Genomic DNA, 111,213 nt, shown 5'->3' with positions numbered 1-111,213 from the left:
GTCATGTCCTTGGACTTTAAGGTGCACTTGTACAGTTTCATTAAAGATTCATGTGGAGCAGCCTTGAACACAGCAGATGTAATGTTGAGCACTGGAGACTCAGCACCATATACCTGTAGATGTTCTAACCCCTCGTCTCTGGACCAGACAGATTTCCTCTGACAAGCAAGATCAACATGGACACAGGTAATCACCATCAGTTGTCATGATAGGGTTTAGGGGCAGTCAAATCAGATGAACAGAGAAAAGTAAAATAACCCATAGTAGCAAGTAAAGTAATAAGAAAACGTCAGTACGTTCAACCGACAATGTCTGTGGGAAATTGGTCTGGGGACGAGGTAAGTGCACTCGAAGACAAACAACATGAGTTTCTCCTCTCCAAACAAAGAAACTACAGGGTTACATTTGTAGATCTGCATGTCATGGTCCTTAGCATGTCATTTAGAAAGGATGTTTGGTGCCATGTATTGTATGTGTATGAATTCAGTACATATTCTGTCTCATTTTCAATCTATTCTATTATTGGTCAAACAGTGCATACAAACAATGTGGAAACCTTTGTTTGAAGACTGAGGTTGTTGAAAATACGCTCCCCTCCATATGTATTTGCACAGTGTTTTTGGGGGGAAGAGGGGGCTCTATACTCCAGCATTTTGGATTTGAGATCAAGCGTTTCATACGAGGCAACAGTACAGAATGTCACCTTTTATTTGAGGGTATTTTCACACATCTGTTGCACCGTTTAGAAATTAAAGCACTTTAAGTATCTAGTCCACCATGTGAAGAAGTATTTGGACAAATTCACTTAGGGTATTAAAGTCGTCAAAAGTGTAGTATTTGGTCCCATATTCCTTGCGCACAATTACTACACCAAGCTTGTTTTTCTACAAAGTTATTGGATGCATTTGCAGTTTATTTTGGTTGCATTGGTTTATGTTTTGCCCAATAGTAACAATGGTGAATGATGACTGGTGGTTCTTTTTTTAAATAAACTAAATCTTCTTCTCTGCATCTCTGGTAAAATCTGAGTAAAAGATTGAAAGTAATGCAAGTCTTATTCAGTACATTTAGTAATTGCTTGCTTTTCTAAAGTCTACCAACCTTTCCAGCTGGCATGCCAGCTAAGATATTAGACAAGCTAGCTACTCTAACTTGATTGATAGCCGGAAATGGCTTCTTTGGTAGCTAGTTATGAGGTTGGGAGATTGGGAACCTGTGGGCTAGCTAAAGCTAGGGATGGGTATTTGATATTTCCTGACTGTTTAAGTGCTTACATTAAGATTCTTTTTTTTGAGTACTTAGTGAAAAAAAGTATTATATTTTTAGAACACAAGGCCCGCACTGGAAAAAAATATGCGGATATTACGGTTACTAAAGGGGCCAGTGTTCCAGGTCTATGTACATAGGGCAGCAGCCTGTAATTTGCAGGGTTGAGAAATGGTTGGTAGCTCGCTAGTGACAGTGACTAAGTTCAGAGCAGGGCAGTGGCGCTTGCTTGTAGTAGCCTATGGCTGTGCAATGGCATAGCCTTGTTTTGTTCATTTAGCAGACAAGACGCTTTTACTTCCTGAGCCCTTTTCACAGTGAAGACATCCCTATTTTATAGTAAAAAAAACATGATGTACAGTAATATAGCAGAAAATAGAACAATAGAACAAAATAGAACAGAGTCTGGGAACCGTATTTTCAAAGAGTGATCATTTGAAACAAGGCTCAATTTGGAGAGTTGAAAGAAAAAAAATGTTTGGTTACAAACCCAAATCTGTTTTCTTTTCATTATACAGATGTTGGATTAACAATTCCATATTGAAGACTGCATGGTGAGGAATTATGGTCCCGACATCTATTTGGGGAGTAGGCATATGCTTAATGATTCTGATAAAAAATATGCTCTGTCTTTATCAAACTAATGTTTCTGCATATTTTCAGTGAAACCTGTCTATGTTTAGGGGTGTTATAGTTTAGACTAACCAATTGTAAATGGCACTAGCAGTTCGTAAAGGAGCCTAAGCGGAAAATAGACTGAACGCAATTATTCAAAAACTAAAGCTCATTATTGGAACACATATTCCATAGTTTCTGCAACTACCTGCACCTAACAAACAATGTTTTAATTTTGTTCTACCCGCTGGTGACTTTGAGTCTCTAGTGACTCTTGTCAAGGAGTGACATTTTTAAATCGGAACGCAATTGAGTGAATGACACACAGAGGGGAAAGGGAATTTAGAGAGGAGAATTGTGTAATGCCTACAAATGCACATGCACAAATGAAACAATGGAGTCAAAGCAATTAACGTTGTCTTCGAAACAACATTTCACTTGCCCGTTTGGGCAGTCACAAAGCAAATTGCACCAAATAGTTTTACAGTATTTGAGTATATTTCTTTCATCTCTGGTTAACCCCCTAGAGACAATGTCCACGCTGCGACGGAAAATCAATTAGCATAATCCCATTTTAAAAATCAGTCAGTTGAAGCTACAGATATCAGCATTTTTTTCATTGGACGCGTCTCAATCCGCCACAGCTGCGATGTCTCACGTCTGCATCTGCGGGGAAAGGTGACAGAGCTAGAGCAGTATTTGTCAGACCATGAGACGACACGAAAACTGGTCTTCTCACAAAATCGTTTGTAGTGTCTGAACGGTTTGGCCTACAAACTATGACCCCTCAGTGGAAAGGTGAGAACACGTACACTACTGTTCAAAAGTTTGGGGTCACTTAGAAATGTCCTTGTTATTGAAAGAAATGTGCATTTTTTGTCCATTAAAATAACATCCAATTCATCAGAAAAACAGTGTAGACATTGTTTATGTTGTAAATGACTATTGCAGCTGGAAACAATTTTTAATGGAATATCTACATAGGCGTACAGAGGCCCATTATCAGCAACCATCACTCCTGTGTTCCAATGGCACGTTGTGTTAGTTAATCCAAGTTTATCATTTAAAAAATGCTAATTGATCATTAGAAAACCCTTTTGCAATTATGTTAGCACAGCTGAAAACTGTTGTGCTTATTAAATAAACAATACAACTGGCCTTCTTTAGACTAGTTGAGTATCTGGAGCATCAGCATTAGTAGGTTCGATTACAAATGGCCAGAAACAAAGCACTTTCTTCTGAAACTCGTCAGTCTATTCTTGTTCTGAGAAATGAAGGCTATTCCATGTGAGAAATTGACAAGAAACCGAAGATCTCGTACAACGCTGTGTACTACTCCCATCACAGAACAGCACAAACTGTCTCTAAACAGAATAGAAAGAAGAATGGTAGGCCCCGGTGCACAACTGAGCAAGAGGAGAAGTACATTTGAATGTCTAGTTTGAGAAACCGATGCCTCACAAGTCCTCAACTGGCAGCTTCATTAAATAGTACCTGCAAAACACCAGTCTCAACGTCAAGTGAAGAGGCGACTCCGGGAGGCTGGCCTTCTAGGCAGAGATGCAAAGAAAAAACCTTATCTCAGACTGGCCAATAAAAATAAAAATGGGACTTTTTCTAGAGTCCACAAGAAGGTGAGTCCAGAAATGTCTTATATGCTGCTGCATAAATAATGTAATATGCCAGGGAGATATGAATACTGTAGCCAAAAAAGTAATACTGAGTGTATGTTGTGTAGTAAGCTGTTTGTAGGCCCTGTGCCTCACTATAATAATTTGGTCCCTTTTTCCCTCATAACTTAGCCTACTGTTCTGACTTGGTGGTGCACATGTAGCCTATAGCCTGTTTTGGAGAAATGTAATCATTGAATATTGTAAGAGCTTTCATTGTCTGCTTATATGCCCCTTTATTTATCCTACGGTGCTGACTTGGTGTACAGGACGAAAACTGTAATAACGGCCCATGTTCTGAATACTATCGCTGTACATTTCAAAAGTGCTGAACAAATAGTTACAGTGCATTCGGAAAGAATTCAGACCCCTTGACTTTTTCCACATTTTGTTATGTTACAGCCTTATTCTAAAATGGTTTCAATTGTTTGTTTTTTTACTCATAAATCAACACACAATACCCAATAATGACTTGCAAATTTATATAAAACATTATTATTTTTAATCACATTTATATAAGTATTCAGAACCTTTACTCACTACTTTTTTCAAGAACTTCTGGCAGCGATTACAGCCTCAGGTCTTTTTGGGTATGATGCTACAAGCTTGGCACACCTGTATTTGGGAAGTTTCTCCCATTCTTCTCTGCAGATCCTCTTCTGGAAGGTTCTCCCATCCCCACAGAGAAATTCCTTCGACGTCATGGCTTCTTTTTTGCTCTGACATGCACTGTCAACTGTGGATCCTTATACAGAGAGGTGTGTGCTTTTCCAAATCATGTCCAATCAATTGAATTTACCACAGGTGGACTCCAATCAAGTTGTAGAAACATCTCAAGGATGATCAATAGAAACAGGATGCACCTGAGCTCAATTTTGCGTCTCACAACAAAGGGTCTGAATACTTATGTAAATAAGGTATCTGTTTTTATTTTTTTTATTTGCCAGACATGGGTGACATGTCTGGTGAATATGCAGGCCATGGAAGAACTGGGACAATTTCACCTTGAAGGACTTGTACAGATCCTTGTGACATGGAGCCATGCATTACCATGCTGAAACTTGAGGTGATGGCGGTGGATGAATGGCATGACAATGGGCCTCATGAACTCGTCACGGTATCTCTGTGCATTCAAATTGCAATCAATTAAATGCAATTGTGTTTGTTGTCCGCAGCTTATTCCTGCCCATAAAATAACGCCACAGCCACCATGGGGCACTCTGTTCACAACGCTGACATCAGCAAACCGCTCGCCCACCTAACACGTTGTCTACGGTTGTGAGGCCAGTTGGACGTAATGCCAAATTCTCTAAAATGACATTGATGGCAGCTTATGGTAGAGAAATGAACATGACATGTTCTGGCAACAGCTCTGATGGACATTCCTGCAGTCAGCATGCCAATTACACGCTCCCTCAAAACTTGAGACATCTGGGGCATTGTGTTGTGTGACAACTGCAAAATGGCGCCGGAAGAAATGGCAGCGGTTTTACGGGCACCCAACCAACTGTGCTATTATGTGGGGTTCTTTTTGCATTATTTGTAACTTATTTTGTACATAATGTTTCTGCCACCGTATCTTACGGCAAAAAAAGAGCTTCTGGATATCAGAACAGTGATCACACACCTCAGATTAGACTAAGATTTTTTCTTCAACAAACAAGATGCACAAGACAATCTCCAAATACCCGGCAGGGCCGACATCCCCGTTATTTGCAAGAAGAAGCAACGCAGGTACAGAGGACAAAGAGCCGGATGCCTGGTCAGGACCCGGGAAAAGGCGAGTGGGAAAGCTGTCGTTACCGTCAATACTACTCGCCGACGTGCAATCATTGGACAATAAACTAGACGAGGTACGATCACGAATATCCTACCAACGGGACATCAAAAACTGTAATATGCTTTGTTTCACGGAATCGAGGCTGAATGACAACGTGGATATTCAGCTAGCAGGATATACGCTGCACCGGCAAGATAGAACAGCACACTCCGGTAAGACGAGGCAGGTGGTCTGTGCATATTTGTAAACAACAGCTGGTGTAGGAAATCTAAGGAAGTCTCTAGATTTTGCTCACCTGAAGTAGAGTATATTGGGATAAATTGCAGGCCACACAACTTGCCTAGACAGTTTTCAGCTATACTTTTTGTGGCTGTTTATTTACCACCGCAGACAGATGCTGGCACTAAGACCGCACTCAGTCAGCTGTATAAGGAAATAGGCAAACAGGAAACCACTCACCCAGAGGCGACGCTCCTAGTGGCCAGAGACTTTAATGCAGGGAAACTTAATCAGTTCTACCAAATTTCCATCAACGTTAAATGTGCAACCAGAGGGAAAAAAATTATAGATCACCTGTACTCCACACACAGAGACGCGTACAAAGCTCTCCCTCGCCCTCCATTTGGTAAATTCGACCACAACTCTATCTTCCCGATTCCTGCTTACAAGCAAAAATTAAAGCAGGAATCACCAGTGACTCGGTCTATAAAAAAGTGGTCAGATAAAGCAGATGCTAAACTATAGGACTGTTTTGCTATCACAGACTGGAACATGTTCCGGGATTCTTCCGATGGCATTGAGGAGTACACCACATCAGTCACTGGCTTTATCAATAAGTGCATCGAGGACATCGTCCCCACAGTGACTGTACGTACATACCCCAACCAGAAGCCATGGATTACAGGCAACTTTCGCACTGAGCTAAAGGGTAGAGCTGCGCTTTCAAGGTGCGGGACTCTAACCCGGAAGCTTACAAGAAATCCTGCTATACCCTGTGACGAACCATCAAACAGGCAAAGCGTCAATACAGGGCGAAGATTGAATCATACTACACCGGCTCGGACGCTCGTCTTGTGGCAGGGCTTGCAAACTATTACAGACTACAAAGGGAAACACAGCCGCGAGCTGCCCAGTGACACGAGCCTACCAGACGAGCTAAATCACTTCTATGCTCGCTTTGAGGCAAGCAACACTGAGGCATGCATGAGAGCATCAGCTGTTCTGGACGACTGTGTGATGACGCTCTCCGTAGCCGATGTGAGTAAGACCTTTAAACAGGTCAACATACACAAGGGTGCGGGACCAGATGGATTACCAGGACGTGTGCTCCGGGCATGTGCTGACCAACTGGCAGGTGTCTTCACAGACATTTTCAACATGTCCCTGATTGAGTCTGTAATACCAACATGTTTCAAGCAGACCACCATAGTCCCTGTGCCCAAGAACACAATGGCAACCTGCCTAAATGACTACAGACCCATAGCATTCACGTCCGTAGCCATGAAGTGCTTTGAAACGTTGGTAATGGCCCACAACACCATTATCCCAGAAATGCTAGACCCACTCCAATTTGCATACCGCCCAAACAGATCCACAGATGATGTAATCTCTATTGCACTCCACACTGCCCTTTCCCACCTGGACAAAAGGAACACTTATGTGAGAATGCTATTCATTGACTACAGCTCAGCGTTCAACACCATAGTACCCTCAAAGCTCATCACTAAGCTAAGGATCCTGGGACTAAACACCTCCCTCTGCAACTGGATCCTGGACTTCCTGACGGGCCGCCCCCAGGTGGTGAGGGTAGGTAGCAACACATCTGCCACGCTGATCCTCAACACTGGAGCTCCACAGGGGTGTGGGCTCAGTCCCTTCCTGTACTCCCTGTTCACCCACGACTGCATGGCCAGGCACGACTCCAACACCATCATTACGTTTGCAGACGACACAACAGTGGTAGGCCTGATCACTGACAACAACGAGACAGCCTATAGGGAGGAGGTCAGAGACCTGGCCGGGTGGTGCCAAAATAACAACCTCTCCCTCAACGTAACCAAGTCTAAGGAGATTATTGTGGACTACAGGAAAAGGAGGACCGAGCACGCCCCCATTCTCATCGACGGGGCTGTAGTGGAGCAGGTTGAGAGCTTCAAGTTCCTTGGTGTCCACATCAACAACAAACTAGAATGGTCCAAACACACCAAGACAGTCGTGAAGACAAAGCCTATTCCCCCTCCGGAAACTGAAAAGATTTGGCATGGCTCCTGAGATCCTCAAAAAGTTCTACAGCTGCAGCATCGAGAGCATCCTGACTGGTTGCATCACTGCCTGGTACGGCAATTGCTCGGCCTCTGACCGCAAGGCACAACAGAGGGTAGTGCGTACGGCCCAGTACATCACTGGGGCTAAGCTGCCTGCCATCCAGGACTTCTACACCAGGCGATGTCAGAGGAAGGCCCTAAAAATTGTCAAAGACCCCAGCCACCCCAGTCATAGATTGTTCTCTCTACTACCGCATGGCAAGCGATACCGGAGTGCCAAGTCTAGGACAAAAAGGCTTCTCAACAGTTTTTACCCCGAAGCCATAAGACTCCTGAACAGGTAATCAAATGGCTACCCAGACTATTTGCATTGTGTGCCCCCCCCCCCAAACCCTCTTTTACGCTACTGCTACTCTCTGTTCATCATACATGCATAGTCACTTTAACCATATACATACACATATACAAATACATACTACCTCAAATCAGCCTGACTAACCGGTGTCTGTTTATAGCCTCGCTACTTTTATAGCCTCGCTACTGTATATAGCCTGTCTTTTTACTGTTGTTTTATTTCTTTACCTACCTAATGTTCACCTAATACCTTTTTTGCACTATTGGTTATGGCCTGTAAGTAAGAATTTCACTGTAAGGTCTACACCTGTTGTATTCAGCGCACGTGACAAATAAACTTTGATTTGATATTAGAGTAGCCTTTTATTGTCCCCAACACAAGGTGTAATGATCATCTTCTTGATATGCCACACCTGTCAGGTGGATTATCTTGGCAAAGGAGAAATTAGATTCTTGGTCTTGATGACAGCTTTGCACAGTCTTGGCATTCTCTCAGCCAGCTTCATGAGGTAGTTACCTGGAATGCATTTCAATTAAAGGTGTACCTTGTTAAGTTAATTTGTGGAATTTCTTTTCTTCATAATGCGTTTGAGCCAATCAGTTGTGTAGTGACAAGGTAGGTGTGGTATACAGACGATAGCCCTATTTGGTAAAAGACCAAGTCCATATTATGGCAAGAAAAGCTCAAATAAGCAAAGTGAAATGACAGTCCATCATTGATTTAAGACATGGTCATTCAATACAGAACATTTCAAGAAGTTTCTTCAAGTGCAGTCACAAACATCATCAAGCGCTATGATGAAACTGGCTCTCATGAGGACCGCCACAGGAAAGGAAGACCCAGAGTTAGCTCTGCTGCAGAGGACACGTTCATTAGAGTTACCAGCCTCAGAAAATGCAGCCCAAACAAATGCTTCAGAGAGTTCAAGTAACAGACACATTTCAACATCAACTGTTCAGAGGAGACTGCGTGAATCAGGCCTACATGGTCGAATTGCTGCAAATAAACCACTACTAAAGGACACAAATAATAATAAGAGACTTGCTTGGGCCAAGATACACAGGCAATGGACATTAGACCGGTGGTAATCTGTCCTTTGGTCTGATGAGTCTAAATTTGAGATTTTTGGTTCCAACCGACATGTCTTTGTGAAACGCAGAGTAGGTGAACGGATGATCTCTGCATGTTTTGTTCCCACCGTGAAGCATGGAGGAGGTGTGATGGTGCTTTGCTGGTGACACTGTTGGTGATTTATTTTTAATTCAAGGCACACTTAACCAGCACGGCTACCACAGCATTCTGCAGCGATAAGCAATCCCATCTGGTGAAACGCTTAGTGGAACTATCATTTGTTTTTCAACCGTACAATGACCCAACACACCTCCAGGCTGTGTAAGGTCTATTTGACTAAAAAAGGAGAGTGAGGAGTGAAAAAGGAGTGCCTCCACAATCACCCGACCTCAACCCAATTGAGATGATTTGGGATGATTTGGACCGCAGAGTGAAGGAAAAGCAGCCAATAAGTGCTCCTTCAAGACTGTTGGGAATATAATTCCAGGTGAATCTGGTTGAGAGAATGCCAAGAGTGTGCAAAGTGGTCATCAAGGCAAAGGGTGGCTACTTTGAAGAGTCTAAAATATTACATATATTTTGATTTGTTTAACAATGTTTTGGTTACTACATGATTCCATATGTGTTATTTTATAGTTTTGAGGCTTCACTATTATTCTACAATGTAGAAAATAGTAAATTATTTAACTAGGCAAGTCAGTTAAGATCAAATTCTTATTTATGGCCTACCAGGGAACAGTGGGTTAACTGCCTTGTTCAAAGGCAGAACAACATATTTTTACCTTGTCAGCTCGAGGATTCGATCCAGCAACCTTTCGGTTACTGGCCCAACACTCCAACCACTAGGCTAGCTGCCGCCCCATACATGAAGTGCTTTCATTTCTAAATGGTAAAACAGATACTGTTGGTATGAAAACACTCTCAAATAAAAGCTGACATTCTGTACTGTTGCCTAATACGAAACATTCTATCTCACATTGAAAATGCTGGAGTATAGAGCCAAAAGTATAACGCTGTTATATAATGACACTTTGAGAAGCAGACACAGCCACAATCCTGTGGAGAGAGAACTGAAGTATGCCATGTGGCCAAACACAGAGCCAACCGTAACTACTAGCTGAGCTTGGTGGCAGAGGGATTGGAGGCAGTAAACGAAAAGGCCCAACCATGATGACATAGCCCTGGCAGAGGAGGTTAAGAACCAGGCACACATACCCAAGGGAAAGCTGAGGCTCTGTGAGCTGCCTCTCGATCAACTCCTTCAGTGTGATAGACAAGTAGATCACTCCACTACAGCTATTTCTGTTGCAATTTCAAAATGATGAGGGGGATGCTGAGAACATGCTTGCTCGCATTGGATTAATCAACCATATAAGACTCTTCAATTCCATTTTGTATTAAGCCTACATTTGTTAAAATACCCTTCTGACTGATTACTCTGGGATCAAAACAATAATCCAATCAACTGATTCATTAGAGATAAGAAAGCCACTTGAAAGAGAGTACACACACAAATGATGTCTAAATAAGCATATTGTTAAAATGAATGTTCGAATCAGATTGGTAGACATGCCAAGTGACTGAATACATTATCCGTAATAGGCCTACTACAGCATTGCATGAAAAATCATTTTAGTTTACAGCAGTGTGGTTGTTAAGAAAACATTGAACAGCAAGGTTGTTGTAGGGAACAGTAATCCTAGATTAGAGCACCAGACTGCTGTGCTTTCCTCAATGAATGGATTCATAGACCAATACCAGGAATATGGATACATAGAGGGAGGGATAACATGAAAGCATATGAAATCTATACAGCATTCCTACAACATGACACATACTGAGTGAGAAAAACAACATATATGACAGGATGTCACACCCATAGAGCATTCATCCGAGGTGGATCCTTTGGGAAATGATAGGTCAGAGAGGTTCCTAATCTGTTTTGTCACAAGGCTCAACCTAAACTTGAAAGTATTACTTAAGTCGTTTTTTGGGGTATCTGTACTTTACTATTCATATTTTTGACTACTTTTACTCAACCACATTCCTAAAGAAAAGTATGTACTTTTTACTCCATTCAGGAAAATAGTCTAATTCACACACTTACTGTATCAAGAAAACATCCCTGGTCATCCCTACTGCTTCTGATCTGGCGGAATCACGAAACACATGCTTTGTTTGTGAATTATATCTGAGTGTGGGAGCGTGCCCCTGGCTATCCGTAAATAAATAAAACAAGAAAATGGTGCCGTCTGGTTTGCTTAATATATGGTGCCGTTTGGTTTGCTTAATATATAATATAATTTCAAATCAAATCAAATGTTATTTGTCACATACACATGGTTAGCAGATGTTAATGCGAGTGTAGCGAAATGTATGTGCTTCTAGTTCCGACAATGCAGTAATAACCAACGAGTAATCGAACCTAACAATTCCACAACTACTACCTTATACACACAAGTGTAAAGGGATAAAGAATATGTACATAAAGATGTATGAATGAGAGATGGTACAGAACGGCATAGGCAAGATGCAGTAGTTGGTATCGAGTACAGTATATACACTGCTCAAAAAATAAAGGGAACACTTAAACAACACAATGTAACTCCAAGTCAATCACACTTCTGTGAAATCAAACTGTCCACTTAGGAAGCAACACTGATTGTCAATAAATTTCACATGCTGTTGTGCAAATGGAATAGACAAAAGGTGGAAATTATAGGCAATTAGTAAGACACCCCCAAAAAAAGGAATGGTTCTGCAGGTGGTGACCACAGACCACTTCTCAGTTCCTATGCTTCCTGGCTGATGTTTTGGTCACTTTTGAATGCTGGCGGTGCTCTCACTCTAGTGGTAGCATGAGACGGAGTCTACAACCCACACAAGTGGCTCAGGTAGTGCAGTTCATCCAGGATAGCACATCAATGCGAACTGTGGCAAAAAGGTTTGCTGTGTCTGTCAGCGTAGTGTCCAGAGCATGCAGGCGCTACCAGGAGACAGGCCAGTACATCAGGAGACGTGGAGGAGGCCGTAGGAGGGCAACAACCCAGCAGCAGGACCGCTACCTCCGCCTTAGTGCAAGGAGGTGCACTGCCAGAGCCCTGCAAAATGACCTCCAGCAGGCCACAAATGTGCATGTGTCAGCATATGGTCTCACAAGGGGTCTGAGGATCTCATCTCGGTACCCAATGGCAGTCAGGCTACCTCTGGCGAGCACATGGAGGGCTGTGCGGCCCCACAAAGAAATGCCACCCCACACCATGACTGACCCACCGCCAAACCGGTCAAGCTGGAGGATGTTGCAGGCAGCAGAACGTTCTCCACGGCATCTCCAGACTCTGTCACGTCTGTCACATGTGCTCATGTGCTCAGAGTGAACCTGCTTTCATCTGTGAAGAGCACAGGGCGCCAGTGGCAAATTTGCCAATCTTGGTGTTTTCTGGCAAATTCCAAACGTCCTGCACGGTGTTGGGCTGTAAGCACAACCCCCACTTGTGGACATCAGGCCCTCATACCACCCTCATGGAGTCTGTTTCTGACCGTTTGAGCAGACACATGCACATTTGTGGCCTGCTGGAGGTCATTTTATAGGGCTCTGGCAGTGCTCCTCCTTGCACAAAGGCGGAGGTAGCAGTCCTGCTGATGGGTTGTTGCCCTCCTACGGCCTCCTCCACGTCTCCTGATGTACTGGCCTGTCTCCTGGTAGCGCCTCCATGCTCTGGACACTACGCTGACAGACACAACAAACCTTCTTGTCACAGCTCGCATTGATGTGCCATCCTGGATGAGCTGCACTACCTGAGCCACTTGTGTGGGTTGTAGACTCCGTCTCATGCTACCACTAGAGTGAAAGTACCGCCAGCATTCAAAAGTGACCAAAACATCAGCCAGGAAGCATAGGAAGAGAAGTGGTCTATGGTCACCACCTGCAGAACCATTCCTTTTTTGGGGGTGTCTTACTAATTGCCTATAATTTCCACCTTTTGTCTATTCCATTTGCACAGCAGCATGTGAAATTTATTGTCAATCAGTGTTGCTTCCTAAGTGGACAGTTTGATTTCACAGAAGTGTGATTGACTTGGAGTTACATTGTGTTGTCTTAAGTGTTGCCTTTATTTTTTGAGCAGTGTACATATGAGATGAGTAATGTAGGGTATGTCAACATAAAAGTGTATAGTTTAAAGTGGCTAGTGATACATGTATTACATAAAGATGGCAAGATGCAGTAGATGATATAGAGTACAGTATATACATATACATTATATTAAGTGGCATTGTTTAAAGTGGCTAGTGAAACATTTTTGATCAATTTCCATCCATTTCCATTATTAAAGTGAGCTGGAGTTGAGTGAGTATGTTGGCAGCAGCCACTCGATGTTAGTGGTGGCTGTTTAACAGTCTGATGGCCTTGAGATAGAAGCTGTTTTTCAGTCTCTCGGTCCCTGCTTTGATGCACCTGTACTGACCTCGCCTTCTGGATGATAGCGGGTGAACAGGCAGTGGCTCGGGTGGTTGTTGTCCTTGATGATCTTTATGGCCTTCCTGTGACATCGGGTGGTGTAGGTGTCCTGGACCGGTGATACGTTGTGCAGACCTCACTACCCTCTGGAGAGCCTTACGGTTGTGGGCGGAGCAGTTGCCGTACCGGGCGGTGATACAGCCCGACAGGATGCTCTCGATTGTGCATCTGTAGAAGTTAGTGAGTGCTTTGGTGACAAGCCGAATTTCTTCAGCCTCCTGAGGTTGAAGAGGCGCTGCAATTCAGTTTGTCCGTGATGTGTACGCCGAGGAACTTAAAACTTACTACCCTCTCCACTACTGTCCCGTCGATGTGGATAGGGGGGTGCTCCCTCTGCTGTTTCCTGAAGTCCACAATCATCTCATTTGTTTTGTTGACGTTGAGTGTGAGGTTATTTTCCTGACACCACACTCCTCCCTGTAGGGAGTCCTCCCTGTAGGCCGTCTCGTCGTTGTTGGTAATCAAGCCTACCACTGTAGTGTCGTCCGCAAACTTGATGACTGAGTTGGAGGCGTGCATGGCCACGCAGTCGTGGGTGAACAGGGAGTACAGGAGCGGGCTCAGAATGCACCCTTGTGGGGCCCCAGTGTTGAGGATCAGCGGGTAAGCAAATTGGAGCGGGTCTTGGGTGTCAGGTAGGGTGGAGGTGATATGGTCCTTGACTAGTCTCTCAAAGCACTTCATGATGACAGAAGTGAGTGCTACGGGGCGGTAGTCGTTTAGCTCAGTTACCTTAGCTTCCTTGGGAACAGGAACAATGGTGGCCCTCTTGAAGCATGTGGGAAGAGCAGACTGGGATAAGGATTGATTGAATATGTCGTAAACACACCAGCAAGCTGGTCTGCGCATGCTCTGGGGATGCCGTCTGGGCCTGCAGCCTTGCGAGGGTTAACACGTTTAAATGTTTTACTCACGTCGGCTGCAGTGAAGGAGAGTCCGCAGGTTTTGGTAGCGGGCCGTGTTAGTGGCACTGTATTGTCCTCAAAGCGAGCAAAGAAGTTATTTAGTCTGTCTGGGAGCAAGACATCCTGGTCCGCGACGGGGCTGGTTTTCTTTTTGTAATCCGTGATTGACTGTAGACCCTGCCACATACCTCTTGTGTCTGAGCCGTTGAATTGCAACTCTACTTTGTCTCTATACTGACCCTTAGCTTGTTTGATTGCCTTGCGGAGGGAATAGCTACACTGTTTGTATTCGGTCATGTTATATTGAAATTATTTACCAATTTACTTTTGATAAAGTATATTTTAGCAATTACATGTACTTTTGATATATATATATATATATATGTATATTTAAAACCAAATACTTTTACTCAAGTAGAATTCTACTGGGGGACTTTCACTTTTACTTGAGTCATTTTCTATTAAGGTATCTTTACTCTTACTCAAGTATGACCATTGGTACTTTTTCCACCACTGGGCTCAACAAGTAAACTTTCATTTACTTTACTGTGGCATACTGTAGTATTACATATTAATCCCTATTTAGGTAGAAGCCTTTGGGTGGTACACCGAGACCCTTGTCTTTTCCTATGGTCTGTAGGTTGAAAAGGTTTGAGAATCATTGCTGTAGGTAGGTTATTTAGCATTAAAGGTAAATAGGCATACAATATAAAGCTGCAGTCTGTTGGGCTCAATATAATGTTCCTCCTATATGTTAGAGTGCATTTTTATACATAGTCACTAAGGCATAAAATTCAATATAGAGGCTGCTGCTATGGTTATGGACCAAACTTAAGTATCCTTAAAGATAAGCCTTTCAAAGTCATCTTTCTTTTGACAACATGTATATTTATTAGGACTGTCAAAATATAAAAACAATGAATTGATTTAATCACAGGGTTTGCTGTGATTATTCATGATTCATTGCACATTAGAAATTTGCTCAAATTAAGATTTTTCATTAAAAAAAAAACATTTCACGAATATTGACATCTTGATTTTTTTGTCAAAAGTAATGGTTTGCAAAATTTGGTGAATTGAGAAAGCACACTTTATTTAACCTTAATGTCAACTTGTTTTTACAGTGCATTGTTGTTTTTAGCTGTATAGATTTATTGGGATGTTTTTAGTGTATTTTGAACGCTTTAAGACAATGCGATTAATCACGATTTAAAAAAATGTGAACTCAAATTACAAAAAGTTAACTTGAGTAAACTGATTAACTCTGACAGCCATACTTCTTATAATATTCTTATAAGACTTCTTTCAAGATCTACTATGTTGACCTTTGAAGAAGGAAACTGCATAAAACAACAGTTACAATGTAAGGAAGAGTAGATGTAGATTATATACGTTTCACACAGAGGTCAAATGTCACATGCTAATCAGGCAAATAATCAACTGATGTAATTTAGTACTTCAATAGTATATCAAGTCTAACCATATAAAAGCAATTTCATTTACACAACATTAGTATATTACTAACATGGTGTTAAAAACAATATGTGACAAAATTATATACAGTATACAAACACAAACCATTCAACAAAAAAACAAATTTCCCTTGACATGGGAGACTTCTCTAATTCAGAAAATGTAGATTACTATTAGTACTTTTAGAGTGAAACAATCCTGGACAATCTACGGTTTCAAAATAGTTTAATCAGTTTGATGTGTCCTGAAAATCCCAATGTATTGCAAATAAAGTGCCGCAATGCTTCATCTGAAGGTGAATCAGAAAGCTGAGGTAGAACAAGGGTGTAGAAAAACAGGGAGAATATGGGCAAGACAGAGCAAGTCATTGTTAATACTGCAATTGTACAGAAATACAGTCAGTCTACCTATAGTATCACATCCTCAACAGAGGGATTCTAGATTCTAGATTGCACACTGGTACTGGGATATGACCTCTACAGGGGGATATAGAGCAGGGCTGGCCTGGGCCAGGCTTCAGCAGATCAGCCCCCTCCCTGGGAGGCCAGCTTTGGTTTTTGGTAAGGGGTGGGGGTCCATATATCAAGGCTTTCCCTGTGGGCATCTGGGGTAGAAGGGGTCCCTGAGGAATGGGTCCACTATAGCTCTGCCTCCAATGGTCCAGGAGTGCAGGGGCCCCACAGCCACCGAGCCCACAGCAGCATGCTGCCCCACACTGGAGACCACACGGAGGGCTGCGACAGGCTGCTGGAGCAGGGGGGCCTCCGAGCACCGGGAGTACCTGGGCTGGGCCTGCCATAACATGATGCAGCCACCACCATGCTTGAAAGTATGAAGAGTGGTACTCAGTGATGTGTTGTGTTGGATTTGCCCCCAAACGTAACACTTTGTATTCAGGACATAAAGTGAATTTCTTTGCCATATTTTTTTCAGTTTTACTTTAGTGCCTTATTGCAAACATGATGCATGTATGTGAATATTGTTATTCTGTACGAGCTTCCTTATTTTCACTTTGCCATTTAGGTTAGTATTGTGGAGTAACTACAATGTTGAGCCATCCTCAGTTTCATCCCATGACAGCCATTAAACTCTAAGTCACCATTGCCCTTATGGTGAGATCCCTGAGTGGTTTCCTTCCTCTCCAGCAACTGAGTTAGGAAGGATGCCTGTATCTTTGTAGTGACTGCATGTATTGATACACCATCCAAAGTGTAATGAATAACTTCACCATGCTCAAAGGGATATCCAAGGACTGTTACCAATAGGTGCCCTTCTTTGCAAGGCATTGGAGAACCTCCCTGGTCTTTATGGTTGCATCTGTGTTTGAAATTCACTGCTCGACTGAGGGATCTTACAGATAATTGTATGAGGTATTCAAAAATCATGTTAAACTCTATTATTAGACATTGAGTGGGTACATGGAACTTATTATGTGACTTGTTAAGCACATTATTACTCCTGAACTTATTTAGTGATGCTATAACAAAGGGGTTAAATGGACTTTAAAAAGTATGTGATAGATTGCATACTTTGAGATGAAATGTGCAGCTGAAATTTGTCCATAGAATGAATGACCAAAAAAATACATATTTTCACCCTCTGTAAATTACATCATTTCATCTTTCATTCAGAACCTAAAATCAACCTAACTTCAACGTTTGGAAAACACTTTTTTTCCCAACATCATTTTGCATAATGAGTATGAAATCTACTCAATGTTATCCCCCAAATGTAATTAAACCTCTGCGCATATGTAAATAAGATGATAATAAGTAGTGATTAATTTGCAGTACATGATTTAATTGATTGTACTTGAGTATTTGTATTTATTTGTATTTATTAAGGATCCCCATTAGTAGAAGTGAGTGTCTAAAAGATAACAGCTAGCTAAATGTGTCGCCCCTCTCCCCCTGAATCAATCTCTCTGCCAATAAATCACGTTAACCACATGACTACCATGACAGGGTCAAATTCTCAGTAATCAACTCCCTTCAGTCACTCAATCAATACTCAGCACAAAAGTACATTCACATGTATATGTTTATTCAACATCCCTTTCTTTGTAATTCTTTAGTTATCTCACAAAAATAGAAGGTGCACACAGAAATGACAGCGCTGACGCAGGATTAGGTGTCATATAGACGGACAGAGATCTAGAACATTCAAGAGAACAATGGTCATCAGAAACAGCTTTTTCCACTTTTAGCAAAAACAACTGGGCAACATGAAGGTTCTCTTTTTCACAACAACACAAGTTGAACTACCTGTAGGGCAATACCTTTACCAAGAACAACAGCACAGTGGTGTCTACAGGAAGAAGCAAAGATTGCATAGGTCAAAAGCCTCATGAGTATCTGCAGATGACTCGACTGTACAGTAGTGGAGGGGATAAGATGTGAACTTCAGCCTGAGATAGATGTGACACAACAATGAATTTCAGAATACTGCCAATAAGTGTTGTTGCTTGGCATGCATTGTTTAGAAAACTGTAGTAGAGCAATTATCTGTAACTCCTTGAAATGTATAGTGAGCATTCCTATCTTCATAGGATCTGACGTGTATGTGGTCATAGTGTTGAGTCCTATGTAGGGCTTGCCCCTCTCTGTCTAATAACCAATATATTCCTTTCCTCAGTCAGATCACTGAGTCTAGTGGTCCACTCAGAGAGACACTGATGTGCTCTACTCTCAAAAACAGTGGCTTCCTCTATGGGCAACAGAGTGACTCAGCGCTATTTAAGAGGGCCTGTACTTTTCAAATGTGATGAAGTCAACACAAACAACAATGTTGATGTCACTTATTGCAGCGAGGTTAGACAGCAACACAACCGCATCACATCCAACGAGTCAGACTGGCTAGGAGTTCCATTACTGTATGTTCACACATTCACACACCGATGATAACACTGTCTACCAACACACCAGAACAGACCATTCAACAACACGGCCATGCTTCGATATGCATCTTTTTGATCATGTAAAATCTGCGTGGAGAAAGCATGGCTTTGTAGAGCACTATTTCAGCAAAGACTGTAGTTCTCTGCCTTTGTACAGCGTGATTAAGTATGGTACAGTATAAGACATGGTAAAGCTCCCTGGGTTGTGGTCCCAATGTACAACAAACTAGTTTGTTTGCAATAAAACCCTACTTGAAGGAGAAATCCTACCCAACCCTCAACAACAGATCAAAGCTAAGATTGTCATAACTGTATGTTTTGATAATGTCACAATAGGAATCTGGGGAGAAATAACACAGCTGCACAGGAAAAACAAAGTATTTGTCTATAATAGTCATCTTAAGAATTATATTTAAATATATGAATCTTTATTTATAATGATATTCATTTCATACATTCATTCTCTAACACTCTATTCATATTCACATTTATTATTAGCTGTATATGAAATAAACTTTTCTATATATTTTTTTCACAATGTAAGCTATGATGACCGATGAGTAACAGAGGACATACATGTTTTGTAACGTTAACTTTTTACACGAGAGGAACCACACGTATGATCACTGGATCAGAGTCTGTGGGTATTGCAGATATACATACATTATGTAGGGCCGATAAATGACTGGAATATAGGATCTATGTACAAGTAGGAATGGACTTTCTGTGGGAATGCATGTTTGAATAGAATGAAAGGATTGCGTGGGCACAAACAGGCTGAAATGAAAGGGATGATATTGACCGACTGTCTGTATAGTCAGGCTAAAGAGAGGTCAACGAGTGGAAAACAAGCAAATGCTTTAGAAAAGCATCAATGTTGTCAATGTGCAGCTGAGTCCCTAGCCAAGCTGGTGTTTTTAAATCTTAGCTTCTTCCTTTGGGAATGTTAGCTCCATATTTATGTTAATGTAGGCTTTAAAAAGTATGTTGGTGCTAACTTGTAACTTTTTGAATAGCTTCCTACCTCATTTTGACCATAGACAGGTACCCTGCCTGGTGGCTCTTACAGTGCTCTGCTAATGGCAGCTGGGAGGATGCGTCCACAGGGAGGCTCAACCTCTGGACCAGCTGCTGGAGTAATCAGTCATTTTTTATCAAAATCTGTCATTTTAGATATGACATCTATCCCATCACGCCGGCTATGATACCTCACGCTAAGGGTTAAAACACAATCCCTGACAACTCAGCCACCGGAATGTGGAAAACTAAATTGGCAGACAGACAACCAATTTTGCAACGTTCTACAGTACAACTCAAAATGTTTAGAAGAAATCAATGTTTTGATATTGTTACCAAATGTGCGCAAATAATAATCCAAGTGAAATATAACCCTGGAGAAAGGCAGGAGACAAAACATCTACTTGTCCACCATAACAACATCTACTAACAACAAGAGTGGAATTATCTGGTTGCTTACAGGACAAGACTGACCAGAGAGATAGGAGTAAAACATGGTGAAACATTTGACCCTGGTCTACAGAAAGAAGAACTCTTGGATCAATTTAGAGTGACAAATACAAAAGCTACAAAAAGTTAGTGTGTCGTGAAAGCAAAAGTTATATTGTTAGGGTGCCATGAACGCAAAAGTTAGAAGCAGTGTGCCATGAACTTGTTTGCTATGATGACCGCAGAAGGCAACAGAACATAGGCCTAAATGCTGTGAGAGCATGATATGAGAGGGCAGAGGGGGGTAGAAGAAAAGTGGTGGACATGACGGGAATCAATATCAGAGGCATGATGGGACAAACACAGACAGGACAATGATTATGGTTCTAGAACTCTATGGCCCAGTGCGTTCGGAATGACAGCAGGAGTTCCCATGGAACAAGCGTTGGTGATGAATGGTGTAGGGGTATAACCACTAATGGTGGGGTCTATTTTCCTCTCCAGCATCAATACTTCTACCTCGTCTCTCCATCCCCCCACTCCCCCTCTCTTTAGTGTCCCGGCTCCCCACCGCCCTCTACAGGTCGATGAGCTGGTCCACCATGAGCAGGGAGCGGGTCAAGCTGGGAAGGCTGGACTCAGAGCTGCCACTGTTACTTCGAGAGTGGCCTCCTGAAACTGTCCGGACAGAGAGGAGGGCGGTAGGGAGGTGGGCCAAGGCGAAGCAGGGGGGACAGGGGGGAAAAGCAAGGGAGGTAAGTAAGAAAGAACAGATGCCAGGGAAAAGAGGGAGAGAAGATAAGGTTACAGAAGACAGAGAAAGACAGGAAGAGAAATTTCTCTCCAGATACAATCTAAGAGTGTTAAGGAATAACTACACAGAGTGAGGATGGCTACTCAGATGAATCTACAAGGGGAAGGGGGAGCAGGGTTTAATACACTACTGAGGACATTGACCGGAATCAAATCCCAGAGTTCCTCTGACCCTGGTTTAGGTATGAATGACAATCTCAGTGGGACAGGACAGAGACTCCCTGCCTCAGTGTGAAGGCTGGAAGCCCACTGGGCTTACCTTGGGAGGAGACCATGACAGGGATGGGGTCAAACTCATCCTTGTTGCCTTTCTCTGTACTGGGCGGAGGCTCAAAGCCTGGAATCAGGAGATCAGAGGAGTCTGCAGAAGATGGAGCCGAGAAAGGAGGAAGGGGAAGGGGAGGTTAAGGTGTTTGGGACAAGCATTGAGTAAAGCAAGCAGCACAACCAAGAGTATAAAGGAAGAATTAGAAATGTCATAAAGGTAGAGAGATAAAGGAGGAAGCAGATAAGGCGAGTTAGAGAGCAGTGTACCACACAACTACAGAGGGTTAGAGTTAGACTGCAAGTCAGTAGCCTGCTAGTGTAGTTGTCTCTCTTAACAGGGAGAACAGCTAGCTTCCTAACAGGGAGAACAGCTAGCTTCCTAACAGAGAGAACAGCTAGCTTCCTAACAGGGAGAACAGCTAGCTTCCTAACAGGGAGAACAGCTAGCTTCCTAACAGGGAGAACAGCTAGCTTCCTAACAGGGAGAACAGCTAGCTTCCTAACAGGGAGAACAGCTAGCTTCCTAACAGGGAGAACAGCTAGCTTCCTAACAGGGAGAACAGCTAGCTTCCTAACAGGGAGAACAGCTAGCTTCCTAACAGGGAGAACAGCTAACTTCCTAACAAGGAGAACCAAACCATTTGTTCCTACGGTACACATCAAGTATAAGTGGCAGCACTCCTGCCTCTCCAATTGTAGGACTAAGTGGTTCAGTTTGGGCTTGTTGTGGGCGTGTGATTTTGGAAACAGAGCCTTACCTGACAGAAACTGGGTGGAACCCCCAGATGCCAGGTCAAACTCTTCCAGAACAGACCTAAAGGCAGCAGAAGCGGGAGCAGAGGAGAGAGAGGAGGCTCCAGAAGGGGGAGAGATGAGAGAGCAACCCATCAGAGAGTCCTCCCCAAGCAAGTGATCTGTTGGAGAGAGGGGAGTGGGAAGGGGGGGAGGGTTAGACTGGAATGTTTAGTTCAGGATATCTCCAGTATATGGCCAAAATATATTACTGTATCATGTATAATAACTAGATAGTAAGCGCCAAGGACAAAGGATGAAAAATAATCCACGTGTTCCTAATAGCTCTCAATGTCATGCTATAGTATAGAATGTATGGTAATAGAGGCACTAAACATCAAAGTATCCAAACATAAGTAGGGGTATGGGGAGGTTTCCTTTGAAACCATTAAAAAATGAGCTAACTATCTGCATCAGCTTTTTCAGTACTTCCAACATGAGGTATTCTTATGTATAATATACTTCCCTTTTGGTGTTTCACAAACACTAATATATGAACACCAGCATAAAAAAAATACTTAGTTTCAACTTCCATTTATCAATTCCAAAACTGTTATTATTCGGTAGATCTACTTGAACATTTGATTAGTTACTTTCAGTGATCATGTCTTATTGTTTAACATTGCTTTGTGTTTTTGATTATTAGCCATTTGAAACCACTTTTGCAGGCATTGTTGAGCACAGTGCTCAATCTACTAGCAGTAGCCTAAGTGGAGGTTGAGCTGCAAGCAATGGGCCTCAATGGGCTTGGCAACAGTAACAAGGCGTGATGTGTAACAAAAACATTTTTGGGGGGAGAATGTTTCTTTGGCACCATCAAGCAACGTCCTGACAACTGATACACAGGAATGTTCTTGCAACGTTCTCATGAAACGTGTTTAGAACATGAATATTGTATATTCTGAAAACATAGCAACCATGTTCTGTGTATGTTTGATGTGATGTTGATGGAATATTCTCCTAACCCTTAGAAAACTGGACACAAATGTTCTTGCAATGTCCCATAAAATGCATCTAGAACGTTGTAGAATATTCTGAAAACATTGTAACCACATTTTAGACATTAAGGGAATGTTCTCCTAACTTTCACACCAAAATATGTTAAAAAGATTGTCAGAAGGTTTTTGCTAACATAGCTAGAATGTTCCCCTAACGGAAAACTGGACACACATTAGGGGAACATTATGAGTAACATTACAAAAACATTCTATCTCCCTAGAACTGTTAGCTGGGTAGACAGACACTCAAAATATCAATCAGACAGCCTCATTGTACTCAATGGGCTGGCTCCACTCCGTCCTCTGAAAATCTTATGCAATGATCAAAGACCAGTGTCGAGGCAGGTGGTATTATCAGTAATAACAGAAACCAAAACATTTTGGTTTCGTCAGATCTACATAATCTTCTTCCACTGTTGCATTCAATTCTGGAAGCATCTAGATTGTGTGTCGCATTGCCTGTGAGACAGAAACTAACCATGAAGCAGCGTTGAGTCTGTCTCAGACTGGGACATAGGAACCTCCAGACCAGGGATCAGAGAGTCCAGACTCACAAGAGAGTTCTCTGCTGGACCCACTACTGTACATGTAGAGAGAGGGAGGAAGAGACAAAGACAAGGAGAGAGAGAAGCAGAGAGAGGGAGATGGGGAGGAAGAGAGAGGAAGAGAACGAGAAATGGAAGCAGAGAGAGGAAGAAAGGGTGCACTGAGGGCAGACAGAGGATATTGCCATGGAGCATTCCATGGTAAAACATTTACATTGGGAAAAACAAACGTAACAAAGTGTGTACAGCAATGAAATCTCCAAGTATTTTACCATTAACAGCCTCCGCCACCATTCTGCCAAAGGGATCAGCCATGGACAGGAGGTCAGGGAGCAGGTGGTGTGTATCTGGGGACTTCAGTCCCTCAATAAGCTTCTCTAAAGGCCCAGAGAGAAATGAAGAGCGAGAAAGCGTAAATGGAAAGGGAGAGAACAGTAAGAAAAAGTGAGTGGCAGCAACACTCTAGGTAACAAATACTGCATTTGACATGGTCATGCCAGAACAGCAATTAAGGAGTTTGTGAGGATGGAGAAAAGGGGTGAAGAAAGGAAGAGAGAGAAGAGGAGAAGAGAAGGTGAAGGACAAATAATAAATTGGACTGGGGGCAAAGGGAACTAGGCTATAGGGAATGTGAGAGGATGGGTGTTCAACGCGGGAAAATGATGGTACAGCTGAGCCTCCAGCACATAACGTGATGCAAGGACAGAGACCACAATACCGTATACATTTCTGGAACTAATATGCACTTCGTGGATGGACTCAGCTGCACGTCTTCCAAGCCTGTGTCATCTATTACTTTCAGAGAATGTACAGACCGTCCTTATTTATCGCTTACATATAGGCCTATATAGATAAGCTATTGTACTACAACTATAACCACTCAACCCACTCATGTCGTTAAGGCCCGTTTCCTAGTTCATGGGGAGCCAACATGAAACATTGCTGATCATTTATATTTACTGGCCAATAGTGTATCCTAGTTCCAAATAACCTGATACGGTTGAGACGTAATGTTTGTTTATCAAGTGCAGCTTTCCAGTCAAGAAGTGATTGACAGCCCTCATGGAGACAACCTGCCATGGTATTTACATTATCACCATTGATATTATTTCCATCAATAGGAGCCTTAAGGAACTAGAATGGTTTTCAATTGTTTAATGAAGCGATTGACTTTTACATTAGCTTTCAAGGGTTTTGTAATCAATGATATTGCTAAAGAACTGCAACTAAAAACATAGATTTTTTTTTTTACGTACCAGTAGCTTAAACAAAACAGAGATGGAGGGAATGAGAAAATTGGGAAATGAAAGAGGTTGGGGATAAATTCATGAATTACAGATGAATAAAACAAAAGATAACAGAATGGCTGAAGAATGACATATTAAGACAAAGAATCTGAGACAAACACATTAGAATATAGCTAAATAGAGAAAAGAATATCACCCTACAGATGAATGAAAGCTTCATCTCAAGCAGAGAAACAGTTTGCAGTGGAACCGTTCACTTTGAAGAAAAGTTATAAAAACCAACAAGGTCAACTTTCCATCACATTCCAACAAGCCAGTTAACAAGCGATTAGAATATCTTGCATACATCGAGACGTTTGTTCACACAGCCACCAAACCCTAAATGTTATTTTCACACCAGATGCATAACACAGTCACACAGAGAGAGCTGGCTAGTAGCTACATCCACTATCTGGGGTTCCCCCTAAAGACCACTCTACACACCAGGTCATCTCCCAACACAACACATGCACACATCTGCTCTCTTCCTACCTCTCCACTCTGTACTTACAGTTAAGTCATGGACCAAGGCACAGCACAAGTCCACTCTAGCCCCTTTAACTTGGGAAAGAGAGCACTGTACATCACTGCTAGCAACATGATTACCAGTACTTTGGCTTTCTTAGAGCAATATCCCACACGTTACAACATGAAGTACTGCATTATTTTGAGCTCCATTTGTGACTTAAATAAAAGAAGATTAGGCTTGGAATGGTTTTTGACAACCACTTACTAAAACAGCCAAACGTCACCATGACCACTAAGGAACACTAATTGTGTGTGAATTCCAAGGGTGCGTTTGTTTTTCAGCCTGATGTTTACTGGCACCTGTCAAAACAACAGGCATGTAACGTCTTCGTAAATGCATCAGTTATTCTGCACTCTGGCACTCTCAAACCTGAGTGCTCTGAACTCGGAGTAGATTGCCAGAGTGAATTTACGAATGCAGCATCTCAGTATGTTGTGTTGATGCTCTATGTGGGGTAAGTGATTTGGAGTGTGCTTATAGGAATAGAAAGGGACACAACCTTACCTGGAGTGTCTGAGAGTGCTAGGGTGCTGAAAGGGATCGGAACAGTCAACAAAGACTCTCCTGTATCCAGTCCAAGGATGTCTTCAGATTGCTCTACTGGTGCAGCAGAGAAAAGACAACAAAACAGACATACACTAATGAACACTGCAGAGATACACAAAGCATGGCATGTTGTCCATCTGCGTCTGATAAGTAGAGATGATTGGGCATGGATAGTTCAAGGCAAAGACACAGTGTTTTCTTGGTCAGTTATTCAGTGAAGACATCCCATTAAATGGCTAGCTAGGGATTTTGAGCATGCAGAGTTAATGAAAGCTCTCAGAAAGGAATTTCTGCTGAGCTTAGAGTTCAGATTGCCACTGATGAGGTCACAGAGGACCATTTACTCAGCAGGAATAAATAAGCACTTTTGTGAACTTCTACTGTCCTCCAAGAGTTGCTGAACTTTCTCTTCATTTCAGTAGCTCCTCAGTTCATGGACCTTGGTTGGAGAGTGGAGGAGTAGCAGAGTTCCCTTCCTTTATGTCCATAGTATGACATATAGAATAGTGAATTATAGGATTTCTATGGGTGTGTCACTGGAGATGATTGTAATGGAGAATGGAGCATCTGATTGCTAAAGAAAGAAAGAACAAAGGAAGGGAAGCTATGGGAATATCTGAGAGATACAGCGTATTCGGAAAGTATTCGGACACTTTGACTTTTTGTTACGTGACAGTCTTACTCTGAAATTGATTCAATAATTTTTTTCCCCTCATTAAACTACACACAATAGCACAAATAAGATTGTTTTTTTGTATATATATATATATATATATATGCTCAGTTGGTAGAGCATGGCGCTTGCAACGCCAGGGTTGTGGGTTCATTCCCCACGGGGGGACCAGGATGAATATGTATGAACTTTCCAATTTGTAAGTCGCTCTGGATAAGAGCGTCTGCTAAATGACGTAAATGTAATGTAAATGTAAATATATATATATATATATATATATATATATATATATATATATATATATATATATATAAAAGGAAATTCCTTATTTACATCAATAAGTATTCAGAGCTTTTGCTATGAGAATCTCAAATTAATCTCAGGGGCATCCTGTTTCTATTGATCATCCTTGAGATGTTTCTACAACTTCATTGGAGTTTACCTGGGGACAATTCAATTGTTTGGACATGATTTGGAAAGGCACGCACGCGCCAGTAGACGATGAGGAAATAAAAAAGTTTGTGAATCTACAGTCGGGAAGTTTACATACAACATAGCCAAATACAGTTAAACTCAGTTTTTCACAACTTCTAATCCTACTAAAAATTCCCTGTCAGGTCAGTTAGGATCACCACTTTATTTTAAGAATGTGAAGTGTCAGAATAATAGTAGCGAGAATGATTCATTTCATCTTATATTTATTTCATCTCATTCCTCCTGACATGACCCATTCCTCCTGACAGAGCTGGTGTAACTGAGTCAGGTTTGTAGGCCTCCTTGCTCACATACGTTTTTTCAGTTCTGCCCACACATTTTCTATAGGATTGAGGTCAGGTTTTGTGATGGCCACTCCAATACCTTGACTTTGTTGTCCTTAAGCCATTTTGCCACAACTTTGGAAGTATGCTTGGGGTCATTGTCCATTTGGAAGACCCATTTGCGACCAAGCTTTAACTTCCTGACTGATGTCTTGAGATGTTGCTTCAATATATCCACATAATTTTCCATCCTCATGAAGTGCACAATCCCTCCTGCAGCAAAGCACCCCCAAAACATGATGCTGTCACCCCCGTGCTCACGATTGGGATGGTGTTCTTCGGCTTGCAAGCCCCCCTTTTTCCTCCAAACATAACGATGGTCATTATGGCAAAACAGTTTTATTTTTGTTTCATCATACCAGAGGACATTTCTCCAAAAAGTACGATCTTTGTCCCCATGTGCAGACGCAAACTGTAGTCTGGCTTTTTTATGGATGTTTTGGAGCAGTGGCTTCTTCCTTGCTGAGTGGGCTTTCAGGTTATGTCGATATAGGACTCGTTTTACTGTGGATATAGAGATACTTTCGTACCTGTTTCCTCCAGCATCTTCACAAGGTCCTTTGCTGTTTTTCTGGGATTGATTTGCACCTTTCGCACCAAAGTACGTTCCTCGGTGTACACATCACGGACAAACTGAATTGGTCCACCCACACAGACAGCGTTGTGAAGAAGGCGCAGCAGCACCTCTTCAACCTCAGGAGGCTGAAGAAATTCGGGTTGTCACCAAAAGCACTCACAAACTTCTAGATGCACAATCGAGAGCATTCTGTCGGGCTGTATCACCGCTTGGTACAGCAACTGCTCCGCCCACAACCGTAAGGCTCTCCAGAGGGTAGTGAGGTCTGCACAACGCATCACCGGTCCAGGACACCTACACCACCCCATGTCACAGGAAGGCCATAAAGATCATCAAGGACAACAACTAGCCGAGCCACTGCCTGTTCACCCCACTATCATCCAGAAGGCGAGGTCAGTACAGGTGCATCAAAGCAGGGACCGAGAGACTGAAAAACAGCTTCTATCTCAAGGCCATCAGACTGTTAAACAGCCACCACTAACATTGAGAGGCTGCTGCCAACATACTGACTCAACTCTAGCCACTTCAATAATTGAAAAATGTATGTAAAAAATGCATCACTAGCCACTTTAAACAATGCCACTTAATATAATGTTTACATACCCTACATTACTCATCTCATATGTATATGTATATACTGTACTCTATATCATCTACTGCATCTTGCCATCTTTATGTAATACATGTATCACTAGCCACTTTAAACTATTCCACTTTTATGTTTACATACCCTACATTACTCATCTCATATGTATATACTGTACTCGATACCATCTACTGCATCTTGCCTATGCCGTTGTGTACCATCACTCATTCATATATCTTTATGTACATATTCTCTATCCCTTTACACTTGTGCGTATAAGGTAGTAGTTGTGGAATTGTTAGGTTAGATGACTCGTTGGTTATTACTGCATTGTCGGAACTAGAAGCACAAGCATTTCGTACACTCGCATTAACATCTGCTAACCATGTGTATGTGACAAATAACATTTGATTTGATTTGATCTCTATGAGACAGAACGTGTCTCCTTCCTGAGTGGTATGACGGCTGTGTGATCTGCAAAAAACTATCAAGCCATCGACTTTAATACATTTTTAGAATGAGGCTGTAACATAACAAAATATGTAAAAAGTCAAGGGGTCTGAATACTTTCCGAATGCACTGTATACTGTAGGGACATTAATATAATATTAATATATGCCATTTTGCAGACGCTTCAATCCAAAGTGACTTCAATCCAAAGTGACATGCATACATTTTACGTATGGGTGGCGCCAGTGGGAATTGAACCCACAACCCTTGGCGGTGCAAGCACCACGCTCTACCGACTGAGCCAGAGAGGATTGAACCACTATGAGTGATGGGGATGAGAAGGGTCTCACCAGCAGGTTGGGGTGTTGTTTCCCCAGGAGAGGAGACCTCCAGCAGGCCAGGTATCAGTTCCTCTGTGGGGGCCGTCTCCACCTCTTCTTCTGCAGCCACGTCTAATAGCGATAAGGTCAAAGTGAATGATACAGCTTTATCTGATTGGAAATACGATTACAGCAGAGGATATGTTAGAAATTAGGTCTAAGGGTGTATTTTTAGCACCTATCTCTTAGAATTGAGAACACACAGTATTCCGTTGTGTGTGCAACACGCACATGCGCACACACACAAACAGCCTCACCATCAGCCTGTTCATCAACCAGGTCTTTGTTAATCAGTTGCTCTGCACCGAGATTGGAGAAGTCATCATCACCAAAAGGGTTCCAGGCGGGCTGCGTGGGGGAACCGGTGGCAGGGCCGAGGGTAGGGGAATGGGCAAAGGCAGCAAAGTTGCCGTCTTGTGCTGGTTCACAAACACTCTGCTGAAGGGACCGGGTGGAATTGGGTGGAGTTTTACCGACAGATCTGGAAAAACACACAAATGCCGGAACAGGTCAATTTGTTGTTACACACTGAAGAAGTGATGCCAAAACGTTGGTGGTTTACCCAATTAAATACTAGGAGTTTATATATAGAGTGTGCGACTCTATTTATTTTTTTATAGTTTAAAGTTTATTCGCTGTTAGTCAGCACCTTTCCACAAAATAATTTTCAGTGGGTGTGCGCCAGCTCATGCTTTTTATTACACATTGAAATCTAGACATATTTAACTAAGTCTGATATTTCTGGTGATGATGTCATGCATATCTTACATTAACTGGTTGAGGTCATCCTCTGCTGTGGCCTCTTGCAGTAGTAGGCCGGAGTTACTTCCAGGTAGCCCACCGACTGCATGCTGGGTAACGTTACTCGGGGTGCGCTCTGCTGCCTTTGGAGAGTGGTGCGGAGTCATGGACAGAGGGACGGAGAGAGGAAGTATAAGAAACAATAATATAAACAATACAAATCTCACAGTCCAACTGAAGGGAGAAGAATTAAACAGAGGACGACTCATGAAAAATAACAAAACCCAATAACACTCACTAATTATTCACTTTCAATGCCAAATACAAATACATACAACACTAAAGAAAATGAGGGAAACAAAGTAAAATGAAGTGAAAGACGGACAGGAAAAAACAGCCTGTGTGAATTTAAGTATGCTCTCTCTAATTCTCTCTTTCTCTTTTTTCTCTCTCTCGGAGGACCTGAGCCCTAGGACCATGCCTCAGGACTACCTGGCATGATTACTCCTTGCTGTCCCCAGTCTACCTGGCCGTGCTGCTGCTCCAGTTTCAACTGTTCTGCCTGCGGCTATGGAACCCTGACCTGTTCACCGTACGTGCTACCTGTCCCAGACCTGCTGTTTGCAACTCTCTAGAGACAGCAGGAGCGGTAGAGATACTCTTAATGATCGGCTATGAAAAGCCAACTGACATTTATTCCTGAGGTGCTGACTTGCTGCACCCTCGACAACTACTGTGATTATTATTATTTGACCATGCTGGTCATTTATGAACATTTGAACATCTTGGCCATGTTCTGTTATAATCTCCACCCGGCACAGCCAGAAGAGGACTGGCCACCCCTCATAGCCTGGTTCCTCTCTAGGTTTCTTCCTGGGTTTTGTCCTTTCTAGGGAGTTTTTCCTAGCTACTGTGCTTCTACACCTGCATTGCTTGCTGTTTGGGGTTTTAGGCTGGGTTTCTGTACAGCACTTTGAAATATCAGCTGATGTAAGAAGGGTTATATAAATAAATTTGATTTGATGGCATTGGCATGACGATAGATGGCTGGGTGGAACAATGGATGGCCTGATGTCACTTTCAAGCAGGTTTTGAGTGTGTCTGACAGCTCAGGGAGCAGACGCGGTGCAGGCTGCAGGTATGTTACCGTCTCAGTCTCAGCTGTGTTGTGACTGGTCTTGGCAGGGGTGGACTGGGTCTTGACAGGTGGATGCTGGGCCGCTTCTGTCTGAGCTACTGGTTGCTGGGCAACTGGTTGTTGAGGAACTGGTTGCTGCCGAGCTGTAGGCTGCTGTGCAGCTGGAGGATGGGCTGGAGTAGGCTGAGCGGATGGTTGCTGCTGTGCCTGGCTCTGGCTGGCCTGCTTACGACGTGCTGGGGCTTTGGGTGGGGCTGGGCTGGACGGAGCCTGGGCCTTCTGAGGGGAAGGACTGGCCACCGGGAGAGGCAAGGCCTGTTGAGGGGTGCTCGGGGCCTCCGCCTTGGTCTGCACAGGTGGGACTCCTCCCACTGCTGCGATAGCCAGGACAGTTGCAGCAGCAGCCTATCACACAAAGACGTAGGACAGCACACAGCGTCAAAAAAACGAGACAACGAAGACAAAGCTGCTTCACACATAGACAACACAGTGTGCCACTAAGAATGCCCGTGGCTGTTATCATGGGTTCACCTGCATAACACTTCACTTTTTCACAATTATATACCGGTATAACGTAAAACTGTCTTACCTACCTAAAAACTAAGGACCCATTGTTGCAATAGGAGGAGACGGTAAAAAATGTAATCACAGGAAAATATAATGGGGTGCAATTCTATGGTAAAGTTTTTTTCCATCCAATTTCCTCCCTAATGCACACTTCTTCTCTGTTTGGTCAAGAGGTTCCTGCACTTCAATGACCTACTTATCTAAGCTTGTTCCATGATGACAGTCTATACAAAGGTTGGCTGAACAATAACCCAATCCTGAGGCAGCAGCTTGTCATACAGATGGCACTTTACAGCTGGCATAAGTGGATGTGTCACTAAGCAACAAAATCCTATGAAATAAATTAGCTATATTTCTTTGAAATTAATTTTACCAGACCCGTTAGAGGGTAAAGAGGAAAATTGTCTTCATAATTTTTTTGTTGTTGTTGCAAATAACCATAATTATATTAACCCACTTAAATCTTTTTTTTAAACTTGCAGGGTTTTGTCCTGTAATTGATTAGATTCATTAAACGCTTCCAGATGCTCAGAAGACACGTCATCCACCCCCACCTGGTGATGGCAGTTATTTTTGCAGCAGAAACCTAGATCAGCACTCCTATTCTGAGACGCATGGTACAAACAGCCCCTGGTCTCCCATCCAAGGATCGACCAGACCCAACCCTGCTTAGCTTCAGAGAGAAGCCAGCAGTGGGATGCAGGGTAGTATGGCTGTGGGTTTGGGTGTTAGCTGGCTGCCTGAGTTTACCTGCTTCTGCTCAGCACCAGCCTGGGGCTTTCCACCCAGCTGGGGTATGACCTCACTGGGAGGGCTATGTGATTGGCCAGTCGCTGGCTGAAGTGGAGCTGTGTTCTGTGCCTTCTGTGATTGGAGGGCTGCCGCTTGCTGGGCAAGGTTTAAGTTCACTCCTGCAAGGAGTACAGAATATGGTTACTATACAAGCCATGAAACTAAGAAAATATATTGCATGCTATATACATCACTGGCAAGACCTCATTAGATGAAACTGTTGAGAGACATTCTAAGCATACCAGCCATTTGTTTCTAAAGAGAGCCATATAATGTTTGACTAAATATAACTAAGATCTAATTTGTGAAATAAGTCAACCAAATTTCGCAGAATGTTCTGAACAGTTTGCACCCAGAGGCATTTCTTTGAGTTACCGAAGAAGAGGGGAAAACAGCTGTTTTAGGTCAGTGCAGGTCCAGCTCAATGTTAACTAGCTCGCTTATTTGGGTACATGTCCACTTAGGCAGACATTTATTTATCATGGCTAGTACCCACTGTCCGCCATCTTTATTTACTTCCATTTTCTCCAACTTAGCTACTGCCATTAGGGTAGAGAATCTACCTCAGTCACTTCTGTTTATCTCTTGAGTAGCTACAGTGCCTTCAGAAAGTATTCACACCCTTTGATTATTTTCCAAATGTTATTGTGTTACAGCCTGAGTTTAAAATTGAGTAATTTACACATATTTTTCACTGACCTACACAATACGCCATAATGTCAGTGGAAATACATTATTTATTTATTTTTTATTAATAAAAAATGAAAATCTGAAATGTCTTGAGTCAATAAGTATTCAAACTCTTTGTTAAGGCAAGCCTAAATAAGTTCTGGAGTACAAAGTGTTATATTTGGGACAAATCCAATACAACACATTACTGAGTACCACTCTCCATATTTTCAAGCATAGTGGTGCTGCATCAAGTTATGGGTATGCTTGTAATCATTAAGAACTGGGGAATATTTCAGGATAAAACATAAACGGATTGGCAATAAGCACAGGCAAAATCCTGGAGGTAAATCTGGTTCAGTCTGCTTTCCACCAGACACTGGGAGATTAATTCACCGTTCAGCAGGACCATAACCTAAAACACAAGGCCAAATCTACACTGGAGTTGCATACCAAGAACACTGAGTGGCTGAGTTACAGTTAACTTAAATCTATTTTCAAATCTATGGCAAGACCTGAAAATGGTTGTCTAGCAATGATCATCAACCAATTTGACAGAGCTTGAAACATTTTGAAAGAATAACAGGCAAATGTTGCACAATCCAGGTGTGGAAAGCTATTAGAGAGTTACCCAGAAAGACTCACAGCTGTAATCGCTGCCAAAAGGTGATTCTAACATATATTGACTCAGGGGGTTGAACACTTTCAAATCAAGATACTGTATATTAGTGTTTAATTTTTTACAAATGTTTGAATTTTTCTTCAACTTTGACATTACACAATATTTTGCGTAGATCGCGTGAGGGACAAATTATGTATTCACCTGACTTGTTGGAAATGTAACAATTATTTACTTAAACAGTGAGATATTTCTGTCCTGCTAATGCTGAGTTGTATGGTGTCCACTCTAGCTTCCTGGTGATAAAACCTACAGCTGGCCTTCTAGGGACAGGATGTGGGGTGGTTGTGACAGGGATAGAGAGGAGTAGAATAAATGCCTCAATGGTTCTTAGACATCCTGGCCTGGGAAATTAGGCCAGGGTCGGAGGTTAAGATAACACCAGGGGCAGAAAAAGACAGGAAAGCCCAAAGTGGCTCATGGTGCCCCCCAAGCTAGACTGTAAACTCTCCTTCCAGATTCACATTAAGCATCTCCAAAGTTAAATCTAGAATCGGCTTCCTATTTCACAACAAAGCCTCCTTCACTCATGCTGCCAAACATGCCCTTGTAAAACTGACTATCCTAGCGATCCTTGACTTTGGCAATGTCATTTACAAAATAGCCTCCAACACTCTACTCAACAAATTGGATGCAGTCTATTACAGTGCCGTCCGTTTTGTCACCAAAGCCCCATATACTACCCACCACTGCAACCTGTACGCTCTTGTTGGCTGGTCCTCGCTACATATTCGTCGCCAAACCCACTGGCTCCAGGTCATCTATAAGTCTTTGCTAGGTAAAGCTCCGCCTTATCTCAGCTCACTGGTCACCATAGCAACACCCACCTGTAGCACGCGCTCCAGAAGGTATATTTCACTGGTCATCTCCAAAGCCAACACTTCCTTTGGCCGCCTTTCCTTCCAGTTCTCTGCTGCCAATGACTGGAACGAATTGCAAAAATCACTGAAGTTGGAGACTTATATCTCCCTAACTAACTTTAAGCGTCAGCTGTCAGAGCAGCTTACCGATCGCTGCAGCTGTACACAGCCCATCTGTAAATAGCCCATCCAACCAACTACCTACCTCATCCCCATATTTGTTTTTGTTTTTCTGCTCTTTTGCACACCAGTATTTCTACTTGCACATCCTCATCTGCACATATATTACTCCAGTGTAAATTGCTACATTGTAATTACTTCACCACTATTGGCCTATTTATTGCCTTACCTCCTTACTTCATTTGCACACACTGTATACAGATTTTTCTATTGTGTTATTGACTGTATGTTTGTGTAACTGTGTTGCTGTTTTTGTCGCACTGCTTTGCTTTATCTTGGCCAGGTCGCAGTTCTAAATGAGAACTTGTTCTCAACTGGCCTACCTGGTTAAATAAAGGTGAAATAAATACAAAATAAAAATCTTTATGGGAGGGGTGGAACCAAGCATTCTGGGTATTAGCTGTATGAACTGTGCATTGTCTGTATGATTCATACTCTCAGCCTAACAGTCAGTCAAAACTGTTGGGCTGACGGTCTCATTATTGCAATAATTTATCAATATTAAATAAAGATGATTGTTTGAAGAAATGACCAAGTCTCTCTCAGTACTGAAAATCCACGACAATCGTTGAGCAAAAAAAAAGAAAATTAAATCCTACTTTGTAACACAACAAAATGTGGAAAAAGTCAAGGGGTGTGAATACTTTCTGAATTAACTTTTAACATGCCTCAGTAAATAGGCAGAGTGACAGAGTGAGGGTGGGTTCATACCAAGAGGAAGGGCCCCCCCGGCAGGTAGGTTGGCCCGTTTGCGAGGGGTGAGGGCAGCCGGCTGGATGGGTAGGATCCCAGCGCTGGGCTGGGCGTGGCCCGCTTTGGGCCTCTGCCGGGGCGTGATGGAGGTCTCAGTGGTGAGGATGGGGTCTGTCAGTCTGGGGGGAAAAAGGTGAGAGTTGGTGATCAACTTGTCAATGGTATGAAATTACCTTATGAATGATGTTAAAGCAGAACAGAGAACACACAACTGAAAAAACATGGATACTGGCCTCAATACTGCTGCATATAATAACAACAACTACAAGATTACTCAGGCAGCTCCCTGTATGACAAACACCACAGACTTACCTGGCCTTACTCTGTGTCTGGCTCTGGCTCTTCTTCGCTGCAGCAGCCTCGCTGGCTTTGATCGGCTCAGGGAGTTGAGCAGGAATTGGAGAGTTCTATATGATTACAGGTAAAAGTATTGGAAATTCATATTTGGGAGGGAATGGATCCATATGACAAGCACATTCAGTAGATTCAGGCATGGATTGAATAGAACATTGGTAGATCTGGCCCTGAGGCCAATGTCAGAGCAGAGAACTTAAACATACAGGAAACACTAGAGAGAGACATCCTAGCACAGAGATAGACTGACCCACATACACTGTACAAAACATTAAGGACACATGTTCTTTCCATGACATAGACTGACCAGGTGAATTCAGGTGAAAGATATAATTCCTTATTGATGTCACTTGTTAAATCCACTTCAAAATCAGTGTAGATGAAGGGGAGGAGACAGGTTAAAGAATGATTTCTAAGCCTTGAGACAACTGAGATGTGCCAGTCAGAAGGTGAATGGGCAAAACAAAAGATTTAAGCGCCTTTGAGCGGGGTATGGTAGTAGGTGCCAGGCGCACCGGTTTGAGTGCATCAAGAACTACAACGCTGCTGGGTTTTTCACACTCAACAGTTTCCTGTGTGTCTCAAGAATGGTCCACCAACCAAAGGATACCCAGCCAACTTCACACAACTGTGGGAAGCATTGGAGTCAACAGGGGCCTGCATCCCTGTGGAATGCCCCAAAGAACTGAGGCTGTTCTGAGGCCAAAAGGCAGTGCAACTCAATAACAGGAAGGTGTTCCTAATGTTTTGTACACTCAGTGTAGACTGTCTCCAGAGCAGAGAAAGACTGACCTTAACATTCTGAACAGGGCAGTCCCGACGAGCGTGTTTAAAAGCAAAGTAGGACACCTGGTAGATGTCAGGTCTTTTGTCAGGGTCGGGCTCCAGCATGTACCCTGACAAACACCAACAGAATGAGAAGGAGAGGTGGAGGAGGTGGGTGAGAGAAAAAGTGAGACACCAATCAAACCACACCAGAAGAGACAAAAGCAACACACTGACTATCCCACAACAGGTAGATTAAGCATGGTTAGATGAAGAGGTAACATGTTGTACAGGACTGATACTATATACACTAAGTGGACAAAAGTATGTGGACACCTGCTCATCGAACATCTCATTCCAAAATCACGGGCATTAATATGGAGATGGGTCCCCCTTTGGTGCTATAACAGCCTCCACTCTTCTGGGAAGGCTTTCCACTAGATGTTGGAACATTGCTGGGGGGGACTTGCTTCCATTCAGCCACAAGAGCATTAGTGAGGTCGTGCACTAATGTTGGGCAATTAGGCCTGGCTCGCAGTCGGCGTTCCAATTCATCCCAAAGGTGTTCAATGGGATTGAGGTCAGGGCTCTGTGTTGGCCAGTCAAGTTCTTCCACACCAATCTCGAAAAACATTTCTGTATAGACCTTGCTTTGTGCACGGGGGCATTGTCATGCTGAAACAGGAAAGGGCCTTCCTCAAACTGTTGCCACCAAGTTAGAATCACACAATCGTCTAGAATAATCCAGAAATGTCTAGAAGGTCAAGACAGTCGTGAAGATGGTAAGACGAAACCTATTCCCCCTCAGGAGACTGAAAAGATTTGGCATGGGTCCTCAGATCCTCAAAAGGCTCTACAGCTGCACCATCGGGAGCATCCTGACTGGTTGCATCACTTCCTGGTATGACAACTGCTCGGCCTCCGATCTCAAGGCACTACAGAGGGTAGTGTGAACGGCCCAGAACATCACCGGGGCCAAGCTTCCTGCCATCCAGGACCTCTACACCAGGCGGTGTCAGAGGAAGGCCCTAAAAATTGTCAAAGACTCCAGCCACCCTAGTCAGAGACTGTTCTCTCTGCTACTGCACAGCAAGCGGTATCGGAGCGCCAAGTCTAGGTCCAAGAGGCTTTTAAACAGCTTCTACCCCCAAGCCATGAGAATTAAATGGCTACCCAGACTATTTGCATTGCCCCCCCCCCCTCTTTTACACCGCTGCTACTCTCTGTTGTTATCATCTATGCATAGTCACTTTAATAACTCTACCTACATGTACATACCTCAACTAACCGGTGCCCCCGCACATTGACTCTACCGGTACCCCCCTGTCTCGCCATTGTTATTTTACTGCTGCTCTTTAATGACTTCTTACTTTTATTTCTTATTCTTATCCGTATTCTTTTTAAACTGCATTGTTGGTTAGGGCCTCGTAAGTAAGCATTTCACTTTAAGGTATACCTGTTGTATTCGGCGCATGTGACTAAAACAATTTGATTTGATGCTGTAGCATTGAGATTTCCCTTCACTAGAACTAAGGGGCCTAGCCCGAACCATGAAAAACAGCCCCAGACCATTATTCCTCCTCCACCAAACTTTACAGTTGGCACTATGCGTTGGGGCAGGTACCGTTCTCCTGGTATCGCCAAACCTAGATTAGTCCGTTGGACTGCCAGATGGTGGAGCATAATTCATCACTCAAGAGAATGCGTATCCACTGCTCCAATGGCGGCGAGCTTTACAACACTCCAGCCGACGCTTGGCATTGGGCATGGTGATCTTAGGCTTGTGTGCGGCTGCTCGGGCATGGAAACCCATTTCATGAAGCCCCTGACGAACAGCTTTGTGCTGATGTTACATTCAGAGACAGTCTGGAACTCGGTAGTGAGTGTTGCAACGGAGGACAGACGATTTTTAAACACGACTCGCTTCAGCAGTCGGCAGTCCCGTTCTGTGAACTTGTGTTGCCTAGCGCGTCAAGGCTGAGCCATTGTTGCTCTTAGACGTTTCTACTTCACAATAACACCACTTACAGTTGACCGGGGCAGCTCTTGCAGGGCAAACATTTAACAAACTGACTTGTTGGAAAGGTGGCATCCTATGATGGTGCCACGTTGAAAGTCACTGAGCTCTTCAGTAAGGCCATTCTACTGCCAGTGTTTGTCTATGGAGATTGCATGGCTGTGTGCTCGATTTTATACCCCTGTCAGCAATGGGTGTGGCTAAAACAGCCGAATCCACTAATTTAAAGGGGTGTCCACATACTTTTGTATATATAGTGTACTTCTAAAATATCTAATGGCACTGTAGAATCTACACTAATTTTCATAGCAGATACAGTGAGTGGTGGAACACTGACGGATGAGGCAGTGCAGGTCGTAGGAGTAGCGGGAATTGTCCGGAATGGTGAAACTGCCATCACAGATGGCCACCTGGCTCTCCCCGAAGGGTAGAGTGAAGTAGCACAGCTTATACAGCAAACAGCCCATCGCCTGGAGGGAGGGAACACACACACCACACACACACACATTAGTCATTTAGCAGACCCTGTTATCCAGAGCAACTTACAGGAGCAATTAAGGTTAAGTGCCATGCTCAAAGGGACATCCACAGATTTTTCACCTAGTCAGCTCTGGGATTTGAACCAGCGACATTTCGGTTACTGGCCCAATGCTCTTAACCTCTAGGCTACCGGCCTCCACACAGACACAACACCCACTATTTCAGTTACATAACATTTAGAACAAACATCCAAATGCCTTGAGAAACAAGATGGGAAAAGGCTTCTCCACACAAATATGTCTTTTCAAATGTCCTACTGTACCAACTACCTGAGATTCCTCTTGCCACTGGCCAAAGACTTGCTATAAGTTTTCATTTAGTTCATCTATATTTTATATCATTTTCATGGGTATTCTGTGACAAATTGCTGAAAAGTGTATTGTAAAAAAGCCCCATATAAATCAGAAGCTGGCACTGATACCATGACTAAAGCCTAGATCTAAAATACAACGTCCACTCACCCATATGTCAGCTTTAGTAGTGATAATCTTGCTGTTGTAGAGGTTTACCATCTCAGGAGCACGATATGACAGAGTGGTGTACCTGAGAGAGAACAGAACAAGGTCACAAACAGGAAGATGAACATCATAAGCTTTATCTAATTAACACTAACTAACGAAAAGGCTCAGGTCAGGTGGACTTTGAAATAACTTTTCTATGGCTGTAAAAAAGTTTTTTTCAAAATAAATGAAATGGCAGGAAATGGTACGCATGTACAGTTGAAGTCGGATGTTTACATACACTTAGGTTGGAGTCATTAAAACTTGTTTTTCAACCACTCCACAAATGTCTTGTTAACAAACTATAGTTTTGGCAAGTCGTTTAGGACATTTACTTTGTGCATGACACAAGTAATTTTTCCCACAGTTGTTTACAGACAGATTATTTCACTTATAGTTCACTGTATCACAGTTGACTGTGCCTTTAAACAGCTTGGACAATTCCAGAAAATTATGCCATGGGTTTAGAAGCTTCTGATAGGTTAATTGACATAATTTGAGTCAATTGGAGGTGCACCTGTGGATGTATTTCAAGGCCTACCTTCAAACCCAGTGCCTCGTTGCTTGACATCATGGGAAAATCAAAAGAAATCAGCCAACACCTTGTAGACCTCCACAAGTCTGGTTCATCCTTGGGAGCAATTTCCAAACGCCTGAAGGTACCACGTTCATCTGTACAAACAATAGTACGCAAGTATAAACACCATGGGATCACGCAGCCGTCATACCGCTCAGAAAAGAGACGCGTTCCGTCTCCTACAGATGAACGTACTTTGGTGCGAAAAGTGCAAATCAATCCAAGAACAACAGCAAAGGACATTGTGAAGATGCTGGAGGAAACAGGTACGAAAGTATCTATATCCACAGTAAAACGAGTCCTATATCGACATAACCTGAATGTTCGCTCAGCATGGAAGAAGCCACTGCTCCAAAACCGCCATAAAAAAAGCCAGACTACAGTTTGCAACTGCACATGGTGACAAAGATCGTACATTTTGGAGAAATGTCCTCTGGTCTGATGAAACAAAAATAGAACTGTTTGGCCATAATGACCATCGTTATGTTTGGAGGAAAAAGGGAGAGGCTTGCAAGCCGAAGAACACCATCCCAACCGTGAAGCACGGGATTGGCAGCATCATGTTGTGGGGGTGCTTTGCTGCAGAAGGGACTGGTGCACTTCACAAAATAGATGGTATCATGAGGTAGGAAAATTATGTGGATATATTTTAGCAACATCTCAAGATATCAATCAGGAAGTTAAAGCTTGGTCGCAAATGGGTCTTCCAAATGGACAATGACCCCAAGCATACTTCCAAAGTTGTGACAAAATGACTTAAGGACGTCAAGGTATTGGAGTGGCCATCACAAAGCCCTGACCTCAATCCTATAGAAAATATGTGGGCAGAACTGAAAAAGCATGCAAGGAGGCCTACAACCCTGACTCAGTTACACCAGCTCTGTCAGGAGGAATGGGCCAAAATTCACCCAACTTATTGTTGGAAGCTTGTGGAAAGCTACCCGAAACATTTGACCAAAATTAAACAATTTAAAGGCAATGCTACCAAATACTAATTGAGTATATGTAAACTTCTGGCCCAATGGGAATGCGGTGAATGAAATAAAAGCTGAAATAAATCATACTCTATACTATTATTCTGACATTTCACATTCTTAAAATAAAGTGGTGATCCTAACTGATCTAAGACAGGGAATCTTTACTCAGATGAAATGTCAGGAATTGTGAAAAACTCTGACTGTAGGTTCACAAACTTTTTTATTTCCTCATCGACTACTGGCACTCCTTCGGTCTGTGGGTTCTGGAACTTATTGGTGGCGCTTCCGAAGTCACACAGCACGTAGTGACCCTTATCATGTAACAGGATGTTTTCCACCTGCAGAAACACAAAGGAGAAGAAGAGTCAAACAGAGCCAGAGAACTACAGAATGAGTCACGTAATGGCTGCTATTTAAAAAATATATCATGTGAATTGGATAAAAAAAAGTGTCTGCTGAATGGCATATATAAATACCGGTAACAGCTTGCCTATATAACAGCAAGACTAAGCCAAGAAGAAGTTGAGGAAAGAGGGAGCAAGAGCAAAGAAAGAAGGTGGGAGAAAACACCAGAGAGGGGTCCTACAGATGTAGGATCTTAATTTGAGCCAGTTTGCTACAGCAGGAAAATAATCCTGCAGCAACAGTGAATTTTCATGTGAATTATAATTAATGGAATTTTTGGGGGGGTTGATACATTTTTCGTAAGGGAAAATCATGTCTGAAATATCAAAGTGGAAATTAAACTTCAGAAGCATTTTTAAACCTAAAATACACTATAAGTTTTACATTTCCCGCATTGCAGGAAAGTTCTCCTGCAACCGGGTGATCAAATTAAAATCCTACATCTGTCCTCCCCATACCTTAAGGTCCCTGTGGATGATGGGTGTCTTGCCCTGGTGCAGTCGAGACACAGCGTCACACGTATCACAGAAGATCTGCAGTACCTCTGCCTCGGTGAAGCCTGTCTGCAGACGCTGGTTCATCAGGTTCACCACCTGGCCTCCTGCAAAGATACACCACACAATTTCATTACTGAACACATACTGGGAATGGAGCTTACAGCCACACTCAGTCACACCTATCTTGCACTCAGACACTCAGTCTCTTGATAATCTAAAATGGCCACTTCACAATAGGTGTCTTTACTCAGAGGTTGCACATGGTGTTATATAGCTGTGATGTGGAAGCTCACTAGGCTTGGGCGATATACTGTATACCAGGGTGTTTCAAAATACAGACAATATGATTTTCAATATCGCAGTGGACTGCTGGGATGCATGCTGCGACACTGCTTATAACCAACTATAAGTTAAGTAGAACTATAATCTAAGATGTCTCAAATAAATTACATCCAGCTCAGGGGCTCCAGCTATGCATTTGGTTTGCTAACTTGCTAGCTAAGTGGCTAAAAGTGTAACGCTCATTCCTTCAAAGATAAATGTGAATCTGAACCATCACCCCTGATGTGACAAAACCGCAACTCGTCAAAGAAGAGCACATTTTGCCAGTCCTGTCTGGTCCAGCGACAGTGGGTTTGTGCCCATAGGCAACATTGTTGCCGGTGATGTCTGGTGAGGACCAACCTTACAACAGTCCTACAAGCCGTCAGTCCAGCCTCTCTCAGCCCATTGCGGACAGTCTGAGCACTGATGGAGGGATTATGCGTCCCTGGTGTAACTCGGGCAGTTGTTGTTGCCATCCTGTACCTGTCCCACAGGTGTGATGTTAGGATGTACCGATCCTGTGCATGTATTGTTACATGTGGTCTGCCACTGTGAGGAGGATTAGCTGTCTGTCCTGTCTCCCTGTAGCACTGTCTTAGGTGTCTCACAGTACAGACATTGAAATGTATTGCCCTGGCCACATCTGTAGTCCTCATGCCTCCGTGCAGCATGCCTAAGGCACGTTTACGCTGATGAGCAGGGACGCTGGGCATCTTTCTTTTGGTGTTTTTCACAGTCAGTAGAAAGGCCTCTTTAGTGTCCTAAGTTTTCATAACTGTGACCTTAATTACCTACGTCTGTAAGCTGTTAGTGTCTTAATGACCGTTCCACAGGTGCATGTTCATTAATTGTTTATTGTTCATTGAACAAGCATGGGAAACAGTGTTTAAACCCTTTACAATGAAGATCTGTGAAGTTATTTGGATTTTTATGAATTATCTTTGAAAGACAGGGTCCTGAAAAAGGGGTGTTTCTATTTTTGCTGAGTTAAAATATATATATTTATTTGTTTTTTGTTGAAATAGTGCCCCTTGTGTGCACAATTGGTAAAATCGTACACCCTGATATGGTACAGAAACGGTATGACGGTATGAAAATCGGGATAAAGCTCACTGAAGGAAATGCAGTCTGAAAAGTAGGATCTAATGTACAGTATTTCAAACATTGTATTATCAACATGTTGATAGATTTATAAAACTGTCTATACAGTATGTATGGTCTTCAAGGTTGAGCCACAGAGATCAAATTAAATAAAAAATGGTCCAATACACAAAACTTAAAGAGCCAATTCATAACCTCACAACTTTTTAATAATTTCAGAAATGTGTTGTCTTTCAATGAACACTTAAGTGTCCTCTTCATTGTGACAGTTCTCCCATAGAGCGGAAAAGGTTAGGCTGCTCTATCATTACATTATTAAGAGCAAATTATTCTGCGAACGAAAGAAAGAAATATATGACCCCAGATTGGCCGTGCTTGACTAGCTGTTAGCGTGATAAGTAAAGTTAGCCTTGGAGTGAAAGAGTTCTAGAAAGCCAATGTCACAATGGATAATAACACTCACAAAAGAATGGCAACATTCACAGTTCAAAGGAAACACATATTTTTCTTAAAGAGGGTAGGGTTAAAGTACGTCTACTAGTCCTATTTTATACGTTCTTAGAACCGAAAGTATGAACATGCCTTCACATCCTGAGAAAAAAACCTGGTGCAGCACAGAAGTCAAATGAGGTGCAAAGATACAAAGACAGAAGTAAAAAATGTTTGATCTGAACAGTCCTGAAAAAAACGGGCTTTGATTTAAAACAAATATTTCCTAGAGATAAGCTTAAACAATCACATTATCTACACCACATTTTTTTGTGGAAAAACTGAACGGTTAAACACATCATTTCAAGAAAGTCACCACACCAGCGGTAGGCCTATATGGAGGACAGAATATAGTTAGACAGAAAGCGCCCTCATGTGGACTACAAGTGGAGTGACAGGAGCCCGCCTTTATTTCTACCTTTCATAGTCACTTTTGAGGACTGAACTACACTTGATTGAACACTGATCCTTCAGTAAGCACTCACCTTTACAGTAGTCCATGAGGATGAGCACTTCCCACACATCTCCTCCTCCACAAGTGGTGATACTAGAGTCCAGATAGCCAACGATGTTCTTATGGCCGACCAGGTCCTTCTGCGAGAGCACAAGGACAAGCACATTACATTAAAAGACAGAGTGAACATTATCATGCCACTCAAATGCAAACTTTGTCTCCTGAGGGAAATTTGGTTGCAAATCATCATTGCTGATACATAAGGTGCTGCAGAGTTTGTAGAGCTGCCTGTATGCGTGTCATGCATGTGTTTTCATGTGAGCAAAGGAGAGAACTAGACATAATAGCTCCCTTTTCAAGCATGCCGTGGGGTAATCCCACAGCAACTCACCATAATCTGGATCTCTCGCTTGCACACCTGTAGGTCGTGCTCATTGTTGACATACATCCTCTTGAGAGCACAGCGGAGCCCCTGGCTGGTTCGTACCAGGAACACAATGGCAAACCCCCCTGTGATATAGAGTGAATGAAACCAAATGTAATGTTCAGTGTTTGGAGGCAAGCAACCATTGGAAGTCTGAAGTAATAGAGAAAACTGAATATAAGAGATATTCCACGTCATGAAGAAATCACTTTCAAGTGTATTCAGGTATCAAGATCTGCTTGCATTTTGTATTTATATGGATGTGTGTATTTACTATAATTGATGTAATTCAGGACTCATCTGTAAAAGAGACCTTGGTCTCAGTATGATAAAAATATAAGTTCAATAAAAAAAATATAAAAAGAGGTTGGGAAATGTTAGCATTATCTGTGCATTAAATTATGTTAGAGGACAAAGTTTAGACATGTAAGAGTGTAAGAGTGTGTTGAAAAATTGAGGCTAGTAAAGTATTTTTTATTTTATTTACCTTTACCTTTCTTAACTGACTAGGGAAGTCAGTTTAGAACAAATTCTTATTTACAAGGACGGCCTAGGAACAGTGGGTTAACTGCCTTGTTCAGGGGAAGAATGACAGATATTTACCTTGTCGGCTCGGGGATTCGATCTAGCAACCTTTCGGTTACTAGCCCAACGCTCTAACCTCTAGGTTACCTACCGTCCAAATTATAGTAGTGGGATAAAAGGCTTTACTGATGATTCCTCATGAAACTAGAACAAAAAGACCCCATAATAATGTTTTTGGGCTTGGAAACCCGATGATCTTTAAAAGGAGGTAAATCATTTGTAGGATTTTTTGGGGGGCAACCTTTTTATGTGAGTAAAGTACATCAGATACAAAATGCCATAACAGGCCTGATGGAAACAGAACATTTTTCAGTAAACTTTCGAAATGTAGACAGAACAAAATATGCTAGACAAGTTGGGATCTTTTTGTGTCAGTAAAATTAATTATGCGATAATTGTCAGTGAAAACACTAATGTGCAAATATTGATATAATAACCATCATATTAAAGTAAACATGGAGTCATGCGATGACAGGAAAGCATGCAGTTTATTAAGCTATAGATTACAAATTATGATGAAGTTCACAGGGTGGTGAAAGTGCAAGGTGATGAGCTTGATGCTCCTTTCCAATAAATATTGAGGTGCCTTATTCTGGTGACATGAAAACCGATGCTTGGCTGGCATATGACAAATAAAACCAATCTCGCTCCTTTGTCTATAAAATACTAATCTCATCATGTAAGCCAGGATGGGAAAAATGTGGCCCCCATTTTATAGGCCTGCGGACCAAAATGACTAAAATAAGACCGTATTCAGACCGTTTGAATTTTTCCACATTTTGTTACGTTACAGCCTTATTATAAAATAGATTAAATCGTCCCCCCCCCCCCTAGTCAATCTACACACAATACCCAAAACTGACAAAGCAAAACAGGTTAAGAAATTTTATCAAATTTATAAAAAAATATATATTTATTTTTTTTAAACACATTTACATAACTATTAAGACCGTTTACCCAGTACTTTGTTGAAATACCTTTGGCAGTGATTACAGCCTCAGCTATGATGCTACAAGATTGGCACACCTGTGTTTGGGGAGTTTCTCCGATTCTTCTCTGAGGATCCTCTCAAGATCTGTCACATTGGATGGGGAGTGTCGCTGCACAGCCAATTTCAGGACTCTCTAGAGATGTTCGATTGGGTTCTGGCTAAGCCACTCAAGGACATTGAGAGACTTGTCCCAAAGCCACTCCTGTGTTGTCTTGGCTGTGTGCTTAGGGTCGTTGTCCTGTTGGAAGGTGAACCTTCGCCCCAGTCTGAGGTCCTGAGCGCTCTGGAGCAGGTTTTCATCAAGGATCTCTTTTTACTTTGCTCCATTCATCTTTCCCTCAATCCTGACTAGTCTCCCAGTCCCTGCCGCTGAAAAACATCCCCACAGCATGATGCTGGCACCACCACGCTTCACCGTAGGGATGGTGGCAGGTTTCCTCCAGACGTGACGGTTGGCAATTGTTCAGTCTTGGTTTCATCAGACCAGAGAATCTTATTTCTCATGGTCTGGGAGTCCTTTAGGTGCCTTTTAGAAAACTCCAAGCGCGCTGTCATGTGCATTATACTAAGGAGTGGCTTCCGTCTGGCCACTCTACCATAAAGGCCTGATTGGTGGAGTGCTGCAGAAATGGTTGTCCTTCTGGTAGGTTCTCCCATCTCCACAAAGGAACTCCAGAGCTCTGTCGGAGTGACCATCAGGTTCTTGGTCACCTCCCTGACTAAATACCTTCTCCTTTGATTGCTCAGTTTGGCTGGGAAGCCAGCTCTAGGAAGAGTCTTTGTGGTTCTAAACTTCTTCGATTTAAGAATGATGGATTCCACTGTGTTCATGGGGACCTTCAATGCTGCATCATTTTTTTGGTACCTTTTCCCAGACCTGTGCCTCGACACAATCCTGTCTCTGGCCCCAATCACCACCCATATTTCCCTTAAAATTGTAATAATTTTGTTGGTAAGGCAGTGTGTTAATATTACTAAGCATTGTAACAGCAGAGCAGAACCTAATCTGAGGGCACATTTGAAGCTGTTACCAGAGAAGCCGCAATATAGCCAATACATTCAGCACCATGGACGGCGGTCAGAAATTAACCAGTATAAGTCGATCAGCACCACGGAAAGGACAAAACGGTCAAAAAACACCTATTTTATCTGCAAATAATAAGCAATAGCCTATATTATAAAACATAAATATATAGCTCAAGCTCTTGACAGAAACACCGAAACACAGCTAATGACCCAGTACATGCTCGCTGAAGTTATGCACGGCAGCAAAACTGACCTACCGGTATTTCAAATGATCTGCCTCCCGCAGAGGCCTATAGCAGAAACACCAGCAAATCAATCAAGTGGAGCATTCAAACAGATTGCTTAAATGGCAGCATGCCTTTTAACAGTATATGATACGTATGTGCTTACTATTATTCTGATATCCTAGTTAAACGTATAGGCTATGATGACAATGAAATGGCTCAGCGGCCGTGTACCAGAACGTGGTTTCCAAAGACAGATCGAGCATAGTCGTAGATTGACAAGCAATGCTAATTAATCTCAATAAATCTTGATTTATATAGGCTGTTTGGGTAGCCTGCCCTGTAAAAATATAAGCTTACTCACTCATTTGATTGGCATTCGACGGGCCTTGCGCTCTGCGAAGTCGTTGACTACGGCATTCAAATCCATGGTCCTGGCCCTGGTGTTTTCAATGGACAGAATGTACAAGCCACACAGTCTCTCCTGTCCCATGCTGCTCCTCAGGTACGATTAAATTATTTTCAGTTTAGAAAAGGAGCGATCGGCACTGGCTACAATTTACAGGCAGAGTCATAAAAAGGAGCATCGCTGGAACTACTTCCCCAAATGTAGCAATGACTGAATTGTAATCCACAATGAGCATCTTGGCCAGGTCTCTCACTGTAGTGTGCTTTGCTATTTCCTTCTTAAAACAGGCCCTGAAAGAGAGTAATTGGTCACGGAAGCTTGATGATATATCTTTGCTATAATGTTCAGCCAGCCGGCTGGCGGTCTCGTGGAGCGCATCATCATCTGCGTTGGCCAGGGTAGTGGGATGGATGGAGTCAAACAGACTCAATGTTGCCCGCAGACTTTTGAATCTGTTTGACAGCTGGTGGATAACGATGTCAAGGTTTGCATTAAAGACGTTGACTCTAAAACTACTCTCCCCATCAGACAGTCGCTGGTCCTTGCATAGCTCATCCAAATGACGTCTCGCATTCCTTCTTCAAGTGTCTTCAAATGCGTTCTGAGCTCCCCATTTGTCGGCAATGGTCCTTGCAGTGACTTTGGCATTCTCAAAATCCTGTCAGAGTCCGGACAGGACCTCTATCATGTCCTTGAGTAGGCTGACTGCTCTGTGCAGGTCTGGCCTGTAGCATTTTGAAGACAACGTTCACATTTTCTAAAACCTTAGTCTCAGAACGACTAAAAAAAATCTAATTTTCAGTGCTGCTGCATCATCCCTCTCGTCCTTCTTGTCACTTAAAAGCACAATCTTGGTGAGGGCCTTCATTACATCCACATATCTGTATCTCAGGGCGGCAAGGGACTCATATCTAGATGATCAGCGGGTGGGACACAGTCATTTTAGAGTTACATTTTCTTTTTCTGATGCAAAATCAAGCATTCCACTCAACATTGACCACCTCTTTATTCTATGCCCGAAGAAGGTGTATAACAGTTCAACAGTAACATAAAACTGTTTAATCTCTGGCACATTTTTGACAGTCATTGAGAGCCAGGTTAATTAAGATGGTGCGCTGCGCAATGCACATAAACAGCAAGCGCCTCTTTTTCAGATATTCTGGCCTGCAAACCCGAATAGACCCCGCTCATGTTAGCAGCTCCATCATACCCCTGCCCACGACATTTTGAAATATCCAGCCCATTATCCTCTATGCTGCCCAGGATTTGATGTTGAAGCTCAGCTGCTGATGTGTCAGCAGTCTCCAAAAATCCCCAAAATGACTCTGTGATGGTCAGATCTGTGGCGACATTATTTGCATCCCTCATCACTCTCACATAGCGATAAACTTGTCTTAACTGGTCTACTTTGGATACATGTGGTGTCCATAATAATAGGGGGGGGGGGGGGGGTGAGGCTTACTGCATCTCTCCCTGAATGTCACACTTCACTCGCTCGGCTAAGACATAAATCACCTCATTTTGAAGACTGAGATAGTTAACGGATCCTGCGGGGCGTTCTAAAAGTTATTTCAGAACTGGGTCGTAAAATGACAGCAGTTCAATTATACTGAGAAAATGACCACTGTTGGCCTGCCCCAGCTTTCGACGGTGCCCTCTGAACGCCAAATTACATGATGCAAGTGTGAGAGTTACATTAACTATGCGCTCCAGCACCTGTCGCCAGAAAATTGCTGCGTTACGCACGCCTCTCTCCGTTTCTGTGTCAATAGTGCCATTGAGCTTCATTACTCATGTACCAAACAGGCACCCATGTGAATCTGAATCTCATGACATGCTATTTTGGATGTTAGATGGCGCCAATATCTCACCCCATTCACCCACGCATCAGAAAAGAAAAGGGCACTCCGATCAGGCAGCAAGGCTAACAATACGCGCAATCTAGCTTGACCGAATAACATAGCCATGTACGTGGTAATTTGATTCCAGCCTTGGTTGTAGTGGTGTAATACGACTGGCGCCTTTCGTCAACTCTTGGGAATGGGCCAGTAAGCTAACACGAGCCTAATGCAATAACGTGCCATTTAACTTTTGCATCCACATTTGTTGCATAATGCCCCATTAGTTGGATAGGTAAAAAGGCTGTCTGTCCCACTTCCACCTGTTTCCTCAGCCGACACGATTCTAGCCTCACCCTGCTCCTCTTCCTCCCCGCCCGGCATAGCTTGTCTGGCCTGGCTTGTACTCAGGGTCGTATCCACCGATTCCTGACAACCTGTATCCTCCTCTGTCAAAGTTGCTTCTTCTGGCACGATGGAACAGCTTGGCCTTGGCTCACTTGACCCGCTAAAAGCTGCTGCTGGCGATGATAAACCTACATCCTCTTCTGGTCCCGCTACATTGCTTGTGCTAGCAATGGCTGCACTTGAACTGCATTGAAAAAGGAATCCAATTTAACTCATTTTGATACCTCCTTTGCTTTCTCATTTTTGGCCTTCCACTTTTGTGTTATTACATTACAGATTTTTAAATCACCCTGGTGTGACCGCATCGGCTGAAGCTACACCACTGGTCTGAATACTTATGTAAATAAGGTATGTCATGATGTGACTATCATTAATGTGATGACTGTTATTCATCGAATAATTACCAACTATGTTTAGTTGTTATTAGATTAAATGAATCACGTAACAATTAACTCATTAGGAATTTGGGGCACCAAAGGGGAAAGTTGTTTAACGAGTTAACGTCTCCCGAATTAACTCAACAATATAGAGATATCATTTTTTTTATTTAACCTTTATTTAACTAGACAAGTCAGTTAAGAACAAATTCTTATTTACAATGACGGCCTACCAAGAGGCAAAAGCTCTCCTGCGGGGACGGGGGCCTGAAATTAAAAATAAATAAAAAATACAATACAAATCAAAAGTCACTAATTAATAATTTTCTCATATCAGTCTCCATTTGAACATCGCAGACTTCGTGAATCTGCAGAAACCCGAGTCTCACTGATCATTCTATACCACACAAATTGATTTAATTATTTATTTACTAAGAAACAAAATAATAACATAAGATACACATACGATATAGGTTATCGATTGGAAACTTAATGCGATGACAACAGGTCCCTAGGACTAACACAATATGACACTTGTTACACAAGATGGAGAGTGAGAGAGAAAGCGAGAAAGAGAAGCAACACTTGGATACATTTGCAAACTACACTTACAGTAGCCCTAATACCTTGCCCCGAACGGCCGCTCTTTTGGGTAAGAAGTAATGCATGTATTTACGTGCATTATTTACGTGCATTGAGAAGGGTTTGATTGAGCCTTCTTATTTCGGATTGGGCCTTCTTATTTCTCCTTCTCTGATTGTCCACAAGAGGTCACAATGTCCTTCTTCTTAGTTGTATGTTTACTTGCACTCGTTCTGGAAGAGTGGTCTACCTTCGGACGGCTAATCAGCCGTGTCAATGATCCCAGAGTGGTGATGAAAGCAGTGTAGGCAACGATGATTTGAAGAGAATAACCGGATGGTCCTACTTAAATTCACCTTTTTAGATACAGCTACTCAACCGTAGCATTGGATTGCTAGAGGTTCTTTTGTCTTCTTCAACCTTGTGTTGTGTTCCGGAGTCGTGACTATCGTAGACCTCGCTGCAGCTGTGGTCTGTTTTAGTCTGATATGTTAATTTTTAACACAACCCTTTATACCCTTGGGTAAAAATGGGAGTTTACGTCATGCTGACACATTCTCTGGGCTCCCTGGGGCATGGCTAGTTACGAGGTAAGGTATGATAATTTACTATGATCTTTTTAGAGAACTAAAATCACAATCTTATCGTCACAAACACATTCTCTTTATCCTTGATATTTTCTACACAACGTAAAGGGTGTAAACCAGATGTACACCATGTAAAAACTCTTCAAGTAATGTAATTGTAATGTTTCGTTATAATGTCTTTATGACAATTTTAATGACATCACAAAATAGACAATAATTTTCCATATTCCACCTATTATCATTCCCAACATTTGGATATTGAAATATATTGTCCCAGTGTTCATTGTTTGACGTTGAAGTTTTCTTCTGTAACAAAGAAACATTCCATTCACCCAAAATAGAAACCAAAAGGAATCGCCTGCTGCCTACAATTTATGTGAGCTGTCAACCCCCCCCCCCCCCCCCCCCCCCCCTCCCCTGCAGGTGAGGGGGCTCTACTGAAAGCTTATCCCCCTGTAACCTGATCATTGGATCCTCACAGGAGAGTAATGACAGGTATATCTGTTCTTTATTATTAATACATTTTCAAAATTTCTATAAATCTGTTTTCAGTTTGTCATTATGGGGTATTGTGTGTAGATTGATGAGGAAAATGATAATTTATTCAATTCAAGAATAAGGCTGTAACGTAACAAAATGTGGGAAAAGGCAAAGGGTCTGAATACTTGTATTTACAGTGGCTTGCGAAAGTATTCACCCCCTTGGCATTTTTCCTATTTTGTTACAACCTGGAATTAAAATGTATATTTTGGGGGGGTTTGTATCATTTGATTTACACAACGTGCTTACTACTTTGAAGATGCAATATATTTTTTGTGAAACAAACAAATAAGACAGAAAAACTGAAAACTTGAGCGTGCATAGCTATTCATGCGTGCATAACGCCCCAAAAGGCAATACTTTTTGCAGCAATTACAGCTGCAAGACTCTTAGGGTATGTCTCTATAAGCTTGGCACATGTAGCCACTGTGATTTTTGCCCATTCCTCAAGGCAAAACTGCTCCAGCTCCTTCAAGTTGGATGGGTTCCGCTGGTGTACAGCAATCTTTAAGTCATACCACAGATTCTCAATTGGATTGAGGTATGGGCTTTGCCTAGGCCATTCCAAGACATTTACCTTTGACTCATTTACCTTTGACTACCTTTGACTCATTCCTCTCTGCCTCCTTCTTTCCGCTCCTCTCCTCTTTTGACCTCGCCCTCTCGCCTTCCCCCCCTACTCACAGGGCAGGCAATGCGCTTGACCTCATCTTTGCTGGATGCTGTTCTTCCACTAACCTCATTGCAACTCCCCTCCAAGTCTCCGACCACTACCTTGTATCCTTTTCCCTCTCGCTCTCATCCAACACTTCCCACACTCCCCCTACTCGGATGGTATCGCGCCGTCCCAACCTTCGCTCTCTCTCCCCCGCTACTCTCTCCTCTTCCATCCTATCATCTCTTCCCTCTGCTCAAACCTTCTCCAACCTATCTCCTGATTCTGCCTCCTCAACCCTCCTCTCCTCCTTTTCTGCATCCTTTGACTCTCTATGTCCCCTATCCTCCAGGCCGGCTCGGTCCTCCCCTCCCGCTCCGTGGCTCGACGACTCATTGCGAGCTCACAGAACAGGGCTCCGGGCAGCCGAGCGGAAATGAAGGAAAACTCGCCTCCCTGCGGACCTGGCATCCTTTCACTCCCTCCTCTCTACATTTTCCTCTTCTGTCTCTGCTGCTAAAGCCACTTTCTACCACTCTAAATTCCAAGCATCTGCCTCTAACCCTAGGAAGCTCTTTGCCACCTCCTCCCTCCTGAATCCTCCTCCCCCTCCCCCCTCCTCCCTCTCTGCAGACGACTTCGTCAACCATTTCGAAAAGAAGGTCGACGACATCCGATCCTCGTTTGCTAAGTCAAACGACACCGCTGGTTCTGCTCACACTGCCCTACCCTGTGCTCTGACCTCTTTCTCCCCTCTCTCTCCAGATGAAATCTTGCGTCTTGTGACGGCCGGCCGCCCAACAACCTGCCCGCTTGACCCTATCCCCTCCTCTCTTCTCCAGACCATTTCCGGAGACCTTCTTCCTTACCTCACCTCGCTCATCAACTCATCCTTGACCGCTGGCTACGTCCCTTCCGTCTTCAAGAGAGCGAGAGTTGCACCCCTTCTGAAAAAACCTACACTCGATCCCTCCGATGTCAACAACTACAGACCAGTATCCCTTCTTTCTTTTCTCTCCAAAACTCTTGAACGTGCCGTCCTTGGCCAGCTCTCCTGCTATCTCTCTCAGAATGACCTTCTTGATCCAAATCAGTCAGGTTTCAAGACTAGTCATTCAACTGAGACTGCTCTTCTCTGTATCACGGAGGCGCTCCGCACTGCTAAAGCTAACTCTCTCTCCTCTGCTCTCATCCTTCTAGACCTATCGGCTGCCTTCGATACTGTGAACCATCAGATCCTCCTCTCCACCCTCTCCGAGTTGGGCATCTCCGGCGCGGCCCACGCTTGGATTGCGTCCTACCTGACAGGTCGCTCCTACCAGGTGGCGTGGCGAGAATCTGTCTCCTCACCACGCGCTCTCACCACTGGTATCCCCCAGGGCTCTGTTCTAGGCCCTCTCCTATTCTCGCTATACACCAAGTCACTTGGCTCTGTCATAACCTCACATGGTCTCTCCTATCATTGCTATGCAGACGACACACAATTAATCTTCTCCTTTCCCCCTTCTGATGACCAGGTGGCGAATCGCATCTCTGCAGGTCTGGCAGACATATCAGTGTGGATGACGGATCACCACCTCAAGCTGAACCTCGGCAAGACGGAGCTGCTCTTCCTCCCGGGGAAGGACTGCCCGTTCCATGATCTCGCCATCACGGTTGACAACTCCATTGTGTCCTCCTCCCAGAGCGCTAAGAACCTTGGCGTGATCCTGGACAACACCCTGTCGTTCTCAACTAACATCAAGGCGGTGGCCCGTTCCTGTAGGTTCATGCTCTACAACATCTGCAGAGTACGACCCTGCCTCACACAGGAAGCGGCGCAGGTCCTAATCCAGGCACTTGTCATCTCCCGTCTGGATTACTGCAACTCGCTGTTGGCTGGGCTCCCTGCCTGTGCCATTAAACCCCTACAACTCATCCAGAACGCCGCAGCCCGTCTGGTGTTCAACCTTCCCAAGTTCTCTCACGTCACCCCGCTCCTCCGCTCTCTCCACTGGCTTCCAGTTGAAGCTCGCATCCGCTACAAGACCATGGTGCTCGCCTACGGAGCTGTGAGGGGAACGGCACCTCAGTACCTTCAGGCTCTGATCAGGCCCTACACCCAAACAAGGGCACTGCGTTCATCCACCTCTGGCCTGCTCGCCTCCCTACCACTGAGGAGGTACAGTTCCCGCTCAGCCCAGTCAAAACTGTTCGCTGCTCTGGCACCCCAATGGTGGAACAAACTCCCTCACGACGCCAGGACAGCGGAGTCAATCACCACCTTCCGGAGACACCTGAAACCCCACCTCTTTAAGGAATACCTAGGATAGGATAAAGCAATCCTTCCGACACCCCCCCTCCCCTTAGAAAGATTTAGATGCACTATTTTAAAGTGGCTGTTCCACTGGAGGTCATAAGGTGAATGCACCAATTTGTAAGTCGCTCTGGATAAGAGCGTCTGCTAAATGACTTAAATGTAAATGTAAATGTTTCTCCTTAAACCACTCAAGTGTTGCTTTAGCAGTATGCTTAGGGTCATTGTCCTGCTGGAAGGTGAACCTCCGCCCCAGTCTCAAATGTCTGGAAGACTGAAACAGGATTCCCTCAAGTTTTTCCCTGTATTTAGTCTCATCTGACCAGAGTACCTTCTTCCATATGTTTGGGGAGTCTCCCACATGTCTTTTGGCGAACACCAAACGTGTTTGCTTATTTTTTTCTTTAGGCAATAGCTTTTTTCTGGACACTCTTCCGTAAAGCCCAGCTCTGTGGAGTGTTTGGCTTAAAGTGGTCCTATGGACAGATACTCCAATCTCCGCTGTGGAGCTTTGCAGCTCCTTCAGGGTTATCTTTGGTCTCTTTGTTGCCTCTCTGATTAATTCCCTCTTTGCCTAGTCCGTGAGTTTTGGTGGGCGGCCCTCTCTTGGCAGGTTTGTTGTGGTGCCATATTCTTTCCATTTTTTATAATGGATTTAATGGTGCTCCGTGGGATGTTCTAAGTTTAGGATATTTTTTTAGAACCCAAACCTGATCTGCACTTCACAACTTTGTCCCTGACCTGTTTGGAGAGCTCCTTGGTCTTCATGGTGCCGCTTTCTTTGGTGGTGCCCTTGGTTAGTGGTGTTCCAGAGTCTGGGGCTTTTTAGAACAGGTGTATATATACTAAGATCCTGTGGAAGATCATGTGACACTTAGATTGCACACGGGTGGACTTTATTTAACTAATTATGTGACTTCTGAAGGTAATTGTTTGCACAAGATCTTATTTAGGGGCTTCATTGCAAAGCGATTGAATACATACGCCCGCACCACTTTTCCGGTTTTTTTTTTCGTTGAATTTTTGGAAACATGTAATTTTTAAATTTCACTTCACCAATTTGGACTATTTTGTGTATGTCCATGACATGAAATCCAAATAAAAATCCATTCAAATGGACTCAGTCGGGATCTCAACTTACTGTTGAGAGTTAGAATAATCAAATACACAATTTTGAAATTTGGTTGTGCATTAGCAGTCACTCAATTAGCCCACGTAAGCTAAATGTTTTTAGATTGGTGAGTTAGTCTAACGGCCAGCTATCTAAACTAGTAAGCATGGTCAAACTACTATTTGATCATTAGTTATCATATTAAAAACTTCAAACATTTGCCTCCACCCTATTGCAAAATGTGTAGAATTGCAGGAAATTAGCTTTAAAACAGCACATTTCTCTCTCCGGACCATGGCAAAATGAGTAGAATTGCATGAAATTAGTTAGAAAATAGCTACATTTTCTCTACGCCCAATGGCAAAATGAGCAGAAAAGGTAAAAATGTTTTGCTCGCAAGCTGAGGTGTATGGATGTGGGTATGTAGAGTTGGGGTGGGGTGCAACTCAATATTAGGAAGGTGTCCTTAATGTTTTGTACACTTATTGTACGTCACCACGCACATGTCTGGTGGGAAAATGTGCATTGTTTTATGTGGATTTTTGAATATTTGCATGAAAATCTGGAAACGTAGCTATTGTGCTGTCGCCAGATGGACTTTAGATGTCGGAAACATTGCCATCACTCCAAAGTAAATTTGATGTCAAAGTTGTTTCCTACTAATTATTTGCCAACTCCTATATCATCGTATTTACAGACCAATATAGTTTAATTTTGACAAAACAGTTATTAGCCCCCATTCAGAATGACTGAGCAGCAATATGGCGGAGGCATTTTGAGAACTTTCATAACAATGGCATGACGCAACCGAGTGACGGAAGTGCAATCATTGAATAGTAGGCTAGAGTTAGTACTGTAACATCTTATAAAATGTGCATCCACTGTCCCACAGCCCAGACAGTCAATTTATAAACTTAATCTCCCCTGGAAAAAAGCATCTAGACAATATTTCCTCATGCTACTAGGCTAGCATTTGGTTTGCAGCAGTTTGGGTTTGTCTAAACCGTTGCTGTTTGCTTCAATAATCCATAGAATTAGTTTTTAAGCACTCAAAATGTTTTAGTTTGAACATTCTGATTTTTTCTTTGTGGCCATGCATTCCGACATTGAAATTAATGGGGATAGAAGAGTGGAAGATTGAATAAATACTCTTATAAATGGTGATTTTTTTTACTGTAGCTCGTTAATTATTAATTACTTTTATTTCTTATTTTTTTATTAACATGTATTTTTCTTGATACTGCATTGTTGGTTAAGGGCTTGTAAGCATTTCACTGTAAAAGTCTACACCTATTGTATTCGGCGCATGTAACAAATACAATTTGATTTGATTCCCGTCTCATTATGAACCTACAGTTGAAGTCAGAAGTTTACATACACTTAGGTTGGAGTCATTAAAACTCGTTTTTCAACCACTCCACAAATTTCTTGTTAACAAACTATAGTTTTGGCAAGTCGGTTAGGAAATCTACTTTGTGCATGACACAAGTCATTTTTCCAACAATTGTTTACAATTTATTTCACTTATTATTCACTGTATCATAATTCCAGTGGGTCAGAAGTTTACATACACTAAGTTGACTGTGCCGTTAAACAGCTTGGAAAATTCCAGAAAATTATGCCATGGGTTTAGAAGCTTCTGATAGGCTAATTGACATCATTTGAGTCAATTGGAGGTGTACCTGTGGATGGTGTACCAATTGGAGGTATACCTGCGTTCTGTCTCCTAAAGATGAACGTACTTTGGCGGGAGAAGTTAAAATCTGGAGGAAACATGTATAAATAAATCTATATTCACAGTAAAACGAGTCCTATATCAACATAACCTGAAAGGCCGCTCAGCAAGGAAGAAGCCACTGCTCCAAAACTGCCATAAAAAAGCCAGACTACGGTTTGCAACTGCACATTGGGAAAAAAATCTTACTTTTTGGAGAAATATCCTATGGTCTGATGAAACAAAAATATGACTGTTTGGCCATAATGACCATCGTTATGTTTGGAGGAAAAAGGGGGGGGCTTGCAAGCCGAAGAACAAAATCCCAACCGTGAAGCACGGGGGTGACAGCATCATGTTGTGGGGATGCTTTGCTGCAGGAGGGACTAGTGCACTTCACAAAATAGATGGCATCATTAGAGGGGGAAATGATGTGAAAATATTGAAGCAACAACTCAAGACATCAGTCAGGAAGTTAAAACCTCTCTGAACCACCCATCCCGGATCCGGGATAATTGTCATCAGCAACGCTGAATAGCATAGCGCAGTCAAATAATATTACTAGAAAATATTCATATTCATGAAATCACAAGTGCAATATTGCAAAACACAGCTTAGCCTTTTGTTAATCCACCTGTCGTCTCAGATTTTGAAATTATGCTTTACAGCGAAAGCAATACAAGCGTTTGTGTAAGTTTATCGATCGCTCGACAAAACATTAAGTACATTTAGCATCAGGTAACTTGGTCACGAAAATCAGAAAAGCAATCAAATTAATCGTTTACCTTTGATGATCTTCGGATGTTTTCACTCACGAGACTCCCAGTTAGACAACAAATGTTCCTTTTGTTCCATAAAGATATTTTTATATCCAAATACCTCCGTTCATTTCGCGCATTATGCTGAGAAATCCACAGGAAAAAGCGTTCACGACAACGCAGACAAAAATTCCAGATAATATCCATAAGGTCCACAGAAACATGTCAAAAACGTTTTTTATAATCAATCCTCAGGTGGTTTTTCAAATATCTATTCGATAATATATCAACCGGGAGTGTTGTTTTTTCACTAGGACCGGGAGTAACAATGGCTGCCTTTCTCTGTTGCGCACAACTCACTCTGAGAGCCCCCACCTATCCACTTACACAATGTGATCGTTCTCGCTCATTTTTCTAAATAAAAGCCTGAAACTATGTCTAAAGGCTGTTGACACCTTAGGGAAGCCATAGAAAAAGGAATCTGGTTGATATCCCTTTAAATGGGTAATAGGGATGCATAAGAACAGAGAGGTTTCAAAAACAGAGGCACTTCCTGATTGGATTTTCCTCAGGTTTTAGCCTGCAATATCAATTCTGTTAAACTCACAGACAAAATTTTGACAGTTTTGGAAACTTTAGAGTGTTTTCTATACTAATCTGACAATTATATGCATATTCTAGTTTCGGGGGCTGAGAAATAGGCAGTTTCAAATGGGTACGTTTTTTAGCCAAAAACGAAAATACTGCCCCCTACACTTAAGAAGTTTTAAAGCTTGGTCGCAAATGCGTCTTCCAAATGGACAATGACCCCAAGCGTACTTCCAAAGTTGTGGCAAAATGGCTTAAGGACAACAAAGTCAAGGTATTGGAGTGGCCATCACAAAGCCCTGACCTCAATCCCATTGAAAATTTGTGGGCAGAACTGAAAAAGCGTGTGCGAGCAAGGAGGCCTACAAACCTGACTCAGTTACACCAGCTCTGTCAGGAGGAATGGGCCAACATTCACCCAACTTATTGTGGAAAGCTTGTGGAAGGCTACCCGAAACATTTGACCCAAGTTAAATCATTTAAAGGCAATGCTACCAAATACTAATTGAGTGTATGTAAACTTCTGACCCACTAGGTCAGAAGTTTATGTGATGAAAGAAATAAAAGCTGAAATAAATTATTCTCTCTACTATTATTCTGACATTTCACATTCTTAAAATAAAGTGGTGATCCTAACTGACCTAAGAAAGGGAATCTTTTCTCTGATTAAATGTCAGGAATTGTGAAATACTGAGTTTAAATGTATTTGGCTAAGGTGTATGTAAACTTCCGACTTCAACTGTATATGACTAGAAGACAATACCGGATATTGAAGTAAATAAATCAAATAGGCCTAACCATTCCATACACCCCATTCCATAAGAGCATTATTTGTCATCTTCTGCCAACTGTCTTTGTGGCATCATGTTTAATTAGTAATTTTTAGTGTAACTGTAAGCTTACAGTATATCTAGCCTAACCATCTTAGCATGGAATTTACAGTAAGTCAATGTTGATAGCCTACATGTTATACCCTAATGGTGTTGAATTTCAATGTGTTGAAACTGCAGTGTACTGTGTAGATCTATACAATATTGCAGTGGGAGTTGCTGAGCTAAAACTGGGGCAGGGATAGGCTAGACTGTTTCCATTCAGCATGTTTCGGACTCGGTGTACACTGCAAAGCGGCACTCTAAAAGGATGGACAGAATAGGCAGAAATCATGAGATGCAATTCGCCTTACTCGTCAACAAAAGTGTTGGATGTGAGAAAGTGATAGAAACATTGTCATCATGAACTGAGGTTGTTAAAGCAAGGTTGCAGTCTTTAAGAAGGTTGTGCAAAGTAAATTAATTTTACAAGATGTCAGGGCTACATCATTACCCTATCAGTGAACACAATCCACACAAATTACTCCAATGTGCAGGATAATGCAGACACTGCAATTTCCAAGCATGCAGCATTCTTCTCTCTCACACACTCACATGAACATACACACATACTCACCTGGGGATATAGAGTGGCAGGTGTATTACCTTTCACTCAGGTGTATGACACAAAATGGTAGTGTTATGTGATAACTGGGGTCGGGCATTTATTTGTATGTATATGATTGTGCTTATTTAGGCTAGGTTATGCATTTGCCATTTTCAAAGACTAAGCCCATTTATTTTTCTATTCTTTATTTAATTAGTTTAAAGGATTGACTAAGTTTACATGGAATTGAATCCAAGCCAGATGCTTAATGAGAAAAATATACTGTTTTGAGAGGTGATTTTACACCACTGCACAATTTGCAAAGGGAGTCAGGGATTAATGTCACATCACTTCCTCACATCAAGGCATTATGGTCCTGTGTGGCTCAGTTGGTATAGCATGGTGCTTGCGGAGGACAAGTAAGAAAATGTAGGCACTCACTACTGTAAGTCGCTCTGGATAAGAGTGTCTGCTAAATTACTCAAATGTAAATGTACAATTATCTTCAGATTCTTTGGACTTCACTACCAAGTACCTGAGTGATATCAAACGATCAGCAACTTGATCTGTATGGTATTGGGTTGTCAAAATTACAAAAATACCAGGTTTAATGTGCCCAATGGACTTTTGTTTAAGAGTAAAATTTATTTGACACCCCAAACATCTTTCTCAGTGCTCTTCAGTACCTGAAAATTAGCTATCATTCCTAGTGAGCCTCTTCTCATGTCCATGGTCACTAATTTTAATAATTCATAGAACACCGAAAACAGACAGTTCCTGAGTCCATTTAAGTGCCTAATACGTAAGGGGATTTCCTGCCAACGAATTTACCAAATGAAGCTGCTGCTCCAACAATGACAGAGCTGTCAGTCATTTGACTAATATGACATAAGTCACATCTTGCAGCAGCCACACACTTGATCCTCAAAACTGATGCCATGAAAGCCACACTACAAACAACATGGCACGATGGCTTATCCATCTACAGTGAAATGGTCATTGGGCTGGGTGTGTCAAATGTAGGAGTGTCAGGAATAGGAGTGCATCATGTGGAAAGTTGACACAACAGTATGTCTTTACCAATGGCATACTGTAGCCATATCACACTGAAACCTAGGCCTGCCTCTGGCTTGAGCATAAATGAATTACATCATTCCATATTTCATGCAGAAGCTACCTGATTGGTAATGACTGATTGATGTTGACCTTTGTTGCAGTTTGCTGTCTGACTGAAATGTCACATGACATGTTCTCAGTCAACATGAACATCAAAACATTGTTTCCAAAAGACAAGCATCAATTCCTACATCTCACCTTCGGCCACTGTTTCTTCAATAGTGACTTGGTGCCGCCCAATAGTACATGAACGACCAATTAAATTGCCACCTGCATGGCTGGATCCACTGCTACCCCCTCCAGAACCAGGTCCAGAACTGACCAACTCCCGACGAGATGAATCAAAAAACTTCCTCATTATAGTTATGTCAGATCTCGATGATCAGGAAAAAATATCCTCACTTCGATACAGACTGCTCAAATGTCCTTGTTTACAGTTGTGCCAGTTTCACAAATGTATGTATTGTGCCAGTTTCACAAATCTTGTATTTCTGGACAAGGCCTAAGGTTTGTCTGACACTGCCAGTCTTGTTGTTTGCAGATGCCAAAACAGCTGTGATTTCTTCACCAGCACTGGCAGCAGTTAGCTATCTCATCATTGACTAAGTAGCTAAAAAATCTCGGAATGACCCCTCTACTATTTGCTTGACTGACTAGATATAGAGACAAGATAGCAGACTAAAATAATTCCGCTAAACCTTGTGCAGTATTATTTGCTATCGTCTTGGAGGACATTTCTCCATCAATACAGCTGTTCAGGGGGTTGTGGGTCCCTCCAACTCCGCAGCTAGTTTATGACATTTCATGTAGCTAAGGTTATCCAGGTTATCCTCTAAAAATTACGTCCGTTGCAATATATCCCCGGTGCAACGTGCAAATGTTACACGATCCTTCCATTTTCAATGTCTTTCGGCAAATATGATTATTTCCAAGCCTACTACAACACATCATCTAGCTAGCTACAATTAGCTAACGGCTAGTAGGCTGCACACGGACCGCTAGCTAGCTATTTGGCAACAGGAAATGAATATCAAACTGACAGGAAATGGTCATTCCGATACTGAGTGTACCGATTGTAGCTAGATACTTTCGATCTCAGTTTGGTTTGATAGCTCCGTTAGAAAATATAGATAAATAATAGCCAGCTAGTTAGTGGTTCATGTTATGTACGCAAGCTAGGCTAATACAAACTTCGGCTACACGACAACATCAGCATAGCTGCAGCTGCCTGCTAAGGCTTTACAGCAGTGGAGTCATTATATCTATTTCTACGATTGGGCAGGGGGCACTGGTGGGGAGCATCTATAGCATCCAATTTGCGACAGATTTTAATGCGAATATTCTCAAATGCATAAAAAAATATGCGCATTTAACAACCAGAGATATGTTTCTATCAAACTGACTTTTTACAGATGAAAGGCAGTGCGGGATGACTTGGTGCACATACAACTTTTACCGTTACATTCCCATGTAGGCTACCGAATGAAAAATACAGGTTAAATGGGTTTCCATCGCATGTTCAACTCTACTGATGGTTTTGTCATAAAACTGTTATATTGAAAATGTGCCCAATCTTTCTTGGCACATGCGCTCTAGCCAACAGCTCGCAGATAACGTGCGTAGGCTACCCCATTATGAATTTATAATGGTTAAGAGCGATATTATTTATATTTTTCAAACAGCCAGGGGCGAAAATCTGATATCAACCTTGGAGGGGACAATTACATGAAATTTTCTCAGGAGCAATTCCTGAGGGGGACAACAAAAGTAGTGCTGTAACACATAGCCTACGTTGTAATATGTTAAATGTATATTGAGGGACCATAATCACTACTACTGGATAATTGTTAGGTACAGTAGTTAACTGAAGGGTTGTCCCAACTTGTTTAAATCATTATAATACTACTACTAATAATAGTTATAGCAGTGTTCCTTATCAGTCCAGTATGTATGCAGGTATTCGTACTTACAACCAGCAATATCAAGAAAGGCCATTAGGCGGCAATGGTACTGTACACTGTATGGGTGTAGTTTTCATAAATACAATGAACATGGTGTGATCTCATCGTAAAGAATCTCCATTGAGAACCATCACAAAGTTGGTCTCCGTATTGAATTCACCTTTTAATTTGACTTTGTGATACATTTATATAGTCATTAAATATGTGCACCTGGCCTGAGTCTACTACAATATCTTTACAAGAACAAAAAGCTTAAAATAAGTACAGTTCTAAAAGCAAAAGAACTACTTCAATGAAAAACCCAAATAAATCAAACAAAATATCCTTCAGTCAGTGTCTCAACTCTTCAAACAGCAGCTATGGACAAGTATGTCACACAAAGTATGCAATTTTAAATAAAATAACATGAAATAATAATAATAATTTGTAAGTGTACTGTCCTGTACTAAAAACTGAAAACTACTAAACAAAATAACAAATATCAATTACACCAGGGGTTCTCAAACAGGGGTCCATGGACTAATTGCAAGGTGTCCGTGAAATAAAATAAAGTGTAATGAACGTATTCAGTACCACAAGGTTTCCAGTAAGTTTACATATAATATAGAGGGGGTTGAGGTCCCTGAGGACCGCTCAAAACCTTGCCTGCCTTGCCTCAAAATATGCAGGGGTTCCAGTACCCAAAAAAGGTTGAGAACCACTGCTATACACACTACTGAACAAAAGAACCGAACATATGTTTGCGGGTTTCAATGGATCCAACAAATTGCTGGCAGATATTTTCCCTCTTGAGACTGTCCAGCCTGTCTTTATGTACATTACAGACAACTACGCCGTTCAGTCTCTCTTGGCCCATGCTGGCCCGTAGCCAAGTCTTTAACCTGCGGAGTGCACTGAAACTCTTCTCAGCCTCACATGAACACACTGGCACCACAAACAAAATTCTGATCAGCACCTCAACTTGGTCAAACAACCCCCGCACCTCCACTGGAAGCCTCCTGAGGACCTCTGCTGCCTCTCAACTGCTGCTACAGGGGTATTTGTTGTGAAAGAGAGGGATCTGCACTGAAAGAGAATCTATGTTCAGCTCAGGGTACTGATCTAGAGACTCATCCAACTCGCCCGTGAGAAGCGCTCTTTCCAACTTTTGCAGGACGTTTAGACTGTCCTGGTCAAAACGGTCGCCAAACTGAACCTCCACACCATCCAACACTTAAAAAAATTCTGCCCTATAGTGATCCACTGCTTTGCCAGCAAATCGTCTTGAGTGCGTCTCAATGGATTCAATGGATTCAATAGAGTCAATCAAAGTTGTTGCTTTCTCATACAGTGCAAGGTAGCTTTCGTCATTTCTCTTGCCCCTAAGAGATGACCGCACACACTCGACTGCAGCCTGCATACCAGAGACAGGGTGTCGGAGACAACAGGCGAGTCCTCGTGAGGGACAAGGTCATGGTCAACATAACGCAGACAGACACTCTCCTGTTCAGCACCAGAGACATCTTGAGTACCATCAACAATTAATGAAAATTGTACAATCGGAAGAGACCTAATCTCAGCTGCAATGCCTCGAATGACTGTATTGGCCATGTTCAGAATTTCATTCTGTGCTTTGGGGCCTGTGTACATTGTGGTACGCTCTGTTAACCACTTCAGTAAAATGGGATCATCCTCTTCTGCCCTGAGTTTCAAAAGCTGGTATAAATTCCCACTGTCATCCGTGTGGCCTCTAAAGGCTTGTCCCTGTCTTACTACATGCCGCACCGAACTAACAATTTTCATCAAGCAATGCCTTGCGTCCTCCTGCTGTTTACCCCACGCGCTGGATAACTGGACACTGATTGGATTTAGCTGGTGTGCTGTTACAGTTACAAAGTGGCGGTGGGTTTGGCAGTTTTGATGTGCTGTGAATTTTTCAATGGCTTTTCTCCAGTTCCTAAATCCTGCACTAATGAAGGCAGCATCTGCTCTTTGGCCAAAAGATGGCTGGCTTGAAAACCCTTGGCTACAGTGAAAACACAACACTCCTTTTATTGATGGATTATAATGTAGCCAGGGGAAATCGCGAAACCATCTCTCTTGAAACGTCAACACTCTGTTGGCAAGAGTTTGCGGTTCTATAAATTGTGGGTGTGGCTGATATGGTTTTGTGCCATCACTGAGGTAATTGGACGATGCTGTGCCACTGTCCCCTATACTGGTGCTGCTGGCAACAAGGGTGACACCTGGTCCTGCCGTGGCTGTGACACTGTCCTCTGAAGTCTCTCTCCTTGGCTCTTTCCCTTTCACCACCCTCACTGACTCACAGTCTGACTCCTAGAAAAGAAATAAGGTGTTTGCTGTACTCCTAACTACCGGTACCCAAAACTACACAATTAATCACAACAGCAATACCATTGCCTTTAACAAATCTTAGTTTAGTCACCAGTTTAAGTTGAGAGTGGGGGTATCCATGGCATTTTCCAATTATGTCCCTATTTTACAAATCAAAAAAATTTAGAACCTTTCATAATGTTGCCAAACAAACACTCAACAAACTTACCTGAGACTCCCTGTCTCTGCCAGTCTGTCCCTGCATATCTGTCCCCAACTCAGCTGTCTGTGTGCCATCTGTTGCCTGCTCTGCCTAATGACATCATTGTGAAACATTTCCATTAGCATTTCACTTCTTTCTTATGAACATTTTATCAACTCGTCTTTGAGATATTAGGCTACTAGAGTTCTTACTTTGCGTTTTGGTGTACTGAAAAATACTCTGATGTCCGTCTTTTTACTTTTTTCTGACATTTTTCTACCTGGCTGGCCGGTCTAGCTGCACACACACACATTTACACAACACATGCTGCAACCTTTTGTAATTTTAACATAGTTTGTTTCATATTGGCTAGCTTCCAACAATAGCTGAATTTGCAAAGCTAGCGAGCACCAATTCCGTTTCTGTGGTGTTTGCTATAATCTTTGCTACCTGGTTAAATAAAGGTGAAAAAAAATAAAAAATCACTAGCGACAATTTAGCTTTTGCAACGAGACCATTAAATATATTTAAGACAATGGTATAAGAGAGTGTAGTTCTGTTCAGTTTGGACTTCAGTTTATCGCTAACCTTATCACAGGGACTTTGAAGCACTACAGCTGCATGCTAATCTTGGAATAAACTGACGATAGCAAATATTCCATCTTTGACGACGCCACATAAATGGAATAGGTACTAGCTAGCTTGATAGTTAATGTTTGCTTTAGTTTGCGCGTTAGCTCTGCAAATTCAGCTAGTGTGTGAACCCTGCAACATTAGAAAAATAAATACATTGCTATGGCGCAATTGACTGAATTACCTCACGTCAGTTACGTACATCGAGTGCCTTTCGGACAGTAGATACGAACCCTCTATTACCTTGCAAGCTAAAGAACTGGCAGTGGATCAAACCATCGTGAGGCAAAGGGCGGGGGGGTCGCAATCTTGTGAAACTTAAAAACGCGCTATTAAGTGTCTATAATCAGCACAAGTGCTTTCATTGCGTATTATTAATATTATTGAAATTACATAGTTATGTTTACAGTGATATATTGGGGGGGACAAGTCATATTTTTCCCAGGATGGGGGGGTCGTGTCCCCCCCGTCCCCCCTGGGATTTCCGCCTATGCAAACAGCAGCCAAGCTTCGATCATTATGTCACCAGAGTAAGCCACTCGATATTTCTTGGAAAAAATTTGCATCAAGCTCATCACCTTGAACATTCACCACCCTGTTTTTGATAGGTTCCTCGAGTATCCTTTAGGGGTTCTACAAATTGAAACTGTGGGGGGAACCCCTATAAGTTCTTCTAAGAACCCATTTTAATGGTTCCTCGAATAACCTGTTGAATTACTTTTGGGGTTCGTTTTTTAACCCCCCCCCCCTAATAATAATAATAATAACATATTTTAGTCGTCAGTGTTTATTATGATTTTGGAGAGGGGAAAGAGAGGCAGAATAGGTCTAAGCGAGAGAGGGAGGAGGACGGTGAACTTGACTCAGTGTCACGTTCCTGACCTGTTTTCTGTTGTTTTTGTATGTGTTTAGTTGGTCAGGGCGTGAGTTGGGGTGGGCATTCTATGTTATGTGTTTCTATGTTGGGTTAAATGTGTTGCCTGATATTGTTCTCAATTAGGGGCAGGTGTTTGATGTTTCCTCTGATTGAGAACCATATTAAGGTAGGCTGTTCTCACTGTTTGTTTGTGGGTGATTGTCGCTGTGTCTGTGTTTTGTTGCACCACACGGTACTGTCTCGTTCGTTCATTCGTTTTTCCTGTTCGTGCGTTCTTCGTTTTATGTAGTTCTCATGTTCAGGTCTGTTTAACATCGTTTGTTGTTTTATAGTTTATTCAAGTGTATTTCGTGTCAGTGTTCGTCTTGCCAATTAACTTCATTATGTATTCATCACCCGCTGCGCCTTGGTCCACTCATTGTCCTCAAGACGATCGTTACACTCAGTTAAAAATGGCTGGAAAAAGGGAGATGGTTTGTTAAAGAAGAATGGTAAAAAGTGTAAGCAGTGAGCTGAAGACAGGAGGATAAATTGTGTGAATGAGGGCGAAGTATTAGAGGTGTTAGGTGTGGTGAAGTTCTCTGTGGCCATAGGCTTGCACTGAGGGTCAGGATCAAGACCGATGGAGTGAAGTTTTTGGAAAAAGTGGACCCTTGCCTTTTGGCTGATCCATTTGTGGTTTCAGGGTGTGTGGAAACAGAATTGGGTACGGTGAGTGTAACCAGAAGTGGTCTTGTCATAATTGTTTGTGTTTCTGCTGGTCAGAGGGAGAAGGCGCTCGGCGTTAAATGAATGGGAGCAAGAAATGTGAATTCTTCCCCTCTCAAAAGGGCGCCATTGAAAGAAGTGATTACTGGGGTAGCAGTAAATGTAAAAGTTGACGAACTGAAGGGGAAGATTCCCGATGTTTGTGATGCTCGTCGTTTGGTGCGACGCAGACAGGGTGGTGAAACAGAGTCATTGTCTGTTCTTTTGAGTTTTAATGTTGTGTCTTTGCCCGACAAAGTGATGTTAAGATGTATGAGCTTTTGTGTCGAATACATCACGTTGTTACAGGTGTCAAGCTTATGGTCATGTGGAGGCAGTGTGTAGTCGGGAGGTTCCTAGCTGTGAGAAGTGTGCAGAAGGGCATGAGACAAATATGTATCATTGGGGAAAGTAGTGGTATGTGTTAATTGTAGGGGTGCCCATGGGGCTGGGGATCAGAAATGTCACGTGCAAGAGAGGCAATTCAGAGGTTTCCAGAGTTAGAGTAGTGCAAAAGTTGTATGCTGAGGCAATGAAGAAAGTAGAGGAAGATGGATCAAGGGGGAGGGAGCAGTGTGAGTAAAAGATCTGTACCAGTACAGAGGGATAGGCCAGTAAGTGATACGTTTCAGTAAGATTGGATTTTTAGCATTTATAGCAATGGTTATCAACTGTACTGCAGGTCAGTAGCAGAAAAATTGAGGTTGTGGTGGCAGCTGCAGAGAGGTATTTGGATGTGCGAGACTTGACATCAGAAGAGTTACCGGGTGTGTTAAGTGGTGTTGTCCCATCCTTTCAGGTTGTTGGCATTGAGGTTGGGCTAAATATATTTAAATAGTGGAGTGGGGTGATGTTATTTTATTTCTTTTTTTGAATTTTTTTGTGAGTGTAGTGTTAGATGGTAGGGTATTTATGTATTTATTTTTTCAAGCAAAGTATAAGGGAGTTGTACTTCAGTCAACTAGGTGGCAGTAATGCAACATATTGGATATCAACCACAATTAAACCTCATTGAAGAAGAAATAGTGTATGTCAGAGCGAAAACCAAGCCATGAGGTCAAAGGAATTGTCTTGTAGAGCTCAGAGACAGGATTGTGTTGAGGTACAGATCTGGGGAATTGTACCAACATATTTCTGCAGCATAAAAGGTCCCCAAGAACACAGTGACCTCCATCGTTCTTAATTGGAAGAAGTTTGGAACCACCAAGACTCTTCCTAGAGCTGGCCACCCGGACAAACTGAGCAATTGGGGGAGAAGGGTCAGGGAGGTGACCAATAATCTGATGGTCACTCTGACAGAGCTCTAGAGTTCCTCTGTGGAGATGGGAGAACCTTTCAGAAGGACAACCATCTCTGCAGCACTCCACCAATCAGACTTTTTTGGGAGATTGAGCCAGACGGAAGCCACTCCTTAGTAAAATGCACATGACAGCCCGCTTGGAGTTTGCCAAAAGGCATCTAAAGACTCTCAGACCATGAGAAACAAGATTCTCTGGTCTGATGACACCAAGATTGAACTCTTTGGCCTGAATGCCAACCGTCACATCTGGGGGAAACCTGGCACCATCCCTACCGTGAAGCATGGTGGTGGCAGCATGCTGTGGGGATGTTTTTCAGTGGCAGGGACTGAGAGACTAGTCAGGATCGAGGCAAAGATGAATGGAGCAAAGTACAGAGAGATCCTTGATGAAAACCTGCTCCAAAGCACTCAGAACCTCAGACTGGGGCAAAGGTTCACCTTCCAACAGTACAACGACCCAAAGTACACAGCCAAGACAACGCAGGAGTGGCTTCGGGACAAGTCTCTGAATGTCCTTGAGTGGCCCAGCCAGAGCCCAGACTAGAACCCTATCTAACATCTCTGGAGAGCCCTGAAAATAGCTGTGCAGCAACGCTCCCCATCCAACCTGACAGAGCTTGAGAGGATATGCAGAGAAGAATGGGAGAAATTCCCAAATACATGTGTGCCAAGCTTATATCGTCATACTCAAGAAGACTCGATGCTGTAATCAATACCAAAGGTGCTTCAACAAAATACTGAGTAAAGGGTCTAAATACTTATGTAAATGTGATATTTACGTGTTTTATTTGTAATACATTTGCAAAAATGTCTACACCTGGTTTTCTATGTCATTATGGCGTATTGTGTGTAGGTTGAGGAAAATATTTCATTATATACATTTAGAATAAAGCTGTAATGTAACAAAATGTGGAAAAAGTAAAAGGGTCTGAATACCTTCCGCAAACCTGGTTTGAAAAACAAATAAAGCAACACCTCTCTACCAATTAACAACACATCATATCATCGTGTGACTCCACTATTACTTCTGGTTTTTATATCAATATTTGCGCATGAAGGCGTTTCCACCGCCATTCTCACATTATACATTTAACCGACAAAGATCCAACAATTTTCTGTCAGCATTTATAAATTGTACCGGCATTTCATGTTTACATCACTTTTTCATGCGTCAGGTAATTCATCCGCATGAAATGGTTGTATGTGAACCCGGTTAATGAAATTAACTTTTTTCCCCTATTTGTATATTCCAATCTAGTATATGGGATGACTGGCTATTTGTCCTCTTGTAGCATAATACAAATAAAATACAAGAAGTATGTTGCAGAGAGATCTAGGTGGTAAGCAAAAGGCCAAGGTACCATTAAGAGAGATATGAAGCTCTTGACTGTGAAATATAATGTGACCTGCGCTAGTGTAAGTATAAAAGGGTGGGACCGAAAACCTTTCTGTGTCAGCCACTGGGCTGCGTTTTAAAGCCGACCTTCCGTTCTCAGAAGAGTTCCGTTTTGTCACCACTCCAGTCTTCCTCATTTGTAAGTAAATATTTTACTGTCATTTTAGGATGAGGTTAAAATAGGCACAAATAAGCTATAGATTTGTGTTTTCGTTTTTTCGTTTTTTTTTTACTAGAAGCTTTAGAATAGTATTTCTGACACATTCAAGGGTGTGTCTCGAACATAAACTAAACCTCAGAAATTATTCTTCCATTGCTGGCCGCTAGCCGACAGGCATCGCTTCCTGAGACCTATTGTTGATTTGATTTAATTGGTCCTTAACATTACACCCACAATCAGGGAAACAACAAACAATTATAATAACTGTGTTGGGTAACAATGTCTCCATATTTACCTATATTTACGAAAGATTTGTAGTGCCTGCGTAGTGGTGATTTTGTGAACTGCATTTCATTGGTTGCATTTACTCCAGTGGGTTAATGGTCATTTTGACGTAAAAGGTGCTCTAAATGCACCATCAGCATTATCCGCATAATGTGCAGGGGTGATCACAATGAAAGAATGTACTGTATATCTAGTAGGCTATTTCTAATGTTTTGATGTGGCAGTGGGACAGAGGCAGATGTCAAAAGGGTTCTTGTTGTACCAAGTATTTTCACCCCAAACTAACATAACGCAGCAGGCTTAACGGACCAGATGTATACAGTGAAAGAGTTGTTATCCTTGGCTAATGTTCCAGCGGCACAATATGGATAACACCCCTGGACTAAAATATATATTTTTGCATTTGAAATGGGACTATAAAGATTGTAGGCTCCCTATATTATTAGAATCATTATAAACATAAACTAGTGACCGCCTGAGGCAATATGCCCTGCCCAGAGACTGATGTATTTTGTCTCAATTGGACTTCCTGGGAACTGTTGTGAGAATTGTTTCAGTGGGTAAAGTTGGTCTCTTAGAATAGAACACTAGCTAAATACCCACTGGCCCTCTCTTACTGAGTAGTGTAATTACAGGTGTGTGTGTAATTAGTTGACCTGTGAAGATTGTTCCGCTGGGAAGACTGGATGATGAAATGTGTTTTGGGTAATCGCATACAGTCAGTAGTGGAAAAAGTACCCAATTGTCATACTTGAGTAAAAGTTAACATACCTTAATAGAAAATTACTCAAGTGAAAGTCACCCAGCAAAATACTAATTGAGGAAAAGTCTAAAAGTATTTGGTTTTAAATATACTTAAGTATCAGAAGTAAATGTAATTGCTAAAATATACTTCAGTATCAAAAGTCAAGGTATGAATAATAAAGAAATCCTTGAATTAGGAAAACCAGAAGACACAATCTTCTTTTTTTTTTAATTTATGGATAGCCAGGGGCACACTCCAACATCATTTACAAATGAAGCATTTGTGTTTAGTAAGTTCGCCAGATGAGAGGCAGTAGGGATGACCAGGGTTGTTCTCTCTATAAGTGTGTGAATTGGACCATTTTCTGTCCTGCTAAGCATTCAAAATGTAACCAGTCATTTTGGGTGTCAGGGAAATATATGGAGTAAAAGGTACATTACTTTCTTTAGGAATATAAAAGTTTTTAAAATATATAAATAGTAAAATACAGATACCCCCCAAAAATGATCTAAGTAATACTTTAAAGTATTTTTACTGAAGAACCTTTCACAACTGCATACAGTATTAATGAGAGAGCAATGCTGTTTCATCTGCTTTCAAAGCTCACCACATTGTTCAATGAAGAACACATTACTAAGAATCCTAAGAAGTGATAACAATTTTTCTTTTCATAGATTTCCCATCTCTCTTGATTAAGTTTTGAAACTCTACAATGGCAGCGGTAAGTCCCAGCACCCAACGTGTGTACTGTAGTACGCTTTGTGACTGGACTAGGAATGATAGTGGTCAACATTTTCATACATTTGCATGCATGCTCACATTTGAATTAGGTTTTGTTTGCTTAGTCTTGGAGTTTATTTTCTTATCAAATTGTATTTGTTACATGCGCCGAATACAACCGTGTAGACCCTACCGTGAAATGCGTACTTACAAGCCTTTAACCAAATCAAATTGTATTTGTCACATACACATGGTTAGTAGATGTAGAGAAACTCTTGTGCTTGTAGTTCTGACCATACAGTAATATAACCTAACAATTTCACAACAACTACCTTATACACACAAGTGTAAAGGGATGAAGAATATGTACATAAAAATAGTGGGGCAAAAGTATTTAGTCAGCCACCAATTGTGCAAGTTCTCCCACTTAAAGATGAGAGAGGCCTGTAATTGTCATCATAGGTACACTTCAACTATGACAGACAAAATGAGAAAAAAAAATCCAGAAAATCACAGTGTAAGATTTTTAATGAATTTATTTGCAAATTATGGTGGAAAATAAGTATTTGGTCACCTACAAACAAGCAAGATTTCTGGCTCTCACAGACCTGTAACTTCTTCTTTAAGAGGCTCCCCTGTCCTCCACTCGTTACCTGTATTAATGGCACCTGTTTGAACTTGTTATCAGTATAAAAGACACCTGTCCACAACCTCAAACAGTCACACTCCAAACTCCACTATGGCCAAGACCAAATAGCTGTCAAAGGACACCAGAAACAAAATTGTAGACCTGCACCAGGCTGGGAAGACTGAGTCTGCAATAGGTAAGCAGCTTTGTTTGAAGAAATCAACTGTGGGAGCAATTATTACGAAATGGAAGACATACAAGACCACTGATAATCTCCCTCGATCTGGGGCGCCACGCAAGATCTCACCCCGTGGGGTCAAAATGATCACAAGAACGGTGAGCAAAAATTCCAGAACCACACGGGGGGACCTAGTGAATGACCTGCAGAGAGCTGGGACCAAAGTAACAAAGCCTACCATCAGTAACACACTACGCCGCCAGGAACTCATCCTGCAGTGCCAGACATGTCCACCTGCTTAAGCCAGTACATGTCCAGGCTCGTCTGAAGTTAGCTAGAGAGCATTTGGATGATCCAGAAGAAGATTGGGAGAATGTCATATGGTCAGATGATAACAAAACGGTATATTTTGGTTAACTCAACTCGTCGTGTTTGGAGGACAAAGAAAGCTGAGTTGCATCCAAAGAACACCATACCTACTGTGAAGCATGGGGGTGGAAACATCATGCTTTGGGCCTGTTTTTCTGCAAAGGGACCAGGACGACTGATCCGTGTAAAGGAAAGAATGAATGGGGCCATGTACCGTGAGATTTTGAGTGAAAACCTCCTTCCATCAGCAAGGGCATTGAAGATGAAACGTGGCTGGGTCTTTCAGCATGACAATGATCCCAAACACATCGCCCGGGCAACGAAGGAGTGGCTTCGTAAGAAGCATTTCAAGGTCATGGAGTGGCCTAGCCAGTCTCCAGATCTCAAGCCCATAGAAAATCTTTGGAGGGAGTTGAAAGTCTGTGTTGCCCAGCAACAGCCCCAAACATCACTGCTCTAGAGGAGATCTGCATGGAGGAATGGGCCAAAATAACAGCAACAGTGTGTGAAAACCTTGTGAAGACTTACAGAAAACGTTTACCTCTGTCATTGCCAACAAAGGGTATATAACAAAGTATTGAGAAACTTTTGTTATTGACCAAATACTTATTTTCCACCATAATTTGCAAATAAATTCATAAAAAATCCTAGAATGTGATTTTCTGGATTTTCTTTTCTCATTTTGTCTGTCATAGTTGAAGTGTACCTATGATGACAATTACAGGCCTCTCTCATATTTTTAAGTGGGAGAACTTGCACAATTGGTGGCTGACTAAATACTTTTTTGCCCCACTGTATATGAACGAGTGATGGTACAGAACGGCATAGGCAAGATGCAGTAGATGGTATAGAGTACAGTATATACATATGCGATGAGTAATGTAGGGTATGTAAACATATTAAGTGGCATTGTTTAAAGTGGCCAGTGATACATTTTTTTACATCGATTTTTCCATTGAGTCAATATGTTGCCAGCAGCCACTCAATGTTAGTGGTGGCTGTTTAACAGTCTGATGGCCTTGAGATAGAAGCTGTTTTTCAGTCTCTCGGTCCCTGCTTTGATGCACCTGTACTGACCTTGCCTTCTGGATGATAGCGGGGTGAACAGGCATTGGCTTGGGTGGTTGTTGTCCTTGATGATCTTTATGGCCTTCCTGTGACATCGGGTGGTGTAGGTGCGTTGTGCAGACCTCACTACCCTCTGGAGAGCCTTACGGTTGTGGGCGGAGCAGTTGCCGTACCAGGCGGTGATACAGCCCGACAGGATGCTCTCGATTGTGCATCTGTAGAAGTTTGTGTGCTTTTGGTGACAAGCCGAATTTCTTCAGCCTCCTGAGTTTGAAGAGGCGCTGCAATTCAGTTTGTCCGTGATGTGTACGCCGAGGAACTTAAACCTTACTACCCTCTCCACTACTGTCCCGTCGATGTGGATAAGGGGGTGCTCCCTCTGCTGTTTCTTGAAGTCCACGATCATCTCCTTTTGTTGACGTTGAGTGTGAGGTTATTTTCCTGACACCACACTCCGAGGGCCCTCACCTCCTCCCTGTAGGGCGTCTCGTCGTTGTTGGTAATCAAGCCTACCACTAGTGTCGTCTGCAAACTTGATGATTGAGTTGGAGGCGTGCATGACCACACAGTCGTGGGTGAACAGGGAGTACAGGAGAGGGCTCAGAACGGACCCTTGTGGGGCCCCAGTGTTGAGAATCAGCGGGGTGGAGATGTTGTTACCTACACTCACAACCTGGGGGCGGCCCGTCAGGTAGTCCAGTACCCAGTTGCACAGGGCGGGGTCGAGACCCAGGGTCTCAAGTTTGGTAACGAGTTTGGAGGGTACTATGGTGTTAAATGCTGAGCTGTAGTCGATGAACAGCATTCTCACATAGGTATTCCTCTTGTCCAGATGGGTTAGGGCAGTGTGCAGTGTGGTTGCGATTGTGTTGTCTGTGGACCTATTGCGGCGGTAAGCAAATTGGAGTGGGTCTAGAGTGTCAGGTAGGGTGGAGGTGATATGGTCCTTGACTAGTCTCTCAAAGCACTTCATGATGACAGAAGTGAGCGCTACGGGGCGGTAGCCATTTAGCTCAGTTACCTTAGCTTTCTTGGAAAAAGGAACAATGGTGGCCCTCTTGAAGCATGTGGGAACAGCAGACTGGAATAAGGATTGATTGAATATGTCCATAAACACACCAGCCAGCTGTTCTGCGCATGCTCTGAGGACGCGGCTGGGGATGCCGTCTGGGCCTGCAGCCTTGTGAGGGATAACACGTTTAAATGTTTTACTCACGTCGGCTGCAATGAGTTAAAGAAATAGAATTAAGAAAATAGCTACAGCTTAGTCTAGGTCATTTCTACATGTAAGTACTGCAGGGGTAAAGTGACTACGCATAGATAATAAACTTGAGTAGCAGCAATGTAAAAACAAAGAGGGGGGGATTATGTAAATAGTCCGGATGGCCATTTGATTAATTGTTCTGCAGTCTTATAGCTTGGGGGTAGATGCTGTATCAACAGTGTATTAATTCAAGTTTACATAAAGATGGGTGATGGAAATGGGCCCTAAAAACACAAAATCCTTACTGCTGTAGGCTAACTGACAAGCCTGCTTTTTGAAAATATCAGCCATAGAGCAGATGACGTAGTCTGGCATACACTGTAAACAGTAGATACCAGTGGAGGCTGCTGAGGGAAGGACGGCTCATAATGGCTGCAATGGAGCGAATGAAATGGCATCAAACATGTAGCTTTCCACTCCAGCCATTACCACGAGCCCACCCCCCCCCCCCTCTTCCGTATTGTCGTGTCCTGTATATATATATATTTACACCTTTTCTTCACATATCTTTTATTTATTTTATTATCCAAGAACTCAACTACAAAAGCTTTCCTGCAAAAGCTTTCCTGCAACCCGCTTCACCAATTACAATTAGTATTATTTACCTCAATCTGAAAATCCATCGTGGAAGATAGCCAGGGGCTAATTCAGAAGCTAGCCTGAAAGCTAACCAGAAGCTACTCCGATAGCTAGCCAGAAGCTAATCTGTAGCTGCCCCGAAATTAGCCGGTTTGCTGGCTAGCGTTGGTGTTTCAGCTGCCCACGTTTTGCGGTCATCAGCTATTCCTTTAGCTCGATAATCTACCGGCACTTTTGTGCAACGCGACTCGGACCGGAGCATTCCGGGACTTTTTTTCTCTCAGTTTCCCCGGATTCCAACCGCAGGCTCTGGACACTTGCACCTTGATTTCGCAGCTAGCTAGCTGCATACCGTGTGACTATTGGCTTACGTCGACCCCGGAGCAACAAACAGACCTACAAACAGACCTCCATCCTATGCTGCTACCGATAGCCATATACCCGGCCAGCTGTCTGGATCGCCACGACCCCAACCAACCTCTACTCACTGGACCCTTATTGATCACTCGATTAAGCATGCCTCTCCTTAATGTAAATATGCCTTGTCCATTGCTGTTCTGGTTAGTGTTTATTGGCTTATTTCACTGTAGAGATTCTAGCCCTGCTCTCTATACCATATCCAACCTCTCAGTTCCACCACCCACATATGCGATAACATCACCTGGTTTCAATGATGTTTCTAGAGACAAGATCTCTCTCATCATCACTCAATACCTAGGTTTACCTCCACTGTATTCACATCCTACCATACCTTTGTCTGTACATTATTCCTTTAAACTATTTTATCGCCCCCAGAAACTTCCTTTTACTCTCTGCTCTAGTAGCTCTAGGCGACCAATTCTCATAGCTTTTAGCCGTACCCTTATCCTACTTCTCCTCTGTTCCTCTGGTGATGTAGAGGTGAATCCAGGCCCTGCAGTACCTGGCTCCACTCCTATTCCCCAGGCGCTCTCTTTTGATGACTTCTGCAACCGTAATAGCCTTGGCTTCATGCATGTTAACATTAGAAGCCTCCTCCCTAAGTTTGTTTTGTTCACTGCTTTAGCACACTCTACCAACCCGGATGTTTTAGCCGTGTCTGAATCCTGGCTTAGAAAGACCACCAAAAATTCAGACATTTTTATCCCCAATTACAATATTTTCAGACAAGATAGAACGGCCAAAGGGGGCGGTGTTGCAATCTACTGCAAAGACTGCCTGCAGAGTTCTGTTATACTATCCAGGTCTGTTCCCAAACAATTTGAACTTCTACTTTTAAAAATCCACCTCTCTAAAAACAAGTCTCTCACCGTTGCCGCCTGCTATAGACCACCCTCTGCCCCCAGCTGTGCTCTGGACACAATATGTGAACTGATTGCCCCCCATCTATCTTCAGAGCTCGTGCTGCTAGGCGACCTAAATTTGAACATGCTCAACACCCCAGCCACCCTACAATCTAAGCTTGATGCCCTCAATCTCACACAAATTATCAATGAACCTACCAGGTACCACCCCAATTCCGTAAACACGGGTACCCTCTAAGATATCATCCTAACAAACTTGCCCTCCAAATACACCTCTGCTGTTTTCAACCAAGATCTCAGCGATCACTGCCTCATTGCCTGCATCCGTAATGGGTCAGCGGTCAAACGACCTCCACTCATCACTGTCAAACGCTCCCTGAAACACTTCAGCGAGCAGGCCTTCCTAATCGACCTGGCCGGAGTATCCTGGAAGGATATTGATCTCATCCCGTCAGTAGAGGATGCCTGGTCATTTTTTTAAAATGCCTTCCTCACCATCTTGAATAAGCATGCCCCATTCAAGAAATTTAGAACCAGGAACAGATATAGCCCTTGGTTCTCTCCTGACCTGACTGCCCTTAACCAACAGAAAAACATCCTATGGCGTTCTGCATTAGCATCGAACAGCCCCCGTGATATGCAACTTTTCAGGGAAGCCAGAAACCAATATACACAGGCAGTTAGAACAGCCAAGGCTAGCTTTTTCAAGCAGAAATTTGCTTCCTGCAACACAAATTCAAAAAAGTTCTGGGACACCGTAAAGTCCATGGAGAATAAGAACACCTCCTCCCAGCTTCCAACCGCTCTGAAGATAGGAAACACTGTCACCACCGACAAATCCACTATAATTGAGAATTTCAATAAGCATTTTTCTACGGCTGGCCATGCTTTCCACCTGGCTACCCCTACCCCGGACAACAGCACTGCCCTCCCCTCTGCTACTCGCCCAAGCCTTCCCCATTTCTCTTTCTCCCAAATACAGTCAGCTGATGTTCTTAATGAGCTGCAAAATCTGGACCCTTACAAATCAGCCGGGCTAGATAATCTGGACCCGTTCTTTCTAAAACTATCTGCTGAAATTGTTGCCACCCCTATTACTAGCCTCTTCAACCTCTCTTTCGTGTCGTCTGAGATCCCCAAAGATTGTAAAGCAGCTGCGGTTATCCCCCTCTTCAAAGGGGGGGACACCCTTGACCCTAACTGCTACAGACCTATATCTATCCTACCCTGCCTTTCTAAGGTCTTCGAAAGCCAAGTCAACAAACAGATTACCGACCATTTCGAATCACACCACACCTTCTCCGCTATGCAATCTGGTTTCAGAGCTGGTCATGGGTGCACCTCAGCCACGCTCAAGGTCATAAACGATATCGTAACCGCCATCGATAGGAAACAATACTGTGCAGCCGTATTCATTGACCTGGCCAAGGCTTTTGACTCTGTCAATCACCACATCCTCATTGGCAGACTCGACAGCCTTGGTTTCTCTAATGATTGCCTCGCCTGGTTCACCAACTACTTCTCTGATAGAGTTCAGTGTGTCAAATCGGAGGGTCTGTTGTCCGGGCCTCTGGCAGTCTCTATGGGGGTGCCACAGGGTTCAATTCTTGGACCGACTCTCTTCTCTGTTTACATCAATGATGTCGCTCTTGCTGCTGGTGAGTCTCTGATCCACCTCTACGCAGACGACACTATTCTGTATACTTCTGGCCCTTCTTTTGACACTGTGTTAACAACCCTCCAGGCGAGCTTCAATGCCATACAACTCTCCTTCTGTGGCCTCGAACTGCTCTTAAATACAAGTAAAACCAAATGCATGCTCTTCAACCGATCGCTGCCTGCTCCAGCCCGCCTGTCCAACATCACTACTTTGGACGGCTCTGACTTAGAATATGTGGACAACTACAAATACCTAGGTGTCTGGTTAGACTAAACTCTCCTTCCAGACCCACATCAAACATCTCCAATCCAAAGTCAAATCTAGAATTGGCTTCCTATTCCGCAACAAAGCATCCTTTACTCATGCTGCCAAACATACCCTTGTAAAACTGACCATCCTACCAATCCTCGACTTCGGTGATGTCATTTACAAAATAGCCTCCAAAACCCTACTCAATAAATTGAATGCAGTCTATCACAGTGCCATCCGTTTTGTCACCAAAGCCCCATATACTACCCACCACTGCGACCTGTACACTCTCGTTGGCTGGCCCTCGCTTCATACTCGTCGCCAAACCCACTGGTTCCAGGTCATCTACAAGACCCTGCTAGGTAAAGTCCCCCCTTATCTCAGCTCGCTGGTCACCATAGCAGCACCTACCTGTAGCACGCGCTCCAGCAGGTATATCTCTCTAGCCACCCCCAAAACCAATTCTTCCTTTGGATGCCTCTCCTTCCAGTTCTCTGCTGCCAATGACTGGAACGAACTACAAAAATCTCTGAAACTTGAAACTGGAAACACCTATCTCCCTCACTAGCTTTAAACACCAGCTGTCAGAGCAGCTCATAGATTACTGCACCTGTACATAACCCATCTACAATTTAGCCCAAACAACTACCTCTTTACCTACTGTATTTATTAATTAATTTATTTTGCTCCTTTGCACCCCATTATTTCTGTCTCTACTTTGCACTTTCTTCCAATGCAAACCAACCATTCCAGTGTTTTTTTATTTTTTTATTTTACTTGCTGTGTTGTACTCACTTCGCCTCCATGGCCTTTTTATATTTTTATTTATTTATACATATATCTGTTTGCCTTCACCTCCCTTATCTCACCTCACTTGCTCACATTGTATATAGACTTATTCTTTTTCACTGTATTATTGACTATATGTTTGTTTTTACTCCATGTGTAACTATGTGTTGTTGTATGTGTCGAACTGCTTTGCTTTATCTTGGCCAGGTCGCAATTGTAAATGAGAACGTGTTCTCAATTTGCCTACCTGGTTAAATAAAAAATAAATAAATAAATAAATAAAAAGGTGCCACCAACCTCCTGTGGTAGATATAGAAAATAAATGTATCACTGTTACTGAACCTTTTGAGATGTGTATGCTTGTGCGTGTGTGTACCCATAGCTTATTTCTCAAACTACAAGGGAGAGTGACTGCGATACCAATGCATGGGCCGTTTAAACGTATGCCATGTAACTTTCTCCCACTGTAGATTGGCAACCGTGGAACCGTGGTTGAAGCCACTGCTTTCAATGTAGAGGAGGATGTGAACCGTCTGAGAGGAGCCATGAAGGGGGCTGGTGAGTGATAGGCCGGATGTGTGCGTTAGTATCACTTTTTTTTCTTCTCAGAAAGCGTTATATCCTAAAATAGTTTGTCCTTTCCATGAAAGCCCCAACCTACCTTCCTGTTATACAGTATGCTATGCAGTGCCTTCGGAAAGTATTCAGATCCCTTGACTTTTTCCACATTTTGTTACGTTACAGCCTTATTCTAAAATTGATTAAATAGATTTCTTTCCTCATCAATCTACACACAGTACCCCATAAAGACAAAGCAAAAACTGGTATTTAGATATTTTTGCTAATTTATAAAAAATAGCACTGAAGTATCACATTTACATAAGTATTTAGACCCTTTGCTCAGTACTTTGTTGAAGCACCTTTGGAAGTGATTACAGCCTCGAGTCTTATTGGGTATGATGCTACAAGCTTGGAACACCTGTATTTGAGGAGTTTCTCCCATTCGTCTCTGAAAATCCTCTCACGCTCTGTCTGGTTGAATGGGAAGCGTTGCTGCAAAGCTATTTTCAGGTCTCTCCAGAGATGTTAGATCAGGTTCAAGTCCGGGCTCTGGCTGGGCCGCTCAAGGACATTGAGACTTGTCCCGAAGCCACTCCTGCGTTGTCTTGGCTGTGTGCTTAGGGTCGTTGTTCTTACATCTGCTCCTGCCATGCCCTCTACTGCTCATCCTTTGTCTCCTTGACGTCTCTCTGTCTCTCTGTCTCTGTGTGTGTGATTGTATGGGCGGAGACAGGTGTGCTGGAGTCAGAGCAGATCCCCACCAGCTGTAACCTCTTCCATAATCAAGACCTCTACAAATACTCAGTCCTGCCAGATTGTAATCTCTGCTCATTCTACCCGCTCTGACTCTAGTCCCTGTCTCCAGTTTCACGTCTCCTTATCCTGCTACTCTGCCCTGGATTCCCCACTCTACTTCTCCCCTGGATTCCGCTCTGGATCTTCTTACCCTGTCCCAACCCCTCTCGCTCCAGCCTCTGCCTCGGCACCTGGTTTCCTGCCTGCCCGAGCTTCCCTTGGCTTGCATTCCATCTTCCCCCTGTGTTTCAATAAATTCCTTGGAAATGGTTGTCCTTCTGGAAGGTTCTCCCAACTCCACAGAGGAGCTCTGTCAGAGTGACCATCAGATTCTTGGTCAGGGAGGTGACCAGAGATGAACAGAGCAAAGTACAGACAGAACTCTGCTTAACAGTTGTCCTGTTGGAGAGTGAAAGTTCCCCCCAGTCTGAGGTCCTGAGTGCTCTGGAGCAGGTTTTCATCAAGAATCTCTGTACTTTGCTCTGTTCATCTTTGCCTCATTCCAAACTAGTCTCCCAGTCCCTGACGCTGAAAAACATCCCCACCCTGCTTCACCATAGGAATGGTACCAGGTTTTCGCCAGGCTTCCTTGCTCGCACACACTTTTTCAGTTCTGCCCACACATTTTCTATAGGATTGAGGTCAGGGCTTTGTGATGGCCACTCCAATACCTTGACTTTGTTGTCCTTAAGCCATTTTGCCACAACTTTGGAAGTATGCTTGGGGTCATTGTCCATTTGGAAGACGCATTTGCGACCAAGCTTTAACTTCCTGACTGGTGTCTTGAGATGTTGCTTCAATATATCCACATAATTTTCCTACCCCATGATGCCATCTATTTTGTGAAGTGCACCAGTCCCTCCTGCAGCAAAGCACCCCCCATGCTTCACGGTTGGGATGTTGTTCTTCGTCTTGCAAGCCTCCCCATTTTTCCTCCAAAGATAACGATGGTCATTATGGCCAAACAGTTCTATTTTTGTTTCATCAGACCAGAGGACATTTCTCCAAAAAGTATGATCTTTATCCCCATGTGCAGTTGCAAACCGTAGTCTGTCTTTTTTATGGTGGTTTTGGAGCAGTGGCTTCTTCCTTGCTGAGCAGCCTTTCAGGTTATGTCGATATAGGACTCTTTTTACTGTGGATATAGATACTTTTGTACCTGTTTCCTCCAGCATCTTCACAAGGTCCTTTGCTGTTCTGATTTGCACTTTTCGCACCAAAGTACGTTCCTCTCTAGGAGACAGATCACGTCTCCTTCCTGAGCGGTATGACGGCTGCGTGGTCCCATGATGTGTATACTTGCGTACTATTGTTAGTACAGATGAACGTGGTACCTTCAGGCATTTGGATATTGAAATACATCCACAGGTACACCTCCAATTGACTCAAATGATGACAATTAGCCTATCAGAAGCTTCTAAAGCCATGACATAATTTTCTGGAATGTTCCAAGCTGTTTAAAGGCACAGTCAAATTAATGTATGTAAACTTCTGGCCCTTTGGAATTGTGACACAGTGAAATAATCTGTTAACAAGAAATTTGGCGTGGTTAAAAAATGAGTTTTAATGACTCCAACCTAAGTGTATGTAAACTTAGGACTTCAACCGTACCTGAGCTCAATTTCGAATCTCATAGCAAAGGGTCTGAATACTTACATGAATAAGGTATTTATGTTTTTTGTTTTTAATACATTTGTTAAAATTTCTAAAATTGTTTTCGCTTTGTCTTTATAGAGTATGTGTAGATTGCTGAGGAAATTGTTACTTTTGGATTAAATAAAACGATGTGGAAAAAGTCAAGGGGTCTGAATTATTTCCGAAGGCACTATAAGTGCAGTCACAATTTGTATTTCTTCTAGACCTCAATACAGGCGCCCTACACGACTGTAGTTCCTGTACTTTCCATTCTGATGATCTCATTTATTCCTCTAATTGTGCCCTGAGTACTTTCTTTCTACACTCCAGTATACTTGACTCATCTGTAGCCTTTACAGTATTTTGCCTTTCTCTTGTTCTATTTGAAAGTTAGGATTGCATTATCATTGCCTTGCTGATGTACAGTACCATTCAAAATTTGGGACTCACCTACTCATTCAAGGGTTTTTCTTTATTTTCTACATTGTAGAATAATAGTGAAGACATCAAAACTATGAAATACCACACATTGAATCATGTAGTAACCAAAAAAGTGTTAAACAAATCAAAATACATTTTATATTCTTCAAAGTAGCCACCCTTTGCCTTGATGACAGCTTTATACACTCTTGGCATTCTTTCAACCAGCATCATGAGGTAGTCACCTGGAACAGGTGTGCCTTAAGTTAATTTGTGGAATTTCTTTCCTTCTTAATGCATCTGAGCCAATCAGTTGTGTTGTGACAAGGTATGGTTGGTATACAGAATATAGCCATATTTGGTAAAAGACCAAGTCCATATTATGGCAACAATAGCTCAAATAAACAAAGGGAAAATGACAGTCCATCATTACTTTAAGACGTGAAGGTCAGTTAATTTGGAAAATTTCAAGAACTTTGAACAAGAACTTCAAGTGCAGTCACAAAAACTATCAAGCGATATGATGAAACTTTCTCTCATGAGGACCACCACTGGAAAGAACGACCCAGAGTTACCTCTGTAGCAGAGGATGAGTTCATTAGAGTTACTAGCCTCAGAAATTGCAGCCCAAATAAATGCTTCAGAGTTCAAGTAACAGACACATCGCAATATCAACTGTTCAGAGGAGAATGTGTGAATCAGGCCTTCAAGGATGAATTGCTACAAAGAAACCAATACAATGACCCAACACACCGCCAGGCTGTGTAAGGGCTATTTGACCAAGAAGGAGAGTGATGGAGTGCTGCATCAGATGACCTGGCCTCCACAAACACCTGACCTCAACCCATTTGAGATGGTTTGGGATGAGTCTGACCGCAGAGGGAAGGAAACGCAGCTAACAAGTGCTTAGCATATGTGGGAACTCCTTCAAGACGGTTGGAGAAGCATTCCAGATGAAGCTGGATTCGTCTTGGAATGCCAAGAATGTGCAAAGCTGTCATCAAGGCAGTGTGGCTACAATGAAGAATCAACAATATATATATATAATATGTTTTGCTAACACGTTTTGGATTACTACATGATTCCATATGTCTTATTTCATAATTGTAATGTCTTCACTATTCTACAATGTGAAACTTCTACAAAATAGTACAAATAAATTAAAACCCTTGAATGAGTAGGTGTCCAAACTTTTGACTGGTACTGTATATATTGTGTATCTGTACCGGTCTCTATGCTGTACAATGCAGAAAAAAACATTGACCATTGTAAGAATATAAAACATACTTTTCTTTAAAAAAATGAAATTAAAATCCTGTACAATTTGTCTCTAAATGGGTGACTCTTGGCACCATGTTTGGAATGCTGATGCTTCACCTGACTCTGAGATGTATATGTGCCATCGGTTTCTAATACATCGAAACAGCTATGCCCATGGGACCAAGGGGAGGAGCTTGGGAACAGGAAGTGTGTCAGTTCAGCATTCATGTTGAACTCTGAGCGCTTTTTATAGCTGTGATATCAGGGAGATATTTCTGTCCATTATTTATATTGAAAATGCAGCCACACTATGGACAAGTGCCATTTAATGTCAAAGTTCTGTCAGTGTCAAGTTTTAACATTGACATCTCAAACAATGTGTGAAATATTGTATTCTTAATTGCAATGGTGATCGATGCTGTTTTGTCAATAGCAAGTTATTTTATCTTATAATGCAGCATTATAATGTGAAGGTATACAGTAATGTTACTCTGTGATGTTTTCTTATAGGCACTGATGAGGCAGCTGTCATTGAGGTCCTGGCACGTCGTACCATTGCTCAGAGGCAACGCATCAAGGAGGCTTACAAGCTGACCGTGGGGAAGGTAATAAGTGTTCATTTTTACTTATATCAGATAGCACGACGATTCCCCCTGCACTGGTTGAGGGACGAAGACCGTTGCGTAGGCAATGGACAATACCTGTGTTTATGACATTTCTCATATCCCAGTTTGAATTATCAGACTATTCTTAAGTTTTCCAAAGCCAAACAATGCCAGCTCCAGTAATTGAGGAAGACTATTTAGATATTCTTATATTAGATATAGTTCAAGTGCATGGCAGGAGTATGCAGGGATTGTGTAAATAGTTACATGTATAATCTTCGTTCCTGGTGTGTGGTTTTGTGTGTTACTATGGGTGTGGTGGTGTCTGTCTGGTGTTAATGTTTACGTTGTGCTGACAGTTGGTGCCTCGGGTTCATCATTAACTCTTACAAACAGATGGTGTTGTGGACAGAGGATAGAGAGAGGATTATCTACCTTCAAAGATTAGGTGAATAATACTCCTCATGAGGGTTGAAGACCAGTTTCAGTCAGGATACTGCATTGTGTGTTTAAGTGAAGTAGGAAGATTACAGAGTGACAGACTCTATGTTAAATAATAACTTGACATTTAAAACCGAAAGGGAAGTCTGATCAATGTTTACTCTACTGGTGGGTGATTATCTGTACTATTTCACATGTACAAGTGTGGAATTTATATGTGTGAATTGTTAATGTGTTTTTTGCCTATCTCACTCTCCCACTCTCCCTGAAACAATGTCTCAGCCATTATGAACAGCACCCCTCAAGGGCACATCAACAGCTTTTCACCTTATCAGCAACCTTTCTTTCGGGTTACACTCAAACAGCTAGGCTACCTTCTGCCCTACTGAAACAGTGAGATAGGAGCTGTTATGTGGTCTGGCATAAAATTAATTGTTGATAAAGTTATCTAGACCCCTTAGGGTGACGCACAATTGGCCCAGCGTCGTCCAGGTTAGGAGAGGGTTTGGCCGGGGGGCTTTACTTGGCTCATCGCGCCCTACCGACTCCTTGTGGCAGGCCGGGCGCCTGCAGGCTGATCTCAGTCCTCAGGTGAACAGTGTTTCCTTCCGACACATTGGTGAAGCTGGCTTCCGGGTTAAGCGAGCGGGTGTTAAGAAGTGCGGTTTGGCGGGTCATGTTTCGGAGGACGCATGACTCGACCTTCGCCTCCTGAGCCCGTTGGGGAGTTGCAGCGATGAGAAAAGATCGAAATTGGGGGGTAAAATTCAATAAAATAAATTAAAGTTATCTAGACCCATGGTTGAATGAGAATGCTTGCCAAGGGGAAGGGCAAATATTGCTAGTGGAATCCTCCTGGTCAGAAACAGGGAGACATACAGTGTGTGGGGACACCCAGACAGACGAGGTCACGCTTTACTAGCTGCGTCGTGTGTTCAACTCGTCTGCAGCCACACCCTTCTGGCAGTTGAATTGCATCTATAATGTGCTAGTTTAAACAATCTGAGATATGAGTGTATTGAGAAATCGCGAATGCTTAGTTGAGCGCTAGGCAGGGGATTGTGTCCATTGGACCCATTTTAAATGTCTGTGTAATGCCCCTGTAGGACCTGGCAGATGATCTGCAGGGAGAGCTGACGGGGAACACTGAGAAAGTGGTGCTGGGCCTCCTAATGATCGCTCCTAAGTATGACGCTTACGAGCTGAGGACCGCTATAAAGGTCAGAGGTTATTACTGCCAGGGAGACCGTCTCAATGGGGATATATGTAACACTTTTCAATACTGTACATCTCAGAGCTATTGACATTGTATGGGGCTATTCACCTCATCCACCACCCATGTGTTGCCTAACACTACTCAATGAAGTATTTACATATCTCTCCACATCTATTTTACTGAATGCTAGGGTTCTGGAACAGAGGAGGCTGCTCTCATTGATATCCTGGCCTCAAGGACAAATGCTGAAATTAGAGCTATCACGGAGGTCTACATGAAAGGTACATCACAGTACACAGCCTCTCTGTGCAATGTATTGAATCTCCATCTGTGTAAGAGTGCTGTGTTTTAAACAGGCAGCCGAATCAGATATAGATATATACACACACACACAGTTGAAGTTGGAAGATGACATACACCTTAGCCAAACACATTTAAACTCAGTTTTTCACAATTCCTGACATTTAATCCGAGAAAAGATTTGCTGTTTTAGTTCAGTTAGGATCACCGCTTTATTTTAAGAATGTGAAATGTCAGAATAATAGTAGTGATTTATTTCAGCTTTTATTTATTTCATCACATTTCCCGTGGGTCAGAAGTTTACATACACTCAATTAGTATTTGGAAGAGTTGCCTTTAAATTGTTTAACTTGGGTCAAATGTTTCAGGTAGCTTCCCACAATAAGTTGGGTGAATTTTGGCCCATTCCTCCTGACAGAGCTGGTGTAACTGTCAGGATTGTAGGCCTCCTTGATCACACGCTTTTTCAGTTCTGCCCACAATTTTCTTTTTAATGGGATTGTGGTCAGGGCTTTGTGATGGACACTCCAATACCTTGACTTTGTTGTCCTTAAAGCCATTTTGCCACAACTTTGGAAGTATGCTTGGGGTTATTGTCAATTTGGAAGGCCCATTTGCGACCAAGCTTTAACTTCCTGACTGATGTCTTGCGATGTTGCTTCAATATATCCACATAATTTTCTTGCCTCTCATGATGCCATTTATTTTGTGAAGTGCACTAGTCCCTCCTGCAGCAAAGCACCCCCACATGATGCTGGCACCCCCGTGCTTCACGGTTGGGATGGTGTCTTCAGCAAGCCTACCCCTTTTTCCTCCAAAGATAACGATGGTCATTATGGCCAAACAGTCCTAGTTTTGTGTCATCAGACCAGAGGACATTTCTACAAAAAAGTACGATCTTTATCCCCATATGCAGTTGCAAACCGTAGTCTGTCTTTTTTATGGCGATTTTGGAGCAGTGGCTTCTTCCTTGCTGAGCGGCCTTTCAGATTATTACGATATAGGACTCGTTTTACTGTGGATATAGATACTTTTGTACTTGTTTCCTCCAGCATCTTCACAAGGTCCTTTGCTGTTGTTCTGGGATTGATTTGCACTTTTTTCGCACGAAAGTACGTTCATCTCTAGGAGACAGAACGCGTCTCCTTCCTGATTGCTATGATGGCTGCGTGGTCCCATGGTGGTTATACTTGCGTATTATTGTTTGTACAGATGAACGTGGTACCTTCAGGCGTTTGGAAATTGCTCCCCAGGATGAACCAGACTTGTTGAGGTATACAATCCCTTTTCTGATGTCTTGGCTGATTTCTTTTGATTTTCTCATGATGTCAAGCAAAGAGGCACTGAGTTTGAAGGTAGGCCTTGAAATACATCCACAGGTACACCTCCAATTGACTCAAATGATGACAATTAGCCTTTCAGAAGCTTCTAAAGCCATGACATAATTTTTTGGAATTTTCCAAGCTGTTTAAAGACACAGTCAACTCAGTGTATGTAAACTTCTGACCCACTGGAATTGTGATACAGTGAAATAATCTGTCTGTAAACAACTGTTGGAAAAATTACTTGTGTCATGCACAAAGTAGATGTCCTAACCGACTTGCCAAAACTTTAGTTTGTTAACAAGAAATTTGTGGAGTGGTTAAACTTGTTTTAATGACTCCAACCTAAGTGTATTTAAACTTCCGTCTTTTGACCAATCAGATCAGCTCTGAAAAAGATCTGTGATTGGTCAAAAGACCAATTAGTGGAAAAATATCTGAATTGGACTGCCTTTGTAAATGCAGCCCATTTATCACATGTGGTGTATGGTACAAGTCGACACCTTAGTATTGATCACTGTGTATAACGAATAAATCTGATATAAGATATCGGTGTCTAGTCCTCTTTAGAGTGTATGAGAATTATTATTGTTTTCTGTACAGCAACATTAAACTTTTGTTACCTGCCAAAGCTATTGACAGAGTGTTCACAAACCGTTTCAAGTGTTGTGGTTAGAACTGCCTAGTCAGACCACTGGGTCTTAGATCATTCATAACTTCTACTTATTTTTACTCAATCATGTGATGACAGAACATGGGAAGAGCCTGGAGGATGATATTGAGGCTGATACTTCTGGAATGTTCAAGAGGGTTTTGGTCTCATTGCTCACGGTGAGAATCTTCCAGTATTGATCTCTCTAAATGCACACCTGGTTCACCTTCACATTCCAACAATCAAAGGAAAGCAAACAGAACTACAGTACATGGATTGTTGTAAGGGAAATAGTTTGTCCTCCTTCACTTCATCGTTATGTACAGTTTAACACATAGTGGATGATTTGTAGGTTTTAGAGGTCTCTTATAACTAGGTAATGATCATGTCATTGTCTGACTCATTGCTAACATGGCCTCTGCCTCTGTGCTTTGACTGACAGGCAGGGCGAGATGAGAGCAACACTGTGAATGAGACTCAGGCTGTGCAGGATGCGAAGGTGAGGATATGGACCCAGAGGAGTGATCTGGCTCTGTCTAACTCAGTAGCACATGCTGGGGTATCAGGATCAATGTGCAATAATAGTGTTTAACATGATTTATAATGACTACCTCATCTCTCTACCCCACACATACAATTATCTTTGAGGTCCCTCAGTCAAGCAGTGCATTTCAAACACTGATTCAACCACAAAGACCAGGGAGGTTTTCCAATGCCTCGCAAATAAGGGCACCTATAGGTAGATGGGTAAAAAATAAAAACAGCAGACATTGACTGTCCCTTTGAGCATGGTGAAGTTATTAATTACAGTTTGAATGGTGTATCAATACACCCAGTCACTACAAAGTTACAGGCGTCCTTCCTAACTCAGTTGCCGGACAGGAAGGAAACCGGTCAGGGATTTCACCATTAAGCCAATGGTGACTTTAAAACAGTTAGTTTAATGGCTGTGATGGATGGATCAGCAACATTGTAGTTACCCCACAATACTAGCCTAACTGACAGAGTGAATAGAAGGAAGCTTGTAGAGAATAAAAATATTCCAAAACATGCATCCTGTTTGTAACAAGGCACTAAAGTAATACTACAAAAAAAGTGGCAAAGCAATTCACTTTTTGTCCTGAATACAATGTTTTATGGTTAGGGCAAATCGAATACAACACATTACGGCATGCCGCTCGTAATTTTCAATGATAGCAGCAACTGTTATGTATGTGCTTGTAATCGTTAAGGACTGGGGAGTTTTTCATAATAAAAATAAACGGAATGGAGCTAAGCATAGGCAAAATTCTAGAGGAAAACCTGGTTCAGTCACCTTTCAGTAGGACAATAACCTCAAAAATAACAAATCTACACTGGAGTTGCTTACAAAGACAGTTCATGTGGCTGAGTTAGACTTTCAAACAGAATGAAGTAAGAACTACGGCAAGACCTGAAAATAGTTGTCTAACAATGATCAATCAATTTGACGGAGCTTGAAGAAATTTGAAAAGAATAATGGGCAAATTTTGCACAATCCAGGTGTCAAATCAAATTGTATTAGTTATATGCACCGAATACAACAGGTGTACACCTTGCAGTGAAATGCTTACTTACGAGCCCCTAACCAACAATGCAGTTTAAAAAAATGCAATGCAAAATAGTCTGGGTAGCCATTTGATTAGGTGTTCAGGAGTCTTATGGCTTGGGGGTTGAAGCCTCTTGGACCTAGACTTAGTGCTCCGGTACCATTTGCCATGCTGGAGCAGAGAGAACAGTCTATGACTAGGGTGGTTGGAGTCTTTGACAATTTTTGTGGAAAGCTTTTAGACTTACCCAGAAAGACTCACAGCTATATTTGCTGCCAAATGTATTGACTCAGGGGGTTGAATACCAATCAAGATATATTAGTGTTTTATTTTTTACATTACATTATGTTAAAAATTGTCTTCCACTTTGTGTTTAGATCATTGACAAAAAAAATCACAATAAAATCCCACTTTGTAACACAACAAAATGTGGAAAAAGTAAAGGAGTGTGAATACTTTCTGAATGCACTGTATGTCCCAAAAACAGTCAGTGTTCGGAGATTGTACTTTTGGGTTTGTGAAATGCTTTTGCTGTGGGTTCTCAGGATATCTACGAGGCTGGGGAGGCTTGTTGGGGAACAGATGAGGTCAAGTTCCTCACTGTGCTCTGTGTGAGGAACAGAAACCACCTACTCCGAGGTAATTGCCCCCACATTATAGCGGAGTTTGTTAGATCTTGTTTTGGGAGTGGGAAGTGATCGAATTTGCCCTTTGTTTTATGATTCAGTGCAACATTCAAATTTGTTTATTACTCTTTACAGTGCTCTACTTTAATAAAGAAAATGTATACTTCCACATTGATTTTACTACAGAAATTAATGTACAGACACAGTTCTGCTGTCCTCTTGTGGTGATTTGGGGAACAAATATTTTATAACGGCTTACTCATTCAAACAGTGATTCCACATCTCTCTGCCCGTCTCTCATTCCCTCAGTGTTTGAGGAGTATCAGAAGATCTCTGGGAGGGACATCGAGGATAGCATTAAGAGGGAGATGTCTGGCTCTCTGGAGGATGTTTTCCTGGCAATAGGTCTGTCTGACGGATCCAATTTGTTTCACTGCCTCTTGTAATAATGTACTGAAGACAGATCCCATTGGGGGTCAAACTGGTTGAATTAACGATGTTTCCACGTAATTTCAACCGAAAAATTCACTGTGATGACTTTGAATCAACATGGAAAATGTATGACATTTTTTTTCCCAACCGACTTTTAACAAACTTTCACGATGAATTCACATTAGTTGACAACTCAACCAAATGTAAATCAAAACTAGACGTTGAACTGACATCTGTGCCAAGTGGGAATAGCCTTGACTGAGAGTCAGATCAGTTCTGATGAAAATAAGCACATAAAGAGTATCCTGAACCAGACTGTAAGGGCACAGTGCTATAATTAAGCAATAAGGCACGAGGGGTGTGGTATATGGCCAATATACACAGCTAAGGACTGTTCTTAGGCACGATGCAACTAAGGTGCCTGGATGCAGCACTTAGCCGTGGTATATTAGCCATGTTCTACAAACCCCAGAGGTGCCTTATTGCTATTATAAACTGGTTACCAACGTAATTAGAGCAGTAAAAATATGTTTTGTCATATCCGTGGTATACGGTCTGATATACCATGGCTGTCAGCCAATCAGCATTCAAGGCTCGAACCACCCAGTTTATAATACTCATTTGAAACTAAATCTTGTTCAGCTGCCATGCCTGATATATCGCTTTTTTATTTTTTGCAGTGAAGTGTCTCCGAAACAAGCCAGCATTCTTTGCAGAGCGGTTATACAAATCCATGAAGGTGAAGCCTTTTTTTTTTTTACGTACTCTCCCATGAAGTGTGCATATCTGCCTACACTTGTGGGTTATCAGACAGAATTTGTCAGAATGTTGACAGTTCCCTCCCTCCTGTCTCCTCAGGGTCTGGGAACCACAGACAGCATCCTGATTAGAATCATGGTGGCTCGGGCCGAAATTGACATGTTGGACATTAAGACCGAGTTCTCTAAGGCGTATGGGAAGACTCTCCATTCCTTCATCAATGTGAGACCCTGGTCACTAGAGATTGAGTAATGATTTAAAATGTAGATTTGTGCCCATTTCTTTCTGTTATCTTGAAGTAATCCGAATGTGTGTCTGTATTGTTAAGGGAGACTCATCTGGAGATTACCGCAAAATCTTGCTGGAGTTGTGTGGAGAGTAGGGCAGTGAACGTCTAGGACATCATTCAACGATGACCTCACTCTGCAACAACACCATTGGTGCCTCTCCTATCTGCCGGTCCCTTTGCTTCCAGCTCTCTCAATATCCTCAGCTCTTCTGTGGCCCAAACATTTCAGAGACTAACCATGATGCCTTTTTTCACAGTTTGTATTACTAATTAAACCAAAGACAAGTGACATTTTACAGCTGCCTGCATGTCTTTATTGATCCCCTGCTGCAGCTTTAATTCTTGTTGTTGTTTAGAGAGAGCTGTTGCCACATCTCAGGAAGCATAAAATATGGACCTTACTGACCTCTGCCTTCCACCTCTGTCTCAGCAGAAGGACATTTTCATCTCTGACTGATTGAAGTCCATTTAATTAATTTGTTTGAATGGCTCATTTTGTTGAGTCAGCTCTGAGTCATTTGACTTATTTGGATGTTAGTCTGATTTGGAAGAAAATTAAGTATGTAGTTAATCATTTCACCCAGGCCCTCATACGCCTACAGCCTAATCACAGAGAGTTGTGAGAATCAAACGCTGTAATGTTGAATCCTTCATAAAGGAAGATGTGGTAGTACCTGTTAATACCATGGGGTGGAGCCGTTACCATTCTCTGGTGTGGGATAAACTCAGGAACGAGTTAAGAGTTCCCGAAACAGAGAAGCTACATTTAGAGCAATCTTAGGTGGCTGGAAACATAATTTGTAGTTTATTTGTTAGGTCTAAACTAAAGGTTATTCCATAAGCTTTACAGTTGGTGGATCACTTCACTGGCTCCGAGAAGAGAGACCTTATACTGTTATAATATTAAACTGCATGACTTCGGAAACAGTTGCATCATTCTATATGGTAAATTGTCTTGAATACAAGCTTTTGTACAAGTACACAGCCTTGTTGGGAATTTAACAGGAATTTCATCAGTATACACCTAGTTAACTTCATTCTATAAGCATATTTTGTGGTTTGTTTTCACAATGCCAAAGCTCAATGGGAATTTGGGGTTTTGTTTGGGTTGTTTTGAATCATACCTGGGTTTTAGTGCTCTGTGAGGTTCCTATATATCAAGTTCCAAGTCCAGGCTGTTATATAGGCTATTGTAATGAAACTGATCAGACCACCGCCCTATCACACCTACAGTCAACATCCTGTTGAAACAAATAGCCAGAACAACACATTTCCAACAGGGTTTGGTGTCTGCAGCTGGATGATCCAGTGTTAACCAGCACTGGTAATTACACCATATCGTGTCTCCACTTCACACAATATGGGGTCGATACTGTATGTCCATCTTTATACTAGGTGATGGATACCCAGGTTGGTGTTCCATGTCGGGGTACAATAACCACTAAGACAAACATGTCTTAGAAAGGGAAGCCAGACAGGAAAACACTTGATTTGAATTCCTTCACAGAGGTGACATACAGCATGAAGCGTAAGACTCTCTAGTCTATTCAAAAGATGAAGAAGACAAAAAGCAAGATTTTCTCTGCACTGAGAAAACTACCGCCTAATTTAACATAACTGCAGCTTAACCCCATGATGAGATGTGAATAGTTATTCTATGGTCATTTAATTCACATGAGATTATAAAGTCAATACCATCAGCAAAAAAAATAAAAAGATCTTCAATTTAAGTTTTTCAGTGACCGTGAGGTCTGAGGGGAGAAAGTCTGAACTCTTAAGATAAGGGTTGAAAGGTCAGTAAAAATGGTGTGCCTGGGTTCTGGTCCTCCTCCCTGTGTGAACCTTCACACCCTGACTTCTCCCCCTGCTGGAGGCTATGATCTGGTCTTAATGGCCATGTACTCTTATCCCCCCTGGCATAGCCAGAAGAGCACTGGCCACCCCTCAGAGCCTGGTTCCTCTCTAGGTTTCTTCCTAGGTTCTTGCCTTTCTAGGGAGTTTTTCCTATCCACCATGCTTCTACATCTGCATTTGGGGTTTTAGGCTGGGTTTCTGTATAAGCACTTTGTGACATCTGCTGATGTTAAAACGGCTTTATAAATACATTTGATTTGATATGGTCTGTGAGGAAAGTTTATCCACAGCCTGAACCTGAACCGCACACTGGTGGACTGGAGATCAGTAACAAAAGTCAGGCATATAAAAGATCCATGGAACAGAAGTCAAAGTCTCCAAAAGCCAAGGCAGAAGAAAATGGGAAGAATCATCAGTATGCTATCTGAAGTTTCTGAAGACTGTCAACCTATAGCATAGCTTATACCATGTGAAAACTGGTGAAGACTTAGATGTTGTTTCTTCTGTCATACAGAAAGCAAAAATAAGAGAAGCCCTTTTGCAATAGACAAAACCACAAAGTTGGCTCTGCAAGATACATTTAGGTCACACTGCATGCAGCACTTGCATGGAGAGAGATGAGCTAGAAGGCTGCTCTGCATGAGCAACTTCCGTACCAGAGATCATAACTTGTTGAATGTTTTGAAGTGGGACTGTTTTTTTATTATAATGTCCTCCACCAAGGTGACATCAAACCAACAAACAAACTCTCTGGGAGCACCTTCACTCAGGTATGGCTGTTGTGACGTATTCACTTTTCTCTGCTGATAGAGTTGTTGTTATTATTGGCTCATTAGTTTATTTTATAATAGTTAATTCATCATAATTAATCATCTATAATAGAGTCAGTAGAAAACAGATATACGGTGTACATATTAAAATGATTTAGTTTAATAAATTCAAAAGATTTTTTTTTTTATGTGTTAAAAGTTTACTTATAAGCATTATTTATTTAGGACGCTTTTGGATTATCCAAACCTTGCTTTTTGTCTTGCTATTGTTGCTCTCTGTTCTCCTTGTCAAGAAAAAAGCTGAACAAGGTCTAACAGTGGAGAAGACATTTTGCGGCAGATCTAACTTGTCTGCTGTGAGCTGCGGCAGTTTGACAAACTTCTCCTTATTTTCCTTCGTCTTGATGATCAAGCCATCAAATCTGGATTCCACCCAGTCAAAGTGCTATGATGCAAGCATATTATGCACTTTGCTCATCAAAATCATATCACTTCAAGAATATAATGTAATACTCTGAAAGAACTGAAAGTGGATTAGGAGAGTAAGAGAGAAGCAATTGAGTAACAGACTGCATGATTTTATTTCACCTGTTTGACTTGCTAACTAGAAACTGAGCAATCACTTAACATGTGATTAAATGAGTCCCTCTCGTGTCCTTCAGGGCTTTCTGAGTGGTCGTCTGACTGACTGTGTAGAGTATGAACAACCACAGTTCTGGATCGTACCACCCTCCGGCTGAACTATTTGTGATGCCTGTTCTGGTGGTCATTATCTTCATGACGGTTGCTGGCAACCTACTGGTCATCCTCACCATCGCCCGCACCCTCCACCTCCAGACCACCACCAACATCTTTGTCACCTCCCTGGCCTGTGCTGACCTTATCATGGGCTGCCTGGTGCAGCCGCTGGGGGCCTCCCTAGTGGTGACAGGGGACTGGCTCCTTAGCGGCACAGCCTGTGAGCTCTGGACATCCATGGATGTCCTCTGTGTGACAGCCAGCATTGAGACGCTGTGCACCATCGCTGTGGACCGCTATATCGCCATCACACGGCCTCTCAGGTACCAGTCTCTGCTGGGGAAACGTCAGGCGTGGCTCATGGTGTGTGTGGTGTGGGGTGTGGCAGCCCTCGTCTCTATCGTCCCAATCATGAGCCAGTCGTGGCGTGCTCATAATGACACCGGGAGCACGCAGTGCTACGAGGAGCCACACTGCTGTGACTTCATTACCAACGTGCCCTACGCCATCGTGTCCTCTGTTGTGTCCTTCTACGTCCCCCTGCTGATCATGATCTTCATCTACAGCAGAGTCTTCCTCATCGCCACACGGCAGGTCAGGCTGATGAATGAAAACAAGCTGCGTTTCCTCAGTTGGTGTGACATCCCCCCATCAGAGTGGCACCTAGTCAGCCCTGGGAGTCCCAATGGCAGGGATGAGAGCATCACTGGCAGGGATGTGAGTCCCACTGGTAGTATCACTGGCAGGGCTGGGAGCATCACTGGCAGAGCTGGGAGCATGAACAGGACTGGGAACACCGGCAGGGCTGGGAGCAGCTTCATTTTTGACTCCATACAGAGGAGAAGCCAGGGCCGCAGGCACACTCGGGTAACTGTCCTAAATGAACACAAAGCCATCAAGACCCTGGGGATCATCATGGGGACCTTTACTCTGTGCTGGTTGCCCTTTTTTGTGTCTAACATCATCAAGGTGTTTGACCCAGATATCCCCTCCAGGGAAGTTTTTATTCTGCTCAACTGGCTGGGCTACCTGAACTCAGGCCTCAACCCCATCATCTACTGCCACAGCCCAGAGTTTCGCTCAGCCTTCCGGAACCTTCTATGTTGCCCGTGGCTCTCTAAGGTGGGGCTCAACAGAGTCTTCAAGGGGCTGTGGACTAGTGCCATGCTGGAGGAGAGTAGAGCCCATGCAGGCACACACAGCTGCCAGGGCCTGAGACAGAGGCAGGGGCAGAGCCAGGATCAGGAGCATGGACTGGGGCAGGAGGGACTGCCTCTGCCGCTAACACCCATTCAACACAGTCCAGACGGAATGGATGTCACTGACACAGCGACAGTCTGAGAGAAAGTCACACCTATATGGTATATACAGAATGAATGCACTAGCTCTATTTGGTTGATTGCATTGTTGGCTTCATCAAATTTACATGATACACAAGTGTTCAAAAAGGTTTCTTCGGCTGTCCCCATAGGATAACTCTTTTTTGTTCCAGGGAGAATGCTTTTTGGTTCAACATAGAACCCTTTTGGGTTGCATGTAGAACCCTCTGTGGAAAGGGTCCTACATGGAACCCAAAAGGGTTCTCCTATGGGGAAGGCCAAAGAACCCTTTTAGGTTCCATATAGGACCTTTTTTTAAGAGTGTACAATTCACACATTTAGAGATGAGGAATAAGGAACAAATGCAAATATATATACACACAGGAATCTTTTGGTTATCACTACGGCAACAGCTTCCAGGAACGACACAATATTTACATCTTACAGTTATTCAGACAATAAGCAAAAGTAATAAAACAACAATATATACATAACAACTGCCAAGTGGTACAGTATATATATATATATATATACAGCACCAGTCAAAGGTTTGGACACACCTACTCATTCAAGGGTTTTTCTTTATTTTTTTACTATTTTCTACATTGTAGAATAATAGTGAAGACATCAATACTGCCCTTCCAAGCAAAAAGGAGGTAACTGCTCATTTGGTCAAATTAGTTAATATCTTCTTTGCTACATTAAATACATGCGTAATCATGTGGACAAGTATCCTGCCTCTATCGTATTGTGTTTTGGAGAAAATGGGGGTCATGTTAGCAGTAACTGCTTAAAGTAACTGTGAAACAAAGGAAAGTAAAAGCAATTTTTCTCAGTTCCAAGCTATGAGCAATTACTGCCTTTTTGCTTTGTAAGGCAGAATATTGGAATGCTTTACCAACAGTTATGAAGGAGTTCCCACATATGCTAAGCACTTTTTGGCTGCTTTTCCTTCACTCTGCAGTCCAACTCATCCCAAACCATCTCAATTGGGTTGAGGTCAGGTGATTGTGGAGGCCAGGTCATCTGATGCAGCACTCCATCACTCTCCTTCAAATAGCCCTTACACAGCCTGGAGGTGTGTTGGGTCATTTGTCCTGTTGAAAAACAAATGACAGTCCCACAAGTGCAAACCAGATGGGATGGCGTATCGCTGCAGAATGCTGTGGGAACCATGTTGGTTAAGTGTGCCCTGAATTCTAATTAAATCCCTGACAGTGTCACCAGCAAAGCACCATCACACCTCCTCCATGCTTCACGGTGGGAACAAAACATGCAGAGATCATCCGTTTACCTACTCCGCATCTCACAAAGACACCAAAAATGGAACCAAAAATCTCAAATTTGGACTCATCAGACCAAATGACTATTGCTCATGTTTTTTTGGCCCAAGCAAGTCTCTTATTATTATTGGTGTCCTTTAGTATTGGTTTCTTTGCAGCAATTCGACCATGAAGGCCTTCACTCAGTCTCCTCTGAACAGTTAATGTTGAGATGTGTCTGTTACTTGAACTCTGAAGCATTTATTTGGGCTGCAATTTCTGAGGCTGGTAACTCTAGTGAACTTATCCTCTGCAGCAGAGGCAACTCTGGGTCTTCCTTTCCTGTGGCAGTCCTCATGAGATACAGTTTCATCACAGTGCTTGATGGTTTTTGCGACTGCACTTGAAGAAACTTTCAAAGTTCTTGAAACTTTCCGCATTGACTGACCTTCATGTCTTAACGTAATGATGGATTGTCGTATTCTCTTTGCACTTTTGAGCTGTTCTTGCCATAATATGGACTTGGTCTTTTACCAAATAGGGTTATCTTCTGTACACCACCCCTACCTTGTCACAACACAACTGATTGGCTCAAACACATTAAGAAGGAAAGCCCCACTTTTATTCCATTGGCTTGAATCCGCACTATGCAGCTCTTGCAAGGGCGTATTTTTTTACTGGCTGTCCAATGGTTTCAAAAACAACGATTGAAAGGCAGCTTAAACTTTTTCAATTAAACCATTATTGGGTTCAAATACACATTTAGATTTGCGAACAGCTATCCACAACAACCCCAATCAATAAGCTGCAAATAGCTAAATGAGAGAGCAATAGTGTAATTCACGTCAATGCGCTATGTAGACATCAATAATAAGTGATATCCGTATCGCAGTAGACTACACCACTGCTGTCATCATTACCTCCAAACGTTTATTCAAATTGGATAATCTTTGAATGCCGACAGCAGTCGGACCGCAGTCGCACCATTGGAAGACATACTATAGCTTGAACTATAGTGTACAAAAGTCTGTTCCTTCCTCTTTCCCTGCGATCCATCAAACACATTTGTTGTGTCATCATAGGGGTCTCAGACTTGTGGTCAAACTCGCTCAGGTGGAACAAACACAAACTTGCGCCTTTTGTCAATGCTGATTTGAATGTCATTGAGAAAACAGAAGTGTCAAAGATTTTTTTGCGCAAACATCCTTTCTGAATTTAAAAGTAATCCTCGAAGTAATCCTCTAGATTTTCCAAAAATATCTGTAATCTGATTACAATATTTCTGCTAGTAATGTAACGAATTACAGTTAACGTTTTTTGTAATCCCTTACATGCAATGGAATACATGTAAAAGTTACTCCCCAACACTGGAGATAACTGCAGATGGATCAACAACAATTGTAGTTACTCCACAATACTAACATAAATTACAGAGTGAAAAGAAAGAAGACTGTACAGAATACAAATATTCCAAAACATCTTGTTTGCAATAAGGCACTAAAGTAATACTGCAAAAAACGTGGCAAAGAAATGTACCTTTTCTCCTGAACACAAAGTGTTATGTTTGTTGCAAATCCAACACAGCACATCATTGGGCACCACTCTTCATGTTTCATATACAGATCTGGGGAAGGCCACCAAAACATTTCTGCAGCTTTGAAGGTCCCCATGAAAGTGGCCTCCATCATTCTTAAGTGGAAGAAGTTGGGAACCACCAAGACTCTTTCTAGAGCTGACCGGCTGGCCAAACTGGGCCATCGAGGGAGAAGGGCTTTGGTCAGGGAGGTGACCAAGAACCTGATGGTCACTCTGACAGAGATCTAGAGTTCCTCTGTGGAGATGGGAGAACCTTCCAGAAGGACACGCATTTCTGCAGCACTCCACCAATCAGGCCTTTATGGTAGAGTGGCCAGACAGAACCCTCTCCTCAGTAAAAGGCACATGACAGCCTGCTTGGAGTTTGACAAAAGGCACCTAAAGGGCTCTCAGACCATGAGCAACAAGATTCTCTGGTCTGTTGAAACCAAGATTGAAGTCTTTGGTGTGAATACCAAGTGCCACATTTGGAGTAAACATGGCACCATCCCTATGGTGGAGCATGGTGGTTGCAGCATCATGCTGTGGGGATATTTTTCAGCGGCAGGTACTGGGAGACTTGTCAGGATCAAGGAAGAGATGAACGAAGCAAAGTACAGAGAGATCCTTGATGAAAACCTGAGAAACTCCCCAAAAACAGATGTGCCACGCCTGTAGCGTGATACCCAATAAGACACAAGGCTGTAATTGCTGCCAAAGGTGCTTCAACAAAGTACTACTTTAAGGGTCTGAATACGTATGTAAATTTGATATTTCAGTTTTTTCAATTTGCAAAAATTCTAAAAACCTGTTTAGGGGGTATTGTATGTAGATTGATGAGAGAATATACATATATATACAGTTGAAGTCAGAAGTTTACATACACTTATGTTGGAGTCATTAAAACTTGTTTTTCAGCCACTAAACAAATTTCTTGTTAACAAACTAGAGTTTTGACAAGTCGGTTCAGACATCTACTTTGTGCATGACACAAGTAAGTTTTCCAACAATTGATTACAGACAGATTATTTCACTTATAATTCACTATATCACAATTCCAGTGGGTCAGAAGTTTACATACAATAAGTTGACTGTGCCTTTAAACAGCTTGGAAAATTCCAGAAAATTAGGTCATGGATTTAGAAGCTTCTGATAGGCTAAATTACATCATTTGAGCCAATTGGAGGTGTACCTGTGGATGTATTTCAAGGCCTACCTTCAAACTCAGTGCCTCTTTCCTTGACATCATGGGAAAATCAAAAGAAATCAGCCAAGACCCCCCCCAAAAAATTACGAAAGTATTAACACCATGGGACCACGCAGCCATCATCCCGCTCAGGAAGGAGATGCGTTCTGTCTCCTAGAGATGAACGTACTTTGGTGCGAAAAGTTCAGACCAATCCCAGAACAACAACAAAGGACCTTGTGAAGATTCTGGAGGAAACAGGTACAAAAGTATCTATATCCACAGTAAAACGAGTCCTATATCGACAAGCCCGCTCAGCAAAGAAGAAGCCACTACTCCAAAAACCGTCATAAAAAAGACAGACTTTGGTTTTCAACTGCACATGGGGACAAAGACCATACTTTTTGGAGAAATGTCCTCTGATCTGATGACACAACAATAGAACTGTTTGGCCATAATGACCAACGTAATCTTTGGAGGAAAAAAGGGGAGGCTTGCAAGCCAAAGAACACCATCCCAACCGTGAAGCACGGGGGTGGCAGCATCATGTTGTGGGGGGGCTTTGCTGCAGGAGGGCCTGGTGCACTTCACAAAATAGATGGCATCCTGAGGAAGGAAAATTATATGGATATGTTGAAGCAACATCTCAAGACATCAGTCAGGAAGTTAAAGCTTGGTCGCAAATGCGTCTTCCAAATGGACAATGACCCCAAGCATACTTCCAAAGTTGTGGCAAAATGGTTTAAGGATAACAAAGTCAAGGTATTGGAGTGGCCATCACAAAGCCCTGACCTCAGTCCCATAGAAAATGTGTGGGCAGAACTGAAAAAGCGTGTGCGAGCAAGGAGGTCTACAATCCTGACACAGTTACACCAGCTCTTATTGTGGGAAGCTTGTGGAAGGCTACCCGAAACATTTGACCCAAGTTAAACAATTTAAAGGCAATGCTACCAAATACTAATTGAGTGTATGTAAACTTCTGACCCACTGGGAATGTGATGGAAGAAATAAAAGTTTAAATAAATTATTCTCTCTACTATTATTCTGACATTTCACATTCTTAAAATAAAGTGGTGATCCTGACTGACGTAAGACAGGGAATTTTTACTCAGATTAAACGTCAGGAATTGTGAAAAACTGAGTTTAAATGTATTTGCCTAAAGTGTATGTAAACTTCTGACTTCAACTGTATATATGTATATATATTTTTTTATCAATTTTAGAATAAGGCTGTAACGCAACAAAATGTGGTAAAATTCAAGGGCTCTGAATACTTTCCAAATGCACTTTAAACATAACATGTCAAATGTGCCATGATCTAATTGGGTGTTTTTCTATCAGTGTGTGCGTGCGTGCGTGCATGTTTGTGTGTTTAACCAAACACGATTTTCTGGTTTATCTTCAAGTAGACTCTCCGTTCCAGAGAGGTGGTCGTTCGGTTTCTCAAGCATGATGACAGGCTGAATATTCTCTCCACAAACGCTTGGGATGCAGGGGCAGAAACCAGATCCAGCACCACAGGGCACAGCTTTGGATAAACAGCCATCCTTGCCTGACAAAACTGGAGACTTGACTCTGTAAACATGCCCCCTTTACCTCTTCCAGGTATTTCCGCAGCTCACACGGGGCATTTAATTCCCTGCCAGGTTGACCCTCCCCCTAAGACACGATCTTTGATGTAGAAAAGCTATTTTTCTGAAGAACTGTGGTCGAGGTGCTTGCTGGATTCAAAGTGCTGGCACCTTTGGGCGTCCTGCTACTCCACGGCTGTACTCTCTGATATGCTGAAGTACTCTGCTTCCCTCGTCAGTGGCTCCATCTCTGTTGAGCGAAGTGCCAGAGACACGCTTGGGTCCATCAAGCAAGCTGCTGCACTGGTTGGATCGAAGTTGGCTGCCAGAGGATTCAGTTTGAAGTTGGTCGATGTAGATTGTAAACAGCTCCAGCAACTTCACAAGCTGCTCTAGCTTGCCCCAGTCAAGCTCCGTGCTCGCCCTCGGATTTCTTCCATTAGCTAGTGATAGCTGGTGATGATGATGCACAAACTAGGCCTATTTGAAACATTTGCATCTAACTTGCAGCATTTACCCACCATATTTACAAACTAAAAAACCCCATTAGAAAAAAAGCTTGAAAATCCCATTTGATTTTAGCCAGGTAGAAAAAAAATAAAAATAAACATAATTTATGATGTTTTTTATTTTATTTCAGTTCATTTTGCAGTCAAATATAGTACTTTCAGTACATGTTTTTCATTTAAATTTTAATTTCAGTTTACTAAATAGTTATTCAATTTTAGTGTTTATTTTAGTTTCAGTTTTCATTTAATAGAATAACCTTGGTACCAATATTGTAGTTGTGCATGTCAATAATTTTAGTGCCACTTTGTTACCGGTACATATCTTAGCATTCTAATAAAGGAAGTGGTTGAGTGCTGAGAATGTTAAATACATCAACTTCCCACGCCTCAATATGTGTATGTGGGTGGTTTGTGTAGTCAGTGGACTTGAACAGTGGGTGAGTTTCAGTTGATAAACCACAGTAGTTCTGCTTGTCCCTCCAGTGCCACCTGGGCATGTACAGTGTATATATAACAGGCTTAACAGACATAAGAAAACCCTGTAGGGCCAATGAACTTTGTTTTCGTAAGGGTGTAAAACTATTCTTTCATTTGGAAGCAGGGAATATCACTACTTTGCTGATAAGTACTGTAAGTAATTGTCAAGACCTGTTGGGGGGGGGGGGGGGGGGTATTTGTGTGATCTGTTATTAAAGGTGTGTATTTGTATTTATTATTTATTAAGGCTGCAGCTACTTTTCCTGGGGTCCAGCAAAATTAAGGCAGTTATACAATTTAAAAAACATTACAATACATTGCACAACAGATTTCACAACTCATTAAGTGTGTGCCCTCAGGCCACTACTCTACTACCACATAATATGTAGTAGTAGAGTAGTGGCATGAGAGCACACACTACAATATCTACAACACAAAATCCAGGTGTACATGTGTATATAGTGCGTATGTTGTCATGTGTGTGTGTGTGTGTGCATGTGTCTGTGCCTGTGTGTATGTTTGTTCACAGTCCCCTCTGTTCCATAAGGTGTATTTTTATCTGTTATTTTATCTCTATCACATGGTGTTCAGATATGAGCCTCTCTATCTATACCTATATACATCAGAGTATCTGAGAGAAGTTTTCATACATTCAAACTCAGATAAAACAACACAACTTTCCATTTATTCTGAGCATCGATTTCTAACACCAGGGATCAGACAGAATAATGTTTGTTAGTTATAGCTCTGAGTACATCTTGTTTTTGTTGTCCTCTCCTATAAGACTAATTGGGTACTCACTACTCTGTGGTTTGGATCGTACTGTAGATCAGAGGAAACCCTGTCTAGTTGATTTCTAGAAGTTTTATTAGGCCAATAGACTAGTTAGCTGCAGAATGCCTTGGGCATAGCAGAAGAGGTATCAATCGAGACAACTTACAACACAGAGTTATTTTATTCTCTTCATAATGACAGCATGTCTAATGTATGTGAGAAACATTTAAATGATTATACACTGTCACAGACAAGTGTCTAATTTTGAAATTGTGATAAATCATTTGAGAATAGGCAACAAAAGTTAGTTTACGTTAATTGGCAGTACATGTTTCATGAGAGCAGTCTTTCCAAGGATGTTGATACATCAATGCCACTATTACAGCAATGCCAATATTAATGTAATATGTCTTTTAGAATGATAATTGTGCTGCATTACAAGGTCCACTTAGGAATGGGAGTGTGAAAGATTGAACAAGGATAAATGTAGTTTTCAAATAATATTTGTGTCTCTAGGATACCCACGGGAGAAACTACAAATCATCTGGGAATGGCTTAGTGACAGATGGCCAGACAAGTCCTCACATCAAAGGACATCAGGACGTCATTGGACATGTCGTAGAACATCATCTTGTGGCCAATCCATCAAATCAGAAAATGTCTATGGTTTGTCAAGATAGTGCAACCCCAGATGATTCAGTTGACAGAATGACACCAGAGTTATCACAGGCACTCAGTCTGATGTTTGCTGTCTGGTCAAGGCAGAATGTAAGCGACTGGAGTCAGACAGGGAAATTAACTCTCCAAAGATGAACTGTTGTTATAGGCTGGGTGGTTGGACAGTATGAACAATGGCATGATACTGCAGTCAATGAATTACCAACCAGCCAGTGATACAGTGTATGTTGGAATTTACTTGAATATTAGATTGTATGAAAGGTCAATTGCAATGGTAAAGGTTATACAAGTATGTTGAATGATTGCATTTGCTGTTTTGGAAAATATTAGAATGTATAAGCTGTTATGTGTGTTGTGTCATAGATTTTTCAATGTGTTAATTGTCCATTGTTTTCCACAGAGTAAATGTAATATCAGCAATATCAGTGCAATGCAATTAAAGGTGTTACACAGGGGCGGCAGGTAGCCTAGTGGTTAGAGCGTTGGATCAAATCCCCTAGCTGACAAGGTAAAAAAATTGGTCGTTCGGCCCCTGAACAAGGCAGTTAACCCACTGATCCTAGGCCGTCATTGAAAATAAGAGTTTGTTCTTAACTGACTTGCCTATTTAAATAAAGGTAAACATATATATATAACAATTTCTATATAATTACTTAGGCCTAGTACTCATTACCAAGTTAAAATTGCTACAAACAATAGATGAACTTGTACTTCTTACAAAATAATTAGGAATTTTATTGTTAGATTAATAATTTGATGAATTAGATGAAACAAAGATATAACATAAAAATAACTATTCTAGTGGTGAATCAAAAATGTAGCCTAAAGAGTGAGTAGTTTAGATAGCTAATTTAGAAAATGGGATTGTCCTTTTCTCCCCTTTTTAACATTACAAGTAACAATAGAAATCAACAACTCTGTCTGTCTCCTTCTGTTTCTTTCTTGTAAGCATTTTTCCAGCCTAGAGTCTGAGACGTTGTGGAAATCTGTGGTAGAGAAGTCGCCGACCTTCTAGCCATCGCTGATCCACTTTTCATTTTCCATTGGTTTTGTCTTGTCTTCCGTCACACCTGGTTCCAATTCCATCAATTACATGTTGTGTATTTAACCCTCTGTTCCCCCTCATGTCCTTGTCGGTAATTGTTTCTTGTAGTGCTTATGCATGGTATGCTGGTATTTACCGGGTTTTGTTTGACCCATTTATTGTATTGTTCTGTTGACGGTGGTTTATGGATATTAAACGACACCGTTGTAAATCAGGTTTCGCTCTCCTGCGCCTGACTTCTCTGCCGCCAGTACGCACCTCACTACAAATTACTGTCTGTAACTACAGAAGTGTAACAACAATTTATTGTTATCATGTATGTTACAAATGCACAGGTTCCCACTAAAATCACCAACTTGCTTTTCGGAGTTCTCTCAGCTGCATCCGATTCATCAACAAGTGTGACAGAGGTTGGGATCCCTTGTGGTTGTGCTGGGTGTCTGGGAGATTATAGCCTATGATATTATGGCCTACCCATGAATGTGAACTGCTGAAAATATATCGCCAGTCAAAGTTGTTGCTAGCACTTGCCCCCAAAATAAAGCCATATGGGTTAATTTGGTTGAGCTTATGAAAACAGATCTAATATGAGTGTCATTCCAGGTGAGGAATAAGACACTATTTCAAAGCATAGTACATGTAAAGTTTTCCTAAGTACAATGTAATTACTAGTTGTTACAGAGGATGTAGCTAGTTAAACTGAAGTGTATATTGTGGAGTATCTACTTGTAACTAACGTGTACTTACAGTATACAGTACATTACCCATCCTGACAGCCTGGACCTCAATTCAAAGCTTCTGGACGCGATATCCAAGTGGGAGAATAAACACAATAGTACATCACAGAGTACATGTAATATCTTCATAAGTACAATGTAATTACTAAGTGTTACACATGATTTACCTAGTTAAAATTAAGTATATCTTGAGGGGTACTTATTTGTAATTATAATGCACCTACAAAGTAGCCAATTTCAAAAGTGTACATGCAGATTTTATTTTCTTTAATTTGCCAATCTAATTGTCAGGATGGGTAATGTACTTTGTAGGTACATTATAATAGACCTTGCACTTCTTACTTAATACTTTGGATTTTTATTGTTAGATTAATAATTTGATGAATTAGATGAAACAAAGAGATAACTTAAAAATAACTATTCTAGTGGTGACTCAAATCTGTAGCCTATGACAATTCAGCATTAGACACTACGTTACCCAATACTAGATATCACCTTCTACCCTCAAGCCATAAAACTGCTACCCCCCACCCCTTTGTTTTTACACTACTGCTACTCGCTATTTATTATTTATGCATAGTCACTTTACCCCTACTTACAGTACATGTACACATTTCCTCAACTGGCCAGTACCCCCGCACATTGACTCGGTACCGGTACCCCCTGTATATAGCCTCGTTATTGTTATTTTATTGTGTTGCTTAAAAAAGTATTTTACAATTCAGCTTTAGTTTATTTAATAAATATTTTCACAACTCCATTTATTGATCTGCGCTGTTGGTTAAGGGCTTGTAAGTAAGCATTTCACGGTAAAGTCAACATCTGTTGTGTTCGGCGCATGTTACCTAGCTAGCTACCTAGCTAGTCCTTGTGTTATCCAGATAGCTATAAGCGTGCATGCTAACACCAACTAACTAAATATGCATATTTCCATTAGGTAACACCTAGTCTGTGAAGTGCGCGTAGGCAATAACTCAATTTGCCCTCGCACTCCTTCTGGACAACACCATTTTTAGAAACTCTGGCAAATTGTAAAGTCGAAAAAACTCAGTCTACTGAGTCTGTTCGTAACATATTCTAGATTTGGGAACAGAAACTGTATTGAGATCATATGTTTAATTGATCCATCTCGCTCCAATTATCTCCAACTGTCGGCCACTGAGCTTCCTCTCCCCACCATATTTTTCGGGGAGAGAAAACTCCCAGTGAGACATTGGGGACATTTTTTTATCTGTGCTAACATAATAATAAGCTAGAGAGTTTTTAGCTACATAGAAAATGAACGAACTTTACTCATAGTGTGTGTTGACACACCTAGCTAGCTACCTAGCTAACGTTAACATGCAGGGTGTGCTCTGTTTGCATCACTTTCAATGGGGGACTTTCATGGTTCATCGTTATTGTGGCAAGCTTCACACATAGATGAGCCCAGCAAGCTAGCTAGTTAGCTAGCGATGAGTGACTATAGCAAGATAGAACAATGAGTCCCACCACTGGATGTTGGTAAACTATAATTACAAGTACCCCTCAAGATACACTTCATTTTAACTAGCCAAATCCTGTGTAACATAATTCTTCACACTTGTCAAGAGAAATTAAAATAAAGTGCAACTTTTCTGACCACACAGAACCCTTGACAAAATCTTAATGCCTGTGTTTAAAAATGCAATAACGAGGGTCATTTGCTGATAAATCTAAGAACTGGTATCCTGGCAACACTGAGGAACAAATAATTACATTTTAGGAAAAGAGTAATAACTGATTCCCCAACAAAAGTGTCCAGAGGAGATTGCAGCCACAACTAATCTTAGACAAAGTTCTTTATTTAGGACAGGGTCAGACCTTTTCCACATAGCCTTCATGATATGCACCACCTCCATCTAGACA

The 111,213-nt window shown here is 42.3% G+C and overlaps 4 protein-coding genes across 9 annotated transcripts; 2 read left to right on the top strand and 2 right to left on the bottom strand.

Moving 5' to 3' along the window:
- Nucleotides 1-17,940: 17,940 nt before the first annotated feature.
- Nucleotides 17,941-68,082, bottom strand: LOC129815082 (AP2-associated protein kinase 1-like). 6 transcript variants are annotated; one of them, XM_055868462.1, is made up of 21 exons: nt 67,838-68,082; nt 45,291-45,409; nt 44,931-45,039; nt 42,493-42,635; nt 41,846-41,967; nt 40,037-40,118; nt 39,373-39,505; nt 37,046-37,149; nt 36,212-36,306; nt 35,858-36,018; nt 32,717-32,877; nt 31,409-31,804; nt 30,289-30,404; nt 29,778-30,001; nt 29,491-29,592; nt 25,995-26,090; nt 23,948-24,052; nt 23,609-23,710; nt 22,099-22,254; nt 21,333-21,434; nt 17,941-20,938 (listed from the first exon to the last, which is right to left on the bottom strand). In XM_055868462.1, the coding sequence occupies exons 2-21, from the start codon at nt 45,345-45,347 to the stop codon at nt 20,838-20,840; spliced, it is 2,667 nt and encodes an 888-aa protein (XP_055724437.1). In that variant the 5' UTR covers nt 45,348-45,409; nt 67,838-68,082; the 3' UTR covers nt 17,941-20,837. The 6 variants fall into 6 exon arrangements, with proteins under 6 accessions (XP_055724437.1, XP_055724420.1, XP_055724412.1 ...); XM_055868445.1 differs by lacking the exon at nt 67,838-68,082 and adding an exon at nt 62,743-63,785 and having other exon boundaries at nt 23,609-23,707; XM_055868437.1 differs by lacking the exon at nt 67,838-68,082 and adding an exon at nt 62,743-63,784.
- LOC129815110 (zinc finger MYM-type protein 1-like) lies at nt 64,670-67,796 on the bottom strand. Its single transcript, XM_055868490.1, has 2 exons — nt 67,048-67,796; nt 64,670-66,821 (listed from the first exon to the last, which is right to left on the bottom strand). The coding sequence occupies exons 1-2, from the start codon at nt 67,081-67,083 to the stop codon at nt 65,811-65,813; spliced, it is 1,047 nt and encodes a 348-aa protein (XP_055724465.1). The 5' UTR covers nt 67,084-67,796; the 3' UTR covers nt 64,670-65,810.
- A 3,933-nt stretch (nt 68,083-72,015) lies between the features above and the next one.
- On the top strand, nt 72,016-95,127 carry LOC129815077 (annexin A4-like). The gene is made up of 13 exons (XM_055868424.1): nt 72,016-72,112; nt 73,838-73,884; nt 82,421-82,508; nt 87,132-87,226; nt 88,774-88,887; nt 89,074-89,164; nt 91,257-91,336; nt 91,600-91,656; nt 93,271-93,364; nt 93,661-93,756; nt 94,464-94,522; nt 94,642-94,764; nt 94,871-95,127. The coding sequence occupies exons 2-13, from the start codon at nt 73,876-73,878 to the stop codon at nt 94,922-94,924; spliced, it is 960 nt and encodes a 319-aa protein (XP_055724399.1). The 5' UTR covers nt 72,016-72,112; nt 73,838-73,875; the 3' UTR covers nt 94,925-95,127.
- Nucleotides 95,128-98,133: 3,006 nt separating this feature from the next.
- On the top strand, nt 98,134-99,938 carry LOC129868673 (beta-1 adrenergic receptor-like). The gene has a single exon (XM_055942853.1). The coding sequence runs from the start codon at nt 98,155-98,157 to the stop codon at nt 99,532-99,534; it is 1,380 nt and encodes a 459-aa protein (XP_055798828.1). The 5' UTR covers nt 98,134-98,154; the 3' UTR covers nt 99,535-99,938.
- The last annotated feature ends 11,275 nt before the right edge of the window (nt 99,939-111,213 follow it).

This window comes from Salvelinus fontinalis, chromosome 2 (genome assembly GCF_029448725.1).
Source record: "Salvelinus fontinalis isolate EN_2023a chromosome 2, ASM2944872v1, whole genome shotgun sequence".
Classification (NCBI taxonomy): Eukaryota; Metazoa; Chordata; class Actinopteri; order Salmoniformes; family Salmonidae; genus Salvelinus; species Salvelinus fontinalis.
Note: the sequence above shows the minus strand (reverse complement) of the source record. Positions and strands in the feature narration are given on the sequence as shown.

What these genes read in the sequence shown, in the direction of transcription:
- LOC129815110 (XM_055868490.1), bottom strand. Translation starts at nt 67,083, where the DNA reads ATGCAGGGACAGACTGGCAGAGACAGGGAGTCTCAG. An exon ending in GCAGAGACAGGGAGTCTCAG is followed by an intron (nt 66,822 to 67,047) that starts GTAAGTTTGTTG and finishes TTTCTTTTCTAG; the next exon opens with GAGTCAGACTGTGAGTCAGT.
- LOC129815082 (XM_055868437.1), bottom strand. Translation starts at nt 62,902, where the DNA reads ATGAGGAAGTTTTTTGATTCATCTCGTCGGGAGTTGGTCAGTTCTGGA. An exon ending in GATGACCTCAACCAGTTAAT is followed by an intron (nt 30,002 to 30,288) that starts GTAAGATATGCA and finishes GTGTTTTTCCAG; the next exon opens with ATCTGTCGGTAAAACTCCAC. An exon ending in AGCACTCTCAGACACTCCAG is followed by an intron (nt 24,053 to 25,994) that starts GTAAGGTTGTGT and finishes CTGGGCCTTTAG; the next exon opens with AGAAGCTTATTGAGGGACTG.
- LOC129815077 (XM_055868424.1), top strand. An exon ending in TTTTGGTCTCATTGCTCACG is followed by an intron (nt 91,337 to 91,599) that starts GTGAGAATCTTC and finishes TTTGACTGACAG; the next exon opens with GCAGGGCGAGATGAGAGCAA. An exon ending in GGATGTTTTCCTGGCAATAG is followed by an intron (nt 93,757 to 94,463) that starts GTCTGTCTGACG and finishes TATTTTTTGCAG; the next exon opens with TGAAGTGTCTCCGAAACAAG.
- LOC129868673 (XM_055942853.1), top strand. Translation starts at nt 98,155, where the DNA reads ATGAACAACCACAGTTCTGGATCGTACCACCCTCCGGCTGAACTATTT.